General features: G+C 33.6%; 8 protein-coding genes and 2 pseudogenes across 34 annotated transcripts; 4 read left to right on the top strand and 6 right to left on the bottom strand.

The window, feature by feature from the left end:
- Positions 1-36,214: 36,214 nt before the first annotated feature.
- On the bottom strand, positions 36,215-36,833 carry LOC141045265 (uncharacterized). The gene is made up of 2 exons (XM_073533103.2): positions 36,712-36,833; positions 36,215-36,590 (listed from the first exon to the last, which is right to left on the bottom strand). Exons 1-2 carry the CDS (start codon positions 36,780-36,782, stop codon positions 36,323-36,325), a joined length of 339 nt encoding a protein of 112 aa, XP_073389204.1. The 5' UTR covers positions 36,783-36,833; the 3' UTR covers positions 36,215-36,322.
- A 619-nt stretch (positions 36,834-37,452) lies between these two features.
- Positions 37,453-39,187, top strand: LOC112279420 (uncharacterized). 3 transcript variants are annotated; one of them, XM_024513837.3, is made up of 2 exons: positions 37,453-38,008; positions 38,408-39,187. In XM_024513837.3, the coding sequence occupies exon 1, from the start codon at positions 37,453-37,455 to the stop codon at positions 37,921-37,923; it is 471 nt and encodes a 156-aa protein (XP_024369605.1). In that variant the 3' UTR covers positions 37,924-38,008; positions 38,408-39,187. The 3 variants fall into 3 exon arrangements, with proteins under 3 accessions (XP_024369605.1, XP_024369604.1, XP_024369603.1); XM_024513836.3 differs by having other exon boundaries at positions 38,303-39,187; XM_024513835.3 differs by having other exon boundaries at positions 38,290-39,187.
- A 13-nt stretch (positions 39,188-39,200) lies between these two features.
- On the bottom strand, positions 39,201-41,737 carry LOC112279419 (uncharacterized). Of its 2 annotated transcripts, none has more exons than XM_073533101.2 (3): positions 41,385-41,737; positions 41,061-41,123; positions 39,201-40,680 (listed from the first exon to the last, which is right to left on the bottom strand). In XM_073533101.2, exon 3 carries the CDS (start codon positions 40,658-40,660, stop codon positions 39,422-39,424), a length of 1,239 nt encoding a protein of 412 aa, XP_073389202.1. In that variant the 5' UTR covers positions 40,661-40,680; positions 41,061-41,123; positions 41,385-41,737; the 3' UTR covers positions 39,201-39,421. The 2 variants fall into 2 exon arrangements, with proteins under 2 accessions (XP_073389202.1, XP_073389203.1); XM_073533102.2 differs by having other exon boundaries at positions 41,111-41,123.
- LOC149989450 (uncharacterized) lies at positions 41,310-43,040 on the top strand. Its single transcript, XM_090249393.1, has 3 exons — positions 41,310-41,424; positions 41,562-41,830; positions 42,168-43,040. Exons 1-3 carry the CDS (start codon positions 41,310-41,312, stop codon positions 42,333-42,335), a joined length of 552 nt encoding a protein of 183 aa, XP_090105519.1. The 3' UTR covers positions 42,336-43,040.
- A 3,112-nt stretch (positions 43,041-46,152) lies between these two features.
- On the bottom strand, positions 46,153-50,085 carry LOC112279264 (uncharacterized). Of its 3 annotated transcripts, none has more exons than XM_073532412.2 (6): positions 49,815-50,072; positions 48,163-49,178; positions 47,542-47,638; positions 47,172-47,254; positions 46,878-47,002; positions 46,153-46,577 (listed from the first exon to the last, which is right to left on the bottom strand). In XM_073532412.2, the coding sequence occupies exons 1-4, from the start codon at positions 49,835-49,837 to the stop codon at positions 47,203-47,205; spliced, it is 1,188 nt and encodes a 395-aa protein (XP_073388513.1). In that variant the 5' UTR covers positions 49,838-50,072; the 3' UTR covers positions 46,153-46,577; positions 46,878-47,002; positions 47,172-47,202. The 3 variants fall into 3 exon arrangements, with proteins under 3 accessions (XP_073388513.1, XP_024369289.1, XP_090104612.1); XM_024513521.3 differs by having other exon boundaries at positions 47,542-47,971; positions 49,815-50,051; XM_090248486.1 differs by having other exon boundaries at positions 46,878-47,254; positions 49,815-50,085.
- A 1,643-nt stretch (positions 50,086-51,728) lies between these two features.
- LOC112280182 (uncharacterized) lies at positions 51,729-56,835 on the top strand. 12 transcript variants are annotated; one of them, XM_090248473.1, is made up of 4 exons: positions 51,729-52,048; positions 52,566-52,611; positions 52,751-56,205; positions 56,513-56,835. In XM_090248473.1, the coding sequence occupies exon 3, from the start codon at positions 52,897-52,899 to the stop codon at positions 56,041-56,043; it is 3,147 nt and encodes a 1,048-aa protein (XP_090104599.1). In that variant the 5' UTR covers positions 51,729-52,048; positions 52,566-52,611; positions 52,751-52,896; the 3' UTR covers positions 56,044-56,205; positions 56,513-56,835. The 12 variants fall into 12 exon arrangements, with proteins under 12 accessions (XP_090104599.1, XP_090104597.1, XP_090104603.1 ...); XM_090248471.1 differs by having other exon boundaries at positions 52,545-52,611; XM_090248477.1 differs by having other exon boundaries at positions 52,545-52,611; positions 56,490-56,835.
- A 5,423-nt stretch (positions 56,836-62,258) lies between these two features.
- On the bottom strand, positions 62,259-65,737 carry LOC112280242 (uncharacterized). Of its 9 annotated transcripts, none has more exons than XM_090248480.1 (7): positions 65,660-65,737; positions 65,149-65,486; positions 64,723-64,891; positions 63,573-64,342; positions 63,148-63,383; positions 62,870-63,006; positions 62,259-62,728 (listed from the first exon to the last, which is right to left on the bottom strand). In XM_090248480.1, exons 4-7 carry the CDS (start codon positions 64,070-64,072, stop codon positions 62,561-62,563), a joined length of 1,041 nt encoding a protein of 346 aa, XP_090104606.1. In that variant the 5' UTR covers positions 64,073-64,342; positions 64,723-64,891; positions 65,149-65,486; positions 65,660-65,737; the 3' UTR covers positions 62,259-62,560. The 9 variants fall into 9 exon arrangements, with proteins under 9 accessions (XP_090104606.1, XP_090104609.1, XP_090104607.1 ...); XM_090248483.1 differs by lacking the exon at positions 64,723-64,891 and adding an exon at positions 64,581-64,646; XM_090248481.1 differs by lacking the exon at positions 64,723-64,891 and adding an exon at positions 64,597-64,646.
- Positions 65,738-71,082: 5,345 nt separating this feature from the next.
- LOC112279613 (abscisic acid receptor PYL4 pseudogene) lies at positions 71,083-73,605 on the bottom strand (annotated as a pseudogene). Its single transcript, XR_016501949.1, has 2 exons — positions 72,907-73,605; positions 71,083-72,611 (listed from the first exon to the last, which is right to left on the bottom strand). The product of XR_016501949.1 is annotated as an abscisic acid receptor PYL4 pseudogene (transcript).
- A 25,802-nt stretch (positions 73,606-99,407) lies between these two features.
- On the top strand, positions 99,408-101,024 carry LOC112279247 (protein PLANT CADMIUM RESISTANCE 3). Its single transcript, XM_024513471.3, has 3 exons — positions 99,408-99,608; positions 99,811-100,335; positions 100,723-101,024. Exons 2-3 carry the CDS (start codon positions 99,823-99,825, stop codon positions 100,840-100,842), a joined length of 633 nt encoding a protein of 210 aa, XP_024369239.1. The 5' UTR covers positions 99,408-99,608; positions 99,811-99,822; the 3' UTR covers positions 100,843-101,024.
- Positions 101,025-138,348: 37,324 nt separating this feature from the next.
- Positions 138,349-141,384, bottom strand: LOC112279344 (putative disease resistance protein At4g27220; annotated as a pseudogene). Its single transcript, XR_016501948.1, has one exon. The product of XR_016501948.1 is annotated as a putative disease resistance protein At4g27220 (transcript).
- Positions 141,385-144,179: the final 2,795 nt, after the last annotated feature.

The raw sequence follows: 144,179 nt of genomic DNA, 5'->3' as shown, positions 1-144,179 counted from the left end.
GACCATGCAAAAGCAGTTTTATGCATTAAAAAGTAATCCATTCAAATTTCTTTCTCCTCGTCTTTTATACCATCATAAATTTGAATGATTTGGGAAGCCTCTCCTATACCTAGATTAATTAGTTGACATCGTGGAATTTCAAGAGTCCTTAGAATAACATTCTATTCAATTCTAGAATCTTTCATAAAATTCGACAAATTAGAACTTTCCAACTCCAATTTCATAGTACTAACGTGATTAACATCGCGTCTATTCATCCAATATGCAATCATATGATCAAAATCATCAATAACATCTGGAGGAACTAAGTACTCTCTCAGTCTCCTGCATTGATATTTCATTCTAGTATGCTCGACAACTTGCCTTATATCAGCATAAATTGGGTCAGGTGCATCAATTTCTTCTTTTGTAGATTCATCTTCACAATCCAATGTGAATTATGAACTGACAATTTAAGTTTCTCCATGATATTGGACAGGGTACATTTGAAGCACAATTTTATCATTACCTTTCCCAATTGTCAATGTACCACAACTCTAGTCATTTCGAGCTTTAGCTTAATACAACCATGGTCGCCCCAATAAAATTCGGTATGACAATATAAAGCTTTGCAATCAAAATACAATATAATCAATTTTGTAGGTAATCCTCGCAATTGCTATATCAATACTTCGTAAAATATCCATAGGTTTAACTCGATTGGAGTCAGCCATTCTCAAAACCACTATAGTAGGCAATAAGTCATCCAAACCCAATTCCTCTATTATAGCGGAATTCATAAGATTTATACTAGATCCTCCATCTACTTACACTCTTGATAATAACACTCCATCAATTGAGACATCAATCGTTGGTGAACCCAGATCAGGATTCATACTTACTTCTCGAATTTTGTTATTTCTAGATCTGCAATGAATTAATGAGAAATTCAAGATAGTTTGGCACTCAGATGCTACCGCCAATAGTTACTTCATAGAGATCATGGGTTGTATGGTATCCAAATCTTTTAGAATATCATATGATTCTATATTAGTGATAATTTCCAATGTTCGTTTCTACTTCTCAGTCCTACACACTAATGCGGATAAATTGGTTTTTTTTATATTAAAAATTGATAAAGCTATTGGAACTAAATTTGACAGAGCCTGTAAAATCGGTTCTATCAATGGATAAGATTATTCTTCCAATTGGATTGATATTGGTTCCTTGGAATTTACACCTCTAAGAGGATCTTTTAACAAAAAGGACCTTTTCCAAAATTGTATAGAGAATGGAACAGCTTGACACGGAACCGAAGCCTCCGTAATCAGTACCTCATTGGGTTGCACAACCAATTCAGGTCTTATACTAAGTAAGGGACCCATGGTAGGACCTAGATTGGATGTTCCCATAATTGGGTCCAATTGACCCTTTGCTTCAGGATCACCCAAATGTTGAATTGGTCCTTTCTCGTTTTGCTAACTTCTTGTAAGGACACCTTAGACTACTACCCAATGAACTGGTGATTCTTGTATCCCGTTATTTTTTTCCTCTACAATTTATACCTTCGATTGTATCTTCTGATTATGATTATTAGAGTTAAATGGAATATTGCATTGATAATGAAAATGACCCGATTGCTTGGAATTTCTACATACTGGAGCATATTCATCTATAAAACTTGGATTATGGCATTCATTGGCATAATGAATAATTTACCGATATCGATAGCAATGTAGTGATTTTCAACCCATACTGTCAGGTACACTTGAAGTCTACACTGGAATATATCTACTAGGTCAATTCCAGTCAGCCATAGTAAATAATCCTAGCTGACTTGTTGCTACTAGTCAAGAATTGGACTGCTAAATTGGTATAGCTAGAGGATTACTCCCTTGATTATTTCCATCGTTCTGCAGATTTATTCCATAAATTGGATTATAATTAGTATTTTAAAAATTTCCAAAGCTATGATTAGGTCAATTTGAGCGATTACTATTTGAACCACCCATATTTTCAGTCTGTACTTGATTAACATCCCATTGAGTTGACTTTATTAACGTCTGGTTATTAAATTGTTGTTGCGTTTCTAAATGCTAATAGTTTTGGGTAGGGTGCTTTCCTCCACAAAATGTACATTGAACACACATTTGTCTGGGTAATAGACATTCCATATCAAAATGAACTTATCCCTTATAATTATTACACCATACATTAGGTCTCGTATTAGAAGGCTTACATCGTTTCTCCTTGTCTTTTACCAAATTCACGACCAATTCTTCCATCTTCTTTGTTAGATTTAATAATAAGGCTTCATTTGGATCTTTAATAGTCACATTTGTGAACAACACCAGTTGTTAATAGCTTGGTGATGTAAAATAAGGTGTCATAGTTATTAGTGCTATTACTTAGAGTGCAGTAGCATTAATTGGTTTTTGCAACATAACATTCTTCATATTGGAAGCAGCCATTTGTGGATAATTATCCATCAACACATTTTCTGATTATATTTGTTGACTTCCTAAACTTAGAATCATCGTGGCTTCTACTCTTAATAATTGGTCATAATCACATTCTTCCCACACCTTTGTTCGTGCCAATGATGCCTCTACCATAGCTGGTAGAGCCTCTTTTACAAACATTTTTAATTCTGATGGATACAAACCATTGATTAATATCCATAATATAAATGTATCTAGTATTTGATTATTTATCCATTTATGAAGTATATCCACGACCCGACCATAATAGGACTCTATTGATTCCTCCGCAAACATCCTGCTATTCATAAAACTTTCTCTAAGTCGATCTTTAAATCCAATTGGTCTAAAATGGGATAAGAAGGCATTCCTCAAGGCCTCCCAATCAAAAAATTTATCCACTGGTTGCCGATTATACCATTAAAAAGTTATATCTTTTAAAATTGTTGGCAACCATCTCAATCAAATGTCTTCAGTTCTACCATTATTAGCCACGTAGGCTGTGAAGAATTGAGATATATGGTGATCGAGATTAGAGTCCGGCCAACCACTAAAAGTAAGTAATGGTGCCACACTTGTAGTGCAGTCTCCTACTGCTCCCATTTGTACTGCAATTGGTACTTTTGGTACTCCCGCGGCCATTGATGTTATCAGTGGTTTTCTTGCTATTTGAATTTGAATTTTTCTTCCTTTGGTTTTTCTTGGACCTGTAATTCTTTTTTTTATTCCCATATGAGATTTCTTATGCTTAAGCGCTCTTGTCTTTCTTTTGCTTATCGATTAATTCTTTGATAATCCTCTTTTTCATGATTATCACTCATAATCTTTCATTCTTCTTTATAAAATCAATACTGCCTTGAATTATAACTTATATATTTGTAATCCTAAAACTAGTTCTTCTCACGTTCTCATATAACATATAATTCCATCTCTCGTATAATCAATTTCTAACACTTCTTATTGTTATCATTTCCCAGGCAGCGATGCCAAAATGTTGGTCTTGTTGTGTTCAAGCTTCAATATACCAAAGCAATTGAACTAATAGAGGTAGGTTTGAATACGGGGAAAGATTGGTTATATGAATTGGATCTTTTAGTGTCACAATTGACTGTACTCTGGCTATCTGAAATCAATTATCAAACTATAAAATACCAAGGCTTACTACTTTTATCTTAATTCAATATATAATCCATTCTATGACTATCAATTCAACAATACTTTCCTATTCTTATCCATTCATCTCCCATTTACTCTCTTTGCAGTTTATATATATTCAATTATTGATCTCCAGCTTACTTGTTATATTCACTTTCTCAATTTATCACACAGAATTCAATATCTTTACTTAACATAATATAATTTGATAATCTCAATTCTCAAGGTCACAGATCTTCTCTAAATCGGTCAGTCCAAAGTCATCTTCCATAATATTCTAATCACAGTTTCCACAATACTTCTCTCAATCACAATTCTTCATAAGAAAACAATAAAAGCAAAGAAAATAAAGAGGTAGTACTAAGCTTGCCCTGGCTTACTACTATCATACTCTGGCCCCGATCTCCCTTTCCTCAACCTCTTTATCCTATCAAAAGATGGACCGTTGGCCAACAGATTCGAAAGGTTATGATTCTTTCAATTCTTAACCATTTGTTCCACTAACAAAGTACTGTTACCAACTAAACTGCCTAACCATAAGTCTAATTTTTAAGGTTATCAATAACCAATCAGTAACTTACCACAAAGTTTATTTGCCTATTCTACAACTACTAAAATTTTTACTACCTTCTTATCTTTTATCCATATTTTTTTACTTTATCTTATAACGTGGCTCTTCTATATTAAGATCTATATTACCATCTTTCACCATAAAATCATGTTACAACACAACATCTATCTGCCTTGAATCTGTCCATCCTCTGATATGCACAAAGCTTTCTATATCATTTTTATATAAAATGGCCTTCATCTTAGTCAAATTCTTGATCTTCAACTTTTTTTTTTTTTTTTCTCCATCTCAATATCCTCTAATAGATTTTGTTCTTTATTAAAACAAATGTCTTCATGATTTTATTTAAAGAATTTGATTTGCTTGACTAATATAGGTATCTTCAATTTTTTACCATCAAATTCTTGGAACAATTATGTTCCATTGTCATACACTTGTTTTACAACATAAGGCCCAAACCATATCTTTGCAAATTTTTTAGCCATGCTATGTTGATTGTCTAAGCTACTATCATAAACTAACATCCAATCACCATCTTCAATTGCATTGGATGTAGTTGATGTCTTTTATCAAATCTTTCTTTATTTCTTTTCCTTGCTTCTTTCAACATCATTATTGCTGCTTCAATATCATTAGGTCTTCTTTTTAATTGTTGAATCCGTAATACTAAAAGTTCTTCCATATTGAGATCATCCTTCTAAGGCAATACATCCCATGTAGGTACTACCTCTTCTATTGGTATTATTGATTTTTATCCATATATTAATTCAAAAGGCATGTAACTTCTTATTGAACTATGAGTTGTACAATCTATCCATAGTACAAGTAGTAATAGTCTAGGCCATTCATGTTTTTGCCATTGTATGCCTTTACTAATGCCTTAACAATAGATAAATGTCCACATTCACTATTCCTATTACCTTTTGGATTATATGTTGTTGTTAATGAAAGTTTAATTTTTATTCTATTAAAGAATTCTCGTACTTCTCTTGCATCCAATTCACCTCTATTTGCTATAATTCTCCTAATACAATTGTAGTAATAAATAACATCTTCCAATAAAAATCGACATATACCTTCACTACCCTTTGTTCTTAATTTTCATCTTTCAACCATATTTGATAAATCTTCTCGTGTAAGTATCAAATACTTCATCTATCTATGTCCCATTGGTATTGCTACTAAATCCACCATCCATTTATAATATAAAGCTAAATGATATGTTGGATGTAATCCATCTTGATGCCAAATGTTTAAATATACTTGACAAATTTCACAAGATCTTACAAAAATTTTATATCTTTGTCTATGTTTTTCTACCAAATTTTTTTTTTCAACTTAATAAATATTGCCCAAATATCCCAATGCTGAATCCATTGACTTTTATGGAATTTCTTAATGATCTTTTGTTGCATCTCAATTCTATTTAAAACTTATTGTTGTATTCCACCCTTTTTCTATTCAAGAAACATAATAAGCAAGATACAAGTAGAAAACAGCAAGGTTAGACAGAAAAGAAGTATAGAATGAGATACCTCTCACTTCCAACATCCTTTATTTATAGGTAGAGGTTACATCCATTTTGGCTAGCATTCATCTTACTTTCACCCAACTAAATCCTAGATTCTTCTTAACTTAGCTGTCACTTTAAACCCTATCCGCCACCTATAACCCTAGCCGCCATCTATAATCCAAGCTGCCATCTATAATCCCAGCTGCCACCTTGATAACTTTTTTTCATCTTTTTGTTGCCCTTTGACCATTAGTAAATTATTTAAGATAATATCTTTTACCTTCTAACTTATCCTCCATTTGTTTTAACACTACCACTTTGCAATTAGTCAAAGGCTAGTAAACCTAATTCCTTTATCAACTTGTAATGTCTATCCTTGACCAATGCTTTTGTCAGCAAATCAGCAAGGATGTCTTTCGTTGCACAATACTTCATGTCAATCACTCCCATTTCAATCTTCACCCATATGAAGAGATGTTGAATGTCAATGTATTTTTTCCTTAAATGATGCTTTGGATTCTTTGCAAAAATAAGGCATCCTTGATTGTCACACTTCATTGGAGTTGATTCCAATTGCACAAGTTCAATATCTTTTAAAACTTATCTTAGCCATATTGCTTCCATTACACCATGACTTACTACCATGTACTTTGCCTCCATTGTAGACCTTATAATTATTGGTTGTCTCTTGTAATTCCATGAAATTGTTCCCACTCCAACAAAGAATATATATATTCTATTATTGATCTTCTATCATTTGCATCTCCAGCCCAATCCACATCACAATTTCCATGCAATGTAATACTATCACCTCCAAGGCACAATTTGAAGTTCAAAGTATCTTTTAACTATGTCAAGATTCTCTTAATAGTTGTCCAATGAATTAATCCAATCTTTGACATGTGTTGACTCACAACACTCACTGCATATGCTAGATCCATCCTTGTACCAACCATTGTATACATAAGTGAGCCTATTGTTGCGTTGTATGAAACATCTTTCATTTCTTCTTCAACTTCAAAAAATTCCTCATCCATAAGCTTCATTAACTTCAAATTTGCATCCATAGGTGTTCCAATGGACTTGCACTCCTCTATGTTGAACCGTTTCAACACTTCTTCAATATACTTCTTTTGGCTCAATATAATGATCTTCTTAGCTCGATCTCTTATAAACTCCACTCCTAAGCAATAGTCGAGCTCTCTCAAATCACTCATTTTAAATTCTTTTGTTAGCTTTATCTTCAACCAATCCATCTTTTTCAAAGTATTCCTCAAGATGATCAAATCATCAACATAAAGAATAACATTCAGCAAGAAGTCTTTTGATTATATCACATACATGGAATGATTAGCTTCACTCCTCACAAATTCCTCATTTACAAAGAAGGTGTTGATACATTGGTACCATGCCTTTGATGATTGACCGAGCCCTTATAAGGATTTCTTCAACTTACATACAAGGTGTTGTTTACCTTCTTCAACAAATCCTTGAGGTTGATCTATGTAGATGTCTTCTTCCAATTTTCCATTCAAGAAAGTCGTCTTCACATCCATTTGGTGCATCTCCAAGCCCATTGCTACTCCAATTGCTACAATGGTTCCAATGCTTGTGAAGTTGGTCAAGAGAAAAAATGTCAAATTGAAATCAATACTAGTAACTTGTGAGTAGCCTTTGGCAAGTAATCTTGCCTTATACCTCTCAACATTACCCATTGCATCCTTTTTTATTCTAAATACCCACTTACAACCCATTGGAGCTCGATTGGATGGAAGTTGAGTCAATTTCCATGTTCCATTGTCCATGAATGATATTTACTCTTCTTCCATAGCATTTTTCCACTTCATAACATTTGTAGACTTCATTGCATTACATAAATTCAACAGATCAGCAAAAAGTGCAACATTGGCATGTTCTTTATTTAATTGAAGAAAAATGTGGTCCTTCTACCATTCACCACGTTGTTTTCTATCTCTCAAAGGATATCTCCTTTCATTTGAAGAAGACTCAACTTGTTGCATTGCATAGTCACCTCCAACCTTCTTTTCTTTTAAAGATAGTCTTTTTTCATTCAAAGGTTCATAATCCTCATCACCATCATTATCAATATCTTTATATTCTTCATTATTAGTCTTAGCAATTTTAGAGGCCTTCTTGTCCACCTTCTTTGCCTCTTCATCTTCATTTCCACCTTTACAACCATCATTGTCTTTGTCTTCTTCCTTCTTTTCTGAATTTGAAGATGTGTCCACAAACACACCATTACTTCCACTTGGACACATCTCTAAGTACTCACAAGCACTCTTCAACTCTAAAAACTCAATATCACAACTTTTCATGATCTTTTTAGTCTCCAAACACATGAGCCTATAAGCCTTTGTAACTTCCCAATATCCAACAAACATACATTTTGTACCTTTTGTATCAAATTTTGATCTCATACAATCTGATATCTTTGTATATACTATACATCTAAAGGTCCTCATATGAAAAACACAAGGTTTTCTCCTACTTTAAGCTTCTTCCAGAATCATTGTTATAAGTGCACTTGTAGGACACCTATTTCTTATGTACACTGCATTCACCACTGCTTCCATCCAAAACTCATGTCCAAGGTGTAGTGCATGAGGCATACTCCTTGCCATCTCCACAATGATCTGATTTGATCTTTCAGCAACTCCATTTTGTTGTGGAGTGTAAAGAGTGGAGGTTTGTCTTGCAGTACCGTGCAACTTTAAGAAATCATTGAATTACTTTGATATATATATACCTCCATTGTCCGTACGTAATACCTTGATTTTGCATTCATAAGTGCCTTAAATTCCTTAAACCTTATAAAATACTCACTCTTTACTTTAAGGATGAAAATCCAAATCTTCCTTAAAAAATCATCAATGAATGTGACAAAATACCTTGCACCTCCTATTGATGGCATCCTCATAGGTCCACAAACATCAAAATGGACAATCTCCAATAACTTGGTTGCATGTATTGCAACTCTACTTGGAAATGAGGCCTTTTGTTGTTTGCCTTGAATACAACCTTGATAAGCAAGTGTCATAGGATTGTGGCTTATATGACCAAGATTTAAGCTACTTACCATGGATTGGAGCTCTTTTATGCTCTTGGCATTGAAATGACCAAGGTGTCAATACCAAATACCAAACTTGTCTTGATCTTGAGAAAATTCAGTAAATGTTGCTACTTCAATTCCATTCACCTTCTTATACTTGATGAAGTAGAGATTGTCATCTCTAAAGCCCTTTGCAATATGATCTCCTTTCAATGTCTTCAAAAAACACCCATTCTTATCAAATTGTACTTTACAACCATATGAAATAAGTTTACTCACCAAAAATAGATTTTTCTTCATCTTTGGCACATGTAAGACGTCCTTCAATCTGATCCTCTTGGTTTGGCCTTTTAAAAAAATCTCTATAACAATAGAGCCTATTCCAATAGCTTGTAGTATGCCATTGTCTTCCATGAGGATATTTGCTGTTGAAATCTCTTCATAAGTATCAAATGAACACTTATATGGAGTTATGTGCTTGGTGGTACCACAATCAATGATCCACTTAGACATGGCAGCCATAGAAGTACCTTTACTTGCCATGAATGCATAATCATCACCTCCATATTCATCACAAGGATTGTTTGTACTTTTTCTATTTCTTTCTTAGTCTTGTAGTAATTTCGAGCAAAGTGACCTAATTTTCCATATATGAAGCAAGTTCTCACATTGCCACATTGGTTAAAATGAATTCCCTACCTTATCTTAAAAAGAGAGCCGAATCCTCACTTTGAGGCTCTTTTTCTTTCCTCTTGGTCACTTCATAGGCAAGTCTTGCCATCACATAATCTATTGTGAATTCTTTTAACTTGATAGACTCTAATGCCACAATGAAGTAGTTGTAGGACTCGAAAAGGCTCATAAGTAAGGTCATGATAATATCACTCTCTTTTAAAGGCTTGTCAACAATTGTAAGTTGATTAACAAGGGCCTTTACCTTATTGACATGAGCCATGAGGTCTTTACTTTCTTCTATCTTGCAAGTGAAGAATTTTCTCCTTATGAAGATGATATTGGATAAGTTCTTGTTGTCATATATGTTAGAAAGAGTCTTCAATGCTTTTGCTGATCTTTTGTAAGAGATGATGTGAGAATAATTGGCTTTATCCAAATTAGTGGCAATTATGCCAAAAGTCTTCTTTTCACGTTTTGTAAAGTCCTTACTCTTTTTAGCATGAGCACGCATACTTAGAGGCTCTTCACTTTCATCTACAATGTTCCAAAGGTCCAAAGACACCAATAAAAGCTCCATTTTGACCTTCCAACAATAAAAATTGTCACTTCTAAACTTCTCAATCACTCTCAAACCTTCACCCTCACTTGAAGCCATGTCTCACAAGAGGTCTATCAAAAAATATCAAGAAAAGGAATTTCTATGTGCTTAAAATCACCAAAATAATTTTGCACTAGCAAAATCTCAAAATGCCCTCTTATAAACAAATGAATGTTTCTTCACTCCAAATACTCTCAAATCAACTTTTGAAACTTCTAACAAGTATGTGAACTCCAATCAATCTCACGATGAATTTCTTCCACTCATAAAATTCATTTTCTTACCACAACTCCAAAGACACTATCAAGGTCTTTGTATAAGGTCTTAATCACTCAATCTTAGGAGTTAAGGACCTTCAAACTCATGTTAGAAATCTATAAGGCCTAAATCAAAACCTCTACAAGTCAAAACACAAGATTATATCATACCATCTCTAACATCAGCAAACACCATAAGATCTATTCCACACAAAAATAACAACCAGCAAATGTCTTCATCTTACTTAAATAACACAACAAAGTGTATGTGGGCCCATAACCTATTGAAGAAACACAATAAGCAAGACACAAGTAAGTAGAAAATAATAAGGTTAGACACAAGAGAAGTGTGGAATGAGATACCTCTCACTTCCAACACACTTTATTTATAGGTAGACGTTACATCCATTTTAGCTAACGTTCATCTTACTTTCATCTAATTAAACCCTAGATTCCTCTTAACCTAGCTATCGCTTTAAATCCTAGCTGCCACCTATAATCTTAGCTACCACCTATAATCTAAGCCGCCATCTATAATCGTAGAGGCCACATATAATCCTAGCCGCCACCTTGGTAACTTTCTTTCATCTTTTTGTTGTTCTTTGACCATTAGCAACTTATCTAAGATAATATCTTTTACCTTCTAATTTATCTTCTATTTACTTTAATATTTTCTTTAGTTGCTTCTATAAAAATCTATTTTGAAAAAAATATCCATATGCTTTCCTTTGAATCCTCTTAAATTCTTTGTCCATCCAACCTTCTTACCGCATTAATGTACTTAATTATTTTCCTATATACAACTATTTACCATCATATAATTCTTTTGAGAATAATATAAATGGTGTAGCCAAAGACAATCCATCCCTTCTTGTACACGAAGTTGAAAAAAAGTTGGTGCTGAGATTTTCTTCATCATCAATCATATCATCTTCATCATTATATTGTGCTCATGACAACATATCTTGTGAATCATCAGATTAACTCATTAGTTTTTTTAGGACAAAAGAATGCATGTAGAGTGTCAAAATTATAATTATTAGGTAAAGATGTGCTTAGAAGATATTAAAGAAAGAAGAATAGTATTAGTAGAGAAGAAATGGAGTCTCAGTAAGTCTTGGAGACAATTATTTTAGTTGGTTTAGTATTTTTACTTATTATTAAGGAGTAAGGATTAGTTACTAAAATCAATATTTATATTGATCTTATATCTATATGTATTACTTATACAAAAACTATAAATATTAGTTAGTAGTTGAAAGAAGCATAAAAAAGAACTTCATGTCTTTTTAATTATTTATATAAAAAGTAGGATTTATAGTAGATTTTAATTTATTCTATTACTATAAAAAATCAATAATATAGGAAATTATATCCTTAAATTGGTATTAGCATTATAGAAACATTATAGGAATTTTTAAAATTTATTTAGAAATTATTTAGAATTTTTAGTAGATTCAAATTGATTTTTATCACTATAAAAAAATCATAAATATAGGAAATTATATCTTTAAATGGATATTAGAATTATAGAAATATTATAGGAATTTTTAGAATTTATTTAGAATTTTGTATGAATTTTTAGGATAATTTTCAAGACCTTGTTAAAATTAAGTTTTACTACTTGGGGAGCCATTATGAAGTCATGGAGCAAGGTTTGAAGGCCATACAATGTTTCTAGGCTAATTGGGTGTTTTTGAATACCATGGTGAAGTCAAAAATGCAAAAATATTAATTCTACTAATAGAAAATAGGAGGACCAGCAGCTAGTATAGTTGTTGTAAGAAGGGAGGTGCACAAGTCCCATATGGATTGTAGCACCTTGGATGTAGATAGGAAGATAAGACTAAGGCCTCAAGGCCTCTGTAGGCAACCCATGTACACTACATGTGAGCCTTGGTGAGGTTCGAACCCTTGATCTATTAACAAATTATCCTTAAGGTAAAATATTTTTTACTTAACTTTCCATTTGTTACTTATTATTTTCAATCCTTCATAACTTACTCATAGTAATTCGGATTTATATTTTTTTTACATCATTGAAAAGATAAAAAAATTAAATTTTTAAAAATATACTTTTTAATTTTATATTTTACTTTTTATTGAGTGAAAATCCAGTGAACATACTGTAACTCGTTTTGTAGTATACAATTGCTTGATTGCACTTGTTTCACTTGTTTTGTGTTATTCTTCTTTAGTTCTTGTTGTTTGTTACTTCCACTTCATACCACTTATTACAAAAAACTCTTAATTGAGGCCATCTTTTAATTTTGATTGAGGGGTAGAAATTTACACTTACATATCTACAAATGTATTGTTTTTTTTCAAAATGTGCTTGAATTAAGGATTCATAGACTTATATAAATGTAATCTACCTTAACATTGCAATATCTGGTGTTGAAAAACTCATAATCATGCCCAATATAGGAAGATAATCTATTTCTATAACTATTGATGTATCAATCAAATACTCTCTTTCATTTTTTTATAGCTATTATTACATACCATAATTCTCTTTTAATTTGTACATATCTCCTTTGTCTAGCATTCAAAACCCTTGCTCTAAATCTTACTACATATCTATTGCCTTGTTCATCATCTTGTCTAATTGTCCAACCTATTCTAATTAGATTTACATCCATTGTTAATACCATTGATCTTCCACACTCATATTTTCCTTTCTTCAAAATTAGATGAAAAAGAAAGAAGGTTTTTCAATTTTTTGATAGCTTTTTTTTACTCTTCTTTCCATAGAATTTTTTTATTCTTTCTTAACAACTTATATAATGGATTCATTACATGTACAAAATTTGATATCTATATATGTGTTAGGAACATAGTCCTTAGACCTTTCTAAAGACAAGTTTCTAGAACCTTCTAGAAAGAAGTCTCTAGAAACTTCCAGAAGATTCTTTGAATATTCTCTTAGAATATTCTTCAAATATTCCCTAAAGATTCTTTGAAGATTCCCTAAAGATTCTCTTAGAAGGCTCTAGAAGATTCTTAGAATATTCTAGTAGATTCTAGGAAGTTACTTGAGAAGCTTCCTAGCTCTTAGGTAGTTGCTCGAGAAGCTTCATAGTTCTTGGGAAGCTTCTTGATGCGCTTCCTTAGAACCATAGGCCAGTAGTATATATAGGAGTCGAGGCTGAAGAGTTCTTCAGTCTCGACAACGCATCTCTTGAAGCTCTAGCTCAATTCTCCTGGCGTTACTCTTGTACTCATCTGATAATCTAGTTCTTGTCATTTCTTCTTAAACTTCTTGTTTAGATTTCTTGTTTGTATTTTTGGTCCGTGACAGTTTATCGAGACTATCTTTATCTTAATATCAGAGCTAAATCCTTCTTGTTTGAGAGCGGATTACCCCTCTTCTTGAAAGTATTCTAGCGCTTTAGGGGTTGCGGATTACCTTCCTCTAAACTGATATTTTCTCAATCACAATATCACAGCTTAGTTCTTTGAGGCAGAGAGTGGACTACCCCTTTCCTTGGAGATACTTGAGCGTTCTAAGGGTTGCGGATTACCCTCTCTTGGACTGATATTAATTCCTTCTTTTTGTTTAACATAGCTAGTAGAAAAGACTGTTAACATCGATTTCAAAGCTTTGCCTTCTTGATAGAGTGCGGATTACCCCTCTTCTCGAAAGCATTGAGGCATTTTTAGAGGTTGCGGATTACCCTCCTCTAAAACTGAAATCGTTTAGTATTTTTTTTTTCTTTTCTCTTCTCCGAGTAGATTTTAGTGACAGGTAGTGCTACAATTTTTTCCAAGAGACTTAGCAATTTCTTCTTCTCTCAAAATTTTAATCCATCTATTCTCTAAATATGGAAGTAGACCAGGTCATAGACAGTGCATCTCCACAAGTAGACAATAGAGTGGCAACTCTTGCAGATCTTCAAGCTCTTATGAATAGTGTACGAAAAGAGATTGCATTTCTTCGCAATCCAAGTAAAGAACCTCAAATTGATCTAGTGACCGAAGAAGCTAGACGCGAAATTCATAGCCTACAACAAGAGATTATTCGACTGAGAGAAGCAAGACATGTGTCACATACGACCCCTATAGATACTTCAAGGATTAGTACGAAAGAACCAAAAGCGAGTATGCCAGACAAGTTTGACAGAAGAAGAGCCAACTTGCGAGGTTTTGTGCAACAAGTACGGCTTCACCTACGCCTATACCCTTCTCGTTATCCAAATGGATTTAACCAGGTTGCTTTCATAGGTACTCTTCTATCAGAAAATGCTCGCTCTTCGCTTGCTCCACTATTGGAGAAGGATTCTCCAATATTGTACGACCTAGAGGATTTCATAGAGAGACTTACTGCTGCGTTTGGAGATAGCGATCCAGAAAGAGTGGCTGAAAGAAAGATACAAAATCTGTGACAAGGATCACGTTCTGCTGCAATCTACGCTGCAGAATTTCAACAGCTTACATGTGATCTTCATGGAATGATAAGGCATTCATGACACGATTTCGATATGGACTGAGAGATGATGTCAAGAACTTATTGATCACCATGCCTAAGGGGGATATTTTAGAAGAACTTATATCTCAGGCAATTATTTGTGACAACAGCTATCGTATTACGTGCTTTCCTGCTCGAGAACGCGCCGGGCGTCTGGCTGTAGAAGGTAGTATGGAGATTTGCCGATAGTTAAGCAGTCTATCAGGTTTTGACTACTGGAATATAAACGACTGCAATAATGTATCGTAAATCTATACGGATGCTTTTCGACTGCTTGTCGAAGTCTTTTTTTTTTCCCAGCCGATAGGTCTCTAGACGTTACAGAGAACCCCGATCAACCCAAACTGTTAATCTTCAATACCCCTTTGTACTTACGATCTTGTATCCACTGACTGTCCTGTTAGATTAACCCAATAAATTTCATTTACTCCGCATACTCAATCCTGTAGACACCCCTTTAATCCTTCAATCACAGACGTAACTCGATTTTACAAAACAGTCAAGAGTATTCAAACCCACTTCATTTAAAAATCCCGATTCACCATTACAACACTGACTTCAGCAGCGATTGCCTCAGTCTTCCCAAAACTCTACGAAGAAGAAAAATCCAAATTCTATGTCTTTCCTTCCCCGACCCGAAGCATGAAGCTCCTCTCTCTAATTTCCTTGATCTTCAAAAAACTCCAATGAAACCGAACTGGTAACCTTACAAAAGCTTGAAAAAAAAAACTCCCCCCCCCCCGATCTCCCCCTAACCTTATCCTCTGAATTTCTTCAATCTTCCGTCTTAGATCCGGAATTGGCTCCCACCTCAAGCTTGGATCCGAAATTGGCTCTCGCCGTCAAGCTTTCTCCTCCGTTTTTACCTTTAAGAAATCCATTTACCGAAAACAATGTTCCCTGAAACGGCACAGAGAACAGGACAGCCTGAAACAGAATCGAACCCCGTAATCAGGACCACATTGAGTCGCCCGACCAATTCAGGTCCTATATTGGGAAAGATGCCCGTAGTAACCTGGATGTTCCCGTAATTGGGTCAAATTGGTCCTCGCGTCAGATTGGCTAAGACCCGTAGTAAGACTTGCATTTCTCGTAATTAGACTGCATTGGGTTGACCGGCAAATTCAGGTCTCATATTGGATAAGAGGACCCGGATTGGATTATCGAAATTGGATCCAATTGGCTCCTCGAACCCGTCGTGTGAATTGGTCCTTCTCTTCTTGCTGACTCCCGTTATTGGAATCGAACGGAGCATTTCAGTATGCCTCGGCTGACTGTAACGGAGTGACTGAACCTGACCACTCAGTATTTGTACTGGAGTTGGTTGATGCTCCCAATATTCGAGGTAACCGAGTATTAATAAAATTCCCCTTTCTTTTTATTTTCACTGTATACTCGTGTTACAACACGACATCCCCCTCTCTGAACCTGTGCATCCTCCGGTATGTACCAATTTACCCAATTGCTATTTGATTCAGAATATATCCCCTACGTCTTTGTCCAGTTCGTCTTCGTCACCTTCATTATCCATATCACTTTCATCTTCTTGCTGCGGAATCTCTGTACCTTCATTAAGGTCTTCCATATTCATCTCTGCGTGTCTTCGTTTAAATATTTTTACTCGCTTCCCTACAATTGGTATTTTCAATTTTGTACCATCTAACTCCTGTAATGAGTAAGTAGCATTATCATGAACAATTGTTACCACATATAGTCCAAACCAACGTTTTGAAAATTTCCGCAAAGTACTATGTTGATTATCCAGACTATTGTCATAAACAAGTACCCAGTCACCTTCCTCGATTGCTTTTGGTCTCAATCGATGTTGCTTATCGAATCGTGCCTTGTTTTGTAACCTTGCTCTTTTTAACCTTCCCAATGCTATCTGGACATCTTCCGTTCTTTACTCCAATTGTCGAATCCTAATAGCCAGAAGTTCTTCTCTTGTCAATCCATCTTTCCATGGTAGCATACTCCAAGTAAGTACCTTTTCTTCAATCGGCATAATTGGTTTTTGACCTGTCATAAGTTCTACTGGCATATATCCTGTCACCGAACTATGTGTTGTTCGATTAGCCCATAATGCAAATGACAAAAGCTGTAGCCACTCTTTAACTTTCCCATTACAAGCTTTAATTAATGCTTTCACAATAGGTGGGTGACCGCGTTCCCTTTTTGCATTCCTTTCCGGATTATAAGCAGTAGTTAGTGATAGTTTAACTCCACATCTTTCAAAGAACTTACGAGCTTCTTGTGCATTTAATTCTCCACGATCTGCAGTGATTTTTCCTACGCACCCATAACGGCAAATGACATCTTCAAGCAAAAACCTACAAATCTCCTCTGTAGATTTTGTCCTCAATGCTCTTCCTTCTACTAGATTTGATAAATCTTCACCAGCTAAAACCAAATATCTCATCTACCATAACCCAACCAGCATAACAACCAAAGCAACAACCCATTTAAAATGAATAGCCAGAGGATACGTAGGATGAAGACCATCTCGATGTCGGATATTAGAATACGATTGACAGATTTCACATGACTCTACAAATGAGAGCACATCTCGATACATATTTTTCCACCAATATCGATCCTTGAGTTTAGCAAAAGTAGCCCAGATTCCTCTATGCCCTGCCCATAAACTATCATGAAACTCCTTTAATAATTTTAGTTTTTCTTCACTTTTTCCTATCACTCATTCTGGCATACGAATTCCTTTCTTCGGTCTCTTCCATAAGAATCCATCTCGAAGTAAAAATCCATATGCTTTTTTTCTTATTTGTTTGAATTTTTCTGTAGACCAATTCCCCTGCTTAGACAAGGTATTCAAGTAATGACCAATATCCAATAATTCTCCTTCATAAGATTCTTCAAGAAATAGCTTGTCTTCTTTGTTAAGATTTGATATTGAATAGAATTTCAATCCGACATCATCAATGTCTTCAACCATTTCGTCGTCCCTCTCGTATCTTGCTCGAGATAGCATGTCTTCTACTAAATTGTCCTTTCCAGTGATATGCTTAAATTCTGGATGTAGTGACTGAATATAAGCAATCCATCTCAACATTGCAATATCTGGCATTGAACAGTTAATAATCATTCCAAGCAATGGCAAGCAATCTGTTTCAATTACTACTACTGCCCCAATCAAATAGTCCTTTTCAGCTTTCATAGCCGAAACAACTCCCCAAAGTTCTCTTTTGACTTGCGAATATGCACGCTGACGAATACTTAAAACTTTAGCCCCAAATCGAACTGCAGATCTACTCCCATTCGAATCATCTTGACCCACCGCCCATCCAATGGCAATTGGACTAGCGTCTATATTAAGAATCACTGGTCTATTGTACTTATAATCAACCTTCCTCAATATTGGAGGTGACATCAATAATTTCTTCAATATTTGCATTGCCTGAAGATGCCTTTCTTCCCATTCAAATCGGTAACCCTTGCAAAACAGTTCATATAATGGATCCGCTATGTGAGCAAAATGAGGGATCCAGATTCGATAAAATACACATGCACCCAAAAACCTGCGAACCTCTGTTAAAGAACCACAATCCTCTTTCATCCTTCCAATTGCATCAACTTTACTCGGATCTGGTTTTCTTCCGTAAGATCCGCATAAATGTCCAACAATTACAACCTCTCGCACTCCAAATACGGACTTCATACCCGATAATGTAAGATGAACTTCTCCAAGCCGAGTTAAAATCTTTTCACAATCTTGTATATGATCAACAACATATCTGCGACATCCCCTCGTATCTAAAGTTTCATCCTTGTCTCCTTCTCTGCACCCTTTTATTGGAACATCATCCAAAAAAGGCATAGTCTTTTCCGAAATAAAATCTCTCAATACCTTATTCATCCCATTCATCATATGCGCAACTGAGTTGGTCGCGCCTTGAGGAAGAGTACACATTCTAACCAATCCAAGCGGTGTCCTCATCGTTGTCATATCTCTACTTCCTTCGGCAAGTTGAAATTGATCATAACCTGAATACAAATCACCCATTGAATAGATCGCCCTTCCAGCAAATGCCTCAGCAAATTCATCCATAATAGGTCCAATTCCTGCATTCCTGACAGTTACAGCATTCACCGGCTGCATATCTTGAATAAACCGTAGTGACCCATTCTTCTTAGGTACCGTAAACCATCGACTAGAATACGGCGCAAATGAAGGTTCTAATATTTTCATCTTTATCTTTTCTTTCAATAGTTCCACCAATTTAGGTAAATGTGTCCTCGGTACTGGAATCGGTCTTAGATTCCAAGGTACATGCGGTACAGTGAAGATAACCATAGGTGTTATAATATTTGGATCCACACACCTAATTTCATGAGATTCGAAGGCAAACGATCAACCTTGTCTAGCCAACATCTTTTTGAAGCAAGTAATTTCCTCCGGTAATAAAGAACCATCAGAACCAATCTTCAATTCTTCAAAAGTCTCTTCAGTAAATTGATGTCCAATACTCATTGCATCTCTTAAACTTGCTTCTTTTGATGCTTCTCCCATTTGTTCTTTAGAATCCTCTGGTAATGGTTCGGCAACAGGCTTTACCTTCTTATCTGCCGTTTTATATCTCGTCTCTACTGTGACTTCTGGTGCTTGAAAAGATTCAAGCATGGTATAAACCTCTCTCGAATGAATCTCAACAAACTTATCATTATATCCTAACCCAATAGATGTAATCAATTCCAATGAATCTTCCAGCCCATTTTCTTCATAAACACCTAAAATCCTCTCATTATCTTGCAATGTACCTATCTTGCGTAACTGTCCTTCAATATCATATAATCTTTTTCTTTCTTTTCTTTTAAAATCATCAACTTTCTTATACATAATATTTCCATTCTCCAATATACCAATAAAACTTGCATCAAAGGCACCTTCATCTCGCGAGAGTACCTCCTCTTTTGTACCTCCATAATCTCGCTTTACAGTGGTACCTCCCCAAAATCCTTAAATCCTTCAACAATCTTTGGCAATGGTTTCTCCCTCAACCTATCCCGATTTCGTTCATGGTTAGGAGGTACTGTTAGAAATTGTACAACTTTCCTCACATCTTCGCTCCGTACCCTTGTATAAGCAAAACCATCGTCAAGTACCTTTGTTTCCATCCGTGTTGCCGTGATATAAGGTTGTCCTAAAATCAACGGATAAGACGTTGTATCTTGAATGAAGAAATGTTGCTCCGTCGCAACATCCCCAATCCGATTTTTGACATCTAGACAAGCTCCATATAATTTGCCTCATGTGTTATTAGCTGCTCGTATTGCCCATCCATGTTCCATATCAATTGACCATTTTTGCTTCTTATAAAGATCTTTAGACATAAGATTTATTTCAGAACCATGGTCCACCAAGGCAACTATTGGTTCTTCAATATCTCCTACCTTCACCAATACCTCAGTAGTTGCCCTTGCCCAATGCTTTCGAGTATAATGGCTCAAAGTTTCCATTTCCTTATCACTAGAATTTTCGAAACGTACTGGCTGATTATACCCATTCTTTTCATTTGTTGGTTGCTTGTAACCAATATCAACCTCTTCTTCATCTCTACATATTCTTGCATTAATAGCATGACTCATTCCAGTTTCACTCATTAATTACCTCTTTCGCTTAATGCTGTCAATGATAACATCATGAAACTCCTTCTTTGCAATTCCCAAGACTTCTTTCAATGTGAATTCCACCTTAGCATTTAATATACGTTCTTTCAATACCCCTTTCAAATTTGTTGCCGCTTCAATGTCAGAAAGTAGCTTATAAGCAATTGATTTGCCCTTATCTTTTGTCTCCGTTGTTTTTTCTCCCAATGATGCTGAGGTATCCTTTACAGGCAATTCTTGTGAAGCTGCCTCCCGAGCCTTGTCTCCTCGAGTTTGCCTCTTAAAAGAATTTCCTTCTCTAGTATCATCAAAATTTCCTCGTCTTTTTTCTTCCATCAAAGCTTCATGTTGGCTCTTAACAATATATGCATGAACTGAAAGAGACTCAACAGGATCCTCCCAACCTGTTCTACCTCGTATTGTAGCTGCAGTTCTCGATAACGCTTCTCGAGGTAATTTCCCTTCTTGCATTGTAGAAACGGCAGAAGCCCAAAACTCACTAGTTTTCGCACTTCCTCCAATTTCATCATCTACTCTAGCACCATAACTTGCACTTTCTCGTGCTGCTGTTTCATGCTCTTTTAAGTAATCTTGAACCAATGCACTCATTCTTCCCTTGCCAAAATTGATTTGAAGAAGATCCTCTCTATTTTTCAATGCTATCTTCCCATCTTTTAAGCAAATAATTCCCTGCCGTATCATATTATTAAATTCATAGCAATCTTTTCTAGTATGTGAAGCATCATCACACCAAATGCATCTTTGTACATATCCTTGTTTTGAAACATTCTTCGAATTGTTTATAGAAGTATTCTCTTCAAGTCTTGCCAATTTGATTTGAAGATCTCGCATTCCTCGTATAATTTCTTCCATACCCATATCTGCTTTCTTTGACAAGGATGTCGAAGGTTGAACTGTAGGCATTGTGGGTGGTGTTGTACATACTCGAGCTTTGGGTGCTTGTACTATTTTCGGAATATTGCTCCTATCCTTCCTCCTTTCTTTTTTTGTAAGCAACTTCACCGCATCTTCAACGTTCTTACACTTCGTTGTCAATCCTTCATCTTCTTCTTTGTCTTCAAGAAGGGGTTCTAATTTCTCTTACAATTCTCCATCAGCAGCTTGAAGAAATAGATCAACTTTGTTCAGCTCTAATGTCAATTTTTCTACCTTCGATAATTGAGAGTACTGCCTCTCAAATTCCCTTAGTAGCTCTGTTGCTTGCAAATTCTTATTAGGTTGTTCAATCCATCCCAAAAACAGCTTCTTAGTAATGCGATCAGCATCTTCCAAGAAATATTCGTCTTTCAATGTATGTGAAAAATCCTCCCATGAATTCCCATAACGATCCATAATCGATGTAATATGGTCTCTTATCTCCGGCATCATGGCAAGTCCAAATAGTACAACCATTTTCTTCTCAGAAACCCGATATAATTCCATTTCACGAACATAACATCTTAAATACCTTGAAATATTCCTCCCATCAAATTGATCAATTTTATTGACCACTGCTTGCAATGCTTTGGTTGCCAAAGCTTCGTTTCGATCATTGCTTTGCTGTTGCTGCATTGACAATGAGAAGGCTTGAAACAAACTAGCAATAGACGGATCCATGTGTATACCTTGTCCTTTAGAAGACTCCCCACCAGAAACTTCTCCCAAAAATCCTTCAAAATTTTTATTTTCGTTTTCCATAAAAATAAAGATAAAATCAACCGAAATCCAATACCTTCCACCTCAAGCTTTCACGTCGGGTTCACCACTTATGTCGTATTACATGCTTTTCTGCTCGAGAACGCGCCGGGCGTCTGGCTGTAGAAGGTAGTATGGAGATTTGCCGATAGTTAAGCAGTCTATCAGGTTTTGACTGCTGGAATATAAACGACTGCAATAATGTACCGTAAATCTATACGGATGCTCTTCGACTGCTTGTCGAAGTCTTTTTTTTTTCCCAGCCGATAGGTCTCTAGACGTTACAGAGAACCCCGATCAACCCAAACTGTTAATCTTCAATACCCCTTTGTACTTACGATCTTGTATCCACTGACTGTCCTGTTAGATTAACCCAATAAATTTCATTTACTCCGCATACTCAATCCTATAGACACCCCTTTAATCTTTCAATCACAGACGTAACTCGATTTTACAAAACAGTCAAGAGTATTCAAACCCACTTCATTTAAAAATCCCGATTCACCATTACAACACTGACTTCAGCAGCGATTGCCTCAGTCTTCCCAAAACTCTACGAAGAAGAAAAATCCAAATTCTATGTCTTTCCTTCCCCGACCCGAAGCATGAAGCTCCTCTCTCTAATTTCCTTGATCTTCAAAAAACTCCAATGAAACCGAACTGGTAACCTTGCAAAAGCTTGAAAAAAAAACTCCCCCCCCCCCCGATCTCCCCCTAACCTTATCCTCTGAATTTCTTCAATCTTCCGTCTTAGATCCGGAATTGGCTCCCACCTCAAGCTTAGATCCGAAATTGGCTCTCGCCGTCAAGCTTTCTCCTCCGTTTTTACCTTTAAGAAGTCCATTTACCGAAAACAATGTTCCCTGAAACGGCATAGAGAACAGGACAGCCTGAAACAGAATCGAACCCCGTAATCAGGACCACATTGAGTCGCCCGACCAATTCAGGTCCTATATTGGGAAAGATGCCCGTAGTAACCTGGATGTTCCCGTAATTGGGTCAAATTGGTCCTCACGTCAGATTAGCTAAGACCCGTAGTAAGACCTGGATTTCCCGTAATTAGACTGCATTGGGTTGACCGGCCAATTCAGGTCTCATATTGGATAAGAGGACCTGGATTGGATTATCGAAATCGGATCCAATTGGCTCCTCGAACCCGTCGTGTGAATTGGTCCTTCTCTTCTTGCTGACTCCCGTTATTAGAATCGAATGGAGCATTTCAGTATGCCTCGGCTGACTGTAACGGAGTGACTGAACCTGACCACTCAGTATTTGTACTGGAGTTGGTTGATGCTCCCAATATTCGAGGTAACCGAGTATTAATAAAATTCCCCTTTCTTTTTATTTTCACTATATACTCGTGTTACAACACGACACCGCCTCTTTGAATTACGACAAGAAAGACAATCAGGTTGGAGAAATGATGGAGCATTTGCTACATTTTCAAATGGTCCAGAGAATCACTCCATAGATCCTGAACCCATGCAAATTGATGCAGTACGTTTCATACCCCTCACAGCTGAGGAAAGGAAGCGACGGTTTGAACAAAACTTGTGTTTATATTGCGGAGAAGTGGGCCATAAAGCTGTAGATTGTCGGAAGAAACAGAAGCCTAAAACAACAAGACCCAGGAGTACAAGCATGCAGGAAAACAAGGACGCCCAGCCACAATAGGGACCGTGCAGCTGGACATCTCAACATCCAAAATTAATGAAGGTCCCTTTCTCTCATCTCAACCTTGAGATTGTGTTATGGTACCTTTACATCTGGGTATTCAAGAACTACAAGTTGATGCTTTATTAGACTCGCGTGCATCCGCTTGCTTTATAGATGAAGAGTTTACCAAGCTTCACAATATTTCTCTTGTAAAGAAACTTAAGCATGTCCATGTAGAAGTCATAGACGGACGACCATTGTCTTCATGCAATGTTATCCATGAAACTAAACCATTGAAGGTACGTCTTGAAAACCATGAGAGCAATATTGTGTTTACTGTTATCAAGACCCCTTCATGTCCTATCATTTTGGGACTATCTTAGCTTGATAGATATAATCCATTGATAGATTGGAAGTTGCGGAAAGTGACATTTCCAACAAACTCCTTGAAGGTGGAATCTGCCAAGACAATGTCTAGAAACAAATCCTTGTTTATAGGTGCAAGGGCTTTCATGAAGGAAGCCAAGCAAAATACACCTCTTGTCATCTTCGCAACTCCGACTCGAGAAGATGTAACTCCGACTTTGGTTATTCCAAAGCAGTATGAAGAATTCAAAGATGTCTTTGAAAAGAAGAATGCTGATATGCTGCCAGAGCATCGACCCTATGACTGTGCCATTGAATTGCAAGAAGGAGCACAACCACCTTTTGGACCAATCTACAATTTGTCGCAGATGGAGTTGACTGAGTTGCGAAAGTGCATTGACGAGAATCTAGCCAAGAACTTCATCCGTCATTCGAAGTCGCCAGTTGGGGCACCAATCTTATTTGTGAAGAAGAAGGATGGCTCACTACGGATGTGCGTGGACTATCGAGGTCTCAACAAGGTGACAAAAAAGAATCGCTACCCACTGCCTTTGATCTCTGGTCTTCTAGAACAACTTGGGCGTGCAAGGATCTTTACAAAAATTGACCTAATGGGAGCTTATAACCTTGTGCGAATCAAGGAAGGAGATGAATGGAAGACAGCTTTCCAAACAAGGTATGGCCATTTTGAATACAATGTCATGCCATTTGGTCTTACTAATGCTCCAGCGGTCTTTCAACACATGATGAATGACATCTTTCGAGAGCATCTAGATGATTTTATTGTCATCTATCTAGATGATATTTTGATATTTTCTAAGAACGAGGAAGAACATGAGAAGCACGTTCGTCTTGTATTCAAAAAACTACGGGAGCGAGGACTCTATGCCAAATTGGAGAAGTGCTTATTTCACCAAACTGAGATGGAGTTTTTGGGATTCATCGCGACTACGGAAGGCTTGAAGATGGATCCAAAGAAGGTGGAAGCAATCATGTCTTGGGAAGTTCCGAAGACGGTTAGGGACGTATAATGTTTTCTTGGATTTGCTAACTACTATCGGATCTTCATCAAGAATTATTCTCAAGTTGCTGCCCCCCTCACTCGGTTAACGTGCAAAGACAAGCTCGAATGGGGACCTATCGTAGAAAAAGCATTTCAAGATTTGAAGATGGTATTTACTACAGCTCCAATCTTGGTACATCCGGACTTTACAAAGGCCTTTTATTTGGAGACAGATGCTTCGGATTTTACTTTGGGAGCTGTACTTTCACAGATGGGCGTAGATGAGAAGCTCCATCCAGTTGCGTTCTATTCTCGAAAATTCTCTGCTGCTGAGATCAACTATGAGATCCACGATAAGGAACTCCTTGCTATAGTAGATTCTTTCCAAGAGTGGCGTCACTTTCTCGAAGGAACTACACATCTAGTGACCGTATATACAAATCACAAGAATTTGGAATATTTTATGTCGGCTCGGGTTTTGAATCGGCGTCAAGCTCGGTGGAGTATGTCGCTATCCAGGTTCGACTTTGTTATTACTTATCGGCCTGGGAAGCAACAAAGGTTGTCCGATGCATTATCAAGGAGATCATATCTCGCGCCAAAGGCTGGAGATGTAGCATTTGATCAACAGTGCACGACATTGTTGAAGCCAGAGAAATTTCGGCTCAATGCAGCTATTATACCAATTGATGCTGACTTCCTCGACCAAGTACGGGCAGCAACCATTGAAGATTCTCTAGCCTTTGATATCAAGCAACATGCTAGTGATGATAAATTCAAGATGGAAGGAGATCTAGTATATTTCGAAGAGCGCTTGTATATCCCAATAGGGCCAACACGACTCCGAGTTCTTCAATCTCGTCATGACTTTCCAGCTGTGGGACATTTTGGATTCAATAAGACCTTAGAACTTATTTCTCGCGATTTCTGGTGGCCTTAAATGTGGAAGGATGTGAAAGATTTTGTTGTATCTTGTGACATTTGTTCAAGATCCAAAAATCCTCGACATCGGCCTTATGGACTTCTACAGCCATTGCCTATTCCGCACCGACCATGGTCTTTGGTTTTCATGGACTTTATTACGGATCTACCACCATCGAATTCATTTGACAGCATTTTTGTTGTCGTAGACCGGCTTACAAAGATGGCACATTTTGTCCCTTACAAGAAGACATCGTCAAGCGAAGACACAGCAAGACTCTTTCTTGATAGTGTGTATCGATATCATGGTCTACCAGATGATATCGTATCGGATCGAGGAACCCAGTTTGTGTCAAAGTTTTGGAAATCTCTTTTTGAAATATTGAAGGTGGATATCAAGCTTTCTTCGACATTTCATCCTCAAACGGACGGCCAAATAGAACGGGTGAATCAAGTTTTAGAGCAATATTTACGTTGCACCATCAACTATCAACAAGATGATTGGGCCGCATATCTACCGCTAGCCGAGTTCGCATATAACAACACCCTTCATGCGTCAACTCAACAAACGCCATTCTTTTCCAATTATGGATACCATCCGAAGCTTGACTTATGGAGTTTATCAACGATTAACAATCCGGCAGCTGAAGGATTGGTGAAGAAGCTTTCGCAGCTTCAAACTACATTGAAGCTTCAATTGCAAACTGCCCAAGAATCTTACAAGGCATCCGCGGACAAATTTCAGAATCAGGCACCTAAATTCACGATTGGAGACAAAGTTTGGCTGCTTCGACGAAATATTAAGACCAAGCGGCCATGTGACAAATTGGACTATCGGAGATTGGGACCATTTGTTATCCAGAAGCAGATCAATCCTGTAGCGTATCGTCTGGAGTTACCAGCTACTATGAAGGTACATCCTATCTTTCATGTTTCTTTGTTGGAGCCTTATCGAGAATCGTCTTTTCCTGAAAGAGTACAATGTCCACCACCTAGCATAGAAATAGAGAACCACGAAGAATACGAGGTGAAAAAGGTACTGGATTCATGGCAAAGACGGGGTAAATTAGAATACTTTGTGCATTGGAGCGGTTACGATATTAATGAACGAACATGGGAGCCGGTCGAGAATCTCGCGAATGCGCCGCAAATGGTACAGGAGTTTCATCGACGATATCCTGAGAAACCCAAGCCGGTTCGACGATAGCTTCTTACTGAAGCTTGCTCATCTAGAAAACAAAAAAGAGGAGAGAGCACCACCAAAATCCATAGTTGATGTAGTCATTCTCTCCAAGATAGCGTAGAACTTTGTTAGTAGCCCAAGTTTGTTCTTATTGTTTTAGCCTTTGAATATGGATAGCCAAGATACTATACTTGTCATGTCATCTCAAGCAACTAGCTCACAAAGACGACCGCGAGATGAAGAACCGCCTGCACCACGACGACGTCGAAGGATTCCGAGCAACAAATCGTTGGTGATTGTATTTGAGGTCGAGCCTGCCTACAATGGTCAGCCAGAAGGAGTGTTTGCAGGACAATTTCACAATGAAGACACGGAGGTTCATGCTTGGTCAGAAGTTGAAGGCGTGGGCCACTACCGTTGACTTCAAGGACCATTGAATCACTTGCCTCGTGAACAACAATTGGAGTTCATAACAGAGGTTATGCGACAGATCTTCATTTTCTTGCGTTGGTATTGACTGACGATAACATTGCTTCTCAGAGACCTCGAAGCTAAAGGAGGAGGTGATGTTAGGGACATAGTCCTTAGACCTTTCTAGAGACAAGTTTCTAGAACCTTCTAGAAAGAAGTCTCTAGAAACTTCCATAAGATTCCTTGAATATTCTCTTAGAATATTCTTCAAAGATTCTCTAAAGATTCTTTGAAGATTCCCTTAGGAGGCTCTAGAAGATTCTTAGAATATTCTAGTAGATTCTAGGAAGTTACTTGAGAAGCTTCCTAGCTCTTGGGTAGTTGCTCGAGAAGCTTCATAGTTCTTGGGAAGCTTCTTGATGCGCTTCCTTAGAACCATAGGCCAGTAGTATATATAGGAGTCGAGGCTGAAGAGTTCTTCAGTCTCGACAACACATCTCTTGAAGCTCTAGCTCAATTCTCCTGGCGTTACTCTTGTACTCATCTGATAATCTAGTTCTTGTCATTTCTTCTTGAACTTCTTGTTTAGATTTCTTGTTTGTATTTTTGGTCCGTGACAATATGATAGAAAATACATGCTTCTAAAAACCTTCTAACTTTCATTATATTTGTACGCTCTTTCATCTTTTTTATAACATCAATCTTTTTCATATTTGGCTTGCATCCATATGATCCACACATATGTCCAACCACCAAAATTTCTTTAACTCCAAATATTGATTTTGCTTCCAATAAGATTAAATGAACCTCTTCTAATCTTATCAAAATCTTTTTACAATCATTGATATGATCTGCCACAAACTACTTACATCCCTTCAAATCCAAAAGTCTCATCTTTTCTTTCTTCTTCACATTCTTTAATTGGCACATCATCTAAAAAAGGCATTGTTATACTTAGAATAAAATTTTTGAATACCTTATACATTCCATTCATTATGTGTGCTACAAAATTTGTTGCCCCTTGTGATAAGGAATATATTTTGACTAATCTTAATGGTGTCTTCATAGTTGTCAAATCTCTGCTTTGTATTGACAGTTGAAATTGATCATACCTCGAATAAAGATCTTCTATAGAATAAATTGTTCTTCTTGTAAATGCCTCTGTAAATTCATCCACAATTAGACTTGAGCCCATGTTTCTAATAGTTATCTTATTTATTGGTTGCATATCTTGAATAAACCTCAATGTCCTATTTTTCTTAGGTATTGTGAATCATTGATTGAAATATAGTGCAATATATGGTTTTAAAATTTCCATCTTAATCTTTTCATTGAATAATTCAACTAGCTTTGGCAAATAGGCCTTTGGAACTGGAATTGGCATCAAATTCCATGGTTCATATGGAATTATAAAAATAACCATAGGTGCTATAATATTTGGATCAATATACCATATTTCATGTGATTCAAATATAAATGCCTTATTATGTCGTGAAAGCATTTCTTTAAAACATCTCTCTTCATCTCTTATTAAAAATTTATCACATCCAATTTTTAAACCATCCAATGTCAAATCATCCTTAAATTCATGACCTACTTTGCTTGAATCTCTAAAATTTTGTTTCATAGAAGCTCCTTTAATCTTTTCTTCAAAATGTGATGGTAGTGGCAATGCCACTTGTTTAACCTTTTTTGCAACAGTCTTATATTTTATATTTATATTCACTTCATACTTATTTATATATTCTTTTATTCTATCATAAAATTACTTAGAATGCATATTTATTATCTTATCACCTCCTTCAAAATCTTTATTTAATAATATTTATAAATCATCCATAGTATCAACAAAATAAGATTCTTCAAATATCCTTGATATGTATTCATCTTCATCAATCACACTACATTTTTTTAACTCATTTTTATATTTTTAATATTTTTCTTATCTATCCTTCTAAAATTATTTATATTTTTGAATAAGATATATCCATCTCATAATAATCCTATGATATCCTCATCCTTTCTACTAGTCAAGAAGCCTTCACTTTTTTTACCACCACAATCTCGGTTTACAATGGCGTCTAATAAAAATCCTTTGAGTCTTCAAGATCTTCAAATTCTTTGTGTATCTTTGACAAAAGATGCTCTCTCAAATTATCTTGATTTCTTTCATGATTTGCACAAACTGTTAAAAATTACACTGTCTTTTTTCCGTTGTCGTGTTGTGGTTTGGCTATTATATGAAAATAATGTAATTATGTACTTAATATATAATTTATTAAATAACATGATGAGAGCCATGTTAGTAGATTTTAGTTGGTTGTAGAATATAATTTTATTATTACCTTGAGAACATGTTGTTTAAAAAGATTATTATAGAATTTTTATAACTTTAATTTCCTTTTGATAGTGGCTTTTAAGATTGGTTTTGGTTGATAGTAACTTCTAAATATTTAGAGTCACCTTTCTTTGACATTGGTGATCTTTGAAAACTTATTTTGGTTCTTTTATTTGGTGTTTAGAGCATAAATTATGTAAATCTTGTAAGAAAAAGAATTGAAGAAAGGTTTTGGTAGCAAAGGGAATAATTAGGGCACCAATATAAATGAATGGAGATGAATGATGAAAATCTCCATTCTTATTGGTCAAAAATCATGACCAATGGGCTTTGAGGAGGCTGCCCGAGGCCATATTAGGGATTAGGATTAGTTTTTCATAGCCATTTGAACTTTGAAGGCTAGGGTCAGCAAGTTTAGGTTTTTGGCTATGGTTTTGGTGCAAGTTTTGTATATTTTGGAGTTTATATGAAGGAGATATAAGTGCTCAAAGTTAAGGTAATGATTTAGGAGCTACTGTCACTCTTTTTGGCATAACGCACGGGTTCGGATAGCAATTGAGGATCGCCGACCGCGACTAGAGAGAGCACTTTTCCACCTATACTTTTTATATACTGCTTACTGGATTCTAAGTTAAAGTGAAGGAGTTATTAGATTTTGAAGTCAGCACATGCAATCTAAGGGTAGTAAGTAACCCAATTTTCTAGTGGTTGTATCTTGAGCTATATCTTGAGCAATTTGATAAGGTTTTGGCTCAAAATTTCAAGAAATGTGTAATTTCATGTTAATAAACTTTTTGCATAAGTTTTATGACATTTTAGTATTGGATTCTTGAGATATTAAGAAAATAGTGCTCAAGTGCTTGTAAATTAGGGTTTAGAGCATCTGCTCGGGTTTCTTAGATTCCAAAAGATTGGAAGTGAATTTGCAGTTGGTTTTTTTTTAATAAAATTTAAAGATGAATTCTAATTATCCTATAAATTTGAGACAAATTGAACGGTTAGATCAAGAGTTATGAATTTTTAAAGTTTGGAAAAAGAAAACCGTTTGCGGAAAAAATATGTTTTGAAGGGATTTTGTTATATTTTGAATTTTATGTAAAATAAAGGAGTTTTGGAAGCTAAGACAAGATTCATATAAAGGTTTAAGCTACACTATCTACAATTAGATATCCAATATATTTCCAGATAGCAAATCACGCCATACGACACCATCTTGATTTCTTATCTTTGCATAAGCCAATCCATCATCCATAACCTTTGTCTCCATTCAAATAGTAATAATATATAGTTGTTCTAATATAATAGAATATGTAAACATATCTTGCACAAAGAAATTTTGTTCATGAATAATATCTTCTATTGTTACCTTGATATTTGGACAAGCTCCATACAAATCTCCCTTTGAATTATTTTTTGCTCTAATTATCCACCCATGCTCAATAATAATAGGCCAATTTCTCCTTTTAAATAATTCTATTGACATTAAATTGATTTCAGAACTACGATCAATCAATACTACAATTGATTCTCCTAATTCTTTCAATTTTACTAAAGTTTCTATTATAGCTCTTATCCAATGACTTCAAGAATAATGATTAGAAGTTTGAATCATATCTTCTTTCCTTGTAAATTTGACTTGTGAAATATCTCTAATAATTTTCATTTTAACTTTTTCATCTTTATTACTTCCTATTGTCTTTATACCTTGTATATTTGATATTATAGTATCACCAATAGATTGTTGTTTCTTTTTTATTGTGTTGATAATAACTTCATAAAACTCTTGTTTTGTAATTCTTAGAATTTCACCAATTATAAATTCAACCTTTTTACTTAAAATCCACTCTTCCAATATCTTCTTCAAATCTGTAACAACTTCTATATCTCATTATAATTTATAAGTGGAAACCTTTGTTTTTTCTTTCACAATCTCCTTCTTCTTTGTAGAAATATTCTTTGTTGTCTCTTCATGCATAGGATTCTTCTGTTGTCTCTTCATGCATAGGATTCTTCTGTTGTCATTTTTTCTCTCTCCTTGTGATTCTTTTTGATGGCCCTTCATGATTTTCACCTCTCTTTCATTTTTCTTCTATTAATGCTTCATATTAACTCTTTGTAATATGATCATGAACTAATAATCTATCTATTGGATCATCCCACCTAGTAATTTGCTAAATATTATTGCCAACATTTTTTAAATCATCTCTAGTAAATTTTTCTTTTTCAGCATAATTCATTGCACTTGACCATAAAGAATTAGATTCTCTTTGATACTCAAGATTTATACTTAAACATTTGCTTGGATTTTTTGCCATCCAAAATATTGATGCTTCATTGCTTAAAATTATATATACTTTAAAAGCATCTTCCACAAATACCTTCATTCCTCCTTTACCAAAATTTGTCACTAATTTTTCTCTACTCTCTTTTAAGTGTATTATACCATCTTTAAAAAAAACAACTCCTTTACGTAGCACTTCTAAAAAATCTTCACACTCCCTTCTTAAATGATCTATGCTATCACACCACATGTACCTATGCACTATACCTTCCATTGCTCTTGATTTTTGTCTTGTTGACATTCTTGATGTTTGACCCTTCTCTTCAAATTTTGTAAATTTAATTTGTAAATCTATCATTCCACGTATGATTTTATCCATGCTTATTTCTTCTTTCTTTAATATAGACATTGAAGGTTGAGTTATAGATATAGGATGAGTAGAAGATATTTTTGCCTAAGATGCTTGCAAAGTTTTTTCAACATCTACCTTGTCATTTCTTCTTTCTCTTTTTGCAAGTAATCCTATTGCTTCTTTTATTTTCTTCCAATTCTTTGTCAATCCTTCTTCTTCTTTATCTTCAAGTAAAATTTCCAACTTATCTTGTAATTCTCCATTAATTGCTTAAAAAAATAACTTCACTTTGTTTAAATCTAATAATTATTTGATTTTTTTTATAAAGACAAATATTACCTTTCAAACTCCTTTAATAATCTGTTGCTTGGAGACCCTTCTTAGATCTTTCAATCCACTCAAAAAATAGTTCTTTTCTAATTCTGTCACTATCTTCTAAAAAATACTCATCTTTTAATGCTTGAGATAATTTTTTCCATGAACCTCTAGATTGTCCTACAATAGACTTCATATGACTTATTATTTCTAGTGTAGTAGCTAGTTCAAATGATTGAACTATCTCCCTTTCAAAAACATGCTTCAATTTCATTCCCTTTGCTTAACACCTTAGATACTTTGTAATATCCTTTCCTTCAAATTCATCGATTTTATGCACAACTGCTTGTAATGCTTTGTTTGTCATACCTTCTTTGTAATCTTTAACCTATTACTATTACTTGAATAAGACAAATGCTTCAAATATGCTTGTAGATTTAGGATCAAAATACATATAGTATCCTCCACTTAAAGTTCATCTTCCAACTCCACTTGAAGCACCATCAAAAACTCCTCCATCCATCCTCTTGCCTTCTTTTTCCATAATTCAAATAATCTAAGAAAACCAAATACCTTCCACCTTAAGCATTTCACATCAAGTTTACCAAATATGTTATAATATGTAAAATCTTGCTTAAGAATGCTCCATGTATCTAGCTAAAGAAGGTAGAATGAAAATTGCAACAATAAAATCCTAACTCTAATAGAACACTAACAATGTTAAGCAAGCTTTAATCAAATTCAAAGAAACCTTAAATGAATTACAAAGAAATAATCAAAAATCTTAAAAAAATATTAGAATGATCACAAATATATCTCAAATAAATCTCAATTCAATCTTAATTTAATCCTAATTAAAATGCTATTAAACTTCAATCAAACTTTAGACCAAAAATTAACTAAATCTTAAATCCTAAATAAATCCTAAACAAACCCTAATCAAATCCTAATAAAATCCTAAATCCTAAACCAAACTTGCATGCTTCTTAAAAATTAAGTTGATAATAAGCACAAAAAAAATAAAAAATAAAAAAGATCGGAGTTACCAAATAGATGATAACCTCAAAAACATGCTCGGGTATTGGCTAGTTTCCTTCTCCGACCTTGATGTTAATCTTCCAAAGCCAATATCTCTTTTTTTCACTATTCGATTGATCTCAAAATACTCAAATATGTAGTAAAATAAGTCTACTATCTCCATACATAAATTTCACTCCAATCCAACTAGTAGATTGCAAGAAATCTTAAAAAAACCTCACTAGACCTAAAATTCTACTTTTTGAGACCTTGATCCACTTAAACCTCAATAACCTTCAATTCAATGATTAGATCAAGCTAAAATTTACAAAAAATATTAAGCACAATTATAACCATTAATCTACGAAATTTCACTTGTAGATCTATTACAGAACTTTCAAAAACATCCAAAACGTCAATCCTATTTTATTTCACAAAAATCCAAGTCATCTAAAACAAACTTGACTTTATAAAGCTGTTACAAAGTCATTATAAATCCAAATCACACACCACCAATGCTCATAGAAACCCTATCTAGTTTGCTATCAAATCCTACTCTTCAATTTGCAAAAGAACCCCCAAATTGTCATTGGAGCTTAGTTTTGTGCCTCAAGGTCTGATTTCGACCCTGGTTCATAACTAGCCCTTTTTGGATATCAATATCTAATTTTCAAGATAATTTTTTCTAGAATTCACTCTTAACTTCTTCCTAAAGATGCCTTTATTATTTATTTTTCCAATCTATTTTTTTTTTGCCTTATTTATAGCCCTACAAAGTAAGTAGAAGTCACTTTTCTAAAAAGGCAACATTACTACTAAAAGTTTTACTACCTTCTTATCTTTTATCCATATTTTTTTATTTTATCTTATAACTTGGCTCTTCTATAATAAGATCCATATTATCATCTTTCACCATGTAGTTGTGTTACAACACGATAGCATTGCAAGTTCTTTAGGAGCATTTCAAAAGTCATGTGAGGAGTTGAAATAATAATTTGGGAGATGTGTTTAACATTGATCCTAAAAACAATCCTTTATTTTAAGAAAATAATCATTCAAAAAAAATTATTCCTATTCAAATTACCAAATAAAATAAAATATATTTTTTAACTTTAATTTACAATCAAATTCTAAGCAAAATAAAAAAAATAATATATATATATATATATATATATATATATATATAGATATCACATGACTAACTTGATAAAAGAGAATGGCAATGAATGTATAAAGAGAAAAAAGTGGTATAAAAAATGCTTCCTTTGTACTTTAAATAGATAACAAATATTCTTATTTAGAATTTTAATTGCACTCTAAGTAGAAGAATTAAAATAAATAAATAAATATATCTATATGCTAACAAATAATGTTTGTGAATCATGCCATGATTGATATTAAGTCTAACAATTAATATTTAATAAGACCCTCAACCATATCAAAGACATGAAAGCAATATAGATTTTGCTAATGATGACATGTTTTTACACAATATAGAAGCATAAAGATGATTTGATTTTTTAGACTAGAGGTGTAAATATACAAGAAAGTCAATAAAGTAATATAAATTAGGTTGATGAATTTTAGATGAGTAAGATCATATTTACATAAAAAACAACATAAAAAATTACAAATTTAAGTTTGAACCAAGATCCTCTTTGCCAATAACTCTTGTATACACATGATACTAGCCAAATATAGTAAAGAATGTTTAATGCTTATTTAAGTGATATCTGTCACCATCTCAAAAAAATTAAGAAAAAATCAAATGGTATTTTGGACAATCATTAATCTTTGACTTATAATTAAAATGTGTGATTTTGAATAACTTTGTATATTTTCTAACTTTTGCATAAGAGTTTGATTAAATTTTAATGTTTTCTGAGAATACATTTTTACTATCTAATATAAATTTGTAGATGCTATATGGTCGTTTAATACAATTTAATTTTTAGAATATATATATATATATATGATAAAATAAAATTTCTGACATATTTTATTAAAAATTTTAAATTCGAAAAATGAATCATAATGATATTTGAATATATATATATATATATATATATATATATATTCTCAAAAATCTTATACAGAATATTTCAGTTTAGCATTTGCAGTGTTTTGATTAGTTTTCGTATAATTAAACATTCTATGAAAGTCTTAAATGTTTCCAAATGTATCCATCATTTTTATATAATTATTTGAATTGTTCCATAAGCATAATACTTACATATTAATTTCCCTATTCTATTCTTACAAATAATTTTAATTTGAAAAAGAAGTATGTAAATCCAAAATTTATATTCCACATTTCTTAAAAACAATTTTTAAATTTAACCACATAAAACCCTCCAACATTCAATAAAAATGTGTGACATAAAGAATCACTAAATTTTCTTTAAATGTTTGCCACGTCGACAATGTTGCAGACGAAGCACGTCAACGTGAGGCCCAAAAGATCTCCCCACCCAAGCCTGACCTCCCACTTCGGCGAAATGCGGGGTAGGCATGGGGATCTCCCCACCAAACCAGGCACCGCCATGACTGGCTTCGGGCACCTGCCGCGGTGGTGACGACAGCCACGGGAACGAGAAGAAAAGACGACGCCATCGCCGACGCTCGCGAAGAAAAACAACAACAAAGCACTGCACAGCACTACGCGCGCGCAAACACACACACACACGAAGAAAGGAAGGAGAAAGTAAGAAAAATATTTTCGGCCACCACCAGTCTACTCATGATATCTTAGTCCGCCAATTCGGAAGAACGAGTCTACCTTCGGGATTCCTCGACCCGGGGGGGCGGGGGGGTTTTGAATAATAGAAGAGAAGGGCTCTCATGCTGCATCGCCGCCGTGTTCAAAGGGTCTGAATCCAAGCGCGTGACTCGTCAATAGTGCACTCGCTCTCTGGAGGTAAAATAGAAAGTCCTTCCTGGTGGCGCGTTCAAAGAGGATTGACCGGTCGGGACGACACCAACGACTTCGCCTTGCCTAACACATCGTCTCTCGCTTCATTTGCTGGAGTCCAGCGTGTCCGCGGCGCCTGCTGAAAGTGACAATCCCGCCTTGTGTTCCGCGCTCGATGGCTGCCACCGTGTTAAAGCTTGCTAGCGTTCCGAGTTTTCGGTGTGAGGGGTTCATCTTCTGTAGCGGCGACTTGGTCTCTGCTAGCGTCGATTTCTACTTATATCGCTGTTGGGAATGTTTTTAAGTGAGCGCCTTGGGAGGTAGATGTGTCTTGGGAGAATCATTGGTTTTGGCGCTCGAATCTGAGGGGTACGAGAGTTTGAGATTAAATTCATGCCGTCGAGCTCGTGTGGTTTGTGAGAAAGGTGTGAGTTCCACTCTTTTTGTGACAGTTTTATAGTTGTGTGTACTGCTTAATTTAGACGGTGTCTGATCCATGGGGAAGGAGAAGGTGCGGTGTTCCTACACGCAAGCTGATCTGAATATTTAAAGAACCATTGTGTCCAATTAGCACTAGGTATCGAGCTGTTGCTTCCCGTGGGGTTTCCCATGGAGATGCTGGATCAGCCGAAGCTAACTGGGCAGCGGATGGCAAGTGCGAACACGTATAGAACGCCGCCACTGAAGATGACTCTGGAAACAATTGCGGAAGACAATTCAGACTTTGAGAATCGCAACCGCTTCGCACGGTCGATGTCCCTCCCTGCGCAAAGGCGATTCTCTATGGATAGCAATGGCGGCCTTCAGAGGTTCCCCAATAACTGCCCGGGCCAAGATGGATGTCTCGCCGAAGAAGGTGAATACTTCGCCGGACTTGGTTACCAAAAGGGCGATGGTGGATTTGGTGTAAGCATGTCTGGCCCAGTTTTCTCGAATCCCAAAGAGTATGGACCCCGAAAACATCGAAAAGCGTGGATTTCCATTCAGCGAGTGCGCGATGCTATCAAACTTAGCCGCTTTCGGGGAGCATTCAGCCAAGTACTGTCTAGATTAAGACCGACGGTTCGGAGATCGAATTGAGAGCTGTAGAGGTCCCACTTAGCACGATTTTACCGACAACCCCAATTTGTTTTTGCATCCCATCTTGGCAAAACCACATTGAATGGTGAGTATTTTATAATCGCTCTTCAATCTCACCTGCAAATGTCCTATGGATATTAGAAGAGACGTTCCACCGAATTGTGGTGGATGAAATGGCGCGGCAATCTCCTTCGACTTGAGTCCTTGCACTGCAGTTAGCAGGTTTTTAAAACCTGCAAGGTGTTCTGTGGGCTGATTTAGTCATTCCCATTGACTGTAAAAGAGTTCTATTTATTTATTGATGTATAATTTCTAGCAATTAAAACCAGAGGTGGTGTTCAAGCTGATGTGAAGTGGTTCTTAAAGTTTTTCTCGCCAGGAGGATCCTGCGTTTTGGCATCGTGAGCTCCAAAATCTTCAAAATGCAGGCAGACCATCACCCCCTCGCATCGCAAACTGACTACTGTAGTGGGTGGTTCAACAGAGCCTTGCTGGGTGCGGACGAAGCCGTGCTTGTGAAAAATTCCATAACTGCCTTGTAATGTTTGGCAGTTACTGTGTCCTCGGTATCAAGGGATCGACTATGAGTCAGAAGTCCCTGGGATAGATGACAAGATTAGTTGTTAGTACCCTACCTTGAGATTTTAAGTACAATCGGGTCTACCTGATTTTCTGGCATCCACCACGAGATTTGAAGCACAAAAGCACAGAAAAGAACAAACTTAAGCTGTATGAACGATCATCTCGCAAGCTTCTCACTCTCACTGAAGATGTTTCAAACATGGTTTTCACTCTCAAGAGAGAAGCTGGTCATCGCCAGCAGCAAGAGCACCTCGCGGTCAGTTCCACAGGTGGAGCTGCAGGCTTGGCCATCTCCCCCTGCGAAACGAAGCTTCGCAATGGACCACGAGAAAATGGTGCAAAATGTTGCGTTGCTCGACTTCAGAAATGCAACTCAAGGCCGATGCGAATGAAACTGACGAATACTTTTGATGCAAAACCTTCGATTATGTTCGGCGCAGGATGTCGTCCTAGCAGAGGCCCTCTCACTTATGACAGTCCTGGTGATTTTTAAGCACTTCTCGAATCTTGCGTGCGAGGGTCACTGAAATTTTCGACACCAAGGAATTTAGCAGACAATCCAGAATATGTGAGATATCGAGATGCGGTGTGTACCCAGTACTAGTTAGCATCCCTGAACATGCAGTCAATTTAACAGTTGACTGTTTAGATGCTAGATTTTCAATAAAACTGGGGTTGATAATGACCAGTGCATAATTTGATGACATGATCTTGTTGAATGTTGTCCGAGTAAAATCACATATGCTATTATTTGTGCAAATTCTGATTCTGAACTCTAATATCATACTAGGAAGTACAGGACAGCATCTATATTTTACTACCTTTTGGGGTACTATTTTGTACAAATCATTGCTAAAACTAACAGTTACAATTATCTTTATATAGTCATTTCTGTACATGAAGTGATGACTGAAGTCTATTTAGGCTTTTGTGCTTTGGCTAACAAAAAAGCATACAAAATGACATATGCAAATCCAATTGTTGGAACAATTTGACCAATTCTTGTACTTGCTCTATCTGCAATAACTCCTTCAATGGGAGGGAAAATGGCTCCTCCACCAACTCCCATAACTACAAAAGCACCTCCACGCTTGGTATTTCCACCTAAGTCTTGAAGGGCTAGAGTAAAGATGGTTGGATATAGACATGATTCAAAAAAGAATAATGTCATAACACTTATTAATCCTCCAATTCCATGAAGTATAACAGTAAGTGCACAAAGGATACAACACACAGTAGAGTAGACTCCCACTATATGCCTGGCTTGTACATACTTCATCAGAAATGTAGCAAAAAATCGACCAGCAGTAAATAATAACAAAGCATACGAGAGCAGTTGCGAAGCCTTAGAATCAGATTTGACACCATTCTCGTTGGCCAAATTGATAAAAAACGTGGCTACAGTGACTTGCGAAGCTACATATAACCATTGTGCCAATACTCCACCAAGGAAATGTGGTTGCTTTAGAAGTGGCTTTGTTGGAATGTTGGATTCTTCAGATACCATATCATCTGTGATCTCTGGTAATTTTGCAAAGAAAAATCCAATTGCAACCAAAAAAACTCCACATGCTATTCCTAAGTAAATGTACTTAACGGAATCAAGATTGTCTTTGTTCCCCGAAGAGAAAAAGAAATTCGATGCAATTAATGGCCCAACAAAACTACCCAAGCCATTGAATGATTGAGAAAAATTCAATCGCAACGAGGCTGTTTTTGGGCTTCCTAAAATAACCACATAGGTATTAGCTGCAACTTCGAGGTTGGACAAACCACATGCAATGACAAACGTGCATGCAACAAAGCCTCCAAAAGTCTCAAACTGTGCGCATGGCCAAAAACCCACAGCTCCAATAATATATAAACCAAGGCCCAACATGATTGAAACCTTGTATCCAAATCTCCGTATAATTGGCGTTCCAACCATTGGAGGAAAGACAATATAAGCTCCAAAGTAGGCAACTTGGAGGCCGGTGGATTCAAGTTTTGACAAGTCAAGAACATTTTGGAAGTGTTTGTTCAAGACATCCAATAATCCGTATGCAAAACCCCATAGGAAAAAGAGTAGTGTTATGAGCGTGAGTGGGAAAATTGTTTTTTTGCCAGTTGGAATACTACTGGTAGAAATGTTATCAGGAATAATTCCGCCTGCCATATTTCATAAAACGCATGTGCCTGTGTTCAAAAAAACACAAAAATAAAACTTTGTATCAAAATGTACAAACCTCGTCTTAATTTGAACAGCTAAGACTGATTACTCTTCTTTAATACAATCAGATTTTTTTCTCCTATTTCCTTGATACAATCAGACTTCAGCAAACCTAAAACAACAGAATCAGACGTCGTGACACTCCTGGATTCATATAAATCTTCACTCTCTGATACCACCAAACCTTGCTTTCCATTGTTACAATCAAATCTAGTTTCGGTTCCAGCTTTCGAAACTCCCATTTTTGACTTTTCACTCGCACTATCCAACCCTCAATTGCAGAAGTGATCCAGATCCAGAAGGGAAGGCAGACGTAACAAGGCAAAAAGAAATGCAACCCACAAACCTCAACTCAGTGCACGGCTTCAAAACTCTCCAGCAAGACGAGGTTTGTACCTTCGCATTTCAGCTGTGAAAAACGTTAGGCTGTTAACACACAAGCACAAAGCCGTGCTCATTCACAACCAGTTGGATCATGTGCAAAACCCAAGAACTCCTATACGAGTATTATCTCTCAGTCTCACTTGCGAGTTGTCTAAAGGAAATCGAGTTTTGCATTCTAACGTCGAAAGGCTGATGCTCTTGTAGTGGAGACATGATAGCCTACAGCAGAGGGCGGTCCACTAAAAAAAACACAGATCTATTTCAGATTTCGGTGCGAAATCTGCACCGTGGAGAAGTTTTAGATGCCGCTCTGATGATCAATGAATGTAGAGAGCCGTCTTCTGCAGAAAGCTAGTTGCCGTGCGTGCGAATTGCACACGTAGACGACGAGCCTGTCCAAATCAAGAGCGTTATGTCGAGTACACGACATAGCTTTTGACTCCTGGTCACTAATGTTATCCAGTCACACTCCAACCAAAGTGTCGGGATTGCCACGAGGATCGTTTGACCAAGCAAGGTTTAGAGACTACGTCTCCTGCACACAGCTTTCAAACATGCTTTCCTAGTAGCAGATTTCACCACCGAGGAGTAGAAACCTCAGGTGCACGGCAGCTCGGCTGCGAGCCGCCCTTCATCGACTTCAGACCCAAGCCCTCGTCGGCTGCTAAATGGGGCCAACTGTGCGTGGAAGGATGGTGTCCGTGGCACATGACGATAAAGACACACAATCAGGTATTTATCTCAGACTCCAATTTGGTACACGACACCACAGAAGTTCAACAGTCATCCACAGTTCAACAGATTGAGAAATGTCAGAGCTACAGAAGAATAGGGGGAACTGGCTGCACAAAGTGCAGCAAACTTTATTCAGTGCAAGAATTTTTCTATGTGGTTGGAATTACCCGAGAGGGCTTCCTCGGTTTCTCCGCCATCGGCCAAAATTTCCATGTTTTGCATCATCTGTACTTACGCAGAGCTCTTTACAATATGACGGCTGTGTGATATTTCACAACTTCTTTTTTTCCCCAGTAACCGCTATGCTTGCTTTGCTTGTCTACACTCATTACAGACAGTAAATCGCTCACTGCAATTCAGCGGCTCTGGCAAACGACCTGATACCACATCCCATACTGCACAGAAAGATTGCCCGAGGATGATCCAGGAACACTGCATGTCAGGCACCGAGTACCCAAACCGGAATCCTATGCAAGGTTTTGATTTAGGACCTGATTGCTGAGAGACTGATTAGGAATACAAACCAGTAGAGTGAATTGAGTCACACCTTAATCTTGTTTTGCTTTTCTGTGTTAGCTTGTGATACCAGCCGGGCGAAGTTTGAAGCGAGCCATGCAGTGGGCCTCGATCACTTGGATGGTGTGGGTAAGCTGGGATGTGAATAAGCTGTAAACTCTGATTTGTGCTGTGGATTAGCTTGTGAATATTCCATGGTGGTGAGGAAACTTGTCCACCGAATGTCTAGAATAGAGCTTAACCTGACATATACCGACTCTGATTCTGACCACAGTTGCCTTCCATCACTTCACGTTCGTTGCGTCTTCCATTTTCACTTCGTGCTTGTTCCCTGTTGATGTGGCCTAGTCTGTAAGATAAATCATGGCATATGTGGTTTCACAAACGAGGAAAACTTTATGTTTAGGGGAGAGAGCAAAAGTCACAGCTTTCAAAACTTGTGCTTAGTTGAAAGCTTTTGAAATTTGGTTTGGTACTTAGTTGGCTTTATACTTACGAAAGTAAAGTCAAGAGGTCATTAAAGGAAAGGAAAAGAGTAGGTGGATTGTACTTTTTTTTTCTTACATGATGTGAATAGTGTTGTGTTAGGCCCACCTCAAAAGATGATTTTTACAAATCACAATTGAGGTGTTTTGTTATTAATTATTATTGCTATTTCATGTTTTTTTAAGTTTGTTATTATTGACATATATAAGACAAGACCTATGATATTTAGAATCATAGTTAAAGAATGGTCTGACAAATGTAATGACAGTATCTCGCTTTATATTGTCCTCAAAAGCCCATGCTTCCAAAATAATTTTTCTTCATCATAGAAAAGATCTTTATAAGACTTTTGAGCAATGACCTTTTTCAAGTGGAATTCTAAATCTAAGAAATCTTGTGTTACTCCAATAGTTCTAATTAGATATAATGATTTTCTTCCTCTTTCATAAGAAAGATCAAAATGTGACAAATTTGGATTTTCAAAATTTTATTCTTTAAATACTATTAGAATATTTTATAAGAAAATAAAATTATAATTTAAAATATATCATGTGCATTATCAAAAGAGATGTAAAAAGACTATATATTATGCATTATGTGGCTCTTCAAAAAAAAGAACTTTGAAATATATATTAATATAAATAAATTTTTATTAATAAAATATTTATGTATTTTTTTTTTGTATATATATAGAGAGAGAGAGATAGATAGATAGATAGATAGATAGATGTGTACACATGTGCACACAAAATAATAACATATGCTAGTAGATTTACTTGATTTTTAAAATAATTAAATTAATAAATTATGATAATTTAAATTTTTGAAATATTATTCAAATAAATTCTATATATATATATATATATATATATATATATACACACAAAATAATTCAAATTTAAATATCTTAGATTTCACTTTTTTTTATAAAATATCAATAAAAATTTGTTGATTCTTTAAAGTCATAAAATTAAAATTTATTAATAAATAAATATAAAATAAAATTATTATTTATTAATCAAGACTTAAATTTTTAGAAATTCCTCTCAATTTTAAATACATATTTACTATAAAGATATTTTAATGAAGCTTTTTTAATTGTATAAGAAATTAGGTATTTATTTAAGTTAATACCAATATAAAAAAATAAAGTAAAAATAAATTTATTTATCTAATAATTTAAAATAAAAAATTTCTAATCTCAACTTTGATTTTATTAATATTAAATTCAATATCCTAAATTTTTTCTTTATAGTATACAAATGATAAAATATTATTTAGAAAAAATTTTGGAATTTGATTTATTACAACTCTTAAAAACCTAAATAGGCTTGTATGTTCTATTTGGTTATATTTTATTTTAAGTTTAAAATGACAACACATTAAAATATTTTAAAATTAAATCAAAGTTTTGCAAAGCCAAATCAAATGATTGATAAATATTTTAAAATTAAATCAAAGTTTTGCAAAGCCAAATGAAATGATTGATAAATATTTTACTATACTATTTAATAACTATATTTTAAAATTATTAGAAAATTACTTTTAAAGTATAAATATACTTATATCCATAAATTCACTTAATAATAAATATTTATTAAATTTATATTTAAATTAAATATAATAATTTTTAAATCATTTTTATTATTTCAAATAATTTCATAATATTATGCTTCAATAAAAATTACTTAATTAGTAACTTATTTAATTTTATGTGGTATATAAAAGTATGTGGTAATTATGTCCAAAATTAAGTTGAGATTTTATTTGCACATTAATTACACTCTCAAATAAAAGAGAAATTTTCTTGCAAAAGAAATTTAGGCTAAAAATAAAAGAATTTAAGTAAAAGAGAATAAAAAGATATATTAATAAGATTTTTAATATTAATTATTTAAATATTATTTTTAAAAATAAGCCAAATTAATACAAGTATTTTAAATTTATTACAATCTCATCAAAAATATTATTTATGTAATTATTTATAATAAAATTAATAATTTAAAATGACTTTTTAAAGTTGTAACATAATTTTGTTTAAAAATTATTTTGTTTGATTGTTCTTCTTTTTAATATATATATATATATATGAAATTAATGATAATAATTTGGAAACCTCTTTTTTTTCTAAGTGGTGAATTATTTAGTTATTAGACTATTATAATAAGGAATATAAAAGATGTCAATGATATGAATCTAAAAAAACTTGTCAAAAGAAAATGCAATCATAGAGAACTGAAAAAGAAGAAATATATTATTGAAATAAAAGGTACCAACATAACTATTGTCAAGTACAAAAAAGTAGAGAGTTTTGATTTTGACCAAGGGTGGAGTACATAAAGATGTTGACAAGTCCTAGAATGGCCTCAATGTTGTCTCTACATTTTCTTTGATGTTTCTATAAAAATATATGTTTTATCTAATATTTTTCTAGCAACTTCTACTTCTATTTACTTAAGTAGTCCAGATAATTTTGATGATATAAACATAATTAAGATTTTTTTTTTATTGTCAATATTTTCCTTAAATTTAATTTTTATTTGCAATGTACAAAAACCTTTCTACATAACATCTTATAACTATTTAGCAAAATATGATATAGATAGATAATTTTAATATGCCAACAGAATTAAGTAACATTTAATTTAGAGAATTACAATAAGAATATTGTATTACAAAACTATAATATTTAATCTGTGAATGATTTATATTTTAATACCAAATTTTTATTACAAATTTAATGATAAGATGTTATTCTAGTAATCATACCACGTATTTTCTTTATAAATTATAAAATATGCTTTTTAATTCAAGAAACCTTGGGAATGTGCAATTATCACAGTTACATACATTACCAATCAAAATAAGTAAAATGTTTGTAAAGTGGTAGAATAAAGACGTTGTGTAAACAATTCAACATTAATTTTTAACTTTATATTGAAGTTTTCCTTTCATTGTTGCTTAAATTGACCTAAAATTATTCAACATGAGACATACCAGAATCTATCAATTAATCAAAAACAATCTCCAACAGAGTGAAATACACATATTTAATTGTCTGGGTATTATCTTGGATGTATAACGAAACTGGATCCTCTACCTTCTTCAGTAAAAAACCAACTATGACAAGAAAAAATAAAAATGCTACCAACGATCATTTCATACAAAGCAAGATTCCAATATATAACGTAGGAGAGAGTAAACAAAGAAAACAATATGGAACAAGAATTATTGGCATATTCTACTGATGAGGAAAAATCTGTTGAAAACTAATGAGAAAATCTATCACATTCTACTAAAACACCAAAACGGGATGTTGTGCCATTAGATATTTCCATGGAAATTAACCACGGGTAAAATTAAGATAGGAAGTGATAAATATCACAAAAGTCGTAGCGACACTATAATTTAGAGATGATGTTAATATCACGTTGTGAATGTCACCAACTAGATACATTTTCAAGACCATTGGGAAGAAAAAGTTCCATCAAACGAGGTACTGACTGCATCAGAATCAATTAGTAGGCCATCAAATTGTTCCGAGGAGAGCTTTGTAGCACAACTCAATCAATGACCTGTGCTCCTATTTTCATATATGTCATCCATTTCAACAATACCATGATGTGTAGTGAGGGTGGCTCTTCCACAATACACCCAGTAAGTCTCAGTATGATGTCTAGACTCCAACAACTCATGCGTCTGCCAACTGCAAGTAGAGTTCTAAATCCATAGATTAAAATTCCTGCAAGAAGATTGCCACACGAAAGCAACTTAACAAAAACAGGCCAGGCCGGATTAAGGCAGTTCGTGCTAGAGAAGGCACAACTACTTCCAGCATCCTCATTGATAGCAGAGAACGCTCTCAATGCACAGTTTTCGAGTAATAACAAAAAGAAAAAGGAAGGAATAAAAATATTCAACTATATACGATCAAGTGAATTCAGCCTACCGACTACGATTCAAACGACCACTAAATGCAGTATGATTCTAAAGTTCATGTATACTAGCAAGCTGTATTCCAAACAAATGATTCAATGCTCACTTCAAATCGAGATTTGGGTCTTCGTTGAAGGCCACTTTACAGATCCCCCGTGAATGGATGATCGTCATTTCGCAGTTGATGAAAAAATTGAAAGCATCGATATTTTGCTTCACCAACCGTCTGACCTGAAAACGTCAATTCAACTTTCAATATTTGGACCCAAAGATCCCTAAAATCCTAATCATACCACTGTACCAATTTTTAAACTCGGTCTCCTACATTTTGTACTCCTATGACTGCAAATATATCAGGGAATATATATTTACTGCTGCAATGCAACAACAATAGCATCACCATGGCGATTCACGCTATCTGGGGTCTAAGATCAAAGCTCATTCCTTGCACAACTGTTATTTGTTTTTTCTTCTGGGCGAGGTCTGCAACATAACGGGTAGCACAATTCATGCATTAGAAAATTATTGCACATAATACAAAATGGACGAAAACCAGTCTAATACTTAGCCTGAGACATACTTTGAGTAGGTCGTCCTATCAGCACAAGTCACAACTTGTGCAAGTCCTCATACAGGTTACAAAGTCTCAATTGCAAAGAAAAAGAGCAACCCGGTTGCCCTAAACGAAACCTATGTATGCATAATTAGGAAACTTATGCAAGCCTCACGGGCCTCGTCCTAAACCCTTCAGAGGGAATTTTAAAACATACCTAGGCTGCGCGTTGTTCTTGTGCCTGTCCGAAAAAGCACGCATGTTATGCTCCACGATATTCCATTCACGTTTGTCTATTTTAAGGAGATATGAATCTGCAAGGGGACACAGATTTTAGTCTACCAAAGTCAGATAATACGACCTCAGATTAACATCGTGTTTCATTGTTGGGATATTATAGACATTCAGTATGCTGCACACAGAGATCCAGAAAGAGTTAGTAGTTCCCAAAAGTCAGTTAAGTGACAAAATATTTAGAAGTGGTAAAAAATAGCTGGAACTAAAGAAGACATATTTTTGAAGTTCCTGGGTACAGAAAGAGGCCATCTTTTTAACTTCTCCGTAAACCTTGACATATGACACGAAGGACGGTAACTGGCTGCAATTGCCACCTCTCCACTGACTTCATCATTTCCCAACAGAGGATCCTGTTTTCGTAAACAACTATAAATGAAAGCATAAAGGATTTTGGATCAACAAGGCGAGGTGATTAAATAAGACATTACTAACTCAAACAGACACTTCAAGTAAAACTTGCGTGTCAGACCTTTCTCAAAATTCAGAAGAGAATATAGGAACATGAAGCATAACGGAGCGCATCATCTACTGTATGACTAACCTGAACTTGTGAATTCCGATGCACTCTTCAATGCTTCCAGCACAGATTGCAGGGATGCAACCACATTCATCTTACTTGAGTAACACATATCATTCATTCGTTCTACGCCATTACCGTCGACCCTCTCGTCACAGTCCCTTGTTCTCCTAGCATATGTTCTCTCACATCTCTGGCTGGAATTGTGCTGGTATCTTTGTCGAGAGAAAATATGCTCTATATCTTTGATAAGTGTATCAAATGCAGATGCGATTTGAGAGGACTGTGCGCGTAATGTTGGACTCGATTCACTTGGTCTATATTCAATATGTGCGGCGTCAGCAGCAGCTCTGTCAAGCTTCAGTAGGTTCACATCGCCCTGAGAACCAGATTCATCTGAAGGTTTGTGAGAAGTCATAGGATACTCTTCTATCACTGGCCCAGTCTTGAGAGGTGCAGCCTCAGTAAACAACGAGGACGTCAAATCTTTTTGCGAGCTAACAGCTTCGGTGGTTTTCTTTCCCCTCCTTTTCCCAGGTTTGCAATCTGCAATCAGCTCATGCCACTTCTGCGTATACTCTGTGGGAATAAATTTAAATAATTCTCTGTTCGCATCTAAAACCTCCGCATAGGTTTTCTGATGTTCAGAACAGTGCTCTTCAATATCCATGTATACGCGTCTGAGAGTGTCCCACCTCTCACCCACATGCTTCCCGGATCTGGGAATGAATTTATCTTTCAGTTGAGAGGCTATCTCGTCCCATGCGCTGGAACCCTTCGGACATGCTCTTCTCTCCTCTTTATTCTGAAGCTGTGCTTTCCTCAACAAAAGCAGTTGAATTGTTTCGGCTTCGCTCCAGTTTGAAGACCTTTTCCGCTTCTTCCCACCTTCCGGCTCCCGCTTCGTATTCCAACTGCTTCTTTGTTCCAAACCATCCTTCTCTTCTTCTTGACATTTACTATAGGCCACCTCCAGGAGCGGAATCATAGACAACGGCACAGTCCCTTGGTCCCCACTGGCCTCCATGTTCGAAGCTCCTCTTCAAAAAGAAACAAAACGCTGTAGTTACCGCACAGGAAACGGAACAGTGACAAAAAACCGACAGACGATACTTCCGACGTCACTAACCCCCTAATCATTTTTCCACAAACGGGGATCGCGATTTTTGAATGCCCAAGAGTTGTTCAGTGGTATCCCTATCAGTACTTAGCCGTAGAAATCAACCACACAATCCCCCGTCACTAAGGAAAATATGAAAAAGCCAAAACGTCAGGCAGCAATTCACTATGCGCCTCAGTCATGTCATCTTTCTAGTTGCCGGAATCCGTCATTGATTCGATCAATCCTAAACGGATACCCAAGCTCAGTCAATTGCGGATTCCGGCGTGATCTCTCAAACCTAAATCACGGTGACGCCCCTTTCGAGGTCATCCGAAAGGCAATCTCAAGTAAAAATAGCCACAGCAAGAAATTGCAACACCTCCATGGTCATCGTAGGCCCGGAAGTCCCTACGTCTCAAGATTTCATCCCAAAATAATCCACTCAAGAACCTCAAACGCACATGAATTAACTCAACAGAAAGCCGGTCAACACGCAGCTCACGACGAAATGGCAACAAACCCATCAAGCTTCAAAATCATGCAAAAAGATTAATTGGGTTCTCCATGAACATACCCAACTCGACTCCTCGTGATCATGGTACTCCTCTCCCGTCGCAAAAGTGCGTTCCGCCAAGCATCGCCCACATAAACCTCAACTTGTTCTCAGGCCTCGGTCTACCAACTCGCAAAGCTTCAAAAACCAAGCGATCCTTGAAATCAAAGAAGTAAACCAAAGCCTAGCGCGTGATCAAAACTGCAAGAAATTGCTGACAAGCTCCATCGCTGGCTCTGCTAGACCACCTGACGCAGCTGAAAACCTCCAACTCCACGAAACCAAGATCAACACCTCCTGTTTCTGAGAGCTTCCCTGATAGGTCTCCTGATAGTAGGTCGATACGCAGACGGCCATATACCCGATCCGGGATCGGCCTTGTCCTTGTAGGCTCCAGGATATAATTTCAGGGTATCAATCCCTCGACCTGGTTCTCGACTCACGTCACGAAAATCGTCCCGTGGCGACGATGTCGGCCTCGTCCGTCAACCCCGTTCTGGATACCGAGATTCCCATTCTTACATACTTATTATACATTCTTCATGGAGAATCACTGCTTCCTCTAATCCATCATCTTTGTTTGGATGGCGCTAGTGGAGAGTTGTACCATTTGAACGGCGAGACAGCTCCTGTAAACCTTGTTTAATTTCACACTTTGGAGTATTCATTGTAAAATGTTACGTGGATTTCACTGAATACTTTTCCTTTTTGGAAGTATTTCTCGTGGATAAAAAGTATTTTTTCAGTTGGGAAAATAAAATATGATATAAAATTTGGTCAATGATATACTTGTGACTACCTCTTTTATGTCCTTCAATTGTTTGCCTGTCATGTAAAATCCATCTTTTCTTACACAAGAGATATGAATATATAGTCTGAAAATAAATTGCTAAATGAATTACTATCAAAGGATTTTTTTTTTTTTTTTTTTTTTTTTTTTTTTAACTTAATAGTTTTTGGAGGATTCCGTTAGATCCTTTCCTAAACTTCGATTGAGAGAAGACCACTTTACAATGAGTGTTGCTGTAGTGGAACTGTAAATGACCATAATATTTTGATGCATTTGATTGAAAAGTATATATTATACTTCTACATATTTTTAATACTTTTAAGTAAGATTTTCATAACACCAATTTATTTTTCTAAAATTGGTGAATTTTACTTTAAAAACCTTTGTACACAAAATGAGCACATTTTAAGAGTGTCTTTTTTAAAAAACTTGTTCATTTATTCATTAATACTTTTAAACATTAGAGTTTCAATTGTTGTCAATTTACAATTGCTACAAGAAACCCGTACAATTATTCTTGTACCATACTTAAACCAATTTATATGATTATACTAATTACTTTCATATTCTATTTTAATATAATTTAAATTATACAGCACTATTTTTTTTTTTAGGTTTCAAGTTGATAACAATACATTGTTGTTGTTGGTGTTTGCTAAGTGATTTTTCAATTTAGAAAAATGATTCTAATGAATATATCTCCATAAATTTTAACCAAGTTGAGTGCAAATGAACACACATGTAAAAAATGACGATTAAATGTGGATGAAGAAGAGAAAATTGGTCCATAAAATCATCTTCTGATGATTTTGGACAGCATTTATTTTAATTTTGTATTACATAATTATCTTTTGTAACATATGGATCCACCCTCCAAGAATCCACCCATGCTTAAAGCGTAAAAAAATATAGATAATATTGACGAAATCAATAAAAGACCATAAATTACTTACATTTTAATTTCGGAAGCATTGGGTTTCGATGCGAGTCATCTCCGGAAGGATGAATGATTCTATCCAGTAGGGGGTCGGAGACCGAGGAGCAACAGCATTCATACAATGAATAAACGAGGACATTCATCTAAAACAGCATTCATCCACGAGACGCCTCCGACTTTGGTTTAAGCTCACGAACTCATCAAGTTGGATTTCGCTCCTCGCAAACTCGCAGACTCACTTTTGTGTGTGACGTCTCCAGTTCCCGATGCTTTCATGCCGACTTGCCCACACTGCCCTGTCGCACTGGGGCCGTCCTCGCAAGTAGCATTTGGCACTTTCTAACTCAGAGAGAGCCTCTGGAGTTTGTGGAGTCACAACAACAACAACAACAATAGCATGGGATGGTAGTTCACAGGTTGTGGAGCAGCTTCTTCCGCTGATACATATCTGCGAGGTCTGCGAGGACATGGAGATTTACGTGGTGGAGTGGTTGTCGTCGCTGGGCTTCTGCCGGGTGTAGGGTGCAAGTGAGTTCTCGATTGCATTGTGTTGTGCGGAACTAGTGGTGGCGGTCCTTAATTTTTTCTTTTCGTTGGGAGAGCTTGTGTTTAGGTTGAGGGCTTGCATTTGGGATTTGTCATCGAGCTGGAGGCCGCTTGGGTAAGGGGTATGGAAGACATTGTGTTCTGATCTGTCGGAGAAAGTGCAATTGGAGATTTCCAGTGGCGGGATAGATAAATTACTTGAGACCTTCCAACTTTGAAGTAGGGTGGCGATCGCCTTGCAGAACGAGTGATAATTGTAATCCTGCTTCTCGTGTACAGACATCTTGGTAATATGCGAATGGTGCCGTTAGAGTAGTTGTTATCGAAATTGGACATTTCCGGGCGTTGCCAATATGGTGTCTGTGGACTCTTGGTTACAGCGGGAGCGTCAGTTTCGACCCGGTGCCTTGATGTTTGATGTCCGCAAGGTTGTATCAGTAGGTTTTTAACCGCAAGGTTTGTTGATGAGTTTATGAAGGGCTTTGTTGTGTGCGAGCAGAATGCGCTGCGGGCGCATTCTTGACTGACTGCCTTATTATTTGCAGGTAATTGTCTCTACGTCGCAACCTGGTGTCTATTTTTTCCTCCAAAATTGTTGTTCAATTTTATAGATGGTGGATTCAAAGCTTGAGCACTTGATACTTCCTCTGCGAAATCGATCCTCTCATTTTCACCCTTCTCTAGGTCCGAAGGATATCCTAGGATGTCAATCCGATGATGTCCTAGGGCAAGCTCAGGAGATCCATTGGTCGAAGAATGTCGTGGTGCAATGGATGGTGGGCTGATATGCTTGGAAGAGCTGGTTGAACCCTAAACCATTCCTGGGTCTGATGAGTGTACTACCTGGAATGGCGGTGGGTGGGAGGGAAGGTGGTCCTCCATTTCTAGGCCTCAGAGTGTTTCTCCCGCGCAATTATGTACCCCCGGAGAAATATAGTGCTCTACAAGATGCACTTGCACACCAGGGAGCGGAGGTGTTTTTGAACTTGAATCCTTTCTCCAACTCCAATGTAGATTATCACGTTCTTGCAGATTTCCAAGTTGATAAAATCAAAGACATGCGTGCGAAGGGCTGCAAAGTCGTAGGGCCAGAATGCGTCCTCCGCTGCGCAAGAGAAGGCAAGCGGCTCCCGGATCGTGACTATACGTGCTGTTTGGCCTTGGAGGGCGTTTCAGTACTATTGACAGGGTTCTCTGGTGATGAGAAAAAAGACCTGGAAGAATTGGTGACGTCCATGGATGGTACTTTGCTTCAACAACCAGTCCGGGAGGTTGATTTTGTGGTGGCTAAGGATGTTTTAGCCACAAAATATAGATGGGCTAGTGACGTGGCTCGAAAACCGGCACTCATGTCGTCGTGGCTGCGGCAATGCGCGAGAGAACACCGGCAAGTTCCACATGATCCTCATAAGATGCTTCCTCTTGCTGGCCTCACGATCTGTGCTACGGGAATCATGTTTGAAGATAGGTATCGTATACAAGACGCTGCTCAGAAGTATGGTGCTGCTTATCATGCAGACCTCACTAGGGAATGTTCACATTTGATTGCCCTTCTGCCCGAAGGCCGAAAGTACCAGGCAGGAAAGGACTGGGGTTTGAAGGTGGTGTCGCAGAACTGGTTCTGGGAGTCTATCAATCGCAAGCTGTGCCTCGATGAGGCGTGCTTTCCTGTGGTCCCGCCCACAGTGCAGGTCTCACGGACTCCCGTTGGTGGATTGAAGCAAGAAGTGCCTTCAGTTCAGGAGCAAGGGACTTTTTCAAGCCCAGCGTCCAACAACGAAGTCAATGCATCAGGGGAGCAAGATGCAGAGGCGTCTGCTGACACTAATGCGGAAAGACGGCAAAGCATTGAAAAAGATTCGATGTATCTTTCGGGCTGTAGGGTTTTTCTCACTGGATTTAATGCTGCTGAGATGAAGAAGCAGGTGAATCTCGTGCTCGCTGGTGGAGGTACCAGACACATGGAGATGAATGACACAATCACCCATGTGATTCTTGGAAGTAATTCAGCTGAATGTGGTATGAAGGAGATCAGGCAACTGGCAATGTGGGGCGCCGTGTACATCGTGCAACCAGCGTGGCTTGAAGAGTGCACACGACAGAGAAGAGAACTTTCTGCTGACCCTTATCTTGTATCTCATAATGTTCTCCTTCAAGGTAAAGAACAAACAGGGTGGGTTTCTGGGGTTTCACAATCTGGGAAGGGAGGTTCAGTTGATCCAGGAGTCGGTCATGGTGCTATGTCGGCAGCCTCAGGTGAAGGTGGAACATCAGCAACGAAGGGAACTGCCTGCTTGACCCGGCCGGAAGATTTCATTTCAGAGAGAACGGGATTGATGGTCCCAATTTCCCGGACAGGTAAGTGCTTCGCGGGTATTGCTTTTGGTTTCACAAACGATTATCCCCTAGATCAGAGAGATGATATCATCCGACGCATTGTGGACCATGGGGGCGTCTGCGAAGCAAGCGTTTCTTCTGCAGAATATGTGTTGGCTCCGCACGGCACTCCTGCTGCAACCACCGTAAAGTTCGTTTCAAAGCACTGGATATCTCAGTGCCTGGAAGAGGGGAAGCTGCTCGACGTCGGTAGTCACACCCTGTTCCGACCTTTGCCTTGCCAAATACCGCTGGCTGACTTGCAGGGAGTGAAGTTCTGCGTCTCACAATACAGTGAGCGGGACCGAAAATTGTTGAGGAAGCTTTGCTACGTGCTGAAAGTTAAATTCTCGGAGACACTGAATTCCAAAATTACGCATCTACTTTGCAAGGTGCAAGCTGGGGAAAAGTACGAAAATGCCGAGAGGCTCGGGATTCGATGCGTCACAGCAAATTGGCTTTATGCTTGCGTAGAGCAGAATATGGCCGTACCCATGGATAAATTTCGTCCAAGGGAGCCAACTGCAGCAGAGAAAGAGGTGGAACATAGTTTCATGACACAACGCCCCGTGCGTGCTGGGCAGCCACCTTCTCTAACTCAAACTCAAACATCCAACCAGCAAAATCCTGTGCCTTCGCAATCCATGGCATTCTCTTCGAAGAGTACGAGAGCGACAACCACTAGAGTAACCAAGGTCTCGACAGTTCGGAGAAATATTCGCTCTGCCGAAACAGGTGCAGATTGTTCTCAAGCTCAAGGAACTCATTTAGACCCTTGGGATGCCAATTCGCCGTCGGCTGTTGAAGCGGGCAACAGCAATATTGGAGTAAAATTATCTCAGGAGAGCATCTCTCAATTAAAACCTGTCACTAGCCGGCCCGCACTCCAACCCTCAACCAGGTCCGTGGTAAGTGGGAATAATTTTAACAATGGTGAGGCGAGTGTTGCAGGGACGTCCAAGCCCCTGGATTTAGCTTCTGAGTTGGATACACCTGAACCATGTCGAGAGACTGGAATTGATGTAAGACCTATGGGTATCGATAATATGCAAGCTTTTGGAGTGGCTGACAGCAGTGCTGGGGGCAGAAGCATCATGGATCACAACAATAGTGAAGACCAAGGTACAGGCAATGTGGTTGATGCAATCGAAGGCCTTTTGCGACAGACGAGTAAGGTCCAGGGTGATGACTTGGTGGAAGTTATGGAGGTACATAAAGACTTAATTTCATCTGATGCAGCATCCTTGAGCAGGAGGGCAAGGGAGGAAAGCTCTCATATTCATTCTGATTTTAAAAAGCCTAAACTCTACCCTGCAAGGTCAATTAAAGCGGACGGGGTCTCAAAATCACCGAAACCTACTACTAATCAAGACGATAGTCTACGCTTTGACGAGTCTCAATTAGATTCGCAGATGGTCGCTTACGATGAAGACCACTCAGAAAGACAAAATTTGATGGAAAGGGTTCGAACGAGGAGCTCCAGCATGGCATTATCAAGCAACAACAGTGTAGGCGCGCGTGTAACTGATAAGTCAGCAGGTGCCTGGAAAGGAGATCAAAAGCTGGGCCGACTCTTCAGAGCAGCAGAAGCAAACAAGTGACCAACACTCCAAAAGAGTACTACGAGGGCCTTCGTACCGCATACTTAAGTGTAAAAGAGGTACCGAAGTGTGACACAGGCGGAAGAGTTTGAATAATTCAACAAGAGCAATGGACTTGCAGTTAACCCTTTCAATGCCTACGGTGTGGCCTACAATCGCAAGGTATGTAATGAATGTACGTGACATGACTGTGTAACACAAACAGCTAGTGAAATATATTATCTCAAGATGGTGATACTTAAAAGTAGAAGTGTTTTACGAGGCAGGTGTAGAGAGCGAGTATAAAAGTTGAGAATCAGCAGGACGTCGAGAAGTTGGGCAGAAAGAGCCCTCTGAGAGTGATGAGTGAGGTCAAGTATGACCGTTTTCTATGTGGTCGTCAGTCATTGCTTTGAGGGTTGAGTTTTCAAGCTTTTACAACAACTAACTGGGAACTGGTGAATCAGATTGACGCCGTGGAAACCTGTAGATTTGCAGGTCCACCATCAACTTCTGATGATTGGTACGAAGCGTTCTTTGGTCAAGATCGAGTCACAAGCTTTGCTGTGTTTTTGAAGCTTCATGGTTGAAATTGGACCAGTAGATCCAGGGAGAGGTTTTGCACACAGCGAAGTAAAGGCGAAAATTCATGTCAGATTTTGGATAAGCGGCTTCAACAGACGATTGGACTTCGCGTACTGTAGTGTTTTTGAATAGTTTCTAATGGCAAAGTTTTGTTCAGGAGGAGACAAATGTAACTACATTGAAGTCCTGAATATAATTTTCAAAACGTGCTCGACTGGTTTGCCTTTCCGACTTTAGTGTGCTCTGTGCTACTGTTCACACACCCAATAGTGTGAAACGAGCAATGCTCAGAATTCAGAACCAGGATGGTATCGCAAATTGATTTGTTGTATATAGAACTTAGCGGTGGACTTGTCGACGACTCACGTCTCTCTGGAAGCTGGTTGTGGTTAATTGGTGGCAACCTCTCAGGATCATCTGTGACACGATGGCCGCAGTTTCTAAGAATTGTTCCATTTCATGCATCGATGTAAATTTTCCACTTTCCACAAATAGTGCGACTACTGGTACACATACCATTGAGATCACAGCAAAAACCCACATCTTGCAGCAGCTGCCTAGTAGACGCATGTGTAAACATATATATATATATACATATATACCACCTCCACGACTCATCTTAGACAGAGCAACATTCTCTGGCTGGCATCTTACACAGCTTCTCACAGTCAGCTCTCGCTCACTAAGATGTGGAAAGTCCAGTCTCAACGATGAGATATGGTAAAGCGTCATAATGAGAAGCGTGGCTGGATATTAGGCAACCAATCTGCTGCCGTTTATAATAAGGTAGAATTTTCGTATAGCAAGGCCACCTCTGCTTGTGGATCTTTAGTTAGAATCCCTAATTTAGATGATAGGTTTACTATAAATTACAACATTGACTTGAAATAGAAAAGGATTCCTGGATTGAATGGCACAAAAAGAGATCACTAATTAGTAAAGTGAATGTGTATAAATATATTTCAATAAGTATGCAATAAATAACAAACTTCAATATAAGTTTTTTAATATGGTATCAAAACAAGGTTGGAGAGAGTTTGATGATTATTGATAGCAATGTATTTTTGTATTTTTGAGAAACATGTATGAATAATCTCTTTATTATTAGAGAATAGTTCTACAATTTTGATTTGACAGTAGAAACTAATAGAAGTATTATAATTAGTGATGTAGAGAGATAAGTCTTTTGAAAAAAGACTTGAGAAATGAATGAGAGTGAACCAAGAAGGCATCTCTTTGTGGAAGAAGTCAACAAACTTGTTGGAGATAAATAAAAAAAAAAAACTATCATGTAGGGCAATCTAGGATAAAATCCATGCTTATTAGAGAGAATCTATAGTCAATTATAGAAGTAAAAACAGAAGTGACAACCTTTCCTCCATTAATTAGATGCAAACATTATATTGCAGCAATGCATTAGCAAAAGAAGAGTAAAACACATGTAAGAATATTGATGTTTGTTTGTAATGAACTTGTTGATACATGGATAGAGAAATTAGATCTTGCTAATGTATAGAATTTACTCAAGGAAATCTATTAAAGTGGAGATTAATCACAAATTACATTGATAAATTCTTAATTGTTTGCATTGTGATTATAAGAAGAAAGAGATGGCAAAGAATATATGAGATTAGTAAGGGAATACAAGAATAAACTTATTATGTTGGAGAAACCACTTCCAAAAAAGACGTTTATGAATCTATTTTTGAATGGGTTACCAAGAAGTTGTGATATGATGACTCACTTAATTAATAACTCAACTCTTTTGCCAAATTTTGATAAATGCATCATAAAGTTGAACAAGGCAAAAGGACTTAACATAAGAATACAACATTTGGGTGAGATTGAAGAAATAAACTATATTACAGATCCAAATTGTGGACGTGGGTGAGATTAAAGAAAAATAGAATAGTAAGGATGTGGTGGCAGAGGAAGAAGATGTTCAAGGGAAGAAATAGTTTATTGTTTTGTATGTGGAAAGCTTGGACACATTATACAAGAATGTTATCATTGAAAATGACCAATTTCTATAGAAAAATTTATTAATACAATAGTTGAATCTAAAGATGAAAAATTAAATGAACGAGATGAATATGAAGCATCTCTAATTGAGTTTCAAAAATCAAAATAATGGTACATAGATAGTAGATGTAGCATTTATATGACAAGAGAAAGAAACTTGATTACAAATATGAAAGAAATGGCTAACAAAAATCTCACCATTTCTTGAGATAAGTTGGATGGAATTGAAGAAAAATGAGATATTAATTTGTAAATCAATCACGGTGAAATAAAAATAATAGATGTTTTGTATTCATCAACAATCATCAATAATTTGTTATTAGTGGATTATCTTGTAAATAATGGAAGACCCATTTTATTTATTAAAATATATGTATATATTTTAGATAAAATTAAATATCTAAAAATAGTAGTATTTAGATAAATAAATTCTAAAAATAAGCTTTATAAATTTGATAATATAATCTTTAGAGAAAATAGATTGAATTTTGTTTTAGTAGATATTGAGACATAGAAATAACATCATTGTTATAAGCATCTAAATTATATTGGACTATACCATCTCTCAAAGGCAGATCAATTAAAAGGATTATCTTCACTTCCAAACACAAAATAAATCTATTAGGCTTGTCTTCTAGGATGTAAACTAAGAAAAAAATTTCCAAAGATATTTGTTAATAGAGCAACAAAAGTAAAGAAATTTATTTATGTTGATTTAATGGGATCCATCAAAATAACATTTTTACATGGATTAAGATTCATTGCAATTTTTCTAAATGATCAAAGTTATAAAAGTTGTGTATAATTTCTCAAAATAAAGGATGAAATTCTTGAAAAATTTAAGCAATTTATGACTATGGCAGATGTTGAAATTAACAACAAAATAGATGTATTAAGAATTGATAGAAGAGAAGAATTCTTATCTATAATATTCACAAACTATTATAAAGAAAATGGAATTAAAAGGTATTTGTGCAAGTAAGAACTCCTACTCGAAACATTGTAGTATAAAGAAGAAACAAAGCCATTATTGAAAAGGCAAGAAATTTGTAATACAAAGCAAAATTACTTATATATCTTTGGTAAAAAATGGTAAATATAGCAAATTATCTTATAAATAGAAGACCTATAAGAGCTAACAAAAAAACAAATATAAGAAGAAAGATGGACAAAGAAAAAATCAATAGTTCATTATATAATAATTATAAGAAGTTTGGCATATGTACATGTGTCTAAAAAAGAGAGATCCAAATTTTAATCAAAAAATTTGAAATGCATCATATTGGAGTATGACAACAAAAATAAAATATATAGGTTGTATTATCTACCAAAAATAAAGATTCTTCTTAATATGGATGTAATGTTTGATGAATCTACACTTGGATTTGAATTTGCAAAAATAGATAAAATAATGAATTATGATACAAAATTATTTGTAAAGATTGAAAAATTTAAGTGATAAATATAACTAGAATTAAGAAATAACTCATGATAATGGTGGTCAAGCTATTGTACAAGGAGATTAGAAATATAATAAAAATATCAATTGAATTGCCAAACATAGAAATCAATTCTAGATAATGTTATGCTTTAATCAAAGTCTTGAACCCTTTGAACTTAGCTTGAAGAAAATTGATTACTTCTGCTTTAGATTTTGACCAAAAGTTGTATATACTTGGATGTTGACTATGTCTAATAGCATAGAATTTTATTGATTTTGAAATATTATAAGTGTCAATAGGAGAATTGGAAACTATAACATCTCAATGTCTACCAAATGATAACAAAAAAATTTGATGGAAAAAAATTTGCTATGCAATAAAAAAAGTCTTGATACCAAAGTGAAACTTATCTCCACCATAAGAAAATAAAAAAATAACTTGCAAAACAAAAAAAAAATATGTAATTTGTAAAATTGAACAAAGATGATAAGAAGAATACAAACAAAAGTTACCAAACATACTAATGACAAGGAATGAAAATGAGCCATAATCTCAATAGGGATAATATAAGAAGAAATAAGCAATATATTAAGAGAAGAAAAACTAGGGTTGAGAAAGAGTGTTGGATATTATAAAAGCAGGGTTGAGAAAGAGTGTTGGATATTAGATGATGATAGGTTTACTATGATTTACAACATTGATTTAAAATAGAAAAAGGATTTTGGTACTAAATGGCATGAAAAGAGATCATCATTGCAAGATAAGTATATAAATATATTTCAATAAATATGCAATAAATAAAGATATACCCAATATACCCAACTTCACACTCTAGAGAATATAGAATGACCCACTTCCGGCTGCTTTCATACTCTAGTCTCCAGAAACAGTGCCACTACTTCCTGGAAACGAGACCTCTAGAACAGCACCAGAAAGCGCTAGATTGTGATGTTTGATCTCCTTGATCTTTTTCCACATGTTGAGGCATACTATCAATAGAATTCCTTTTCGCAGTAGAAATTTCTCTTCTCAAAATTCGTCTCAGATCAAATAAGCTTTCATGACACTATTCCAAAATTTTGCCACAGAACAGGAAAGGGAGAACACTCTATCATCTAAAACTCAAAATATGAATTTAACTTCGGAGACACATTCCCAATTGAAATGGCTCCAATTAATACAGAGGATACAAGTTGACAAAACCAACTTGGCAACACTAAACATGCCTGAGAATTTCTGTACCAAGGATTCAATAAATAAAAAAAAAAAAACAAAATAAAACAAACCAGCTTTAAATACATCCAACACAGAGGAAACTATGATTGAACTTATGTTTCAATTAGTTTCCTGCTACTTTTCGTTGATAACTGAACACCTTTGTATTCCTCAATCCCCTTCTTGTGCACTTCGTTGTTTTCAATCAACAACAGGGGTTTTATCTCCTGATAAATGGGGGATCGCAGACCGAAGATGCTTGCCGCTGTACTGTCAAAGCGTGACGTAAAACTATTGAGAGTACTACAGCATCAGGCTCTTTTCAACCAATTTGTGTTCAATATCCGACTTAGCCCAAGACGCGGCGTTAACTTTTCTCATTGGAACAGTGTGCTCTCAGCCAGCAGAGAAGTATATGCTGTTAACATCAAGGATGCTTCCATATTTATTTTCTGACGATCGAGAGTTTCTGTTGCTTTTTCATTTTTCTATTTTCGAGTTCCTACAAATATGGGGCAATCATCGAACAGGATACAAGAGTATTTGGGCTCGGTTCAGGACTACCAATAATGTTCGGGATGACATTGTCAGGCATCGGGTTCAGGATGACATCACATTGCAGACAGTTGGCAGGTTGACGAGACGCCGCTTAGTATAGATTAAGTAAAACAATCTCAACTTGTGAAGAAATATAACAAACGGAATACAGCTTCAAGTGAGTTAATGACTTGTAAAAATGAAGATACACACGACAATGCAACGAAACATAAGACACGAGGAATAACGTAAGACCTAGAAAAAGAAGATTACCCATCAAAATGATTAAGATCACCAACCTGCTTAAAATTACTCACAGTAGTCACTAAAGATATGGTCAGAATGAGATGATTGAATTTTCTCAAGAAGTGTCAAGATGGGTCTACCAATCTGAAGAACCTAAGATCCTCAATACCCAAAGAAGCTTAAACACGATAGTCCGAAACAAACCAACATGTTCATTATACACAAGGATAATAATCCTGCAATCTGTACAAAAAGGTCTGCATTTAGCAGAAAACCCAAGCTTGCTTAAAGAGCAACATTGTCATGGTAAGAATCGATATGCATAGCAGATCGTAATGTGCTTCACTGTGACAGCAGTTATCTTATAAGCTTAAGGATGAGTACGACCCCAGTGGTAGTCCCTACACCTCTAATGCACAAGATGTTTTATCTATTAGACGTCATTGAAATCTATGAGTGCTGTGCATTACCACAACGTAATCAGCATCTAGTTAGTAACCAAGCCAAGTGGCGGGTATGAGGTCAAACTTGTGTTTGGCCCGTGATAGGACGTTGAAGTAGTCAAACTGAGAGAGGCAGTCACGAAAATCAGTGAAAAGGCGTTCAAACAATCTCCATTGAACAGCATGTGATTTTGAGTACGGGAACGGAAGGAAAACCTGCACATTGTACGTGAGTGGAAAAAGTCAAAACTCATGTACAATGCTTTTAATAACATGAATCGTATACCATTTGAGAAAAATCAACCTTCTAATTTGAGCCTGAAGCTTATTTGCCGAACAAGCAAATCAATCTCTTACCTCCCACTCTTCTGCAATCCGCATCAGAAGGTGAAACGTTCGCTCGGTCTCCTCTAGATTTCCAAGCACCGCAACCCATATTTGGGAAGCGACGTCATGGGCCTCTTCGCTGTTTTTCCCACATGCCAGAAACTGATCTGCGATTTTCAAGCACAAAAATTGCTGTGAATGTTTTCCATGCAGATTTAAGATGTCAACTATGATGGATGCAAATAGAAGAGCTCATTATCTTTATCATTTAGATGCAAACTTCGCAAAGGATGAAAGGAGCTACACACCGATAATTGTGCCATGAAGCAATCCATAGGAAAGGGGTAGGGTGGCAAGCTCCAGCTGCTCTTTGAGATACAAATACACATGGCCAGCCATTTCATCAACCTCAGATTTTGAGTTCTGAAACAAGAGGCTGCTGCTGACGTTCAAGGCTGTGAACCGCCTGTGAAGATAAGGATCAATACCCTTCCTCTCAAATGGAATAAATTTGAAAAAAGTAAAAAAAAACAGCTGTCCTCGTCTGCAAAAATGGTCGGCAACTCATACGAGTATCAAACCAACGTAACTTAAATCTAAAAAAAGAAAGAAAATTTAGAGAATGTATACTATGTGGTGTGTCATGAATATCTGCAAATTAATGCTGTTTATGAAAAAACCTACTCATGTGTAATAATGAACCACAAAGAGTAAAACCTTTCATTTATCATACCGTTTAGCAGAGCCTCGACCAATTGGACCCGGCCATCGTTTGGCATTTCCAGCACCAGGCCACCTCCTTATCAACGCTGTTTGCCAAAGCCCATCTCCTTGAAATATAGCTCCCCACCGCTTCTTCACGCATGCCGCTACAATCCAATCTGAGGTGGGAACACGGACCAATATCTCGATCAACAAATGATCCGGCAGCTTATCCATGTAATCAATTCCACCTTCTTCTGAATCCGGCTGTAGTCCACATGACGCAGTTTGAATTTTGGTCGAGGAATCATTGCTGTTCAAAGAGCGTGCAGGTTCTTTATTAAGCTCGTAAAACCGCCGAGGTGATGGTATAAAGTCATTCTGTTCCTGAGACTTCACTGACTGCGCATAATCGTCATCAATGTCCAATCCCCTCCATGCTCCAGAACATAAAAAGCGGTCGTAGATGGCCCCACCAGAATCACCTCTGAGGCTCTGAAGCGTGGACAGCATCATCCTATCTCTTGACATATTTGTCCAGATCCTAAATGTTTCTAGCACAGAAGATCCTTCACTGGAATTATTAGCCCTGAAATGAATAAGTCTTCCCCCTATACATCGTTCTCTCTGCTATAACCAGATTGAACAGACATCATTCCAGAAAAGTCCATCTAGAGGGCACAATTCAACAGGTTGAAAGGTTGCTAGTTTGAAGGCCAAGAGACATGTGCGAGCTAAGGTGATCGATTCATCACGACCGCCAAATCCAAAACTTCTCCCAACAATTGCCAATCAGAAGACCTGCAAACATACGCCAAAATCGATCAACTTCCATTTGGATTGTATTATGAAACGCAGTGTGCTGCTGCTACACATACACATATTGGTATTGAAGCAAAGAAGATCTTGAACGCTAAAGAAAAACTAATCGTCAAACCAGCGTATGAACACATGTATCTTAACGAAACCAATACGATGAACGACATGAACCCGTCACACTGGTTATTAAAACCAATATTTACACTAGGGAAAGGCATACAAGTGGGGCGCATTACGAGGTCATTTCCATTTGCTAATTAACATCCTCGAACACGTACACTGAAATCTGCAATTAGGTTACACAATCAACGTAAGCATACAATTCTCACACAAAAAACAAAATAAAATCGCAACAGTCGTACCAACAACGCATAAGATCTGTGGTCATTTATGCCCAATCACGCATTAAATCCGGTCTTAGAAGTACACATAGTAGCAGTCATAGTGAAATTCTTCGACTAAGGAGATGCACTAGGTTCCAGGCTCGAGGTTTCTGTAATCCTGGCACGTACTCTGTAGCTGCTTAAGATTCTGGACCAACAAAAAAAACAATAACAACAAAACTCAAATCCCATAAATTAAGTAGCAGCGTCACGGTCCTAAGCGGATCACCGATCCTTTAGAAAAATTAACCATCTCCTTAAAATTTCTAGAGACGTCAGCAGAGAGCGGTGCCGAATTGCCACATATACACATTTCGACCAAAATCACGTCTAAATTCAAGATGCGCATCGCAGCCAAAAGAAAACCAGTCGGACAAAGATTGTAGCCACGCCCACAAATCCCACCCTCTCGCAATTGTGCCATCCACTCAGAGTTCATGATCCTGACAGAAACCACTGTGCGCTACGTTTGGCTGTGCACGTCCCACCACAGCAAGTGTACACCACAAAAGGAAACATTCGTGACGAATTGGGCAGCGTTTAGAGGAAGCATGCCAACGCAGAATGTGCCCTACTCTTCCCAACCCAAGGTCAGGACGAAACTCTCAATTATCACCATCCCAAGAGGTTCTGTCCCTGCTCTCGTCCCCCCTTCAGAAGACCACGATCACTCCCCGCAGAAAACTCCTCACTGAATAGCTTTACACTAAGAACCAGCCAAGCTTTACGCTTCCCCATCATAACTGCGATTCAATCCCACCCCAATGCGTGTAAGTTCATAAATTCACGTCTGAATAAACGCGGACGAAAAACAAAAATTCAAGTCATCCTTAAAATAAAAAAAACCGAAAAAGTAGAAACAATAATCAGGGGGAAGGCCAAAGCTCAATCACACCCTACAACTCAAAGTTCTTACCTTCACGACACAACCTGGGTGATAATTCAGCTTCTACTGGTAGGAAATTCGCCAAAAGCTTCCCCGGAGCGGCACGGGTGATATGATTCTGGAACAAAGGCCCTAAAGAAGGGATTGATATGAAGGAGACCCCTGCTCCCCACAGACCACAAGGCGGTGGATCTGACGACCCGCGGTCGCAGCCAAGCCAAGTCAAGGGTGGTTGTGTACCGCCAATACTACCACCACCACCACCCAACAAGTGTGTGTAAAAAATTGGGTGTGTGTATGTGTGCGTGTGAGAATGTTACACTTTGTCACTGTGGAGTGGTTGATGACTGGGTGGAAAGAGATGTTGGATGGCTTCTGATGCTTGCGATGGGAGTGCGAATTAGTGGGGCACACTCAATCACTCGGCATGCAATCACTCGATCGATGATGATGCTCAGCTCTGCTCTGCTTTGCTGTAGATGGAATGGAATGCTTCTTCTTCCGGGACCAGGTCGAACTCGACGATGCGCGGCCCCACCGCTGCGACTCTCTCGACATGGGCCCCGCTCGCTCCCTCGCGCTTTGCTGCTCCTACTTCTCTCCTTGAATTGTAATCTACTCTTTTAAGAAGTATTTTGGAGTGACAAACATACTTGACGATTCATCTAAATCTATATACATGTACAAGTACACAAGACCATGGCTGCATGGGGCATTTGGTTGGAAAGGAATCTACATAAGTGTTTATATGTAAGTAACATTTTATTCATTTTAGCAATGGGATGGATTTCAGACAATGTTGCAGAAAAAGGCCATCCACTTGTCATTCATTTTTGTTGATAGAGATGGATGTTTGGTAGTTGTTTCAAATCTTGTTGGTATCTTAATGACAAACAACCAATTGTTGGATTCTCCCGAAATGATGGCAATGGAGATTTTGAACTAAGGATTATAGGTTTTCAAATATATATATATATATATATATATACACATATATTTATTCTTTGGACAATTGGATAGAATTAAGAGTTTGGAACTAATTAAAATGTTCTAATATAGGAAGCCTTTTAGATTTTTTGTTTATTTGATGCTTGATACCAATTAGGCACTTGATCCTCTACAACCAGTTTCAAATAACAAACACAATTTTGGGTATCAAAGATGGTATGTAAATCCAATAACAATCAAGAGTTTGCCTATATTGGTCTAATTGTGCATACACTAATTGAGTCCTAATCAAGTAAGATAAATATGTTGTATTTGAAATTGTTGCATCTAAGCTCACTCCACAAGAAGAGTGTTAGGATTTAGAGTGCTTTGTTTTTAAAATTTCTATTAATTTAAGTAGTGGATAGACCTCATTTAAATAAAAAAGAAACAAAAAAATCAAGAGACAAAACAAAATAAAAATCACTTGGTCATATATATATATATATATATATATATATACATATTATTGTTGTTTTTTTTATATGTGTGTGTATGTATGTATAAATATATATATATATATATATATATACACATATATACACATACATGCATACACAAATAGAATCCCATGCTATTGGAAATACCAAGGCTTTTATAAAAATTTTCTTAAAAGAATAAATAAATAAATAAGAAAAAAATATATAATTTGTAAAATTTTGATCCAATCTACTATTATATGTTTATAAATCTATTACTTAAATAATATTTTAAGAAATAAAATTTAAATATTTTACTATTGTTTAAATAAATAAATTTAATGTACCTTCAAAATATTCATCAAGACATGATAATAAAATTGCCCATAAATTAACTTTAAGATCCATACTTGTAGTTTGCAATAATTGGCTTTGAAATTTATCAATGGTTATTGCAAATTTAACTTTTGTTAGAAATTTTTGGCATTAGAATCTAAAAATAATCTAATAATAATTTCAAAAAATCAAATTTTTTATTTTTTTTATTTTTCATGGATTCATGTTAATAATCGCAATTTAACAACACTGTTGATAAGTCTTATAACAACTAAACAAGAACTATTGTAAAAGCCTTGACATTTAAAACTACATTTAAAATGAAATAAAACATCTAACTCTGAATTCTAGCTTTAATAAAAATATCACTTGAGACTTTAATACATTAAAATCTTCTATTAAATATGTGTTTTAATTATTTATTCCCTCTTTTATGGCACTTACATTTTTATTGTTATTACATTGCAACCACTTAGAAAATTTTAGACAACATTTTAAATAATACCATGAATTAGATTTTAAGATGATGGAATTGGTTATTTTTATATATTCATCTAAGTATGTTCCTTCATCTTGTAATCTAACATGATTAAATTTGATTAAAGCTTCAAAAATTGTGTTTGTATTTACATTACTTGATAAAGATATCTTTTTAATAGATTAAATATATTTTAAATATTTTCAATCTTATTCTATTATTAGAATATATATATATTTAAATTTATATATTTGATAAAATAAAAGTTAAATTACTTTAAAAAATAGTCTTTTGTGAATTATTAACTTTATTCTATTTGAACATATGAACTTTTTCTTAAGGAATTAAAATACTTTGATATATTTCCAAAAAAAAAATTATATATAGATATATAATTCATATAAATATTTTTATATTCAAAAAAATATTTTAAAAAAATCACTTTCTACCAAAAAAATGGTAATTATAGCAATAATAAAAGATTTATTCTATAAATCTTTTAGTATAAATAAGATTTTTATAATGTATATGTAGGGGTGTGTGACATGAGAAAGTCTTCACATTGTAAAAGAAAGGTGTTTACATGGCAATTTTCTAATTTAATTATTTCTAACTTCTTACATAGAGTTTTTGCAGTTCTATCATATAAAAACATAAATATATATATCTAATATTTTATAATAAATTTATCTTTTTATTAAAAATTCTTTGACAATTTTTTCATTCGTTATATTTATATTTTATGTTTTATTATTATTAATTTAAAATTAATTTTTATTCAAGTTTTAAAAAATTTACATTCTATATGCTTAAAAATTAATATGTTTTTTTTGTATTTCTTTTATTTTTTCTTTTATAAATACATAGGAGGTAAATCTACTCTTTAATTTTAAAAAATTAAAAATTAAAATCAAGGAAAATTATACCATGATCAAATATATCATTTTTTTTGAAATGTTAAACTATTATCTATTGATAAAGTTGTGAAGTAAATAGTAATAAAGACATCCTTTAAACTTTTCATTTCTATCATTTTTTCACAAAACATTAATATAAATTAAATATGTAGTTTTAAAATAAAAATTTCTTCATTAATTATGAGTTTAAATGTTTAATTGTTATTCAAGGTGTTATAAATATTAGTTATAATTTCTTGATAATTTTATTTCTAAACAAATCTCTTAGGTATTGAATGATTTATTTTTTATTTAGAAATCTATTAATCTCTTAATAGTAAAGGATCCTAAATAATGATAGTTATCATTTGTGATTAAAAAATCTTTATTGTTCTATTGCATAATTTTATTCATCAAATTATTTTTAAAAAATATGTTATATTATTAATTGATATGTTTATTGATAAAAAAATTACAATATATATATATATATATATATATATATAAAATAAAATTTAAGTGCCATTTGTTTTTATAAATATTTTAAATTAAATTCTAACAGAATTGTATAAATTAATTATAATAGAACAATTTCCTGGAATTTATAATATTGGTTTATGTAGAATATGGTTCTCACTTATGTCTTTCAATAAATATGACATATTACTTTTGGAGCCTAAATATATCTTATATCAATTTATTATTTAATTTTATTATTAATATATTTATTTTAAATACATAAGTATATATACATATACATATAATATTTTTTAATAGAAAAATTGATACAAAAAATATTATTTATATCCTTTTTTCATCTTATTTTTATATCATAGCGTTAAAATTATTTAAAAAAATACATGGAATTGATTATACTTTAGAAATTTAATAATACATATATATGCAAGAAAAATTATAAAAATTCTTATTTAAATATAGATTAAATATACATATTTTTTGTTTAATGTTATATAATACTAATTTTTTAAAAGTAAAATAAGTAAGAATTTTACTCTTATTATAACATATCTGATAAAAATATTATAAAATAATATATTTATTATTATAATATAGATTATACATTATAAAGTATTATTCATATAAGATGTTTTTATAACATGCTTTTAAATATCATTCATAATACTCATGATTTTATCTAGCCTTTATGATTGAAACAAACTTGCTTTTTATTTTATTAGTTGTCTTGATGGTATTTTTTTAAACAAAAGGTAGCAACGAGCTTACATAAATTTTGATATGTAATGGATTTTATCTTTTGTTGCATTAAAAAATGAAAAAAAATTGTATATTTAATCATAAAATTTTAAATATTATAAATATTGATAGAGCTAAAAAAAAATTCTATTTTTGGCTATATAATTTTTTAGCTACAATATATATGTATTTATAGTTATAATATCTTCATAGGAGTGTCATTCCCTTGCATTCATAACTAGTTCAAAAATTCTTTAACTTTCACCACATAAAATTAAAACTTTAAAATTTAGGATATATGTATATATATATATATATATATATATATATATATTTTGATAAATAAAAGCTAATTATTATCAAGGTCTTTTTGTGTCAAAATATATCTAGTAATAAAAAAAAATAAAGCTGATAACTTCTATTGCTATTATTTTTTTTAAAATAATCTTAGATTTTTTAAAACATATATTTAACAGTATTAAAAAAATTAGAATCTTTGACTATTTTTTTGTAGCTAAAAAAACTTCCATTTTTGGCTATGCAAAAACATAATAATTAAAGATAAAATTTAAATTTAATATTTAATATATTTTTAGTTATAAGTTATAACTAGTTATAGCATTACAATTTAGAATCCTCTACAATTACATTGAGTTAAAAATTCAAAATGAAATAAAAAAATCATATTTGCGCATTAAAGAATAAATAAAATCTATTCCAAAATTTTAGTGTGAATCCATCATCTGTTTTGGAACTACATTTTTAATTAGAGCTAAAATTTAATTTATTTTAGAACCCAAAAAGAATTAATTACAACATACCAATTTTTAATTTGCTTCTTTAAAAACAAGAGATTTAATTTTTCACATTAATTTAGATTTCTATTAAGTTTGAGAAGTTTCTTTAGATTTTTTTACTGTTTCTTATTACAACCAGAAGAACTTTTGTTTCTATCTTCAATAACAAAATATGACAATACAATAATACAAAAAGAATATTTTTAAAGAAATGATTTTTAATTATTTAATTATAATGGGATGCAATGCAACCTATAGAATTTTGCTACTTTTGCTTCTACAAATGTATATGTAAGAAAAGTCTACTTCTAAATTAAAAGCATTCTTGACATTATAAACATCTCTAAGTGATTTATTTATTTATCCCTTCAGAAACATGTCTACAACATCTCCCCCTCCATGCAAGCAAGGCCCACATAAAACACTTGCAATTTCAGGTTTAACTTCATGAAAGCTTCACCTGAAACGAATGTAGTCTCTCAAGCTACTGTTGGAAGAGCTTGTATATCTTGATATCTTAAGCTACTGTCGGACGAGCTTGTTTATCTTAATAATTTCAGACCTAATTTTGAATTATCATTTAAATCAAAAGGTGTGTGTGTGTGTGAATGTATGAAATGGAGAATACAATATACCGCCAACATGCCATGTGATACAATGCCAAATAGGGCGTGCACCCATTCAACAACAAGCATCGCCTCGCCTGCACCAGAACAGTCGCCAGTCAAGTCTATGTCCTTAGATTGAGCTATTTTCCATAGGATTCGTGTGAGACATGGAAGCTCTTCTATTCTCCTCATTCTCCCAAGCTGGACGTGGAATACGACCCTCCTTGGCTAAATCCAAGGTCCATTCCATGTCCTTGTGGGGTCGCCTTGTGGTAAAAACTAGAGCAGCTCTGGCACAACTTTATCGCAGGTCAAAAAGTAACACCGAAGTGTAGCTCGTAACGGCTAAGCATGGTCTCTGAATGCACTGAGGACCCAGATTCCATTCATGTACCTCCAGACGAATCAAGCATATGCCAAGCTGTTTGGTCTGCATTGTGGCTTAGGACGGATTGCGTTGAATAATTGCGTGAGAAGCTAGCCCAGCACTCTAGTGTCTGCGTTAGACAGATTCTTCACGCATCCTTCTTGTCTGAAGATAGTCCTTGGGCCACCTATCGATAGTGGTCAGAACACGTATTGCCCACTTTGGTTGGGTCAAAAGCAGACGATATTGATTTCTGATGGGAGCTGATGGACACAGTCTTGTCTCCTTTTATGTCCAGGCTCACACACTAGATCAGGAACTTAGTATGTGCATCTGCTGCAACTTGGGCATGAGATGGTCCCGAGAGGTGATAGCTAGTTACTCTTAAGCATACTTAACGTGTTATGTTTCTGCAAGCACATTCCTGTCGATTGTATCAAAATTTCCAGAGTTCTTGATTCTCCCTTTCTCTCTCCGAAGTCTGTTTTGAAGAAGTGTACACATCACTTTACCGTATCATTTATGGGATAGTGTGACTTTCTGATGCTCAAATGACATTTTAATACTTGCTGGAGAACCTCAGTGGCAAGTTGCAGGGCATTCGCAAAGTCTCAACATCTCTTTCGGTTCACTACTGCTCATCCCATTGCAAATTTCCTTTCCAATCTCGTCTCCCTACCCATCGGATGCACGCATCTGGACTTTTCTGATGCAGAAATATAGATCGATGGGCAAAGTCGTGTTGTAGGATTCGAGGCACCTATCATGGATGCTATCCAGAAGGTTACACGCAGTAGACTCTGAACTGAATGTGTTTAAAAATGCATCAGGAAAACTCTTCTCAAACTGAACGCTGAGAAATACTCAGGCATTCAGATACTGCAAGGCCCAAACAATACAGAACTGATAAATTGGAATACAAACATGACCACGCTCATATGAAACTTCCCATCGACAAAAGACAAAAAGACATACTTAGATAAATCTCACCTCGATCACCGAAGAACGTTTCATAAACACGAACAGGATACTTCATAGATATCCCATATCAATGAACCCTAATTTATAAAGAATGCTGGTTCGATACACAGCGCAACTTCTTAGTGCCTTATTAAAAAGTTGTCTTTGCATGATCAGACCTCAGGAGCGCAATATATGGAGAATCTGTTTTTACCTTTATTTTGCCTTCAAGTTTGACGCCAGTTTGCCTCGCCACACTCCTACAGCTGCACTCCGGACAAGCTTACACGATAGAACGGTACAGTTGTCTTCTCATCGGCCTCAATGACCTTCAAAATTTTGGACATGAGAGCGAATTGACGATGCCTCTCATTTTGGTTTAGCATTGTGCAAGTGATTGTGTTCAGAGACTTGTGCAAGAGCTTTAAGATTGCATCTCACAACAGTGTCCACAAAAATATGAGTTTCCTCCCTGGTATTCCCATCTGAAATATCCACAACGTAGACTCCCGTCAGTTTCATGTCTATGCAAAGACGTCACAGACCAATAATTCGTCAACCTGTGGCCTCCTCCCAATACCCTGAAGCTGATGAGATGCTCCTCTTCATCCAAAACCTCCAACTTCTCCGTGCTAGAAGTCGCAGGAATGCTAGAAACTAATTGCAATTCCCTGATACTCCCCACCCCGCCATCCCCTTCAACGATGCGGCTAGACTGAATAACCAGCTTGTACACTTCCGGCTTATCAAATCTCCTAACAATCGACCACACTACCTCCACAGGCGCCTGGACATGTTGCAACAAGATGGAACCACACTGGTGAGGAACCAGCTCATGTTTGTGGAACCGACATATCAGGTACTGTTGCCCCTCCAGCAGACTCTGGAAGTCTGTGCGCCATTGCAGTGGATTTTAGGAACGTGCACCACGACGACTCGGGTGAGCTTGGGCGTGGGTGAGAGCAGTGTTCCTCTGCTTTATGCTGTAGAACTTCAAACCATTTCTCACCCACATTACTGGGTCGTCGGATAGGAAGAATGCACTCAGAGAATTCTATAATGTGGGATGTCAAAATGTAATATCAGCAGAGAGAAAGCACTGTGTAGAATCTAAATCTAATTATATATATATATATATATATATGTATATTGTTTTCTACAAAAAGATACATCTTCTTTTGTGAAGAGGATGATATTTCTGTGGACATTTCTCTACTTTTCGTGAATGTGCCCCCTCCTGAGGTTCATTAGGGGGCAAAGATGCTCTACAAATATTTGAAGAAAGAAAAAGATATCAAATAAAGACAATTGAAATCACTGCTTAGGCTATTATTTCATTTTATTTTATTGTTGAAATAGTGGTTTATTTTGTCCTAGCCCAACAAAATTTGATCATCAATTACAGTTGAATTGAGGTGGAGATTTTCTTTCACAACTTTGTCTACTGCCTTTGATTTACATTAAGGAAGAGATTGTACTTGTAGAGCCATTTTAACATAGAAAGTCACACATCAATAATATTTTAAAATCTATTCTAATGTATTGTGATCCTACTTGAAGAGAGAAAAACGGTTCATTGATTAAACTTGTTAAATTTTAAATTTTAAATTTTCATAATTTTATTACTTTTTTGATGCCAAAAAGAATGTCTTTTATTTTAATATGAGTTGAAAGGATTTTGTGATATTAATGAAAGACTTATATTAGCTTATAAGATTGCTAGTTCATTAATAGATACTACTTAGACATCCTAGTCATAATAACCAATGCAACATTATTTACGAAGGTCATTTAAGAATAGAATGTTTCAAAAAATGAAAATTGTAGATGTGAATGAAAAGATTTGTTTTTTTGATTTTATTAATGATATTAAAAATCTAGCTACTATGATCTTTAGAACATTTTTAGTATCTTAGGCAACATATGATCCTTAAAGTAATGCTGGTAATTTTAGTAACTTATTAGTTAAATTGCTTTATATTTTATAATTATAAATAAATACATTTTGCAATAAATCCTTTATAATGACTTGAATGTTGTTCTGATTAAATTTTATAGATGATAAAATATCTTGATGTAAAAGGTCACCATGTGTCCAAAATTAACACTCAACTATATACAATTATAGGCAAAAGTTTATATTTGAGGACCTTGAATCTTTTAATTGATTCTTTAAAATTTTGATTTCTAGGATAAAAATTCTTAAATAGAAGTTTCTAAAAGCTCAATTTCCAATAATCTAAAAAATCATTTATTTTAGATTTGGAATAATTTTTTGGCAATTATTAAAATAAACAATAGTCCTTTGTCTTCACAATTTGAATCATCCAATTTTAATAAATCAATTCTTAATGCTTCAAAATTGAAAAATTAAAAAATTTAGAGGTGCTAAAGTTGAATATATATATATATATATATATATATATAAATTTATTTATTTATTGGATCCTTAATAAGCTAAACATTGTTAAATTTGGAGCAAATAAGAGATAGTATTGATTGATTAAATTTTGGATGTGAGGCTTTAGGAATAGCTTGATAGTCTCTTCTTTTGAATATGGTCACCTCTTTCTATTTTTTCTTGGTTTTTTTTCCAATTAATTAATGAATTAATTATATTTTATGATAAAGAAATTTAATTCTATTTAGTACATTTTTCATATCTTTTTCTTTGAATAGATAGTATTTGTGGTGCAATGCCCAAGATAAAAAGAATTCATGTAAAAAAACTTAATATTGGCTGAATTTTGGCCAAAACTTACTATTTTTGTAAAATTGGTGGTTAATATTTAATTAACTTATTAATTTTTAAAAGACCTTGTAACCATTTATCTTTTTTAAAAAAAAATTATAAATATTAGGTAGAATTTTAGAATTACAAGTGTTTAAAATTAAATTTTAAAACAAACTAATAATTGTACTAAGACTTGATACAAAGTTTTCATAATAATTTGCATAAAGAGTGGTTTACTCTCAAACTTAGATCATTCAACTTTAAAAGAGAAATTCTTAAAACTTGATAAGAAGATTTCTACAAATATTAGTAGGACTTAATTTTTACAAATTAGCTTTTAAGTAACTAAAGAATCTCAAATTTAAAGCAATAAAGAGACAAAAGAAATTATTTGAAAAAAGAAAGGTCTTTGAGTTAATAACATTATAAAAGATGAGAGTATTTTAAATCTTTTCTTTGCATTATGTTCTGAGTGTCTTCTTTATATTAGTTAAGTTAGTTTGAATTGGTTTAATTAAGGTCTTAGTCATATCATAACCAAATTTGTAGTAATTAGCATCAATTATTTCTATTAAAATTTATTTTAGATGGTTACTTTATTTAATTTAAATTTTATTCAAAGTAAGCTTTATTTTATTGTAATTTTTATTTTATTTAATTTTAAAATATAAAATAAATAAAAAAAATAAAAATTATTTTGATTTTTTTAAAAAATAATTGATCTAAGATTATTAGAGTTTTAGTTAATAATTAAATAATTCTGAAACTTATATTAATTAAAAAAATATTATTTTTAAAATTTGTGATTTAACGTAAATATATAGGTAGATATTTAATTCATATAATATAGCTCTAAAATTAATTTAAAGTATCAATATTTCTTCAAATTTTCTAAAACTATATTGAATTTAAATTTAACATTCTAGCTTTGACTCATTAGTATGTTTATATTAGCAAGCATTAGTTGTCTTTATCTTTTATTATTCATAGTAAGTTTTTTAATTTTATTATAATCTATAAGAGTTCAACACTACTTACATATAGAATATAAGTACATGTTAAACCTATAGACTTAGAATATGAATCCAAGCCTAAAGACCAAAGTGGGTATCAATTGTTAAAAATTTATTATTTGTAGAAGTATTAAAGTGCTCACAAATAGGTATTATAAAAATTTATGTTTTTATAGATTTTTATATAGAAAGGTTTTTCTATTTGAATTGATATATTTTTTATATTTAAAAGCTTGTTTTATTAGATTGTGATTTAATAATCTTCAAAGTTTTTTTATGAAAAAAAATTATTACTTAAAAGCCTTAATATTTGGAAATAGTATAAACCAAAAAAGAAGGAGAAAAAAATTAATTTGTCTAACTACTATAATTTAAAACAGAATATAATAATAAATCTTTATTTCTATGATCCTTTGGTGATGCAATGCAATTAAAATTTTAGATCTACAATGGTCCAATATTGTTTTCAACTTACAATGTTGTTTCATGTATTATGAGATTCAATACAAGAGTTTGTAGTAAGAAAAAAATAGATAATTAAGAAAACAACCTTCTAAAAAGTTTTATTTCCAAAAAATATTTTTTTAAGGATTTAAATATAAATCCAAGTAAGAAAAAATATAATATTGGCATAAAAGTTAAAGAAAAATTTATATATGCTAATAAGATTTTTATTTTTATTTTCTTAGAATAGTTATGAATTTATAAAATATGTAAAAAAAACCAATATATGACTAAGATTCATTAAAATAAAATAAAATAAAAATATACAAAGAAAATTCAAGAATATTTTTAGGAGTTAAATAAAAGGTTACTTCTAATTGGTAGAGTTGTTGATCTTATTAAAAGAAAAACTATAGGATTTTAGAGTTGAAGTAGAATAAGATATTAAAAAAATAAGGATAAAAATTTCTATTTCTTTCTTTTTTATATATATGTATAAGTATATATATATATATATATATATATATATATATTTGTATAAACATGTAGAATCAATTAATAATATAATTTTATAGAAATAATTTTTTTCTAAATTTTAACATTAATATTTTTAAAAAATTAACTTTAAAGCTAATATTTCTTATTTTATTAAATCTATAATTTTATATTAATTAGTAATTGTTTTTAATTTCTATAAATCTAGCTTTTATAAATTTAAGCTTATACTTATTAATTAAATCTAATCAAGGTTAAAATAAATTAATTTAAATTTTTGCATTGTTATAACATATGGATTTAATAGCATTCTACTTTATGCTTACTTGAATTTTTGTTAAGATTATTTTCAAGTAGGTAATTTATAGACAATAAACAATCCAAGCAAAAAATTATCTATTTTTATCAATATAGTTCTATCAAAGAACTTAGGATAAAAATAGAAGCTAAAATAAGTCCTCTATTTTTGCACAATTACTCTTTAGAAAACACTCATAAACAAGTCTTCTTCTATCCAACCATCATTATCTATTTTTTCTATAATCTTAAAGTATCTAAATACACCTCTAGATTTTTTAAACTTTTGATTCACCAATGCTTCTTCTAAAATAAAAATTTCAATCTCTAATTTTTTAAAATGAAATCCTAAAAATTACTATCTAAATTTTAATTAAATATTTATTAATTTCTTAAAAGATTCTGAATCAAATATTAGTTAATAAAAAATCTCCAAATCAAATTCTAAAAAAATCCTATCCAAATCCTAACTAAATTCTAGAGAAATTCTAATATATATTGTGCTTAGATGCAAAGTAGCCTTTCTCTCTAATTTTCATGTTGAGCTCTTAGTTCCTACATCTTCTTGTTGTACTGTCAATTTGCTTCCAAATTTTGTATAGATATTAGTTTTTATCTTAACTACTAATTGACTATTTTTTACTTTAATCTAATCATTGGATTATTACAAATCTCAAAAATTCTTATTAATCTTCTAATTTCTAATTTTTGATACCTTTAAATTTAAATAATTTATAATTTAATTATTCAATTGAGTCTAAAATTATGTATTACACTCTACAAAAATCCACAAAATTTTGCCTATAGATTTTCTAGAAATTTCATAAATTTTTTTCAGAATGTTAACCTATATTATTTTTAAAAAATAGAATTATTCAAATTCAATCTTAATTTTGTATAGGTCTTATAAATTTAAAACAAATCAAAATTATCCACAAGTAACATTGATAGAATTTTTCTTATGTCTACTCTTTAATTTGATTCTTCAATTAAAAAAAAAAAAAAAAAAAACAATGTATCTTTTGTAGGCACACAATTTCTATCCTCTCCATGCACATGTTGTCTTTCTTCCATAAATTGAGCAAATGCCCTGAATAAAACATGGGCATCCACTCCTCTTGATAATCCAAACCCTAGATTTTGATCCCCTATTTCAACTTGTTGAAAAATCAGTGCCTTTAGGCTCTCTCAGTGGAAGCACCAATATGTCGGAGTAGAGAGAGTTTGCCTCAAGAAAATGCTGGGCTTTTGGCTATTACTAATTATTCAATCAAGCTTGAAAATAAAGGAAGTCCTAAGTTTATATATAATTTTTTCCTTTTAAATAATAACACCAAATACACAATCCTCAAGTAACCCACAACTTCCAAAATATGATAAAATCTTCTAAAATCTTATTTATTCTTATATGGAGATTTTTCTGAACTTCAACACCTCATATCTCCTAATCCAACCGTCCAAACAAACTCAAATTTTACATGAGGTACTAATGTATTCTTATTAACTTCTACAACAAATTTCAACCGCAAATTCATTGCAGATCTTGAGATATCTTGAAAACCCTAATAGTCGCTTCAAACCCTTGTCTTTATACATCCACATACAATTTTCTTCATATCTCACAAAATATAAGCTCAAATGCCACGAAATTTGTATGTATAGCTTTTCAATACAAAAATTTACATTCTCCAAAAGTTTGAGCCAAAAATTCATCCGAATACTCATGTTATGGCTCCAACCATTACTACAAACAAAACCGCTTACTTACTGCCTTTGATATGAAAGCGCCGCCTTCAACTCCTTACAACTCCTACATATGAACTCTAAAAGAAATAATTCTTGTATAAAAGATGTAAGTCTTGAAATCGCTGTTCCAATCGCACCTTCCGATCTTCAAAATCTGCTGTAAAACGCCTCTTACTCTCAAAAGAGTAACAGTATGTCTTAAATAAACACCTTAACTTCAAACGGCTATAACTTTTTCACCCTAACTCCAAATCCTCTAATTTTTGTACAAAAATTGTACCCCGAATCCTAAACTTTACAACCCTAGTTTGTAATCTCCAAATGCCCTCTTCAGAGTTGCCGAAATCCTTCTTAAGGTCGCAGGCAGCCTCCTCAAAGCCCATTGAGCATGGTATTCGACCAATAGGGATGAAGTTCTCCATTCATTGCCTTCATCCGGCCATGCCTTGCTTTCATCCCTCCCAATTAGCCTCCTACTAGTTTAGATTTTCATCCTTAGATTTCCACCTTCTCCCAAGGCTTCATACTAAACATTTAGGTCCTATATATATATATATATATATATATATTTTAATATCAAAATCAAAACAAGTAAAGAAAAAAAGTAAAGTTTCTTATACCAACTTCTTTTAATTTAATCTACTAGCCACTCTAACACACATCCAGATTTATTAACATATAATATGTTCTAACTAATTTTTACATACTGTAAGTATTTATAGTACGACACCGCACTGACACAGGATATTACCAATGGCTCAGAGGACCTATCAACTACATTTGAAAGGAACAAAGATCAAAATACATAATAATTATAATTCAGTGCATTTTAGACTTTCTCAACATATAATCACTGCTCCTTGTGGAACTCATTTCTAAAAGAGAAAGAGGGGAAGGGAGGATAATATCATGGATATATATCTATTTTTTACTTAGATAGGTAGAATTTGATAAAAATAGATTAATTTCATAATATCCTCTAGAAAAGCCTCTTAAAAGCTTTCTAGATATTTTTTGACTTTAAATATATTTATAATTTATTAATAGGTTATAAACTTCATCAACAAGCTACCCATGTGCCATATATATTGGTAGCTTATATGATATGCTAATTATGTCATGGCCATATAAAAAACTTATCTTATCAATTAAGATACATGTCATGCAAAGTCAATACATGTTTAGACGTCCTATAGAACGTCACCACATAGATCTTATGTAGATAGTATATATAGAAGCAAGAGTGAAGCTTTCTTCACTCTTGTCAATTCTTTTTTTGCTTCTAGTTCAAATTCAAGAGTTTGTAGTTTCCTTGTCTTTTGGCAATAGCCATTTTAGTTTCTTTTGAATATAAATACTATTTTATTTTTATTTTTTCACTTTTTTTTACACAAATTTTTCATGTTTATGCATCTTCTTCCAGTTCATGTCCTTGATAATTCTACATATCTCTTCTTGAGCCATATATAATAGTGAATATCTCAAAAAGAAAAATATCATTTCTTTCTGTAGAAATGAATAATAATCAAGAATTTGAAGTAGAAGAAGTCTTAAATTCAAAACAATACGAAAATAGATTAAAATATCTTATTCATTGATGTCAATATGATATTAATGAATGTATATAGAAGCCAACAAAGAATCTTGTATATAGAGCGAAAAAGATTGAAGCTTTTTATTGATGATTTATATCAAAATTAAGATCAAGATTTCAAGATCTATAAAAGGTGATGACTACTTCTTATAGAATTTATCTTTAAAAGAAGAGATAATGTCACAAACATACATATTTACTCCAATAATTACTTATATGAATAAATAAAAGTAAGTAAGAGTAGATTAATTTCATAATATCTTCTAGATAGCTTCTTAGAAGCTTTATAAACACAATTTTGAGTTTATATGTGTTTATATTTGATTATTAGATTAAGAACTTAATCAACAAATTAATCATGTATCACATGTATTAGTAGCTTATGGAATAAGTATCAAGGACATGAATCTCAAAGAAAGAGAATCTTCAATATACTCTTCTATTACTGAAGAGAACTAAAAAATCACTAAAAAAGTGATATAATATTAACTAGAATGGCTATTGCCAAAAAATAAGAAAAGTAAAAAGTCTTGAAATAAGACTAAGACTAGAAAGGCATTGATAAGAGTGAAGAAGGCTTCACTCTTGCCACCATATATACTATCCAACTACGAGCTACATGGCGATGTCCTACAAGACCTCCAAAATATGTTCAATTTGCTTGCCACATGTCTTATTTTACAAGGCAAGTTATCTATATATGTACCGCGTTCTTGGCTTGTTCCACAAGCTACCAATACATGATTACCTTTTGGCTAAGTTTCTAACCTACAAACACTTTTAAAGTCAAAATTACGTCTATGAAGCTTCTAGGAAGCTAATCTAGAAGACTTAATGAAATTATTCTATATTTACCTACTTCTATTTAATCATATAAGTAACTATTGAGATAAATATATATGTCCATGATATTACTCCCCCTTCTAAGCACAAGTTCCATAAGGAGCGGTCTTCATATGTTGAGGAAGTCCAAGATGCGACAAATTATATTTGCTACATACTCCTATCTTTGCTTTTTTCAAAGATGGTTGATAGGTCCTCTCAACCATCTATAGTGTCTTATACCAGGACAAGAAGACTATCTTATTAATTGGTCATTGTTGAGGCCTTCGTAACTTTCTTCAAATAAAACATTTGAAACATCGTCACGACTTGTTCCTACCTCTAATAAAATCAATAAACATCTGGAGTATGTTCCAAGGTCGTGATACCAAATACATTGTATCTTGCCATCTATTTGAAGAAGGACATGTCGTTCTTGAGGATCTTCATCTCGATTTTATTGTCTTGAAGGTTGTGACAATGACAATGTCTCCTCTGGTAAGTCCGCAAATGAAAGCTCTTGAGTTGAATATACTAGTTGTTGGTATTCCATCTCATTACAAATACACAAAAGCTACAATGAAAGATAGAAGGTATATCATCCATATTATATTGTGGTTGCTTCTTGCGATAGGCATCTGCGTTGGTCTTTGTTGTTCTTGAGCTTCCTTTAATTGTATCTTCATTGTTGTATATAGCTCTTATAAGTAATTTTCTAAATCTTTTGCCATAGGATTATCAACTTTTGAAAAGTCAAAGGTATCAAGACAAGGATGATAACCATAATTGGTAAAAAAAGATGTTTATTGAATGGAAGAATGTATCGAATTATTATATACAAACTTTACCAATGGTAAAAAAATTATCCAATCATCTTGATGATAGTTGATGGTACATCTCAAATACTGCTCTAAAACTTAATTTATCCATTTTGTTTCTCCATCAGTTTAAGGATGAAAAGCTGAAGAAAGCTTTATATCCACCTTTAGAATCTTGAATAGGATTCTCTAAAATCTTGATACAAATTGAGTCCCTCTATCCGATATAATATCCTTTGGTAATCCAAGAGAGCAATAGATATTATCAATGAAAAGTTTAGCTATTTTTTCACCTATGATAGATTATATACATGGTATATAATGTGCCATCTTGGTAAAATAATCTACTATCACAAATATAGAGTCATAAGAATCTGAGATTGAAAGATCCATGATGAAATCCATAGAAACAGAAGACGATGGTTGTTTTGAAATGGATAATGGCTGAAGAAGTCCATAAGGTCGATGAAGAGGAGTTTTTGATCCTGAGGAAATATTACAAGATTGTACAAAATCTTTGACTGCCTTCCACATTTGCGGCCACCAAAAATCTCTAGATATTAGTTTTAAAGTTTTATTATACTCAAAATGTCATACTGCTAGAAAGTCATGATGAGCTTGAAGAATACGTAATCAAGCTTCACCTTCTAGAATATATAGGCGTCCTTCAAAATATAATAGATTATTTTTAAACTCAAACTTAGAAGTATTATGGGACTTAGAGGAAGTATCTTTGATATCTTGAAAAAGAGAATCAGAGGACATACTTGATTGAATTTGCTTTACAAATGTTGAATCAACAGTCAATATTGATTTTATAGCTTGAAGATGAAAATGCTTGAGCTTCAAGAGAATTGAACTTTGTTGATCAAAAGATGCGTCTCCTTCTTTTGGTATAAGATAAAAACGTCTAGAAAAAACATCTAATAGACCTTGTTATTTTTTAGGTCAATAAGTGACCTTGAAATTGAATCTAGATAAAGACATGCTCCAACGGGCTTGATGACGATTCAAAATACATGCTGACATGAAGTACTCGAGGTTCTAGTGGTCTGTCTACATAGTTACTAGACTTGAAGTGCCTTCTATATAATGACGCCATTCTTGAAATGAATCTACAATTGTAAATAGCTCTTTGTCATAGATGTCATAATTAATCTTAGCTATTAAAAATTTCTTCAAATGGAAAGCTATTGGATAGAGTTTGTCATCTATTTTTATTTGTGACAACACAGCAGCTATAGCAAAATCTGACATGTCTATTTCCATAAAAAATACCTTAGAAAAATCAATGCAATATAAGATTGGTGTAGAAATAAATTCCTTCTTTAAAGCATCAAATGATGCTTTTGCTTCTTTATTCCACTCAAGTTTTTCTTATAAGTCAAACATGTAAGTGGAGCTACAACTTGAAAAAATTCTTAATGAAGATTTGATAGTAATTAGCAAAACCCAAAAAATATTACACATCTTGTACTGTTTTTGGAATCTTCTAATCTATGATAATTTGAACCTTCTTGGGATCCATGATAAAGCTTTTGTTGGAAATGATGTATCCTAAAAAGTCAACTTGAGTAGTGTAGAATACACACTTTTCCAACTTGGCATATAATCTTGCATTTCTAAGTTTTTGTAACACATGATGAACATGAAGCTCATATTCTTCTATGTTCTTAGAGTAGATTAGAATGTCGTCTGAATAGCAAACAAAAAAATCATCTAAAAACTCACAAAAAATATCATTCATACAATGTTGAAAAGTAGCCAGTGCATTTGTGAGTCCAAAAGGCATGAAATTTTATTCAAAATGTCCATACTTAGTTCAAAAAGTAGTCTTCGATTCATCTCTTTTTTTGATACAAATTAAGTTGTATGCTCCTCGTAGATCTATTTTGGTATAGATCTTTGCTTGATTGAGTTGGTCAAGAAGTCTTGAAATCAAAGGGAAAGGATACCTATTTTTGATAGTGATCTTAATGAATTCTCGATAATCCATACACATTTGCAAAGATCCATCTTCTTTGTTTACAAATAAGATAGGAGCTCTGACTGGAGATTTAGAATGGCGTATGAAGTTCTTTGGTAAATTCTTATTAATGTAATCCTTTAATGTAGCCAACTCATTTTGAGATAAGCTATAGATTGGTCTGAATGGTGGTTGAGCTTCTTCTTGTAAATCAATTAAATAATCATAAGATTGATGTTTGAAGAAAATATCTGCATTCTTGTTTTCAAAAACATCTTGAAATTCTTAATATTGGTTAGGAATACCACTTAACGTTGTTTCACCATTAAAAATGGGTGTAGCATATATAACAAAAGATGATCCTCTTTTTGCAGCATGCATGAAAGCTTTTGCACCTATTAGTAAAAATTTGGATGTACTAGACTTGTATACTACTACATTACTAATGCGATCTTCGATTATACTATCAAGAAAGTTAAAGTTATGAGAAATTCAATCTATTTGAAGGTTATATTTTTCTTGCCATGATAATCCTTGTTGTTCTCGTTGCGTTCAAGCTTCAGTATATCAAAGCAATTGAACTAATAGAGGTGGGTTCAAACACGGAGAAAGATTGGTTATATGAATTGGATCTATTAGTGTCACAATTGACTGTACTCTGGCTATGTGAAATCAAGTATCAAACTACAAAACACTTAGGCTTACTACTTCCGTCTTGATACAACACTTAATCCATTCTACAACTATCAATTCAACAATACTTCTCTCAATCACAATTTTTCATAAGTAAATAATAAAAGCAAAGAAAATAAAGAGGTAGCACCAAGCTTACTCCGGCTTACGACTCTCAGAGTTTGGCTCTCGGCTTACTTTCATCAATCTATTTATCCTATCAAAAAGATTATTTATCAGCCAGCGGATTTCAAAGCTTATGACTCTTTGAATTCTTAACCATTTATTCTACTAACAACCTACTGTTACCAACAAAACTGCCTAGCCATCAGTCTAATTCTCAAGGATATCAATAACCAACCAATAACTTACCACAAAGTTTATTTACCTATTTTACATAGCCCCACTCTTAATTATGCAGTGCCCTCGTAAACATTATTTAGCCTCAAGTTATAAAGACGTAGCAGCGTTGGCTTCTTCAGTCAATGGTGTTGGCTTACCACCTTTTGAATTGATGACCTTCTCCTTTGCTATATCTTTGTAATCTGCCTCGGTGTTTGATGGTTCTTCATCCAAATGTGCCATCAGATCTTTATTCAACAAATCCAATTCCCGTATCTGAGACTCACATCGGACAATTCGTTTGTCACGCTCTTTCAATATCTTCTGCCATTTTTCTGTCGGTTTCAAAGGTATCTCTGAAGGTGTTGTCGTTGAAACTGGCGTATTAGTCCGTACTAAATTATTGGCCTCCTTTGCTAATGCGGTTAGTTTAGTCTGCAACATCACAACCTCTACTTGCAGCCGCTCTTGCCGTTCCTTCCAATCGGTCTCTATCCTTGCTTTCTCAAATACCATGTTTGCCATCTTCACCTTAACCACAAAAGAAAATACGATGCTTGTCAAGAGCCACCCTCCTACTTCTTACTATGGTCCAATCAATTAAGTCAACTCCCCCTTTTGTAACAAAAAACTTGTTCCGATGTCATGTTGTGGTTTGGCTACTATATGAAAATAATATAATTATATACTTAATATATAATTTATTAAGTAACATGGTGAGAGCCATGTTAGTAGATTTTAGTTGGTTGTAGAATATAATTTGATTATTACTTTGAGAAGAGGTTGTTTAAAAAGATTACTATAGAATTTGTATAACTTTAATTTCCTTTTGATAGTGGCTTTTAAGATTGGTTTTGGTTGATAGTAACTTCTAAATATTTAGAGTCACCTTTGTTAGACATTGGGTGACATTTGAAAACTTATTTTGGTTCTTTTATTTGGTGTTTAGAGCATACATTATGTAAATCTTATAAGAAAAAGGATTGAAGAAGGATTTTGGTAGCAAAGGGAGTAATTAGGGCACCAATATAGATGAATGAAGATGACATATAAAAATCTCCATTCCTATTGGTCAAAAATCATGACCAATGGGCTTTGAGGAGGCTGCCCGAAGCCATATTAGGGATTAGGGTTAGTTTTTCGAGCCCATTCGAACTTTGAAGGCTAGGGTCAGAAGGTTTAGGTTTTTGATTAAGGTTTTGGTGCAAGTTTTGTATCATTTGGGATTTTTATGAAGAAGTTATAGGCGCTCAAAGTTAAGGTGTTAGTTTTGGACCTACTGTCACTCTTTTGGGCATAACACATGCGTACAGATAGCAATTGAGGATCGGCGACTGCAAATGGAGAGAGTACTTTTGCGGCTATACTTTTCAAATAATGCTTATTGGATTCTAAGTTATGGTGAAGGTGTTATTGGATTTTGAAGTCAGCACATGCAATCTAAGGGTAGTAAGTAAACCGATTTACTAGTGTTTGTCTCTTGAGCTATATCTTGAGCAATTTGACAAGGTTTTGGCTCAAAATTTCAAGAAATGTGTAATTTCATGTTAATAAAAATTTTGCATAAGTTTTATGACATTTGGAGTTTGGATTTTTGAGATATAAGGAAAATAGTTTTTCGGATGCTTGTAAATTAGGGTTTGGAGTGTCTGCTAGGGTTTCTTAGATTCCAAAAGATCGGGAGTGAATTTGCAGTTGGTTTTTTTTGTAGTAAAATTTAAGGGTAAATTAAACCTATGTTGTAAATTTGAAACAAACTGAATAGTTAGATCAATAGTTATGATTTTTTAAAGTTCGGAATAAGAAAACCCTTCGCGGGAAAAATATGTTTTGAAGGAATTTCGTTATATTTGGAGTTTTATACAAAATTAAAGGAGTTTTGGAAGCTAATAAAAAAATCATATAAAGGTTTAAGATACACTCTCTAGAGCTAGATACCCAGTGTATTCCCAGATAGCAAATCACGCCATACGACACTGGATTTATGCATAGTAAAATTTAAGCCGATTACCATTCATTTGTGTCGTAAATTTAGTATCCATAAAATCTTCCAATTATATTGAACCATTTGAAAATCCGTCAATCACTCGATATGGCCCATGCCATTGAACTTGAAATTTTCTTGAAAATTTTTTAAATCGACTTTCATAAAGAAGTATCAAATCATTTGGCATAAAAGCCTTTGCTCTAAGCTTATTATTATAATAAGTCTTCCTTCATTTTTGTATAGTTTCTATTATCATTAATGCATTGGCTCTAGTTTCATCCAATTTTTTCAATTCTTTTAAACAATGCCGTAATGAATCTTGATCTCTCAATCTAGTATCTATAGCAATTCGTAAACTTTGGACTTCCAATTCAATAGGTAATATTGCTTCTTGGCCATAAACCAATTGGAAAGGGATAGCATTGGTTGTAACTTTATATGCAGTACGGTATGCTTATAAAGCTATGAACAACTTAGTATCCTAATCCATTCTCACTCTTGAAACTGTTTTTATTAAGATTTTACATAAAATTCCATTAGTCTTTTTTGTTTGTCCGTTGGCTCTAGGGTGATATGGTATAGTCTTCTGATGTTTTATCTTGTATTTAGCCATGAGTGCTTCGATTGTACTATTCATAAAATGAGTTCCTCGATTACTAACCAATTCTCGTGGACAACCGAATTGTGTAATAATATTTTCATACAAAAAGGTTGTTACTGTACTTGCACTGTCGGTTTTTGTAGCAACTACTTCAGCCCATTTTGTTATGTAATCCATTGCTACCAGTTTATACCGTTTTAGTTCATTTCTTAAGGCTAGTGTAATTGGTTCCACAAAATCAATTCTCCATTTTTTAAAAGGTATTTGAGCCAAAATTGGTACTAATAGTATTGCTGAAGTTCCAGTAGGTGGATCCGTTCTTTGACATGGGTTACAATGACGGACGAATTAGTGGGCATCTGCAAACATTATTGGCCACCAATAACCAGCTTGTAAAGCTTTACAAGCCGTGTTGTCCCCTGCAAAATGTCCACTACAACTGTCTAAGTGACAACCTTTCAATATAGTACTCATTTCGGTCTAATAAATAGGGCATCGCAAAACTCCATCCTTGCCTTGTTTATATAAAGCTTCACCAATCATCGTATAAGGTGCATATTTTAATATTAAGTGATGTTTAAGCTTTTTATTAAAATTGAGTAGAAAGGTTTGAAATGTCAAGTATTGAATTATTTCACTATACTCCAGAGTAATTACATCTATCGCAAATAGTTCTGCATCGGGTAGTACATCATTAATGGATTCATTATCCAATATATTGGATAATCAAGATAAATGGTCCGCATTGGAATGTGATTTTCCTAGTCTTATCTGAATAATAAAGTCAAATTCTTATAATAGTAAAAGTAATCATGCAATACGACCACTCAATTGAGGCTTATTAATCATATATTATAAAGCATCATAGTCGACATGGAAAATAAATTTATAACAAAGAAGATAATGTCAAAACTTTTGTATGGAATAAATCATCCCTAATGCTTCTCTTTCGGTTGTTGTATAATTTCTTTCAGCTGCTACCAATTGTCGACTTGCATAATAAATAGGGTGATCAAAACCCCGGTCATCTTTTTGGCTTAGCACAGAACCAATCGCGACATTAGATGCATCCACATAATCTTGGAATGGTTTTGTCCAACAAGGTGCCACCAATATTGGAGCTGAAACCAATTTATGTTTCAATGTTTTGAATGCAATTGTATATTTCTTTGTCCAAAATGGACTGGTTCCATCGATTGGTGGTTTTTTTAAGAGATTTGTCAAGGGAAGGCATATAACTGCACATAGATAAATAAATCGCCGATAATAATTGACATGGTTGACAAATGCTCGAACACCCGTAACAATATCTGGTTGCTTTAATTCTACTATAATCTTTATTTTATCGGAATCTATAGCAATGCCTACAATTGAAACTATATGACCTAATAGTTTACCATAAGGCACATTAAATTGGCATTTTTTTGAATTTAAAGAAATTCTATATTTTGAATTTAAAGAAATTCTATTTTTTGAATTTAAAGAAATTCTTGGATTTCTTTATTTCGAGATCTGCGACAAATTAATGAGGAATTTAAGATAGTTTGGCACTCAAGTGCTACCGCCAATAGTTGCTGCATAGAGATCATGGGTTGTATGGTGTCCAAATCTTTTAGAATATCATATGGTTCTATATTAGTGGTAATTTCCAATGTCCATTTTTTCTTTCCAGTCCTAGACACTGACGCAGGTAAATTAGTTTTCTCTATATTAGAAATTGATAGAGCTACTAGAACTAAATTTGACGGAGCCTTTAAAATTAGTTCTTTCAACGGGTAAGATTGTTCTTCCAATTGGGTTGATATTGATTCTTTAGAATTCATGACTCTTAGAGGATCTTTCAACAAAAATGATGTTTCTCAAAACTGTGTAGAGAATGGAACAGCTTGAAACAAAATCGAAGCCTCCGTAATCGGTACCTCATTAGGGTGCACAACCAATTAAGGTCTTGTATTGAGTAAGGAGCCCATATCAGGACATGGATTAAATGTCCCCATAATTGGATCCAATTCACCCTTCACTTCAGGATCATCCAAATGTTGAATTGATCTTTTCTTTTTTTATTGACTTCTTGTATGGACAGCTTGGACTACTTCTACTCAATGAATTAGTGAATCTTGATGACCTTAATTTATCTCCTCCTTTTTTTCCTTGCTTTGGATCTACTAATCTCGATTATTGAAATTGAACAGAGTATTAAATTGTTGATAAGTATATCCTGACTGCTTATAATTTGCACACATTGGCACATAATTGTCACTGGCTCTAGGATTGGGACATTCATTGGCATAATGATCAATCTGTTTGCAACAGAAACAACAAAGTGGTCTTCTTGCACCTCCATCTGGCATATTGGGTGTCCCCATCGATATATACCTATTAGACTTGTTCCATGTAGGATTAGAAAATGATCTTGGTTGTCCCGTTGGTACGGAGGATACTTAATTTGATGATGCCGGTGGAACATATTATTGATACCTCTGCTGCTCTTTCCCGTAGTTCTGGAGGTTTCATACAGACTCCTGATTAAAATTAGAACATTGAAAATTATTGAATGTTTGATTTTATCGATTAGATCGATTTCTATTCCATCCATATGTATTTTCCGTTTGAACTTGATTGACTTCCCATTGAGTTGGTGGGATAATAGTCTGATTACTGAATTATTGTTGTCTTTGTAAATGCCAGCAGTTTTGAGTAAGGTACTTTCCTCCGCAAAATATACATTGAACATCCATTTGTCTGGGTGATGGACATTCTGTATCAAAATGACCTTGTCCCTTACAATTATTACACCATACATTAGGTCTCATATTAGAAGGCTTATGTCATTTCTCCTTGTCTTTAGCCAAATTCACGGCCAATTCTTCCATCTTCTTTGTTAGATTTAATAACAAGGCTTCATTTGGATCTTTAACAGTCGCATTTATAAACAACTCTGGTTGTTGATAGGTTGGTGATGTAAAATAAGGTGTCATCATTATTGGTGCTATTGCTTAGAGTGGTATAGCATTAATTGGTTTTTGCAACATAACATTCTTCACATTGGAGTCAGCCATTTCTAGATAATTATCCATCGACACATTTTCCGATTGTATTTGTTGGCTTCCCGAACTTGGAATCATCGTGGCCCCCACTATTAACAATTGGTCATAATGACATTCTTTCCATACCTTTGCTCATGCCAATGATGCCTCTACCATAGCTGGTCGAGCCTCTTTTACAAACATTTTTAATTTTGGTGGATGCAAACCATTGATTAATATCGATAATATAAACTCATCTAACATTTGATTATTTGACCATTTACAAAGTATATCTATGATCCGGCCATAATAGGACTCTACAAATTCTTCCGCAAACATCTTGCTATTCATAAAACTTTCTCGAAGTCGATCTTCAAATCCAATTGGTATAAAATGGATTAAGAAGGCATTCTTCAAGGTCTCCCAATTGGAAAATCTACCCACTGGTTGCCAAATATATCATTCAAAAGCTGTATCTTTTAAAGTTGCTAGTAACCATCTCAATCAAATGTCTTCAGTTTTACTATTATTAGTCACACAGGCTGTCAAGAATTGATATATATGATGATCGGGATTACAGCCCGACCAACCACTAAAAGTAGGTAATAGTGCCTTTACTTGTAGTTCAATCTCTTACTGCTCCTATTTGTATTGCAATTGGTACTTCTGGCACTCCCACGGCCATTGGTGTTATCATTGGTCTCCTTACTATTTGAATTTGAATTTTTCTTCCTTTGGTTTTACTTAGACCTGCAATTCCTTTTTGTCACTCCTGTAGGAGATTTCTTATGCGTAATTGCTCCTATCTTTCTTTCGCTTGTCGATTAATTCTTTGATAATCCTTCCCTTCATAATTATCACTCATAATCTTTCATTCTTTCCATACAATCAATTTCTAACATTTCAATATTGTTATCATTTCTCTGACAGTGGTGCCAAAATGTTATTCTCATTGTGTTCAAGCTTCAATATACCAAAGCAATTGAAGTAATAGAGGTGAGTTCAAACATAGGAAAAGACTAGTTATATAAATTGGATCTGTTAGTATCACAATTGATTGTACTTGAGCTATCTGAAATCAAGTATCAAACTACAAAACACCGAGGCTTACTACTTCTGTCTTGATTCAATATTTAATCGATTCTATGACTATCAATTCAACAATACTTCTCTCAATTACAATTCTTCATAAGTAAATAATAAAAGCAAAAAAAATAAAGATGTAGCAATAAGCTTACTCCGGCTTACGACTCTCACAATCTGGTTCTCGGCTTACCACTCTCACAGTCTGACTCTTGGCTTACGACTTTCACAGTCTGGTCCTCGGCTTACTTTCTTCAACCTATTTGTCCTACCAAAAAGATGATCTGTCGGCCAGCGGATTCCAAAGGTTATGACCCTTTGAATTCTTAACCATTTATTCCACTAACAACCTATTATTACTAGCTAAACTGCATAGCCATTAGTCTAATTCTCAAGGTTATCAATAATCAACCAGTAACTTACTACAAAGTTTATTTACCTATTCTACAATTCTAAAAAAACCAAATTAAAGGGAGATTTTATTACATTAAATACTACTATGTTATTATGATCTTTAATTGCTATATCTAAAGGAATAGTTTCATAGGCAATATTTCTAGAAGACAACAAATGATCATCTATGACTTCTACATGTACTGATTTAACTTTCTTCACTAAAGGTATTTTTTGATTTTTGGCAAAATCTTCATCTATAAAACATGCTGAGGCTCCTAAATCTAACAAAGCAAAGACTTTGTAATTATTAAATCCTAAATATATTTCTATTATAAAACAAGGTGAGAAGTCTCAGGAGAGGATAGGACCTTTACTAGGTATTGTACATGATTCCACCTGCATAGTCCCTATTATATCTAGAGAAACTCATTTTTTGACATATTATCTTCTTTGGTAATTGTGCTCCTCATTTTATAATTGCGCTACTTCTTTCGATAATATTAAGCAATGTGCTTAGCTTCTCTACAATATAAATATAACCCCTCTTAGCAACGTTGAGTGTTTTCTTGCTTTGTGAGAGGTTTAAAACGTATCATATAAATTTGCACTGGTTCCGGCTTTGATGAATACATTTTAGAAAACTTTAGAGCTACCGCCATTACTTGACTTGTTCTTCTTCAACCAAATCTTTGTTTTTGATACCTTTCAAATGAATGATTATTGCATGAAATGGCTTGAGTAATAAATTATTTAAAAGATTCTACTTTTGGCATTATTAATAATAAATCTTTGATGCTATCTTTCAACCCATATCAAAATTGGTTGATAAGTGCTTTTTCATTCCAATCCACATTGCAAGTGAGGTTTTGGAATTTGATAGTATATGTAGTGGCTAATTATAATCCTTACCATAAGGATAAAAGCTTAGTCTGTGTTATTCGTTTTCGATCACTTTCTCCAAATGTGGCCGTAAACACTTCTAGGAATGAATTCAAATTATAAAGGATTCGTGAATCTTTTTCCATTAAAGGTGCAAACCAAGAGAGAGCACCTTTTGATAGTAGTGCACCTATGAATCCGACTTGGATAAATCCATCAAGATATTAGAAAGGCTACAGCGTTAGATAGAACTTAACTTGTTGTAAAAATCCTCAAAATTTTGATCTTCTTCCATCAAACTTCTTAGGCATACTAATCCTTGTCCCTGTCATACTTGTAGAAGCAAAACTCCCTAGATTTGGTTGTTACATTGATCTACTTGCTTCTTTCAACTGCACAACTTCTTGCCATAGACTCTGAACTTCTTCTATAGGCGTAGGCATAGTACTTCCATGATTCATGTTGGAAATACATGAGATATCCACTCTTAGAGTATTGACAAGCTCATCAAGATTTGTCATAGTTGTAAATCTATTCTCACTTTCGTTGAGAGTAGCATCCATAATCTTTCCTTCCATAGATAACTCAAACAAATTCAAAAGTTAAATTAGAGGAGGGTAATCCATAACCTCTAAAAATAAATCCAATAAAGAGGGATAATCCACTCTCCTTAAAGAAAAGATCGGTATTAGAAAACAAGAATTTTTTGTTTAAAGGTGGGTAGTCCACAACCTTCAAAAGACAACAATAGAAGTAGGGTAATTCACTCACTTCTAAAATAAGACAAAACTAATATGTTAGGAGTCTTATCAAACTGTCATAGATAAAGACATAAATCTTGAAGAAAGAAAATTCTCAATATATTCTTCTATCACTGAAGAGAATTAGAAAATCATTCAAAAGATCATGTAATATTAATCAGAATGGATATTGCCAAAAAAACAAGAAAATTAGAAAGTCTTGAGACAAGACTAAGACTAGAAAGGCATTGACAAGAGTGAAGAAGGCTTCACTTTTGCCTCCATTTATACTATCCAACTAAGAACTATGTGGGGATGTCCTATAGGATTTCCAAAATGTGTTTACTTTGCTTGTTATATGTCTTATCTTGCAAGGCAAGTTATCTATATATGCGCCACTTAGTTGTCTTGTTCCACAAGCTACCAATACATGGTTAGCTTTTTTGCCAAGTTCCTAACTTATAAATACATCTAAAGTCAAAACCGCATCTATGAAGCTTCTAAGAAACTTATCTAGAAGACTTTATGAAATTATTCTATATTTACCTACTTCTACTTAATCATATAAGTAACTATTGAGGTAAATATATATGTCCGTGACAACAAGCTAACTATATAGTATACATATAGATAACTTTCTTTGCAAGTTAAAATATATATTTAGCAAAGTCAATACGTATTGAAGTTAAGTCTTCTTCACTCTTATCAATATCTTTATAATCATTACTCTTGTTTCAAGACTTTTTAGTCTTCTTATCTTTGACAATAGCCATTCTAATTTAATATATTATCATCTTTGAGTGATTTTTTTAGTTTTTTTGAGTAACAAAAGAGTATACTCAAGATTTCTTTTTTTGAGATTCATATCATTGATACAACATCCATCTTCACTATTGTCATACATCAATCCAAGAAATGACTCACAACTGATTACATAATCACAACTTCCAACATATGGACTAGTTTGTATTTCACCACATCTTCTAGCATATGATTTGTAACTCATGAGTGGCCTTCATTTTCTATTTGGAAGCTTATTTCAAAATTATCTTTTTCCTATCCATATTCTAATTGTAGTAATTACCTATCTACTCAAATTTCACAACTTTGTAATACATTCTATTATCTTATCTATGAAACTCCATAGAAGAGAGAGATCTTAAGAGAGCCATTGGAACAAGGTCAAAAAATAGATGATAAATGAAATAGGATTCAAAGATGAGGCAAAATAGAGAAGAATGGTGGCAAAACTCCCACTAAAAAAATGGTGGATTACTTACAATCAAATGATTGAATTATAGTTGCTTCATCCGCACATTTACATCTATAGGTAGCACAAAATTAGATGAAGTTTGATAGCATAATTAGGTGCCACACTTCTTAATTTTGTAAAAGTTGGATTCTTAGTTTGGTAACCCACCGTCAATTGGAATTAGGTTTGGTATATGTTGGAAATGGGTCAAAAAATCTTTAGCTAAAATATTTACATAATTTTTTTTTTGGATCAAATTGTGTGAAAATACTTAAAATCCTCCTGATTTATATTTCCCTAATTGGGAATATTATTTTTCCAATTTTACACTTAGTGAATATATGCTGAAATGCTTAAGTTATTGGAAATGGGTTGGCTACATTAGTTGAACAAAGTATCTCTGAACCATCCGGTGGATATATTCACAAAAAGAATTAACCAGCGCAGATACCAATACGGTACAGTGGAGTGATTTGTTGCTGTTATTCCGATAATGCTATCTCCGTGTGCAGCCCACGCAGTTGCACTTGGTCACATTTCAAGGGACTGTGAGGGTGCAGTGTGATGTCTGGTTGCTCCCTATATTTCTAGACACTGACCAACAATGAATGCTCAAAATGTGGAGCAGTTCAATAATCTGACCCGCACATTCATCAGATCTGTGGTCGCTAAGAATCTCCAAGCGACCAAGGAAATGACATACACCGGAAGTTCACGACAAGCTAGATTCCAAGGTATGAGCTGGGACTATCAGTGAGGAGGAGCACACTCGCCAGCTGACTACCTCAGCTGGATATGCCAGGAAGAAGAAGACGTCAAAGAACATTGAGAGCTTCTCAATCTTTTCTATCATGCTTTGCCCACCCCCTGTATTTTACAGAAAGATATCATTTGGGTGAGTCAAGATGAGAATGATGCTGGATATATTTAGTTGCGTTCCACTAAATATCCCTTTGGCAGGCGGGTTGTCGCTATTAGCAGTGAACTCGGACGCAGAGGACCAAGGAGGAGGACTCCGCATGTGCTAATTCGGGTTAATTCCGATATCTATAACCTCGAATCCGTTGCAAGAGTGGCTTTGCTCATCAGTTGGGGAACGGATGCACAAGAACGAACTCTTCATCAGGTGAGCTGTCGCGACCCTTCCCTGTCTCCACCACATCCTATGTATCTGAATGATGGAATCTCAGTTTTGTTTGAAATGGTCAATAACAAGAATACAATCAACATGATTACTGATGATAAATTATTCTCTTTTCGAAAATAAAAAACTTCACAGAATTAAATTAGGATTGTAATGAGAAGGTAAACAGAAATCAAGAAGAAAATCTGAATTGGAACAGTGAGGAGCACTTCTGGAGGTGGAACCAACCCGAAATAACCTCTATCATGACCAGGACTTTTGTGTTTTGCTAAAGAACTAATATTAGAAATAGGTGGTACCGACTACCAGTTTGCTAAGGACCCTGAATATTAGCTTTTCTGAGCAGGTGCAGAACTAGCGTTAGACCTTTTCTGTGTTGTTTGGTGGAGTTGCTGACTGTGTATGGCCACGTTGTCCCTACAGAAATCTTTCCGTCAGGAGACTTTGAAACGGCCTTTCTGATTCCACACTCCGAACTTTGCTGGATTGCTGAAGGCAGCGTTGCTTCAAAGGGGTCACAGAACTCTTTCCTTTAGAAGTTGTCCTCGAAGCAGACCTAGCGAAGGAGGCACCCCACAAACTGATCATTAGTTACCTCAAACAATAGGAGAGCAACAAAAACAATAATTGAGATGTCAAAACAAATGTAGTTGTAGAAACTCTTCTTTGAATGCGGAATTTTTGGTATGGGCCTCCAGTAACTCCAGCCTTCAATATATGTTGAGATTTTTGTCTTGCCAACAAAACTTGTGGGCTCTAGACCTAAAGATAAAAAGACTGTGCTTAGTAAGCATTGAGGGTCATATGGTTTCATATGATGATGAGAATTGACAAAACATGGAGAAAAATAATGACAGCTGCATATGTCTATATCTTGACCTCAAAACTAGAGATTTTGGACATGTACATTTGATAGATTTTCAAACTTTTGAGCTTGCATGTAGATTGACATGTATGGAAATGGAAAACTATTATATAAAAAGAAAGCTTTTTAAATTAGAGGATGTTTTATGTACAAGTCATAACATATTAAAACTCAAAATATAACTTGTCACAAATCTGAATTTTTAGAACTTAAACATAATAGCTAGATAGAGTTGCAAGATAAACTCTTAACCCAATAGAAGGAAACATTAATTAGATTTATCTTATCTTTTAAACTCAAATTACTAAATCATCTTTTATTTTATTTTTTTGTTATTTTTTTTTGAAATCTCTAAAGATATCTCACATTATTTGTAGTTTTTCTAACTTGCAATGGCAACATAAAATGCATTGAGGTCATTGTAGATGTGAATAAAAATATTTTTTGCATTAGTTTTTTCCTTCCACTTTTATGATGGATGTTAATTTTTAAACCAACATAAATCAAAACTTATTTGTCTATTGGCTATTAAATTCTCTACTCTTGAGAATTTTGTTTCAAACAATATCAAATGCTTTTAATGTTAAACTCAAGATGTTCTTTGGATCAAGCTCAATATAAAATACAATTTTTTTTTGTAAAGAAATACTGAAATATATTTGAAGATGCTTTGCCAATTTGATAAATCATCTATGATGGCTATTTCTATAAATCATCTATGTACTCTTTTGGCATGGTACATTCTATTTTCATATAAAAACTTGTATAGTTGTTAAATAATCTAGTTATTAATATTCAATACTTTTGTTTTCTTACTAACTTGACCTAACTATCATGAAAAAGAATAATGACCTCTAGATTCATGTCCTCACTGTTGGAGCTGCAACCAATAAAAGTCAACCACATTCATCATCAAAGGTGGGTCTATTAAATAAAAGCATGGGTCTATTCAACATTCTCCTCAATCTATCTATATACATATACATTAAAATCCAAAATCTGACACAGTTACTAGACATGCAAGGATGACTGACGGATGAAGCAAAAACGTCAGAGAGCTAGCTGGATACCTGGCTTGATCGCAGCGGCCACAATGTTAACCAATATAAATCTTGCTGTTCTGTACCATTCAATTTCCAGTTATTATTATTTCATTATTTTATTATTTTGTTTTTTACCGAAAATTAAAACAATCTTCTGAAGCTTCCGCGACTTTGACTTAGAGTCTGCAGCAAATGTATTGAAGAACAAGTCAACTCATATTGCGGACCCATTTTTGGCAAGTAGCATCACGAAATATCTGAAATCGGTAAGAGCTACCCCTGTATCGGGAACGTCCCTGGTATTCAGTGCTCCTGGTACTTTTCCAACGACCGTCAGAAATCAATCTGAAGTAATTTTTAAAATATTTTACTGTCCAAGAGTGTACAAAGTTACTGCAGTGTGGTGTAGTGCAGTGTTACCGGAACACGTAAGAGTCTGGTTTTTTAGGAGTTTTGATCACTGCTCAGCAAGTAGTGAACAAAATGCGCCAAGCATGGTTACAATCGCTCAGTTAAAATAGTAGTAATCACTGTAAATAGAGTCCTTTTTGTCATATCGACTGGGGTGTTTTTAGCAGATGCCGAAAGTAGCGCGCTTTGAAGACTGGTAGACTGGAAGGGTTACGCCGCTGCTGCGGGGATGCTAGGGGTCAAAGTCTGCACCAAAAAGTCTTCAACAGAGTTGTTGCTCAAGTATGCTCTGGTCAGTTGAAGTATAAAATTGCATTGTCCGAAATTCTTGATCAGTCATGACGCCTTGGAAGTTGTGAAGCATTTAAGATCATTTAGAGTTATTCTTTGCGAACTGTGAGTTATGAGACAAGCACCTTATGGTAGCTGCATACTGACTGTGAAGAGATTGTGTTAGGGTTCTTCGCCATCTGCACAAAGTACCACACCTTCTCTAAAATTCTTGGTCATCTGAATCAGACGAAGCGGGAGCTCTTGCTCGATCAGGTACGCTCATCACGAACAGCTCTCAATTTAATCAGATTGTTCAAGGATTCTTTCAGAAAGGTGTTCACCTCACGGAGAGCTTGAAACCTTCCGGCTCTCCTGAATTCATCGTCGTCATGTTGAGTTTTAACCTGAGCTGAAATACTTTGTCTCCGTCGAATGGATAGTGTTCTGAAAAATATTTCTCTTTGTCTTGATGCAGCCACCGAACCAGATGTCGGGCGGTTACCCGAATCAACAATATCAAAAACCGGTTACCCCACAAATGAACTATGCTCCAAGAGCTGAGCCTCCAGGAACGGCGTATCCGCCGCAACCCGCAGGTATGCCACCGCAGCAGTACCACCCCAGACCAAAACCAGGGTATCCACAACACCAAATGCCACCACAAGTCGTACACGGCGGGGCACAGCAAGTGCAGGGGCAGCATCCGTTGGGGCAATGGACCACTGGATTGTGCGACTGTGGTGATGACCCCACGAATTTCTGCATTGCGTTTTGTTGCACGTGTATCACATTCGGACAGATCGCCGAGGTGATTGACCAGGGCGCAACTTCGTGCCTGCTTGCTGGGGCTGGCTGGCTTGGTATGTTGATGTTCACCGGGTGCCCATGCGCCATATCCTGTCTCTGGCGTGGGAAATTGAGAGCTAAATACAACATCCAGGACGACGCCTTCACCGACTTCTGCATTCACTGCTGGTGTGAGCCTTGCGCTGTTGCTCAGGTATGCACCACATTTTCACCACATTCTAAAGTCGATAGAAACTATAGAATAGTTCGATGTCAATAGATTGAATAGGTCGGTTCATTCTTAATATCCTCTCGAACGTGTGGCTTAGTATAGTGGTTTGGTCATATTCTGGTGTGGCTTGATGTCAGCAGCTTTATTCCTCGCAGACACGCGAATGCAATTGCAGTCGTAGCATTCTCCGTTAGAAAAGTTTCACTGTGTCTAGAGGCCCATGTGAAAGGAAAAAAACTCCCATAGTACGCAAGAGCTACTGCTCGATGACCAGAAATGATCTGACTTGGTTCCTGAGGCAAGATTTACTTGAATTCAGTTTGAGTGAAATCATGCTGATATTGGGTCATGCCTTCTGTGTGTGCCCAGGAGTTTCGTGAGCTCAAGAACCGGGGTCTCGATCCTGCCCTTGGATGGAGCCTCTTGAGTCAGCAAGGATACGGCGCGCAACCCATGGGAATCCCTATGCAGGCTCCAATGCAGAGATGATTGTAGCCCTTTTCTTTTATTCTCAGAGTAAATGTATGTGTATAGATCATTATGAGATGGAGTTCGTAAGGAAAGTTTGTCTATTTGTAGTCGCTCGAGTAGAGTCTGACACTGCTTGAATAAGCACATCTGTCATAACTCAATTGTAATACAACGCATCCGATGTCGGTTCATTCGACAGACTTCTGCACGGCTTGTCTGTGTTCTCACACACCATCTCCAGAACTGGGTACACGTAGCATTATCATGGCTTTAATCTTCTCTTTTATATTCAAGTTGATTATAAACAAATTTGTGTTCGTTTCTTTTCTTTACATTTCTTCCTGACAATAGCTCACTGAATCTAGACTATTAGGGTAGCACGGATGAGGAAACCAGCATCGACAAGAACTTTTGTGCCGTAGAGAACAAAAGTTCTTGTAAATGGAGTTTAGAATGTGAAAGGCACAGAACGAAGCCTGAAATCTCCATCAATTGTATCTAAAAATATAATTTAGAACCCAATCAAGTCAAGTAGTGGAATGCACTTGGCCCTCCGCCCTCCACACAAAATCAGACTTAGATGATGATGAGCTTTGTCGAAGCTGTATAGAATGGGACAAATTAAGAAGTCTTTCTTTCTCTACAAAGCGACTGCAGTACCAAGCTAGGATCACAATGAGTGAGGCCGACGGAATATTAAATTAATAACACTAAGTGAGGAAGAATCGGATGCAATGCATTGGGATGATGTCAAGTTTCTTGTCTGCAAAGCCTCCCCCCCCTTTTTTTTTGAACCAAATGGGTGTTTATTCTATAGCAGAATAGGCATACATTGAACCCAGAGGACAAGTCCCTTGGCGAAAGGAATTTGTGTGTTTGCTAATTTAATAAAAGTACTGAAAAACTTTCGGCCTTAGGACTTGCTAGTTTCCAATTCATCATAAGCTCAGCTCGAGATCCGAGGAAATCGAATGGCAGCCAATGTCGATCGAACTGTGTGAGGAACTTCCTTGTTGGTTGGGATACAGCACGATCAGCTTCGTTATACGGAGCCAATCCGTTCGACCGTGGTCCAGGATCACTTCCCATACCATCAGTTTAATCTTCTCTTTTGGCAAGTCCTCATTACTGAAAACTTTAGCATTTCTCGTGATCCAGCATATCCAGATGACCGACCCTCGAACCAGCGTCCACAGCGTGACCCCTGATTTGCGTTTGTTGGGAAGCTTCGATCCCATCAAACATTGTTGCCAAGTGAGCATATACCATGGTCCAGTAAAGCCTCCCTTTGTCTGCATTTAACCTGTGATTGTGTCAGTAAAGAAGAATAAAAGACAAGAAAGAATGGCTGGTTTCAAAGATGAACATGATGACGAGCTCAGGTTCTATTTGACTTTAGGGAGGGAGCTACGTAGTTAAGTATACAAGTGGATTTGGGCATTTATATCGGCCATGTTCCCTCACTGACTTTACAGTCTGACAAAATAGATGGGGGACCTCCACCACCACTCCCCACTTCTGCCGTTTCGCTGCAATCCTAAAAAGCTGTTTGATTTGGCGAAAACCTGCCATTTTTTTTCATCCTTTCTTATTCAATGTTATTCAAATATATCGTTAAAACAATTGGTATTGACTTCTTTTGACATCAACACTAAATTAAGAACGGAATCTTGTTGGCCAAGTCCAACCTTTCATCGAAAGAGGAGAGGAGATGATGAGTTGGATCTTATCATCCAGCTGGCACCTGACCTCATCTTCAATTCTTAATGCATTTTTTTATTTAAAAAGCTGCTCTAAGACATATTTTAGATCCTAATTGTAAATGGATTAGAAAGGTATGTATTTTTATTATTTATTATTTTAAAAATTTAACAAAGAATTTAAAATCTCTTATATACAATATAAATTTTAGTGGTGATTCTTTGATGTCAAAGAGAAATCGGTATGTAAGAAATATAAAACAAGACAAGCCATATTTATACAAAATATGTAAAATTATTTGATAATTTTTTTTTATAAAATTTATTCAAATCTTAGTTGCAATAAGAAAACTTCTTTGAAATAAAGAAGAAGCTTAAAAATTTGAATAATATGCTTTTTAGATTAGAATAATTTTTAATGCTTTTTAGATTAGAATAATTTTATGTTAATAATAAAATTATATAAAGACAATCAATTATAGAATATATAAATCAAAATATATTTTATACTTATTAACTATAAATTAGTTCATAATTTGTTATTAGATATGGACAACATCTAAGTATATATAATCTTTGGTCGAATTTAGAATCTCTTATATACAACATATTAATGTGCCTATGACATGTAGCCACCTTGCTTAGTATCTCAAGCAATCTAAAATAGTTAATTCAAAGCTGATCTAAAGTAAAATAGATAGCATCAATTAACTTGGTTGGAGCCACCTTAAAAAGTCTATTTGAGATTGCTTTGGCCATTTCTCTGATTTTGATAGCAAAGTAGTCTCTTCCATTTTTTGTTTTGAAGACACTAATACCCTTCTTATTGGTATTACCTTAACAATTCTCTCATCTTTCAATTGGATGTCATTGTCTTTTTTATTATATGGATTATTTTTTTTAAGTTGTCACACCATCTCCTCCTATATTCATTCATTATTTTCTATAGAAGTGAGAAATGCCTTAACTTAGTACAAAGAATAGAGTTAAGGTGAAAAAAATAAAATGCAAGTATTACATATATTGGCCGCATCTCATAGTATCAAGTCAAAGAGTAACTTGGTCCAATTTGGAGTTTATGTCTTTGTAATAGCTTTTGTTAAGATTATTATCCATAGCTAACTCATTTATTATGAAAAGTTGAATAAAATATAGGAATTAAAAACTCAAACACTTGCCTTTGTTCCATATCTTATACTCTATTAAATTTATTTCCTTCTTTCAGATTATATAAGTTGGAAAAAAAGATCATGGCCATTTTTAATATCATCTTCTTACTTCTTAGTGGCAAATTATTTTTTTGTTTTTTGATTGATATTATTACATCACTAAAAAGAGATTGTACTTATTAGAGTTGTTGTTGTTGTTGTTGTTGTTGTTGTTGTTTTGTTTGTTTGTTTTTTTTTTGTTTTTTTTTGTTTTTTTTTAATTTTTTACTTAATTTCACTACCTATAAAAATATGTTATATTAACTATGTTCTAATCTTCCTATAATTAGCTTCTACAATCAACTATCTTGGTAAATTATGTCTACTAAGGAACTCATATTTCTTATTTTTGACTCTAGCAAGGTTCAAAAAGCACGCTATCCTAATAGATGACTATCTTGGATTACATAAGGAGATAAGTGAGACTTAGATTATACCTCTCTAGTATTTTTTGTCCTAATTAATTTGAGTATTTAAATCCAATTTACCTATATATAGATAGTACTATATAAAAATAATAGTAAAGATTCTATATAAAGATAGTAATAAAGTTTCTTTTATCAATTCTAATAAATTACTTTTAAATAATAATAATCTTTGCTATTATATTTAATTTTATAAATATTCTAAATAGTCAATATAACTATATTATATATTAAATATAATAACTATCATTTGGTTTTTTCTAAAAGTTAAACAACAATTATATGATTGAACAAATAATCCACTTAAAAGTTAAAAATATTAATTTCAAGCTCTATATCTTTATATTTATTTTTTAACAAAAAATAAACATAATTATGTGTATTGCTATTATAGAATTATTTAACAATTATTTTTTGTCATATGGAACTTATATTTTGTTCTAAATGCTTCAAAGAAATTAAATTAAAAAAAAAAATTCTTTTTATTCTTATACTTATTTTTTAAATAAAAACTATATTTCTTGTATTATTTGCTCTTATCTTTTTCAAACTCTTTTATGTACATTACTTCATAAAATTAGCATATTTTTCTATTATTTGTAAGTTATTTGAAATCCTAATTAAAAAATAAAATGAAAATGAAAATGCTTTCTTAACTATTAAGATTAAAAAACAGTAGATTAAAATTCTCTATATTGATTGCAATTTTTTTTTTGTTGTGTATGAATATTTAATAGATTCATTAGTTATATTTTATCATTTTTATCTATTTTATTTTGTTTTTTATTTTTTTAATATTAACGTGACAACTTAAGTAAAAAAATAAATACATTTTATCTCAATAATATCAAAAGACTTAATAATTTAAGTAAAGAATAATTTAATATTTTATTTAAAATTTTATAATAGATTGTAATAAATTAAACATAATATATAAGATATTTTTAAAAAGATAGCTTATGAGCTTATATTTTAGAATGTATTATATTTTAATACTAATAGCTCTTTTATAGATTCAAAGTTAATACTCAAATTAGTAAGAATATGGACCAAAAGAACACAGAAAAAAATAATTATGACACACCTTTAAAATAAAAAGTTGACATCTTGATATTTGAATATTTTAAAGTAAAATTATTTGATTAAAATTTTATTAAAATTTATATTTTATTAAATAATAAATTTAAAATAGAAATATGGTTTTAATAATAATTTAGATAAACATAGTCTAATGCCTTAATAGTTTAGATTATCTAATTTAAAAAATTTAGTTTATAATAATTTATAATTAAATAAACAATAGTCATAAAAAAGCCATATTTACTAGGTTTCTATTAAATCACAATTTGTTACAATTAATTAAGACAAGACCTTTTTGCAATGGAATAAAGACTTGAAGTCTAATATGATAAAACACTATGGTTGTTGTGCAATTGTCCAAGGATCTAAAAGTGAAGTAAGACTTAAAAGCTCTTTAATTGGTTATTCGTTTAAATTACTTCAACCATCCTCTTCCTAATAAAAGAATACATCTATTTAATTCTTTATGTAAATATATCACATTAAATGATATCACATAGTTTACACCTCCTGCTTGCATGTATAGATCACAAATTTTACCTAAAGGTTGAAAAGGCCTTTACCAATTTTACCTTTATAATTACCTTATGGATGTTTTTTAATCCAATTTTTTTTTATGGTGTATTCACATACAATATTAATGCTACTTCTATCATCTAATATAATTTTAAAAATTAATTTACATATAGTTTCTTCATATATCTTGATAGATTTTCACAAACATATATATTTACTTAAAATAAAGTAATTAAATAGATGTAAAAGAATTTGATAGATGTATTTTTTTTTTAAAATTTTTTAACATTGATTTTTTCTTTTAAAAAATATATTACTCTTTTTTGTAGAAGTTTTTATTTGATATTAGAGATTGCAAATTATCTTCCTTTTATTTGAATAGTAGATTTGTTAAAGTTGTTTGTTACAAAGACAAAAAGAAATATTAAGGATGCTATACTTGGCAAAAGTAACAATAGACTTGCAACTAATGCAAATCTTCATGAATTTGTCAATGCTATCAAAATAAAAATTTCATGTATTATTAATGTCAATTATAGAAGAATTAATCCTATGCATATGAGAGAAGACAATAATAAATTTTATTGTCTATGTTAAGAAGTTGTGTAATTGAAAGAAATAAGAAGATCAATATTTTAATTGAATCTAAGAAGTATTGCTATTACAAGTATGAGGGATGCAAAGATTAATATGTGAAAGAAATTTGATGGAATAAGCTCAAAATTTTAAGGATTTATACAATAAATCAGGCCCTATTTAAGGCTGCATCTTTTTGAATATCTTGATGGATTTATTCAAATTAGATTTATAAATACACTTTTATCCAAAAATGTTCTTTCTTGGTTTATACATTTAATAGAAAAGAATTCATGAAGCTTATATAAATTGAATTCATTTTTAGAATTGTTTATGGCAACATTTGTAAAAAATAGTAGAAAAAAGATAAGAGAGGCAAAATTCTTATCTATACAACAATGATCACATTTAGCTCCTATATATGTAGCTAAATTTCAAAGCCTTGCTTATAGTATAGATTGAAATGACAAAACCTTCATTATTCAATTTTAATATGGATTAAAAGAAAATATCAAAGATTTCTTATTGACAATGTATAAGCAAAAATAACCCTCTACTAGTTGGAAGTTTATTCTAGTTCATTACAAGTGAATTACTAGGTGAGTTTTATGAATTATAACTATGAATTAAATCCTAATCAATTCACTCTTTATTCTTCTTAATTAATTCAGTTAATGAAGTAAAAAACTCTATTACTAACTCACAGTGATAAATAATAAATCACTTGATAAATTCCATGCAATTAAAAATCTTTATTAATATGATTTTATTTTTTATTATTTTTTATTTTTTTTCTATTTAATTAAAATTCATCCATTGACAAATATTCATCTTTAAATAATAATTTATTTAAATATAATATTTCATCTAAGTATATTTATAATACTTCATTTAAATATTTTTTATCTAATTTTAAATTTTTTCATTTACTTCAATTGTTCATCTAAACTAATCTAATTTAATCCTAAATCTGTATTACCTTCATCTCTTATAGAAATCAATTATAGATGAATGTACATTCTTGATATTGCCACCACTAACTCTAACATCTCTTTAAGCAATGGTTGTAGTAGTCTATGACTTCAAAATCAATACCTTGCAATCTTTTGAATTGTACTCCAACTAGACCTTCTAATTTAGAGACATGACATATTTAGTGTCAATGATCTCACTTTATTTATTTTGATTGCATCACTTAGCTCTCTATTGCCTTCCAACCCTATTACAATGTCATGTATTTCTACCTCTATATGGCCTTGCTCTATCCTACAGCCAAAGTAATTCTATTTAATTGAATTTTTTACCAAATGCAATAAGAGAAGTCTAAGTTGGAACAACCTCTAATCTAAATATAAGTCATTATTGGATTTTATGATGTGAGAGTTTTTTGCTCCTTTCTTCTCTTGTGGCTTAGTATCAGTTATTAATCTTAATATGGAGTAACAAAATTTAAGCTTGTACCCTTGAAGTTAGGTTTGATCTTCTTCTTATTATTGAAGTACTTGTTCTTTGCATACAAAAGCTTCACCACTTCAGGTGGTTCTTTATAAAACTTCCTTACTTGTTATTGTGTTATGTATTATCTTATTTGAAAATGCATCGGACACCTGACTATAGAAGGTGAAGTTGTATCTTACAAGTATCCAAGAAATCCTAATAGGTTTCGTCCATATAAAAAGAATGCAATTCAAATTTCAATTTAAAAGTGCTTAAAATCAATATAAAGTACTCAAAAACTCTCTTCATAGTAATCTCAATCATTCACAAACTCTAATTGCCTTATTGCTTTCATAATTAGGTAATTTTGAATTTTCTTTGCAAATCTTAATCATACTCAATGAGCTTCAGCAAGCTTTAATTCCTAATTTAACTATCCACTAAGTACAAATTTTACACACAAATACTGCTATAAATCTTTTATATAGTTGAAAAAATTCAACCCAATTTAATTTATAGATTGTAGGAAAACATCCAAAAAAGTGCATTGATGTTACTTGATTGCCAATTCAAAAGTTAATGTAGATGTTTGAGTAGTGATTTCTCCTTTGTCAACAATTAATTTCAGCTCCAAATCGGTGTAAAGCTTGATCATTAAGTCTTCTAATATCTTGCCAAATTTCACCTTATTTCAATTAATAGATCTTTAGATATTATAGAAATCCTACTCAATCATAAATTATCAACTTTTGATATTGTTTTGTATCAAAAACAAGATATCTTTCAATTATAGTATTAGATTAATACAAAATTTCATACATACTTAGTACATTCAATCAACTAAGTACTATCAAATTTTAAATTATAGATGTGATACCAATTACATGAACTAGTCAAGAGTGCTAGCCTTAATTATATTGCATAAATTCAAAGTCACCAATAAAAATCTTAATTTTGAACAATAATTGCAAAGTCATCCCAAATCCTATAAAAACATGCCTTATTTTTTTGGAACTAATTTGAAGGTAGCTCTTTAATTCTTATTGTCAATCTCCAAATGCCTTTGTACTTTGCCTTAGGCAATTGATTTAGTAGCTAGAGGTCTAATTTTGAACTTGTTCTATAAATGGTCAACCCTCAAGTATCAATTCAATCTATCTTAGGGATTTTTTAGTCCAATCCTACTCTCAACATAATTCTAGTACCAACCATACTAAATATTTACCTCTTTTATCTTATTTTTATCAAATTATAGCCATTCTAAGGCAATAAAAGAGTTTCTATAGCTTTGAAGGTAAAAGTACTAACCATAGTTTAATCTATTAACTATTAAGACAAGAAAATAAACTAAGAGGCTATTATAAAAGCCATGTTAGAATGTCTTGAATTATTATTGAATCAAGATGTTTAGATATTAACTAAAAATTTATTTTTGATTATATTTTTATCATATAGTCGTGTTAAATAGAGATGCCTCAAAAATGGATCAGCACATTATCACCTCTTGAGGAACAACACATACCATGTATATGAACAATGAGATCTAATAAGTTTATAAATTATAGCATTCAAAGTTTCAAAATGAATGCAAATCTCAAGTAATGCACCTTATAATGATTATCCAATGATGCTTGCCATTAGACGATTTGTTGTAAAAAATATATAAAGGATTCCTTGATGCTATAATTGCTAGTGCAAGCAAGAATATTATAGTCTAAACTTGCCATAATCACTTGAGCAACAAGTACAAGAATATCCAATAATAAGTTGCTTCAATTCTAATTCACAACTAAATTCCAACGACATTGCAAAATTATAAGATCTTAATCTATGAATACTATAGTCCAAAGCAACCATTGAATGAATAATAAAAATTAGAAGAAAAATTAATAGTCATACCATAATTATAGGTTGATCCTTGAATAGTCATTGTACGTACTTAGGCTCTTAAAATACATACATTCTAATAGGCTGTAGTATCTCTAGTTGATAAGACAAATCATGAATGAGAGAAATGCTATACTTGTAGAGCTTCTTTGTGGTACAGACAATGTCATTGCTAAATGCCTTGACTTCAATAATAACCACAAGATGCATAATTGAGTGCTCTTAAATGTGGAGAGAAAAAATAAAAAAACAACAAAAAAAACAACAACTAAATGTGATGTGGATCTACTTTGTACTGCAAGAACAATATCCAATATGTTGATACAAGGTTGGAACCACCTTCGCTATTATACCACCATCAAGCCACAGCAATATGGTCTTCCAAAAGAAAATACACATTTGAACAATATTACTATGAATTGTTGTACACAAGGTCTAATTTACCACATAGCTACCAATAATAGAACAAAAAATAAAAAAATAATTGTGGTACCTTCTACTTATAATTAATCATTTCTTGAAGTAGCCACATGAAAGAATTTGTCCAACAAAAGAAAAAGAACGTTGCTAGTTGATTCTCCACATACTATATAAGAACATCCTTGCTTTAGAACACTACCACACCATAATAATAAAAAAATTTGCCAAAGAATGCCTTTATAGCATCTCATTTGGGAATAGGAAAAATATTCGAAGAAAAATGAATTCTTTCAACGTTCCAGATTGCAATACAAAGAAAAAAAAATGAAAGAAAAAATTTCAACGAGATTTAAGTATTTTTTCCAAAATTAAAAAAAACCAAAAAATAAGAGAAGCAAGGATCCACGCAGCTGGACTCCTATCAATAAAGAGGCTATTGCCAAATCTAGGCAACTTCTTACCTTCTTAATTATTTTTTATTTTTTTATTTTTTTTCATTCTTTCTCTTCTTTTATTTATTTATTTATTTATTTATTTTGAGATTGATTTAGATCAAAGATCCTTCTTAGCTTTTAGTATCATTAAATATTATACAATAAATAATACTATTAAAATAATATATTTTATATTAGCTAGTTTAAAAAATAAATGCTTGTTTTGGAATTTCTTTTTAAAAATTCTATCAAAGCTCTTTCTTATTGTCATTCTATTATTTTACTATTTATTTTAAAAATCCTATACTAATTTACTAAAATAGTGACTTTAAACGCCATAAGTGCATTTTTTGTACTAAAACATATTAGTGAGTCAATTTCATGATTCACATATGGCAACTATTTGAGACAACTCAAAGAGTTAAAAAATTCAATATTCTTGCTTTAAAGATAAGCCTTTATCTGAAGTTAGTTATACATGATTTTATATTTTTTCAAGACTAAAACTAGTATTTCTAAGAGCCATTAAATTATACATTTAAAAGATCATGGTTAATAGAAGAATTTAGGAGAATCTAAACTATTTAATAAAGTAAAGTGAAGTATTTCTATAAAAGGAAGTAAAATAAAGAAAAATCACAATGATAGAAAAATAAAAATAATTTTTTTTAAATATTTGGAAGTTAAATATCTAAAAGTTAAAGCTATGTAACTCTCTTCTAAAGAGATGAATTAGATTACAAGCCATGAGGCCTATATATCCTCCAACTTGTACAAGTTGGCTACTTTCTTGCTCTAATACTAGCTTATATAGATAGGTATATATGTAGACTAGATTCAAATCCTAATCATCTCTTACATAATTACTTTTGTAACCAATTTTCCAACATCCAAAAGATACTAAATTTCTTGGTTTTCTCTCTAAATCCTAAATAAAAATTTATTTATTTATTTATTTTTAATTAAAAAATTATTATATTCTAATAAATAGAAGAAATAATATTGAGGTAAGAGAAAGAATCATGTAAGGAATTATTTTTTTCTCTTTAATGAGTCAAAATTTTTATTTTTTTGATAAAAATCAAGTTTGGCTAAATTGTTTAGCTACATCCATACTCATTTAGGTAGATAAAGAATATATTATTTTTCTTCTATAAGATATTTTTTTCACACTTTATACTCCTTACATCTATTCTTGGTGTCATGATGAAATACGGCTAATAGATGAAAGAATAAAAAAAATATTATATTATAGATGATCTTATTTCAAAATATTATAGCAAATTATCCTAGAAATATAGATAATATTCAAAAGGTAGTAAAATTAAAAGTGTAAATGCTGCCTTTTTACAAAGTAGGCTTCTACTTATTTTGTAGGGCCATAAATAAGGCAAACTAAGGTAGATTAAAAAAACAAAGGATATAGGCTTATGTACAAGGGAGTAAAGAGTTGATTTCAGAAAAATTTACCTCAAGAAAACAAGAAATGATATCCAAAAATGATCAATTTCCAACTAGGATCAAAATCAAATCTTAAGGCATAAAACTATGTACTTATAGCAACTTTGGGATTCTTTTGAAAATCAAAGAGTGGAATTTGAAATAAGAATTTATAAGATTTTATTGAGCATAGATTTTATTGAGTTTTTAATTACTTTGTAAGAGCTTTGCAAAGTTAGGGTTGTTTTGGTGAATTTGATTCTATGAAATAAAAAAAAATAGTTTACATTTGAGAGCATTTTGTAAGTTTGGTAGTAGATTTGGAAGTGAAAATTTGTGGATTTGTAATTATAGTTGTTTTTATTGCATGCTATAAATTTGAATATGATTAAATGGTAAGATTATAGGTTATTAAAATTTATATGGATTGAGATCTCAAAAATAGAATTTTGAAGATCAATGAGGGTTTCTAAGATCTTTAGCAATTTGCTACTTGGATTGAAGTGAAATTTATGTTTATAGGTAGTAGACTTGATTTTCAACATATATGTGAATTTTGTAAAGTATTTAATAGTAAAATTAAGAGATTTTGGCTTACAAAGATTGGCAATAAGATTGGAGAAGGGTGCTAGCCAATATCAAAGTGGTTTTTAGGATTTATCTTCTATTTGGTAACTTTATTCTTCTTAAAAATGCTCGTACTTGTTGCCACCTTAGTTTTTGAGAGGTATGCAAAATTTGAGTTGAAATCATTATTTTTATTATTAGTTATGGTGGTTTCAATTTTCCATAAGATTTTTTAAGAATTTATTTAAGATTTAGATTAGTTAGAGATCTAAGATTTGATTAGAATTTGTCTAGGATTTGTCTAGGATTTGATTAGGATTTGTGTAGGATTTGTATAGGATTTACATAGGGTTTGTATAAATTTTTTATAGGATTTGTCCAGGATTTGATTAGGATTTATATAGGATTTGTATAGGATTTGATTAAGTTTCAATTAGAATTTATTTAGGATTTTTTTCAATTTTTTTTATAATTTATTTGAAAATTTAATTAGACTTGATCAATATTTGATTATGTTTATTAAGCTTTAATTGCAATTTATATATGATTCTATTAAAGTTATTAGGACTTATTTTAAAAATTTTCTTTTACCTTTTTGAGCTAGATGTTGGATGAATTTTCAAGAAAGACTTCACATAATTTGACACGAGATGTTCTTTTAGAAAATAATTCACTATTTAATGTTTCTAATTGTGAGTTCTTTTCAAATACTTCCCAAATATGATAAGGACCTCAGCAAAGAACATCAAATTTGCTATTCTCCTAGCATCTTATAACAAAACTAAAATTCTTGATTATAAAACTTTGAAGATAAATTTCACCTTTCAATTCAAATTATTAGATGGCTTCAATTAAGATTTATTTTTAATTGGTTGTATAAAATGAAAGAAGTAAATAAAAAAATAAAAGAAGAATAAACACAACAAAATGAAATAAATGAAATCGAGTAATTACACAATTTAAAACTTGATCACAAATTATACATTAATTTTTTTTAATAAAAAATAAAATTTAAAATATAAAAATTTATTTTTAAAAATATATTTTTTTTTATCTTTTCATTGATATAAGAAACTTATAAATCTAGATTACTTCGAATATGTTATAAAAACTTAAAAATAATAAGTAAATGAATAAAAAATTAAGTGAAAAATTTACCTCAAGAATAACTTACTTATAAATCAAGGATTTGAGTCTTACTTAGGCTCATATGTAGTATATGAGGGTATCTAAGAGAGGCCATGAGGCCTTAGTATTATCCTTCTAATTTCAAAGATAAGAACACAATGAAAGTAAATAAATAAGCGAGACTTTTTCAAAGAGGTATGACAAAATAGAAATAAGGAAGTATGTGCATTAAAAAGAAACTAAAATGGATATTTCCAAAAGATAAAAAACTTGAGATTTCTTGAAACTAAACTTGAAGTAAAAAAAAGAATTGATAAGAGAAGAAAACTTCATTCTTGTTTCTATATACACTATCTACCTAAGAGCTATGTAACAATGTTCTATAGGACCTCCAAATATGTTCACTTTGTACAATACCATATCTTAACTTGTAAAGCAAGTTTTCTATATGAATGCTGTCATAATGTAACATGGCTAATAAATAAAAGAGAGAAGAAAATATTATTTTATAGAAGATCTTATTTTAAAATATTATAGAAAATGTTTTTAAAAATACGTAATAATCAAAAAGATAGTAAAATTAAAGAATATTATTATTTCTTTTTTACAAAATAAGCTTCTATTTACTTTGTAGGGCCATAAATAATACAAAATAAAGTAGATTAGAAAATAAAATAATATATACATATATAAGAAGAAGTTAAGAGTAGATTTTAGCAAAATTTATCTCAAGAAGCCAAAAATTAATACGTAGAGACGATTAATTGTCAACCTAGGTCAAAATCAAACTATGAGGAATAAAACTATGCACCTACGATTATCTCAGGATTCTTTGGTAGATTTGAGAGTAAGGTTTGGGAGCAAACTTGATAGGATTTTTATGAGCATTGGTTTTTTGTGATTTGGATTTGTAATGGCTTTGCAAGAGCTTTACAAAGTCAAGGTTGTTTTGGATGACTTAGATTTTTATGAAATAAAATAGGATTGATATTTTGGATAATTTTGGAGGTTTTATTGTAAATTTATACATATTATTTTGTAGATTGGTGGATATAGTTGTCCTTGATGTGTATTGTTAATTTAAGGTCAATCAAATGCTTAGTTTTAAGTGTGTAAAAGTTTTTGTAGATTGCAATCTCAAAAATTGGAATTTGAAGATTAGTGAGTATTTTAAAGTTCTTTAGCAATTAGTTTATTAGATTGAAGTTAATTTTCTTTTTGTAAAGACTAGAGCTGATTTCTAACATTTTAAATTTTTTTGAGAGAAACTCAAAAGTTCAAATGGGAGATATTTACACCCAAAGTTCAACATTCAGATTGAAGTAGGAGGCCTACCAACATCTGAGCAGATTTTAGGATTTTTCTTCTATTTGATAATTCCAATTATCTTAAAATTTATTTTATTGATTTTTAAGTAAGAGGTTGAGAGGTATGAAAAGTTTTAAGCAAGATCAATAGTTTAATCAATAGATATTGGGATTCTAATCAGCCTTAGGATTTGTCTAAGGTTTGGTTTAGGATTTAGGATTTATTTAGGATTTGGTTTAGGATTTAGAATTTTTTTAGGATTTAGGATTTATTTAGAATTTGATTTAGGATTTAAGATTTGTTTATGGCTTAAGATTTGTCTAAAGTTTGGATTAGGATTTAGAGTTTAGGATTTAGTTAGGTTGTGACGTAGGATTTAGTTAAGATCCATTAGGATTTCAAATAGGATTAAAGTAGGATTTATTTAAGATTTATTTCAGATTTCTCTAATATTTCTTTAGAATTTCTTTATGTTTCTTTTATAATTTCTTTAAGATTTCTTTTGGATCTGATTAAATCTTGATTAGCATTATTAAAGTTTAATTAATTTTTTTTAAGATTCTATTAGAGTTTTTAGGATCTTTTTGTTGCAATTTTCCTTCTACTTTCCATAGCCAAGTGCTTGGTGTATTTTCAAGTAAGACTTCATGTAATACAACAATAAAATTATTTATGACTTCAATAGAGAGCTTCTAAATTCATGCTTAGTAATCTTGTAGTCTTACTTTTGGAAATCTACAACAACAACATGCAGATTTTGATCTTTGATTGATTAGAAGTTGAGTTATTGCTTTACTTTTGTTTCACTTTTATTAAAAACAATGAGATGTACAACTAATTAGAGATGGTTTTTTTCTTGTCTAGTTTATCCAATTGACTAGTTTTAAATGAGAGATATATATTTTTCTAAATATACATATTTATTTATAATATAATTTAAAAAATAAAATAAAATTTCATATATTGATTAATTTATTTCTAAATTATATAAATAAAATAAATAAAATAAATAAAATCCGTAATTATAATATTTGAATGGAACTTTCTTTACAAATATCAATTATTGTTATTTAAAATAAAAAAGTCATTAACATTATATATAAATATTTTAATATTTTAAATTATTTTATATAAATATTTCCATTTAAGATTTTATAAAACCAAGAAATATTTTTTAATTTGACAATTTATACAATTGGTATTTTATCTTAATTCTAATATTTTTTATACTGAAGAAATATTATGTAATATGGTTTGGTTTATTGATTTTGATTATCTTTGTGAATTAAAGTTATTATTTTATTTTGCACCAACTTGCATTAAATTATCTTAAATTTCCATGTGATATTAGGCATAATCTATGTACTAAGTTAGCTTTTGCAATTCCATTTAATTTGCTTTTATTTTTGGCTTTCTAGCAATTGGTCATTACATGCAATTGTATGCATAATAAATTTATGGAAATTATTAATGTTTGGCATTATATTAAATATTTTTTTAATATATATAATATCTCTAAAATTCTATTAGTATTGACAATAAGGTTTTTATATCACAATCAATATTGTACTTAAATTTTAAAATAACAATATTTTACTTAAATTTTCAAACATCAATATTATATATATTTAATTGAAATTTATTCTTTATTTTGAAGGATTTTTAAGTTCTATCATAATAAATATATAATTACAATAAATAATGGAAATTTCTTTTTAGCATTAGCACAAACTATACTAAAAAGAAATTATTTAAATTAATTCTTGAGATTAATTTATCATAATAATTGAAGAGATGAATGCATAAAAATATAAATACTTTTTAAAAAAGTCTTTTAGTTTTCATTTGTTTTCTTTGTATTATCAAAAAAACATAACTTAATAGTATTAGATCTTTTTTCATCAATTTTTGATTTATTACAAAGTAACTTAGGCAATCAAAAAACTTATTTGATTATTAATTGGTAATTTTTTAAAATTATTGTTGTATATAAATATATTTTTTAATTCCTTCAATTTTATTTAAGTGTATAACATAAAAAAAAGATTTTGTAATATTCCTATTATATCTTATAAATTTTTTAGAATAAAAAAATATATTTAAGTATATTTATCATTATAAATTATCATGAATATATATATATATATATATATATATATATATATATTCCAATTATTATCTATATTATTAATTAGAAGTAGATAAAAGTAGATTAATTTCATAATATCTTCTAGAAAAGCTTATTAGAAGCTTCATAAATGCAAATTTGATTTTACTTGTATTTTTAGTTGATCTGTAGATTATAAATTTTTTCAACAAATTAACTAGGTATCATACGTGTTGGTAGCTTATAGAACAAGATAACTAGGTATGATATGTGTTGGTAGTTTGTAGAACAAGATAAATAAGTAGCACACATACAGAAAACTTGGCTTACAAGTTAAGACATGTGTCTTGTAAAGTCAACATGTATTAGAGGTCCTATAGAACATTATTATATAGCTTTTAACTAGATAGTATATTTAGAGGCAAAAGTGAAGCCTTCTTCTCTCTTATTATGTCTTTTTAGTCTTTAGTCTTATTTCAAGACTTTCTAGTCTTGTTATCTTTGGCAATAGCCATTCTAGTTTAATATTGTATCAACTTTGAGTAATTATCTAATCTTTTTGAGTGACATAAGGATATCTAGAACTTTCAAGTTCTTCAAGATTCAAGTCCTTGACATAAAATAAAGAAAATTTTATATAATTATAGAGTTTTTTTAATTATATTTATTTAAAATATACTATTTTATTTATTTAAAAATATTTTAATATAATTATAATATTAGTAATTTTTTAAATTTTAAATCTTATAAAAAAAATTATTTAGAAGATAATGATTTACAACTTTAAAGATTAAGTTATATATTTTATACAAAGAACATCCAAAAATTATAAAAATAAATAAATAAGCTTAGAAACACAATTAATACATAAATAAATAATTTATAAGCTTTATGATATAACAATATATTAAAGACATGAGCTAAAAGAAGATGCATAAACTTGTGAAATTTGTGTCAAAAGAAAAGTGACAAAATAAAAATAAAGAAGTATGTATATTAAAAAGAAACTAGAATGTCTATTGCCAAAAGACAAAGAAACTAGAAACTCTTGAATTTAGATACAAAGCAAGAAAGGAGTTGATAAGAGTGAAGAAGGCTTCACTCTTACCTCTATATATACTATCTATCTAAGATCTATGTGGTGACATTCTTTAAGACCTCCAAAAATGTGTTGACTTTGTATGACGCGTATCTTGACTTACAAGGTAAGTTTTCTATATGAGTACCACATAATTAGTTTGTTCCACAAGTTACTAACATATGTGGTATATAGTTAGTTTGTTGATTAAGTTTCTAACCTACCAATCAACTACAAATACATGTAAAGTCAAAATAGCATTTAGAAAGCTTCTCTAAAAGGTATTATGAAATTAATCTACTTTTATTTACTTCTATCTATTCTTATTACTTAGGTAACAATTACAATAGATATATATCTGTAATATTATCTCCCTTTTTAAGGACAAGTTCTATAAGGAGCAATGATCATATATTGAGGAAGTCTAAGATGTAGGGAACTATATTTGCCATGTATTTTGCTCTTTATTCTCTTTAAAGGTACTTTATAGGACCTTTCAGCCATCAATAATATCCCATTTCTAAAAAAAAGTCTACCTTGTGATTTGTTCATTATTAAAATCTTTGTAAATTCTTTCAAACAAAATATTTATAACACCATTAGGAGTTGTACCTATCTCCAAAAAAATCACCAAACATTGAGAGTCTTTTTCCAAGTTGTGATATCAAATGCATTTTATCTCACCATCTATTCAAGAAAGAACATGTTTTTTTTAAAGGTCTTCATCCCTATTATGACATCTTATAGGTTGTGATAATTGCAATGTCTCGTTTGATAAATCATCAAATAATGGCTCTTGAATTGAATCTCTTAGCAGTTGATTATCTATCTCTTTAATACCACAATTATACAAAAACTACAAATAAGGATAAAAGATAGAATACAACATTTTTTGAATTGTGTTTTATTTATAGTAAAGATTTGTTATCCTTTATCTTGGTTTTGATGGATGCAGTTGATAAAAAAATTTGACCTTCTCTAATGTATTTGTAAGATTTTTTGCTTCTTCCAATGTGTGTTAATATCATATCTACACTAATGGACATGATATTCTAACTTATATCGGTACTGCCTTAAGTCTAGAACTTCTTCTATTTCAAATTTTTTATTATTATCCACTTTTATAGGAAGAAGTTAGATTTGTCTACTTTTTGGTTTATTCACAGTTTTATATGGTTTAAAAATAAACACATGGAATATAGGATGGATCTTCATTGACTTTGATAGATATAATAAATAAGAAATTGAATTGATTTGTCTACAAATAAAGAAAGGCCTAAGCTTGCGGTGTCGTGTTGTAACACGAGTATACAATGAAAATAAAAAGAAAGGAGAATTTTATTAATGATCAGTTACCTCGAATATTGGGAGCAATGACCAACTCCAGTGCAAATACTGAGTGGCCAGGTTCGGTCACTCCGTTACAGTCAGTCGGAGCATACTGAAATGCTCCATTTGATTCCAATAACGGGAGTCAGCAGGAAGGAAAAGGACCAATTCACGCGACGGGTGAGCTTGGTTCGAAGAGCCAATTGGATCTAATTTCGAGAATCCAATCCGGGTCCTCTTACCCAATATGAGACTTGAATTGGTCGGGCGATCCAATGCAGTCTCATTTCGAGAATCCAATCCGGGTCCGCTTACCCAATATGAGACTTGTATTGGTCGGAAAACCCAATGCAGAGTAACTACGGGAACATCCAGGTTACTACGGGTCCTCTTACCCAATATGAGACCTGAATTGGTCGGGCGACTCAATGTGGATCTGAGTACGGGGGTTCGATTCTGTTTCAGGCTGTCCTATTCTCTGTGCCATTTTGAAAGCTCTAACGACGAGAGCCAATTTCGGATCCAAGCTTGACGGTGGGAGCCAATTCCGGATCTAAGACGGAAGATTGAAGAAATTCAGAGGATAAGGTTAGGGGGGGATAGTTTGGAGGAAAAGTTTTTGAGGAGAAAGAGGAGGGAGAGGAGCTTCATGCTTCGGATCGGGGAAGAAAAGACGGGGAAATTTGGATTTTTCTTCTTCGTAGAGTTTTGGGAAGACTGAGGCAATCGCTGCTGAAGTCAGTATTGTAATGGTGAATCAGGATTTTTAATGAAGTGGGTTTGAATATTCTTGACTGTTTTGTGAAATCGAGTTACGTTTGTGATTGAAGGACTAAAAAGGTGTCTATAGGATTGAGTATGCGGAGTGAATGAAATTTATTGGGTTAATCTAACAAGACAGTCAGTGGATATAAGATTGTAAGTACAAAGCGGTATTGAAGATTAACAGTTTGGGTTGTTCGGGGTTCTCTGTAACGTCTAGAGACCTACCGGCTGGGGCAGAAAAGGACTTCGACAAGCAATCGAAGAGCATCCGTATAGATTTACGGTACATTATTGCGGTCGTTTATATTCCAGCAGTCAAAACTGATAGACTGCTTGACTATCGGCGAATCTCCATACTACCTTCTACAGCCAGACGTCCGGCGCGTTCTCGAGCAGGAAAGCACGTAATACGACAAAAAGTGGTGAACCTAACGTGAAAGCTTGAGGTAGAAGGTATTGAATTTCGGTTGATTTTATCTTTATTTTATGGAAAACGAAAAGAAAAATTTTGAAGGATTTTTGGGAGAAGTTTTTGGTGGGGAGTCTTCTAAAGGACAAGGTATGCACATGGATCTGTCTATTGCTAGTTTGTTTCAAGCCTTCTCATTGTCAATGCAGCAACAACAAAGCAATGATCGAAAGGAAGCTTCGGCAACCAAAGCATTGCAAGCAGTGGTCAATAAAATTGATCAATTTGATGGGAGGAATATTTCAAGGTATTTAAGATTTTATGTTCGTGAAATGGAATTAAATCAGGTTTCTGAGAAGAAAATGGTTGCACTATTTGGACTTGCCATGATACCGGAGATAAGAGACCACATTACATCGATTACGGATCGTTATGGGAATTCATGGGAGGATTTTTTACATGCATTGAAAGACGAATATTTCTTAGAAGATGCTGATCACATTACTAAGAAGCTGTTTTTGGGATGGATTGAACGGCCCAATAAGAATTTGCAAGCAACAGAGCTACTAAGGGAATTTGAGAGGCAGTACTCTCAATTATCGAAGGTAGAAAAATTGACATTGGGGCCGAACAAAGTTGATCTATTTCTTCAAGCTGCTGATGGAGAACTGCAAGAATAATTAGAACCCCTTCTTGAAGACAAAGAAGAAGATGAAGGATTGACAACAAAGTGGAAGAACGTTGAAGATGCGGTGGGATTGCTTACAAAAAAAGAAAGGAGGAAGGATAGGAGCAATATTCCGAAAACAGTACAAGCACCCAAAGCTCCAGTACGTACAACACCACCGACAATGCCTACAGTTAAACCTTCGACATCCTTGTCAAAGAAAGCAGATATCGATATGGAAGAAATTATACGAAGAATGCGAGATCTTCAAATCAAATTGGCAAGACTTGAAGAGAATACTTCTATAAACAATTCGAAGAATGTTTCAAAACAAGGATATGTACAAAGATGCATTTGGTGTGATGATGCTTCATACGCTAGAAAAGATTGCAATGAGTTTAATAATATGATACGGCAGGAAATTATTTGCTGGAAAGATAGGAAGATAGCATTGAAAGATAGAGAGGATCTTCTTCAAACCAATTTTGGCAAGGGAGGAATGAGAGCATTGGTTCAAGATTACTTAAAAGAGCATGAAACAGTAGCACGAGAAAGTGCAAGTTATGGTGCTAGAGTAGATGATGAAATTAGTGGAAGTACGGAAACTAGTGAGTTTTGGGCTTCTGCCGTTTCTACAATGCAAGAAGGGAAATTACCTCGAGAAGCGTTATTGAGAACTGCAGCTACAATACGAGGTAGAACAGGTTGGGAGGATCCTGTTGAGTCTCTTTCAGTTCATGCATATATTGCTAAGAGCCAACATGAAGCTTTGATGGAAGAAAAAAGACGAGGAAATTTTGATGATACTAGACAAGGAAATTCTTTTAAGAGGCAAACTCAAGGAGACAAGGCTCGGGAGGCAGCTTCACAAGAATTGCCTGTAAAGGATACCTCAGTATCATTGGGAGAAAAAACAACGGAGACAAAAGATAAGGGCAAATCAATTGCTTATAAGCTACTTTCTGACATTGAAGCGGCAACAAATTTGAAAGGGGTGTTGGAAGAACGTATATTAAACGCTAAGGTGGAATTCACATTGAAAGAAGTCTTGGGAATTGCAAAGAAGGAGTTTCATGATGTTATCATTGACAGCATTAAGCGAAAGAGGCAATTAATGGGCAAAACTGGAATGAGTCATGCTATTGATGCAAGAATATGTAGAGATGAAGAAGAGGTTGATATTGATTACAAGCAACCAACAAATGAAAAGAATGGGTATAATCAGCAAGTACATTTTGAAGATTCTAGTGACAAGGAAATGGAAACTTTGAGCCATTATACTCGAAAGCATTGGACAAGGGCAACTACTGAGGTATTGGTGAAAGTAGGAGATATAGATGAACCAATAGTTGCTTTGGTCGACCATGGTTCTGAAATAAATCTCATGTCTAAAGATCTTTATAAGAAGCAAAAATGGCCAATTGATATGGAACATGGATGGGCAATACGAGCAGCTAATAACACATGAGGCAAATTATATGGAGCTTGTCTAGATGTCAAAATTCGGATTGGGGATGTTGCGACGGAGCAACATTTCTTCATTCAAGATACGTCTTATCCGTTGATTTTAGGACAACCTTATATCACGGCAACACGGATGGAACCAAAGGTACTTGACGATGGTTCTGCTTATGCAAGGGTATGGAGCGAAGATGGGAGGAAAGCTATACAATTTCTAACAGTACCTCCTAACCATGAACGGAATCGACATAGGTTGAGGGAGAAACCATTGCCAAAGATTGTTGAAGGATTTAAGGATTTTGGGGAGGTACCACTATAAAGCGAGATTATGGAGGTACAAAAGAGGAGGTACTCTCGCGAGATGAAGGTGCCTTTGATGCGAGTTTTATTGGTATATTGGAGAATGGAAATATTATGTATAAGAAAGTTGATGATTTTAAAAGAAAAGAAAGAAAAAGATTATATAATATTGAAGGACAATTATGCAAGATAGATACATTGCAAGATGATGAGAGGATTTTGGGTGTTTATGAAGAAAATGGACTGGAAGATTCATTGGAATTGATTACATCTATTGGGTTAGGGGATAATGATAAGATTGTTGAGATTCATTCGAGAGAGGTTTATACCATGCTTCAATCTTTTCAAGCACCAGAAGTCATAGTAGAGTCGAGATATAAAACGGCAGATAAGAAGGTAAAGCCTGTTGTCGGACCATTACCAGAGGATTCTAAAGAACAAATGGGAGAAGCATCAAAAGAAGCAAGTTTAAGAGATCCAATGAATATTGGACATTAATTTACTGAAGAGACTTTTGAAGAATTGAAGATTGGTTCTGATGGTTCTTTATTGCCGGAGGAAATTACTTGCTTCAAAAAGATGTTGGCTAAACAAGGTAGATCGTTTGCCTTCGAATCTCATGAAATTGGGTGTGTGGATCCAAATATTATAACACCTATGGTTATCTTCACTGTACAGCATGTACCTTGGAATCTAAGACCGATTCTAGTACCGAGGGCACATTTACCTAAATTGATAGAACTATTAAATGAAAAGATAAAGATGAAAATATTGAAACCTTCATTTGCGCCGTATTCTAGTCGATGGTTTACGGTACCTAAGAAGAATGAGTCACTACGGTTTATTCAAGATATGCAACCGGTGAATGCAGTAACTGTCAGGAATGCAGGAATTGGACCTATTGTGGATGAATTTGTTGAGGCGTTTGCTGGAAGGGCGATCTATTCAATGGGTGATTTGTATTCAGGTTATGATCAATTTCAACTTGCTGAAGGAAGTAGAGATATGACGACGATGAAGACACCACTTGGATTGGTTAGAATGTGCACTCTTCTTCAAGGCACGACCAACTCAGTTGCGCATATGATGAATGGGATGAATAAGGTATTGAGAGATTTTATTCCGGAAAAGACTATGATTTTTTTGGATGATGTTCCTATAAAAGGGTGCAGAAAAGGAGACAAGGATGAAACTTTAGATACAAGGGGGTGTCGCAGATATGTTGTTGATCATATACAAGATTGTGAAAAGATTTTAACTCGGCTTGGAGAAGTTCATCTTACATTGTCGGGTATGAAGTCTGTATTTGGAGTACGAGAGGTTGTGATTGTTGGACATTTATGTGGATCTTACGGAAGAAAACCAGATCCGACTAAAGTTGATGCAATTGGAAGGATGAAAGAGGATTGTGGTTCTTTAACAGAGGTTCGCAGGTTTTTGGGTGCATGTATATTTTATCGAATCTGGATCCCTCATTTTGCTCACATAGCGGATCCATTATATGAACTGTTATGCAAGGATTACCGATTTAAATGGGAAGAAAGGCATATTCAGGCAATGTAAAGATCGATTTTGTTTCAGGCTGTCCTATTCTCTGTGCCATTTTGAAAGCTCTAACGACGAGAGTCAATTTCGGATCCAAGCTTGACGGTGGGAGCCAATTCCGGATCTAAGACGGAAGATTGAAGAAATTCAGAGGATAAGGTTAGGGGGGGATAGTTTGGAGGAAAAGTTTTTGAGGAGAAAGAGGAGGGAGAGGAGCTTCATGCTTCGGATCGGGGAAGAAAAGACGGGGAAATTTGGATTTTTCTTCTTCGTAGAGTTTTGGGAAGACTGAGGCAATCGCTGCTGAAGTCAGTATTGTAATGGTGAATCAGGATTTTTAATGAAGTGGGTTTGAATATTCTTGACTGTTTTGTGAAATCGAGTTACGTTTGTGATTGAAGGACTAAAAAGGTGTCTATAGGATTGAGTATGCGGAGTGAATGAAATTTATTGGGTTAATCTAACAAGACAGTCAGTGGATATAAGATTGTAAGTACAAAGCGGTATTGAAGATTAACAGTTTGGGTTGTTCGGGGTTCTCTGTAACGTCTAGAGACCTACCGGCTGGGGCAGAAAAGGACTTCGACAAGCAATCGAAGAGCATCCGTATAGATTTACGGTACATTATTGCGGTCGTTTATATTCCAGCAGTCAAAACTGATAGACTGCTTGACTATCGGTGAATCTCCATACGACCTTCTACAGCCAGACGCCCGACGCGTTCTCGAGCAGGAAAGCACGTAATATGACAGCGGTAGTCCAATTTATCACAAAGATGAATAGTCTTGATATTATGACTTAGTAATCATACCTTGTCACCTACATTGAATTGTGGTTATTCTTTTTGATAGGCATCAGCGTTGAACTTTTATCATTCTTGAGCTTCCTTTAATTGTGCCTTTATTGTTGCATGTAACTCTGACAAATAATTTGTCAAATCTTCCACCATAGGATTATCAACTTTTGAAAAGTCAAAAGTATTTAGTTAAAGATGATAACCATAATTTCCAAAAAAAGGTATTTGTTGCATAAAAGAATGCATTGTATTATTGTTAGCAAACTCTGCCAATGACAAGACGGTTGTTTAATTATCTTATGGATAAATGATGGTACACCTTAAGTATTGCTCCAGAACTTAATTTACATAATTTATCTATCAGTCAATTTAAGGATAAAAGGCCAAAGAAAGCTTTATGTCTATCTTTAAAATCTTAAATTTTTTTTTTAAAAATCTTGATATAAATTGAGTCCCCATATCTAATATAATATCTTTTAGTAATCTATGATAGCGATAGATATTATTAACTAAAAGCTTAGCAATTACTTCACTTTCGATAGATTTTGTGTATGATACAAAATATTCTATTTTGATAAAATGATCTATTATCACAAATATATAATCACATAAATTTAAGATTGGAAGATCCTTAATAAAATCCATAGAAAAGACTGTAATTGTTCTAGAATAGATAATGGCTCAAGAAGTCCATAATATCAATGACAAGGAGTTTTTGACTTTGAATAAATGTCACATCATTGAAAAAAGTCTTTTACAATGTTTCACTTTTATAACCACCAAAAATCTCTAAATATTAGCTCTAAAGTCTTAATATATCCAAAATATCATATTGTATCAAAAATGTCATATTACTAAAAAATCATGATGTATTTGAAGAACACATAAATATGCTTCTTCTTTTAGAACATATAGGGGTCCTTTGAAATAAAATAGATTGTTCTTCAACTCAAACTTAGAAGTATCACAAGATTTTGAAGAAGTATTCTTGATATCATAAACAAGAGGATCAAATGACATACTTAATTGACTTTACTTGAGATAAGTTGAATCAACAATTAATGTTGATTTCTTTGCTCCGAGATGAAATTATTTTGGATTTGATAAAATTATCTTTTATTAATCAAAAGCTACATCTCTTTCTTTTGATGCAAGATAAGAATGTCTAGAAAAGATATTACACAAATTTTTTTGTTTTTCTTGCCAATAAGTATTATTGAACTCAAATCTTGATTAAAACATGCTCCAATAAGCCTGGCATTAATTCAAAATATATACTAACATAAAGTATTTGAGATTTTTGTGATTCATATATACGGTGATTAGATTAGAAGCGCCTTCTAGATAATAATGCCATTCTTAAAAAGAATCTATAATTTCAAGAAGTTCTTTGTCATAGATTTTATAATTAATCTTGATTATTGAAAATTTCTTGGAATAAAAACCTTATAGGTGGAACTTGTCACTTTCTCTTATTTATCACAAAACAACACTCATAGCAAATTTTGATGTGTCTATTTCCATAAATCATGCCTTAAAAAAATTCATGCTATATAAAATTAGTATAGAAATAAATGAAAACTTCAAGGCTTCAAAAAATGTTTCAACTTCTTTGCTCCAATCAAGTTTGTCATTACATATAAGACATATAAGAAGAGCCAAAACTTGAAAAAAAATTCTAAATAAAGATCTGATAATAATTGAGAAAGCCTAAAAGCATTGCACATCTCTTATTTTTCTTAGAATCTTCAAATCTATAATAATTTGAACCTTCTTCAGATCCATCATAAGTACTTTGTTGGAAATAATAAATCCTAGAAAGTCAACTTGAATAGTATAGAATACATACTTTTTCAACTTAGTATACAATTCCACATTAGTTAATTTTTGTAATACACGACTTTGAATGAATATGAACTTTATGTTCTTTTATTTTTTTATAATAAATTAAAATATTTTCTAAATAATATTCAACCAAATCATCTAAAAAATCATAAAAAATATCATTCATAAGATATTAAAAAATAACTCGTGCATTCATGAATCCAAAAGACATGACATTATATTTAAAGTATCCATATCTTGTTCAAAATGTTGTCTTCTATTCATCTTAACTTTTAATGTGGATCAAATTGTATGCTCTTTGTAGATTTATTTTTGTATAGATCTTAGGTTGATTTAGTTGATCAAAAAGTCTAGATATCAACGGTAAAAGATACCTATTCTTGATGGTAATCTTGTTGAGTCCTCAATAATCTTTGTACATTTGTGAAGAATAAGTAGTTATTTTCAGAATGTAGATACCTAATATATAGTGTAAACAAGGATAGATAATTGCTGAAAAGGTGGTTCAGTAGGTAGAATGGATGAATAGTCAAGAAAAGTAGTTATCATCTTTAGTATAGGAATTGGTATCTTAGGATAGTATAAGGAGGATGAGAGAGGGGAAAAAAATGCCAGACTGTGATAGTATTGAGGCGGAAATAAGCTTGGTGCTATCTCTTCTTCTTAGTTTTTTTGTTTCTTTTGTGTTAGTGTTGATTCTAGTGAAGAAAATCAATTTAATGAATCAATGTTTGATTTACGAAGTTGTTTATGGATCACTGTTTATCAACTGTTGTGAAAGATTGAGGACGTATGGAAGTTTCCAGTCACTGTTTATCGCAAGGTTGTAAGTTTAGTGGAGAGGAATTGTAATCGAAGGAATTATCTTGATCAGATTCTGTGGATTGGAAGTTGTTCATTCTAGGGTTTGGGATATGCTTGTGTGTTTGTGAATTACACAGGGTATTGAAATCGTTGTCATGGATGTTATTGTATTGATATGAGAGAGTGGACAGTAGGAGGAAAAGTTAAGTGTTCTTCGGTATGATAAGCATTCAGCAGTAGCGGTTAATTGTGTGACCCTAACAATTGGAGCTTATATACATAGTCTTTCCTTGTGTTCGAATCTCCCTATATGGGTTTACTCTGGGAGGTTTCTTCCAGAATAAGTAAAATGACAATCACATTTTGATGCCGCTGTTGAGGATTGAGAACATTATTGAGTATTAGGAATTAACTATCAAAGCAGTAAAGGAGATTAGGAAGTAAACTCAATAGAAATAATGAAAGAATATGGTTATAAAGAATGAGAATTTAACAGCAAAGAGAATAAAGTAATCAAAGGAAAGAACAGAGAAATCGCAAACAAGAAATTTGTTGCGTAATGAGCGAGATTGCAAATTGAAAAAGAAGCATCGACAAAGTTGGATTAAGTCGTGGTTGCATGCCTATCGACATATCGATCATACCCAAAAGATGATCGACCTCTAATATTTCAGAAGTATATACCGTTAAAGAAATTGCCAAGAGCACTCGCGGAGAGCGTTGCTAATAGTCCAGCATATCTCTCGAAACCATTAACAAAAAACAAGGAAGGCACAGAGGAATTAGGTACCCCACTAGATATCTTCTCAATTGGAAATATGTTCGATCTTAACAAGATTGATTCTAAAGATCGGCATAAATCACTTGCCAATAAAGACCAATTCAGAGTATATCAAAACCTATCGTTTTCACCTCATATTCAACCAGTAAAATTATTTGGGGATAATAATAGTCAGTCAGGAAGGCGTGGAAGTCCGAAAAAGATTTTTACAGGAGACAGTTTTTATTTTAATAAGGAATTGAGTAGAACATCGGCATCTTTAATGACGTCCAAAGGACGAGCAGTTCTGATTGTAGTTCAAATTGATGCAGTGGGCGATCGAACGACTAGCGTCATGCCATTACCTACTTTTTGGGGTTTGCCAGGTGCAGATCCAGATCAACATTTGTGTCAATTCTTGATGACGCGTATAGCCAATAATGGAAGAATAGAAGACATTTGGTTGAGATGGCTGCCAGCGACATTGAAAGACATAGCGTTTGAGTGGTATAATCACCAACCTGTGGGACAATTTATCAATTGGGAGGCATTGAAAAATACATTTTTAGCCCATTTTTGACCAATTGGTTTTGAAGAACGTCTTAGAAAAAAATTAATGAACAGCACAATGGTACCAAGGGAAGCAATACAGTCATATTATCGTCGTGTAGCGGATATACTTCGAAAATGGCCAAATAACCAAATGCCAAAATCATTTGTCTTGTCCATATTGGTTAATGGACTATACCCACCAGAATTGAAGATGTTTGTAAAGGAGGCCCAATCAGCCACCATTGCATCATCTCTTGAGCAAATAAAAGTATGGGAGGAATGTCACTATGACCAAAACTTAACAGTTGGAGCCACGATGATTCCATCTCAAGGAGGTTATCAAATGACAAATTAGAATGACACATTAGAAAGTTATCTGAAAAGGAATGATTACAATACAATTCCACAGGGAATAGTGGATGTCATTCTATTGCAAGCTATACCACCATCATCATCACACCTGTATGCACCTTATTTTGCGTATCAAAAATTAATACCTATAAAGGAATTGCCAAATGCATTGGTATCAAGGGATCCCAATGAGTCATTGCTGTTAACATTGATGAAAAAAATGGATGAATTAGCTGTGAATCTGACCAAAGATAAAGAAAAAAGGCATAAACCAACCAATATGCGTCCCAATGTCTGGTACAGCAATTATAAGGGGCAAGGTCATTTAGTAATAGAATGTCCTTCACCACCCCAAATAATTGTATAATGTACCTTTTGCAGGGGCAAGCATATTACCACCAACTGTTGGAATTTACGAAAGCAACAACAATTTAGTAACCAGATAATGACTCAACCAACTTCGTGGGATGTTAATCAAGTACAAACAAATAATAGATTTGGTTGGAATGGAAATCGAGCAAATAAACAAAACAGGAATTATTCTAATTTTCTCAACTCTGAATTTTACCAAGAAGGTGTATCCAATACTCATGGATTGGTGATGAACCAACCAAGATACCATCAATATCCACCCATGACGAAGCCAATGCTAGACTCTATAGTAACAATAGGTCAACCACGATCCTTTACTCATTCAATATGGAACAGACTTAGCCATTATATACCAGTAGAGACATCCGTTATCCCTGAAGGAGTTGGCAGGAGACCACTTCGTTGCTATCGTTGCAGACAAATCAGACATTATGCGAGTGAATGTCCTAATCCAAGAGCCAGTGATGACTATGCTCCAATATGTGGAAATTATAAGCAATTTGATTACACTTATCAACAGTGCAATGCGCCCTTTAATTATAATAACTGGGACCAGCAAATGCAAACAAGCCAACCGGCGAAGGAAAAAGGCCCTGTTCAACGAGACGCACCAGTACATCATGTCGAGGTGGTGAACGCAATGCTTATCAGAGGCCAACAAAAAGACAAGAATCCAATTCAGGACATGGATGAACCAATCGCAAGACAACAAGTAGCATCGTCCATGGTGCTAAACGAACCAATATCAATATTGGAACGTATTCCAATATTGAAACCTCAACAAATTGAGGACCCCAATTTGGTTCCACGTGCTAATTTGCTAGGACCATCAAGATCGATTCCAACTGACCAAGTATCAATACTTATAGAACCCAATAAAAGATCTTACGCATTAAAGGAACCTTTAGTGGTAGAAAAGTTGGCAAAGTTATCAACGGCAATCTCAATCACTAGGAAGAAATTGCTACTGAACAGAGTAAAATCGAAACGAATGAAATGCAAAAGAGCATTGGGAATTACTCTCAATATAGAACCCTATGACATTTTGAAGGATTTGGATGTTATTCAGCCTTCAATTACAATGAAGCAACTTTTGGCTGTAGCACTGGAATGTCGATTTACATTGAATTCAACGTTAATACGATGAAGATCCCGCACTAAAAAAATTCACGAAGTTAGCTTAAATCCAGATCCGGGAGCACCAACAATCGATGTATCAATCGATGGCATTTTAATTCTAGGGGTACAAGTCAATGGTGGTTCTACTGTGAATTTAATGAATGCGGATACAATGGAGGACTTGGATCTAAAGCAATTGCTACCTACAACATTGGTCTTGCGAATGGTAGATCATAGTCGAGTAAAGCCAATGGGAATCTTACGCAATATTGCCACTGTAATCATGGGATTGACATACAAAATCGATTATATTGTATTCTGATTATAGAGTTCTACATTATTGTATCCTATTTTATTGGGCAGACATTGGCTTTATGAAGCCAAAGCTAAGAACGATTGGAGCCGAGGCACATTGACAATTAGAAAAGATCGAGACTAGATTGTTCTACAGATGTACCCAATACAATATCATGGAGAATTTCAATTGCCAGAATCAGAATTTACATGGAACAATGAGAGTCAATCGATTGAGATAGATGATGATGCTATAGGTTCACTACAATTTGGGGTAGGACAAAATACTTCAATAGCAAAGGTAGGAATCTATCAATGTGGAAGTCTCGACGAATATTTATTGCATCAGGAGGATGTGACTAACTCAAATTATGCTATTGCCGAATAGATGAACAATTCCGCAATGAATAGAGTCAGCACATTGGAATCAGATTTGGGTGGTTTCCATATATCGGATAATACAAGATATTCAGATCAGGAGAAGACAATTAAATCAGTGGTTGTTGAAGACCCTGTGTGTCAATCTATTAACCTGAGTACCAACAAAACGCCACAGCTAATTAAAATATATGCTGATATTATTGGTATAGAATTGGATGCTTGGAAATAGTTTTTTTGTTCGTCACAAATCTGCCTTTACATGATTGTATGCGGATTTGAAAGGGATTCGAGCTGATGTGTGTGAGCACCAGATTATTCTGGAGGAGGGCGTTATGCTAGTTCATCAAAGACAACACTGGCTTAACTCAAAATATTCTCTTTTAGTGAAAGAAGAATTGGATAAACTTCTCAACGTGGATTTTATTTATCCTATTCCGCATATTACATGGGTGTCGCCAATTGTGATGGTACCAAAAAAGAATGGAAAAATTTGAATTTGTCAGGATTTCGGGAAACTTAATGCGGCCACCAAGAAAGATTACTTCTCATTACCTTTCACGGACAGTATGGATAACAGGTTGTCATTATCACCAAGTAGTAAAAGAATAGGAGTGGAGCATCAATTAAAGTCATTCTGTGGTGTTATTTTGGATTGACTGGAATGCCATTTTCTTGTATTTCTTGTGTTTTTGAGAGTAGTAGTTCCAATTAAGAGTTAACTTTGAGGAGCCGATCACAAGTATCGATTGAAGATATTCTAGAATGGATGAGTCAGCAATCACAATTGGAACTTTGGGATGTTCATATCTTGAAACTAGATGCTCAAGTCCATGTACTGGGTGAATATAATGAAGACCTTTCAGCTTAGTTGAGGCAAGAGCCAATGGAAGGATTGAAGGAGGACAAAGATGTGCAATTGGAACCAGATTTGGTCGAACCTACATTCGATAATGTAGCAAATGATTAATTAGGTGGGCCAAAGGAATTAATAATTTTGTAGAGTTTAGTTAGATAATTTTAGATAGGTATCAATTGAGTGTTTGCGAGGATGCTGTACAGTTAGGAGTGAGGCTATGTTAAATAAGTAATTATTTTCAAAATATAGATATCTAGTGTATAGTGTAAACAGGGATAGATAACTGCTAAAAAGGTAGTTCAGTAGGTAGAATGGATGAATAGTCAAGAAAAGTAGTTATTATCTATAGTATAGAAGTTGGTATCTTGGAGTAGTATAAGGAGGATGGGAGAGGGGAAGAAAATGCCAGACTGTGATAGTACTGAGGCGGGAATAAGCTTGGTGCTATCTCTTCTTCTTAATTTTCTTATTTCTTTTGTGTTAGTATTGATTCTAGTGAAGAGAATCGATTTAATGAATCAATGTTTGATTTACGAAGTTGTTTATGGATCACTGTTTATCAATTGTTGTGAAAGATTGAGGACGTATGGAAGTTTCCAGTCACTGTTTATCGTAAGGTTGTAAGTTTAGTGGAGAGGAATTGTAATCAAAGGAATTATCTCAATCAGATTCTGTGGATTGGAAGTTGTTCATTCTAGGGTTTGGGATATGCATTCGTTCTTGAAAATCTTGATATTGATTTGGAATGCCACTTGAAGTCTTTCCATCATTAAAAATAAGTGAAGCATAAATAACAAAAGGTGATCTTTTTTTTGCAACATGCAAAAAAGCTTTTGCATTTATGAGTACAAGTTTGGCTACATTAAACTCATGGTTTTTTACAAAACTTTTAATAATATTTTGAAGAAAGTCAAGTTTATGAGAAATTCAATCTATCAAAGGATTATACTTTTTTAACTACGATAGTTCTAAAATGACTGAATTAGATGGAGACCTAATTATATTAAAAATTACACAATTATTATGACCATTTATTATTACATCTATAGGAAAAGTTTTGTAAATAATATCTCTAGAAGATAACTGATGACCATCTATGAATTTTATATATATGGATTTAGTTTTTTTTACTAACAATATTCTATGGCTTTTAAGAAACTCTTCATATAAAAAATAAGTTGAGGCTCTTGAATCTATTAAAGCAAAGGCTTTATAATTATTAAGTCCTAAATGCACATCTATTGTAAAATAAGGAGAGGGTTTTGAGGAGAAAATAAGACCTTCATTTGTACAAGATTCTAGCCACATGGTTCCTATTATAGCTGGAAAAATTTATTTTTTGATATTTTTTGATATTTAACAATCATATGCTTCATTTTGTAGTTACGTCATTTTTTTGGGCAATATTAAGTAGTTGTGTTTAGCTTCTTTATAATATAAACTTAATCTTCGTTGATGACAACAAGTCTTTTCTTGTTCAGTTAGAGGTTTAAAATGTACCATATCAATTTGCATGTCTTTTACTTCCAAATGTTTAAATTAAAAAGTTATCAATGTTATCATTGAATTATAATAATGTGGAGGTTTTCTTGTATAATTCTCAAATTGAAACTCAAAAAGCCAATTGTCATACTTTATAGCAAAGTTAATTGTTTGACTCAATGTCTAAGAAACAAGTAAGTTGAACATCAATTTATTTACTTTATATTGTAATCTACAAAGAAATTGGCTGATAAAGGCAACATCATCCCACTTAACTTTAGATTCTTATAATTGTGAAGCATATGATGTCATTGATTGATTTCTTTGTCGCAAAATACAAATCTCATTGGTTGCAACATGAATTGTAATATATTTTCTATATATAGATCAAAATTCTACCAAAAAAGCCTCAAATTATTCATTATTGGATTTCATCATTCAAGAAAAGATAAAAAATCATGATAATGCTAAACCTGAAAGAAGTGTACCGATCAATCTAACTTATGATCCTAGTATTGGAGAGCTTTAGAATTGAAGTTTAATCACAAGTTATACTTAGTTGATAAATCCTTAAAACTTAGATCTTGTTCCATCAAACTTTCTTGGGTAAGGCAATTCTGGGTTCTTCAATATTGAAAGAATGTTCTATTATAAGAAAAGGGATGTGATTTGGTGCAAATGTTGAAGCAGCTCTAACCATGTCTATTTCCTTGCTTCTTGTTATTTTTGTTGCTCCTAATGGTAATAAACTAAGTTGATGCATCGTAAGAATTAATTCCCTCAATTGCTCTTGGATTTCTGCCATTACACTCTTCATTTCAAGAAGCCATGTCATGATAATACTTAAAAAAAAAATATCAAATATTGCTTAAGATAAGTAAAAGAGAGGACTTAAGAACAAAGAAAAAACTAAGAATAATATTAATTTAAAAGAGAGTAATCTACAACTTCTAATATGCTTATATCTTATCAAGAAAAAGGCATAATCCACTCTTAATCAAGAGAAGACAAAGCTCTAATATTCTAAGTGCACTCTTGTAAATTTGTGAAGGATATGAACTGAAAGAAGATGCATAAACCTGTGAAATCTATATCAAAAGAAAAATGACAAAATAAAAATAAAGAAGTATGTATATTAAAAAGAAACTAGAATGTCTATTGCTAAAAGACAAAGAAACTAAAAACTCTTAAATTTAGATACGAAGCAAGAAAGGAATTGATAAGAATGAAGAAGGCTTCACTCTTACCTTTGTATATACTATCTATTTAAGATCTATGTGGCAACGTTCTCTAAGACCTCCAAAAACATGTTGACTTTGTATGACACGTATCTTGACTTACAAGGTAAGTTTTCTATATGAACACTACTTAATTAGCTTGACTTACAAGGTAAGTTTTCTATATGAACACTAATTAATTTCACAAGTTACTAATATGTGTGGTTTATAGTTAGTTTGTTGATCAAGTTTCTAACCTACCAATCAATTACAAATACATGTAAAGTCAAAACAGTGTCTAAAAAGCTTCTCTAAAAGGTATTATGAAATTAATCTACTTTTACCTACTTCTACCTATTCTTATTATTTAGATAATAATTACAATAGATATATATTTGTAATACAATATCTATTCATAAATAAAATAAAAAAAATTAATTTTAAAGATAAATAAAGGATTGAAATTTGAATTCATTAAATAAAACACCAAACAAATTTAGTACAAGAATTTTATTTGCAATGATAAAATAAGAAATATTTTGTAATTAATTAGCTATTTTGATTGTAATTTTTTTATAATAATATAATAATTCAAAAAAAAGATTTAAATTATATGAATATAAAAGCATATATGTCAAAATTCAAATTTATTATTTTATATATAATCATAGAAATAGACTTAAAATTAAAAAATAATAAATAATTATTTCATATTTTTTTTACTTTAGTAATATTTATTTATTTATTCTTCTTTTATTTTTATTTTTTAATAAAGTGTATATCACAAGCACTTACTTCAAGTTCAAAGTGATATATTTTGAATAGATTTTTTATTTGATAGGCATTGTATTGTAGTATTTAATCATTATTATTGGTTATTAAAATTGAGGCACATGTACATTATCAAAACTTGTTATCAACAAAAATATATATACATATGTATATATATATATATATATATATATATATTTTGATATCCATTGAGTTTTAAAATGAATATTTCATAATTTTAAAATATATTATTATTGTAAACTTAGTACTACAAAAAATATAGGTTAATACATATTGCACATCTTGAAAACATCGTGAATAATATGGATTAGTTACATTGATATTTAATCTCTTGCAACCAGATTTATATATTAAGCTACACACGTTTTAAAATTTCATTGAATTTTGGTCTTTGAATACATATAATTTTTAAAAGTCCAATTTTAGATTTGGTGATAGCCATAATTACAAACTCTATATTATAAACTATTGAAAACAACAATACTGCTGTATGGCCTTTGAGTGTTCGATTTTTGCATTCTTAAGTATTCCGAAATAAAGTCTTTCTCATTCATTTGTAATGCTATACATACGTGTATATATTATTATTTATTATTGTTGGGTATCATAAAAAAAGAAGTTATTCTAATTATTTTTAGATCTGAAAAAAAAATATATATCTATTTCGTTGCTTTATTTTTGCATTATATCAAATTTCTTGATCTAATTGCAGTGTAGTGGAATTGCTAAGATTACTGTTCAAAACATCTCCAAAGTTTTAAAAACAAAAAAAGCTAAATAATTTAAATGTTTGATTTTGGTATCTGAAGAACACATGGGGACATGAAAATATATAGGTTAAGGTTTCAGAATATTTTTGACTTCATAATTGCAAAGAGAAAAATTATGAATTCAAAAATATTCCAAAACCCTTTACAGAAATTTAAGTTGCACTTCATTTTTAATTTCCTTTTTTTTATGGGAAAAATCATGTTGACTTGGCCATACTTCATCACCAACTTGTGAAATATATATTTTCTCTATTCTTTTATTACTTTTGTATGAATTTTTTTTAGGGATATTAAAAGTTACAAAAAATAAGAATCATAATTGTAAAATTTGAAAGATGAATTAAATAATTAAAATGAAAAAACAAAAAGTAATCTGAATCAAGCTGTTCACAGAGTAATAACATGCATAAATTTGGAACACATGGTTTGAAATTCACCATAATATAAGAAGTCTATGAGTAATTTTATCAGTTATTATCGTATATGTAAAACAGAGGTCACAAAGCATGTGTTTTTAAATGATTTATATAAAAAATATATAATAATATGTAAAGGCATAAGGTAAGCTATAGCATATCATATAATTATATATAATATGAATTTATCCTAAATTTGTAGATTTTTATTTTACCATAAGATGAAATTGTTTCACAAAAGAATATTTTATCTTATTTATAGAAGATACTGATTGTGGAAATGAATATATTTATATATAATGTACTCAAGTTGTGCATTTTTTCTGATTTGTACAATTTGAAAATCACTTGTGAATTCTTGTTAGTTCTATTTTTTGATTGATGTTGTCAACTAAATTTCTTATATCTTATGTTTTGATTATTTTATGTTGATTGTAATTCTAATCTCTTTATTGATTTTGTATAATTATGTATATGATTTTGTATGATTTTGTATATATATATATATATATATATATATACTTACTTGAATCATTTGTTCATTTTACCTCTTAATAATATCTTAAATCTCAAAACCAATTCAATCTATAATGCACATGATGTTAGTTTGAATTAAAATCCTCTAAATCTTTGAAGAGATTTTTCTCTAAAGATGTTCTTTAGTTAGATATTGAACCACAAATAATCCCAAGAAAATTTATTCTATCTTTTCTTATATTTTTACATCCAACAAAAAAAAAAATATACATATTTCAAATAAAATCCACCTAAGTAGATATATAAATAACTCAATTCATATATAGCTTATCTGTTAAAAACATAATACAAAGTGATACATTATTAACTAAAACAAAGATATAACCATCTTATGAATCAACTCAACATAATCTTCAATGTACATATCATGCATTGTAAACCCTTCTAACAAATAAACATCATCTTTCACATTATCATCTTAAACATTACTCTTGACTTATTATCACCTTTTTATTTGACACTGCTACCTCTAGTTCTGAAGGAATGAAAGCTTCACAATCGCTTTCCATTATAAGCAATCTAAAGTGGGGTAAGAAAACAAGGCTACTTGGCAATTTGGAGAGTGATTCACACCCTCTTATATTCAGCTCTACAAGGTTAGGAAAGCTTTGAAAGCTTAGATGCTCATGCTCCAAATTCTTGAGGTTGAAGCAATTACATAGATTTAAGGTATGTAAGTTCTTCAATTGTGCACATGATTGTGGAAAAGTAACAAGCTTCCACAAACATTCTAAACGAAGATATTTAAGACATGGCATTGCACCATCCTCCAACTCTGGCAACCATGTAAGTTTACATCGCATTAAATCAAAGTTCACTAGAGCTGGAAAGCCATCTTTTCTACCAAAAGAAGTTGGTAGCGTCTCTAAAACATCACAATTAAAGAAACTCAAACTTGCCAAATCTGGAAGACGATCTAAAGCTGGAAGTGAGACCAACGTTGAGGATCGTATTTTTAAGGTTTTCAGACGGGGGAGGGAACACAAAGAGTCTGGAAGAGAAACCAACCCCTCACATTCAAAATCAAGGCATTCCAAGTGCTGCCAGTCATCACTCCTTAACTCTGGAAACTCAGTAAGTTGCCAAACTCCTTCTCCCCACAACTTCAATGTCTGGAGCCTCTTTGACACAGTCAACAACTCAACTGGCAACGGCAACAAGTTACCACTACTCTCGACATCCAAATGTTCCAAGCCAACGAAGGCGACGAGGTCCCCCAACCCTAATTTTCCTCTCAACATTTTGGGAAGTCCCTCCCAAAGACCCGTTCTCCACAAATGCTCACATGTGTAAATCTTCAGAATTCGTAATCTGGTGAGGTGAGTCAGTTTGGATGGTAAGTGAGTGAGACTCCAACATTCATCAAGATAAAGCACCTCCATGCCGGTCAACTTCCCGATTGACTTTGGGATAGTCTCTATTTCCGTCCAAGTCAAATTGAGTACTGCCAGAGATTTTAGGTCTCCCACACTCTCCGGCAGCGCCTTCATATTAGTCCCCCTCAGATCTAGAACTCGGATGCTGCGAAGATTGTTGAAGAATTTCTTGGGAATACACTCCAACGGATTGTTTCGTAACAGAAGAACCTCCAGCTTCGCGGCATCCAGTTTGGCAGGTAGCTCCTTCAGATTTGTCGACATGACAGACAACCTCCGAGCGGAAAGTCTAGTCTTCCGGCCTCTGCCTGGATCCTTGGTGTAGGAAGACCTTGCCCATTCACGAGGAAATCCATCCTTCATCTCCCGCCCTGCCTCATACAGGCTCTCTCGCTCGGTCACGGCTTTCTCATGCTGCATGATGTGGCGCGCCAGGTCCCGAAGAATATCGTGCACCATGCAGTACAAATCACCCCTTTCATTGCTTTTGAGCTCAATCAGCGAGCGGGAGACCAGCCAGCCCACCAGCCCACACGCTTCTAGCTTCGGATCGTACTGACTTCTGTCCCACAATCCCTTCCGCTCTCCACAACGGCAGCAAATCCTCGTACACGTCGACTTTCCAATCCTCTGGAAATGCAGCAAAGTACAGAAAGCATTCCTTCAATCTTCGATCGATACTTCCAAGCTCATCGAAACTGAGTTTCAGTCGATTGAACAGCTGCGTTTCGTGACCGTTGTCTAGAACATCTGCGTTCCTCAGCTTCTGCAAACACAACTCCCAAAAGCCCCGATCAGTTTTCCCTGCAAACACACTGCCTATCACTTTCAGCGCCAGCGGAAGCCCCTTACATTCGCCCATCACGTCCTTGGCTAGCTTTTCCAGCTCCGGGGGCACATGAGAGGTCCCTCGAAACGCTTGCCAGCAGAACATCTTCCAGCTGTTCTCTTCATCTAGCAACACGAATGCGAGCTTCGTCACATAGTTTTTGTCCAACACCTCCTCTATGCGAGTGGTGACGAGGATTTTGCACCCCGCTCTTAAGGGGACCACAGATGTCACCAAGCGTAGCACATCTTCTTTCCAAACATCGTCCAGGACAACCAGCATGTTCTTTTTATCCTTGAGCTCATTACGTAGCTGTGCTGTCAAATCTTCCATGGGAATGTTTCGGCGAACCTCTGAGGGACCAGTGATCTTCATTCCGAGGTCTAGGAAGAGGCTCCGCACCGACAAGTCTCCACCGACGGTGAACCAGAAGCAGCCTCCTGTGAAGTGCGCTCGGATGGCGTCGTCATCGAAGACTCGCTGAGCGGCAAGCGTCTTCCCGGCCCCACCTGATGCCCAGAACCCTACCATGTGCGTGTTCTGGTCCAGTAACAACTTCTTTGCTTCTTCCACATTCCCATCTCCTCCAAACACCGTCTCGCTGTCTAAGCCGCGCGGCATGTCAGTGGAGGTGGAGGCTTCTGGCGAAGCTCTAGTGTTTGTGGAAATCAAGTGGATGGCATCCGCTTCACTTGTGATAGACGATATCGCGGCCATCACATCTTCCGAGTTGTTGCACTCGTATTGAGACTTGTCAAGTGCCCGTTTGGTGGCACAAGCCAACTCCTCTATCTGGGAGCGAACCCTCTTAAGTCCTTTGCTTTCCTCGCGCAGCCTAGTCACATTCGCAGAAGTCTCCGAGGTCACTGCCAACACCACAACTGAAGCTTGTGATAGAATGTTGCTCAGCAGCTCCTTCTCCTTCACCAGCTTCCTTGAAATTTTAAACTGAGAAATAGTGAAACGATTCCCCCTCATGTCAAGGAGCAGGTGATTCAAGCAGTCTAATCTCGTGCGCAAGCCCTCCAACCAATCACCCACCACTCGGTGAGCGGTAGACGGATTAATGCTATCCACTATCGGCTGTAGAGCTATCAGCATCGTCTGGAGCTCCTCCGCGTGCTTGTTGCGGTTCCATTCCGGAAGCGCCACCTCCTTCACCATCACCGACAGAAGTTTTTGCACCATTGGTTGCAGGGCGACTAACGCCACAGCTTCCGCCATTTGTAGATGGGGTACCGTCTCAGAACTTGATGTTGTAGATGAGGTGTTCGAAGTAAAGGAATCTAAATAATCGGTGCAACACCACTGTCAACAGCCAGACAAGCCAATACTGTGCACTCCTGCAAACCTCTCGGAAGCGATAATGACTCGGATCTGCGTTTGAAAGGCCGATCGAATGAGTATTAGGAACCTGAGTTGTACATGAACAGAGAATATCGAAGGCAAGCTCGCGAGACCCAACAGGCCGCAGCAGCACCGAAGTGGATCCTGGCCAGGGCAGGTTGCAGACAACTTGGTGACTGTGGCACTGCCAAACCCTACGAGCGGTCTGCATCTCAAACCCATCCTCGCTGAAGTGACGCTGCATTGTGACCTGATCCTGCCTCAGCATGCTACTCCAGCCATGGCGGGGCCCTGCAAAACCGTGCTTTCGAATTGTTCAATCACTTCTAACTGATGCATCGCAGCAGATATCCTCCTTACAACATCGACCTCACGTTATCGTCAACTTTGCAGTATTATGTCGTGGCTCTGTCTCAAGTGACTGCAAAATCTCATGGCTAATGGTGGTTTTGAGTTGTAAGCTGGTGTTGTAGATTTCCTCGCATCACTCCTTCGACGGCGTGTGTGCCTGTTGTTATAGTCACAGCCTCCGCCAATGTGAAGGCCATTAAAATTAGTTCACTTTCAACTTCAACGATGAATCTTGTTACATATTACAAGCAAGCAGTCACTTGAGACAGAGCCACGACAAAACTTATTACAAAACTTGTTACAAAACTTATTACAAAAATGCTAATTGCTTTTGTGTAATATGTAACCTTTTCAATGCTAATTCCACATCTTTTGATCTTTGTTCAAGTTGCCGAATTCTAATGGCTAAAATTCCTCCCTTGTCAATCCGTCTTTCCATGGTAGCATACTCCAAGTTGGCACATTTTTTTCAATTGGCATAATTGGTTTTGGACTTGTCATAAATTCCACTGGCATATATCATGTCACTAAAGTATGTGTTGTTTGATTAGCCCATAATACATAAGGTAAAAGTCAAGGCCATTCTCTCACTCTTCCATTGCAAGCTTTAACTAAGGCTTCTACAATTGGTAGATGTTTACATTTACTCTTTGTATTCCCCTCTAGATTATAAGCAGTAGTTGTAGAATAGATATTAGTTCGTTTCTATATGATATTGGTATAATAGACTAATAATCCATAGAATAGTCAGTTCAGGAGGTTGGATGATTGATTTAATTATTAAAAGCGGTTAATTACAAGATTACGGTTAGAATTTGGAAATCAGGAGCAATTCTATAGGAGTTGTAGAAGTTTGGTGGAGGACTAGTCTGTGATAGTCATGAGCCGGGGTAAGCTTGGTGCTACCTCTTTGTTTCTTTGTTTTCTTTGTTGTTGAAGAATAATAGATAGTTTCTAAATATTGAGAAGTGAATCTGTGGAATAAATCAGAGATTGATTTATGAGTTATTGATTATGTAATTGGAGCATTGAGTGATTAAATTATATGAAGAGTTATTCGAAGATTATGATTGTTGTTTATTGAGAGCTGTGTGTGTTTTGACAGAGGAAGTCTGTGATTACAAAAATTATGTGAATTCAGATTGTTGGAGTGAGGTCTATTATTCCTAGTGTTGGATGGAAATTATTTTGTTTTGAACGGTCTTTTGAGAGTATAGGGTTGTACATTATTATTATCAATTGATGAAGGAATATTGTTATTGAGAGAAAGCATTGTAGTATTTTTTAGTATTTTAGTGGTTCGGAATATGGTTAATTATGTGACCCTAACAACTAAAATTCATGCACTTAGTCTTTTTCTATGTTCGAATTTCCCTATACAAGTTTATTCTGAAAGAAATTGTAAAATAAGTAAAACGACAATCACAATAGTCAATGATAATTTGATCCTACATTTCTTAAAAAAATCACAAGCTTCATGTGCATCCAATTCTCTACGATTTGCAGTGATCTTTTTCACACATCTATAGCGACAAATAACTTCTTTAAGTAAAAATGTGCAAATTTTTTTTGTAGATTTTGTTCTTAGTGCCTTGGCTTTTAGTTAGTTTGATAAATCTTCACAAGCCAGAAATAAATATCTCATTTGTCATATTCCCATTGACATAATAACCAAATCCACAATCCATTTAAAATGAATAACCAAAAGATATATCAGATGTAATCCATCTTGATGTCATATATTTGAATACATCTGACAAGTTACAAAAGATTCTACAAACAAAGTTACATCTCGATACATATTCTTTCACTAATATCGTTCCTTCATTTTCGTAAAAGTAGTCCAAATTCCTCTATGTCCCACCCATAGACTCTCATGCAATGCCTTGAGTACTCTTGATCTTCTTTCGTACCTACTACTCGTCATGGCATTTCAATTCCTTTCTTTGGTCTCTTCTATAAAAATCCTTTTTGAAGTAAAAATCCATAAGTCTTTTTTCTTATTTGATTAAATTTTTTTGTTGACCAATTCTCTTGTTTAATCAAGGTATTTAAATAAAGATCAATTTTTAGTAATTTTCCTTCATAAAGCTCCTCAAAAAACATCTTGTCTTCCTTATTAAGATTTGATACTCAATAGAATTTTGTTCCAACATCATCAATATCTTCAACCATCTCATCTTTTCTTTCATATATTGCTCAAGATAACATATTTGCTATCAAATTATCTTTCTCCACAACATGCCTAATTTCTAGATTTAGTAATTTAATATAAGCAATCCATCTCAACATCGCAATATCTGGTGTTGTACAATTGGTAA

Source organism: Physcomitrium patens, chromosome 3, assembly GCF_059467195.1.
Source record: "Physcomitrium patens ecotype Gransden chromosome 3, ASM5946719v1, whole genome shotgun sequence".
In the NCBI taxonomy this organism is placed as follows: Eukaryota; Viridiplantae; Streptophyta; class Bryopsida; order Funariales; family Funariaceae; genus Physcomitrium; species Physcomitrium patens.
The sequence above is the reverse complement of the archived record's forward strand: the minus strand, read 5'-3'. Positions and strand labels throughout refer to the sequence as shown.

Coding starts and splice junctions, on each gene's coding strand:
- LOC141045265 (XM_073533103.2), bottom strand. CDS start 36,782: ATGCAGCATGAGAGCCCTTCTCTTCTATTATTCAAAACCCCCCCGCCC. Junction 36,591..36,711: donor CGGGTCGAGGAATCCCGAAG/GTAGACTCGTTC, acceptor GCGCGCGCGTAG/TGCTGTGCAGTGCTTTGTTG.
- LOC112279420 (XM_024513837.3), top strand. CDS start 37,453: ATGGAGATGCTGGATCAGCCGAAGCTAACTGGGCAGCGGATGGCAAGT.
- LOC112279419 (XM_073533101.2), bottom strand. CDS start 40,660: ATGGCAGGCGGAATTATTCCTGATAACATTTCTACCAGTAGTATTCCA.
- LOC149989450 (XM_090249393.1), top strand. CDS start 41,310: ATGATAGCCTACAGCAGAGGGCGGTCCACTAAAAAAAACACAGATCTA. Junction 41,425..41,561: donor CGCTCTGATGATCAATGAAT/GTAGAGAGCCGT, acceptor AATGTTATCCAG/TCACACTCCAACCAAAGTGT. Junction 41,831..42,167: donor CGATAAAGACACACAATCAG/GTATTTATCTCA, acceptor CACTCATTACAG/ACAGTAAATCGCTCACTGCA.
- LOC112279264 (XM_090248486.1), bottom strand. CDS start 49,837: ATGATCACGAGGAGTCGAGTTGG. Junction 47,639..48,162: donor ATCGGAATTCACAAGTTCAG/GTTAGTCATACA, acceptor GTCCCCTTGCAG/ATTCATATCTCCTTAAAATA. Junction 47,255..47,541: donor AAGAACAACGCGCAGCCTAG/GTATGTTTTAAA, acceptor GTTATGTTGCAG/ACCTCGCCCAGAAGAAAAAA.
- LOC112280182 (XM_090248474.1), top strand. CDS start 52,897: ATGAGTGTACTACCTGGAATGGCGGTGGGTGGGAGGGAAGGTGGTCCT.
- LOC112280242 (XM_090248479.1), bottom strand. CDS start 64,072: ATGTCAAGAGATAGGATGATGCTGTCCACGCTTCAGAGCCTCAGAGGT. Junction 63,384..63,572: donor GGTCGAGGCTCTGCTAAACG/GTATGATAAATG, acceptor CCATTTTTGCAG/ACGAGGACAGCTGTTTTTTT. Junction 62,729..62,869: donor GGATTGCAGAAGAGTGGGAG/GTAAGAGATTGA, acceptor TACAATGTGCAG/GTTTTCCTTCCGTTCCCGTA.
- LOC112279247 (XM_024513471.3), top strand. CDS start 99,823: ATGTCGGGCGGTTACCCGAATCAACAATATCAAAAACCGGTTACCCCA. Junction 100,336..100,722: donor AGCCTTGCGCTGTTGCTCAG/GTATGCACCACA, acceptor GTGTGTGCCCAG/GAGTTTCGTGAGCTCAAGAA.